At 42.6% G+C, this 144179-nt stretch overlaps 3 protein-coding genes across 3 annotated transcripts in view; all 3 read left to right on the forward strand.

Moving 5' to 3' along the window:
* Window positions 1-9273: 9273 nt before the first annotated feature.
* Window positions 9274-50620, forward strand: LOC309565929 (uncharacterized protein; the record flags this gene model as incomplete). The annotated part of the gene is made up of 13 exons (XM_082270959.1): window positions 9274-9321; window positions 14629-14837; window positions 16462-16587; window positions 22844-22982; window positions 26696-27191; window positions 35591-35732; window positions 40382-40543; window positions 43128-43180; window positions 44080-44255; window positions 45604-45998; window positions 47502-47598; window positions 47992-48175; window positions 50484-50620. 13 exons carry the CDS (start codon window positions 9274-9276, stop codon window positions 50618-50620), a joined length of 2364 nt encoding a protein of 787 aa, XP_082127085.1.
* Window positions 50621-59726: 9106 nt separating this feature from the next.
* Window positions 59727-113549, forward strand: LOC309565930 (uncharacterized protein; the record flags this gene model as incomplete). The annotated part of the gene is made up of 13 exons (XM_082270960.1): window positions 59727-59846; window positions 63680-63873; window positions 67078-67215; window positions 76758-76887; window positions 81275-82061; window positions 88144-88285; window positions 89651-89809; window positions 94577-94629; window positions 97133-97305; window positions 99325-99716; window positions 104213-104309; window positions 107544-107736; window positions 113398-113549. 13 exons carry the CDS (start codon window positions 59727-59729, stop codon window positions 113547-113549), a joined length of 2730 nt encoding a protein of 909 aa, XP_082127086.1.
* A 29639-nt stretch (window positions 113550-143188) lies between these two features.
* The window catches only part of NUP160 (nucleoporin 160), an 89280-nt gene continuing 88289 nt past the window's right edge, over window positions 143189-144179 (forward strand). Inside the window, exon 1 of the mRNA XM_082270243.1 lies at window positions 143189-143363. Within this exon, the coding sequence (XP_082126369.1) occupies window positions 143267-143363 (97 nt within the window). The 5' untranslated portion in view covers window positions 143189-143266. The remainder of the gene's footprint in view (window positions 143364-144179) is intronic.

Consider the following 144179-nt stretch of genomic DNA (forward strand, 5'->3'; position numbering starts at 1 on the left):
TGTTAGGCAGGACGTAGACCCAATAATCTAATCAGCAGCTCCTGCGGGGGTGGTGCTACACGTGGGGGCTCGTCCGGGATTATCTACAGTCCTGCAACACAACCCTCTCAGCCACAGAATCCCCCCCAACGCAGAAATGGATCCTACCGCTGCAGCCGAGTGGTGCAGGGAAGAGAATGTCGTAGTGGAAAATGGCCTGGTGGTTGAAATCAAGGGAGAGGTCTGGACTGAGGAAAAACTCCTCCCAGTTTTAAGGGCACTGTCCACAGACAGGAAATTCTGGGTGACTGACATAAAGACAGACACCACCGTTCCACACACGTATGCATTGTGTGAGTGGAGGAAGGGGGTCCCTGATTACTTTAAGGGAACCAATGTAAAGACTACTGACCAAACAGAACTTTTCTTAATACATCCAGAAGTCCTTACTGAAGGTCCCTCATCCACCACTCCTGGGGGATCCAGCAAAGAAAAAGGTGTCCAAGAAGGGAGTCAAGAGTCACCACCTTTGTCTACCTTTAGCTCAGAACTGTGTGCTGTTCTCGGGGAAATCGTAGCAAAATGTAGTAAGGACTCCCCAAACTATCTGATGACTGGATATAGGAAGCTCAGGACATTCTCTGGGAAGCAGCCTGTGCCTTCGACAGAAGATGGGTTTGAAGAGTGGCTAGATACCGCCACTCAGGCTTTGGAAGAGTGGGAGGTACCAGAACAGCACAAGAAACAGAAAATCACATCAAAAGAAATTCCATAGCCGCTGCAATGTGTCCTTTTGGCCACTAGATGGAGCCGAGTTCCTCTCAAATGTCAAGTAGCAGTCTTTTACAACTTGTATAATGGAAGACCCCGCTACATAAGCTATTTCTATCATCTGCATAGATTGCTAGCTCTTGGGACTACCATCACCTATTATTGCACTAGGTTACTCTCTCTTGCATACTTCATCTGCTGTCCCCTACCACCTGTTACTATACATGATTGCTAAAACCTATCTGCATACTATCATCACCTACCACTCTCCTGAATACTACTACTAAGTGCTCACCATTCTATTGCCTGTCTCTCACCTCTATACTATCATGTACATTCTATCACTCCAGGAACATCATATTGAGTGTATGTATATTTGCATAACAGGCTGTACACAGTGATGAAGTCCTGAGAGTTGGATATGTTGTTCAACACATTCTCTACATGACTACTGAGTGTAATAATTCTGCAGCTGCAAATCCATTCACTAACAAAAAACGCAAGAGCGTTACACTTTTATACAGTTTTCCCCCACAAGGTTACAACCCAGGTGGACCTTGTGGAGAACATGACATTCACAATCCAATAGAAACAGAGTTTTACACTCCCATACAGTGTACACAATCCCCCCTCTGCCTGTTTACAGTAGCATAAGCAGATGAAAGTGTATACAGGAACAGAATTAACCTAAGCTAATTATCTAGTCATCTGGACAGAACAATATGAGGTCATTAAGATTTAACAATGGGACAGGCACAATCCACATTCCATTTCAATACACAAACAATAGGACAGCAAATTTACACTGTTATACAAGCTGTACACTCACTACTTTACATTGTAGCAAAGTGTCATTTCTTCAATGTTGTCACATGAAAATATATAATAAACTATTTACAAAAATGTGAGGGGTGTACTCACTTTTATGACATACTGTAAAAACACCCACAAAATACACAGAAATGTGCATAAAAATGCATGGAAATACACCATAACGCAAAGCGCTGTAGGCACGTTTTTATGTGCGTTGTACTGTGAACAGGCTGTTAGCCTCCTCCCTCCCCTATACCTCGATTTTCTGCACCTGTCTGTGTGAGAAAACAATAGTTTTCTATGTGCCCTGTTCACACCACAGCACTGTATCACATGCCGATTGTTTCTGGACAGAAAAAAACCTGAGTTGTAAATTTGCACATGGTGTGATTAAGCCCAAAATATTCTGTGCAAGCCAAATCTGCTGAATTTTTCATCAGTTTTTATGCAGGTATGATATGAACGGGTATAGGCGTGCGCACAAAATCCATTTTGTAAATGAACCCTTAAGGAGATTACCTATCATTTCCTTTTGGGATGGGAAGGGATGGAAAATCTCTCCAGCACCAATTCAGGCAAAAAATTGAAAATAAACTCAGAATTAGGATGGGGAAGGGTTACAACTTACAATCATTTTATTGTTATCTGTGTGCTTTAGTCCTGGTGACAATCATTCCCACCATTTCATGTACTGGTGTCACAGGGACAGGAAGTAAGGGTTAGAATCTCCTGAATGGGGTCACAAAAATTTCATGGTGAGACTGATAGGAGGGCAGCATTGTAACTCTAAGGTTGTCCTATCAGTATAGCAGTTGTAGTTGTAATTGGACAGGGTATCTGGATTCTGGCTAAGCTTGGTTTGTAGCTAAATTGATTTGAGATTGAAATGCCCAAAATTATTTTTCAAAAGATACAAATTTTATCCACTATAAAGCCTTATTAAAAGACTTTGTCACAGAACCAACATGTTTTGGGGGCAAGAACCTACCCCCTTCTTCAGGGTCGTTGGAGGGTTCTGTGTTTTTCTACACTTGTTTAGTCAAAACACTGCACACTTTGTATTTTCAAATCCAGTCCATTACATACTGTTTCATCCCTAAAACCTTTAAGAAAGGGGTGGTTTCTGGTCGCCAAAATGCTTTGATTCTGTGACAAAGTCTATCATATTTTATAGTACAATAAATTTGTATCTAGACAATTAAAGTGATTATAATTTATTTTTTTTTTAAATAACAAACATGTTATACTTACCTGCTCTGTGCAATGATATTGCACAGAGCAGCCCCACTCCTCTTCTTCTGTGGTCCAACACTGGTACTTTTCTGGAGCTCCAAGCAAGCTGCTTGCTAGGGGGGGGGTACTCGTGAGGGCTTGATCCCAAGTCACACTGTGTGCATTTATTGACACACACAGTGTGGCTCAGCCATGCTCCCCAATCCCTCTTGACTGGATTTGATTGACAGCAGCAGGAGCCAATGGCTCCCCACTAAGTCCAGTGAGGAGGGAGAGAGAGAGCACTGCTGGATCAAGATCATGCTCAGGAAGGTATTTGAAAGAGTGTATCAACGTGCCTTACTAAAATATTATATTTCATAATACATTTCAGCTAGGGCCCATTCTACGATGGAATGTGGGCTCTTGCAAATGACATTAACGAGCCATTTGACACACCTCATTCATACACCCTGGTCCCTTGGCAGTTGTATTTTGCATATATGACGACAAGACATTGATAGGTGTTTACATTTTAAACACCTTTCCATTCATTCGTTTGGACACTTAACAAGCTAGGCTTCGCATAGAAATTACTGACACCACCTAAACACAATTGACAATTGCTTACATTAACACATCAGACAGCTGAACACAGACGGATCGGCTCTCCCAGAAAACACAATTTCAGACACAAGACACCTCATATTGACAGAGATGTATAGGGAACACAAGGGCCTTTTCATGTATTGTTCTGTGTGGAGATATGTTCTATTGTTAAGTTGACCCATGAATTGTAACCGGTTTAAAGCAGTTTTTGCCGCTCAAACTTCCTTTAAATATGAGCGAAACTTGAAATAAAACAGATGTATCTACACTTTGCTTAAGTGCTCTGTGTCGTCGCATCTCCTGGCCAGCGGAGGGAAAATTCACTATACAGGGGGAGTTGGGACTGAAGGGCTGTATATCATCTTGTAATTGCCTCCTGACGAGATTGAGCTAACAGTTTTTTTAGCGAGGCAGAGGGGAAGTTGCCCCTAAAAGGTTTTTTACCTTAATATAGAGAAGGCATTAGTGTGGAAAAAAAAAAAAAACTTTTAGCCTTTAGAACCACTTTAACTCAATCTCAGATCTAAAAATATAAATACGACATAGATTGTTGATCTTCACCACATTATTCTTAACTTACAAAAGGAGACTTTTGTTTCATCCCTTTGCCTTTGCATGTATCAGCAACAAAGATTTATATTAAAACTTCCCGAAAAGCATGTCATCTATGACTTTTTTTTCTAGGCTCTTGCGTGCAGAATGACGCAAACACTAAAACATCTAAACCATAAATATGGGTTTGACCATCTCCTGCTGGAAAAAGTTTATTCTATACAAAGATAGTGTAATGTATGATTTAACACCTTGCTTAGGTGATAAGATATAATCAATATGATTTATTACTTTTCACTGTATGAAGATTAGATAACAACTGGTTTCCTTGTTTTTTTATATGTAACATGGTATATTTGAGGTAAATACAGAATACAGTAAATATATTATGAGTTGCAAATCATACCTTCCCAAATTTGAACTTCCTTCTGTGATGGCTTATAAATTGTTCCCCTCCACTGCTTCATGTCACACATTCAGAGCGATTACAAAGATGGTTCTTCGAACAGTAATTCTGAGCATTTCTGCTTTAACAGTCGTGTCGGGATGGAGCTATATGGGGGGAACCATGTCCTTCCGCTCAAGACAGACAGACTTTAATGGATCATACGAGGTAAGACATGAACTTCTGTATTTTGTATCCAGAACTGTAGCAAGGGAGCCCCATAGCAAAATTACTAAAGCCCAATTAGACTTTTAGTTGAAATCAAATAAATACATTACAGGTGTATCATAACCAACGGTGTTCAATGTCTTACATATTGTTTTTTCTAAAGCAGCCACAAGCATAGTAAAAAAAACTGTCCAATGTCAGCATGTACTGGGGACGGCAAGGAAGGGAAGAGCTTGTAAATTGCAGAATGTATAAAGTCCAGATATATTTTATTCAGATGCTTAAATCATAAACATCTAGGATGTTTCAGGGGTTTCAATAATCCCCCTTAATCAGGGCTTGGGTCTGTTTAAAAAGTGTGTACTGGACTGATAAAGATAGGGTTCCAAGGTGTAGGTGATTTGATCCTCCAGATGCCGGTTAAACCCACTGGAGCAAAGAGTCAACCTTTGGCCACCACTCCTAGATGCCTAGGGAAAATCGTGCACTCTTCCCTTCTCAAGACCTGACTTAGAACACCTACTGCTTTAAGAGGTCCAGCACCCCGCACCTTTCTTCAACTTCCCTGCCAGCATGTAGCAGAGTGGAACCCCTAGGGCTCATTCACATGGGCACCAAAATGCAGCACTCCAATAATCAATGGGGCCATACATATGACTGCATCAACAAGCAAAAATGTGCACTGCATTTAATTGTATATACAACTACTACGACACGACTGCATCCAGAGCTACACAGATCTACAGAGTTTATGTGTGTATGCTAGAGCTGCACAATTAATCAATAAAAATCGCACTCTTGATTCAACCCCCCTCGCGATCTTAATCCGGCATTTCCACAATTCATGTAACAGTGCAGAACCGTTCTCTGCTCAGAGCTGGGAAAGTAAAAAAAAAAAAAAAAAAAGCAGCCGCAAAGTTGATCACAACATTGCTTAGCGCTGAGAGATAAGGAGAAACATTGTATCATTTCATTCTTTTAGATCAAAGGGATGAACTTCAGTCTGTAAATGAGGGCAGTTTAACCAATTAAAGGAGTTGTAAAGTCAGAAGGTTTTAAAACATAAAACATAAAATTGTAGTTAAATTCTGAAAATGCTGCCATCCAATGCCTCAAGGGGGAAGGAGGGCACCTTCAATATGGCAATAAACTGCACCATAAGGGTAATTTCAAATTAGGACCATCTGCAAGTAAGTATAGTAAAAGAAGTAACTGGGTCCAAGGCTCCATTCACACCAGTGCCTTTTTTCTTGTACAAAAGTTTTTATTTTGAAAAGAGGCATTAACAAACATCAAATACACGATACATGTGTACAATTAGATAAGAAAAAACTGGAACGCAGAGAAATAAATATTGGCAGAACATGTTACAGACATAGTACGTGCACCAACCGGGAAACAACACGGACCAGATAATGAACATCAACAAGCAGAAATGCACAGGAGGGGACCTAAAGTCCCTTATTATGTCACAATGTAGGAAGGTTATCAAAAGGTAAAGGTTCATTACGTTCCAATGAGCAAACAAAGGCTGGACCAGAGAGTACCAAGCCGGGAAGGAAAACATCAATACGAGACAAAGACAAGAAAGAAAGGAAGAGTGAGAAAGTAGGACAAACAAAAAGAGAGACGACAATAGAGAAAGGCTAAAGAAAGGGTGGGGAAGAGGAAGGGGGAGAGGAAAAAGGGGGGGAACAGGTCCTGCGGGGTGTGCGCCCAGGGGTATTTAAAGAGAGAGAAGGGTGGTCTGAAATCTAGAAGGGGCAACGGTAGAGATCCAGGGGTCCCACACCTTAAGAAACTTAGCGTGAGAATCAGAAACAATCGCAGTCAACTTTTCATTAACGAGAATATCATTCATACGGTTTTTGGCCGCCTCAAAACTAAGCAACGGGGTCTTCCAAGATTGGGCAATGGTCAATTTCGTAGCCGTAAACAAGTGCTGAGCCAACTGCCGCTGTGCACGAGTCAAATCAGGTATAGGCTTACACAAGAGAGCCTCATACGGGTCCCTCTTCAGGGTGACTTGAAAAATATTACGGAGCAAGGCATAAATCCTAATCCACAGTCTGCGCATCCTGGGACATGTCCACCAAATATGCTCCATAGTCTCCTCTTGAGCGCATCCCCGGAAGCACAGGGGGGAGTAGGCGGGTATAAATTTAGCCAGTCTAGCCGGAGTATAGTACCATCGGTAAAATACCTTGTAAGCATTTTCCAGAATCAAGACATTACGGGAACACTTAGGGAGAGCCGCTGTCATGTGCTGCCAATCTTCCTTGTCCCAGTGCCTTTTTTCATGCTTTTTGCTGAAACGCAGGGCATTTTTTTAACATGGGTTCATATGGAACACGTTCACATCAATGCATTTTTGTGCCTTTGCATTTTTGGAAAGGGTCAGTGACTTTTTCTAATGCAAAACAATGCTTTGTTTGGTTTAATAGACTTCATTGGAAAAAAAAGCATGTAGTGCGTTTTTTACCGCGCTTTTGCTGAGATTTTCATTTTGCGTTTTTAAATCTGCCCAACAACAAATTTTCCAAAAAAACATCAAATGCCCAAATTGCGGCAAAATCACGGTTAAAAAAACACAAAAAGCACAGCAAAAAGCCCTGCAGAAACATTCAAAAGCAACATGCATAGATGTGAATCGAGCCTTATGGTGGGGCCTAGCATAGCAGTATATTGAAATCTAAAGCATAGATCATACCTGAAGAGATTTATATGTGAGGCCCATATTAATGCAGAAAGATTCACCATATAATATTTTTGTGGTAAAAAAAAAAATCACTACAATAAATAAAAAAAATAATGGTCAGGCATAATTGAACTTAGGGCTCTAGAGGACCAAAGAAGGGGGAGAACATTTACAGTTTAGAGGTAAAGACTAAAAGTGTAGCCATCGTAAGTATGACCATTAAAAACCCTAAAAGGTAGCTGTAAGAAATGGGAAAATAAATCTGGAAATTATGTACTGCAAGGCCTATGGGCCTAAAAAGAGAAACAAGTAAGATAGATTTTTATTTTAGGCCTGTAGATATTGTAGTACATATGGTAAAAGAAAAAAACAGCGCTACGGATTATGATGGGAGGGTGAAGGTGAAAATAAGGTGTAAGCTGCCCCAATCAACCCTTAATTGTAAAGGTGAAAGTGAAGAAATAATATGTGACGATTGGTGTTGGCGCTACCTTAGAAAATAAATAAATGGTGTATGCTGCCACAATTGGCGCAAAAATGAGTGTAATATAGTGACCTACAAATTCAGAGTGTCACCAAGAAAGTGTGAGTGAAAATAACTAAAATGAAAATAAAGAAACACAAGTGTTTTATTCATATATATCCAAAAAACAAACCACTACAAACCATGTGATGGTATGTGCAGACAACAAATTATATATAATGATCCACGTGTATAAAGAATGATCCCAAAACCACATGTGTATTCTCAGGTTACAAATACCTGGTTAAAGTGCCACACATATTGTGATTGAGTGGGAATAAATGATGAAAGTAAAGTCCACGGATAGCCACCAGGTGGCGTTTAAGGTATACAACCTGTATATTTGATTGTGTGGGGGGGTCTCTTCTCCGTAGAAAGGGAGCAGCTCTGAGCCAGTGGCGGATGCCCTAGGTGCTCACATAAACAGAGGAAGACCCCATGGTGAATGTTAAATCCATACAATAGTAAAAAACAGCGTAGCAGACTCACTCGTTACGGTGATCAGGATCAGAAGAACGGTGCGCGCCGGGATGCTTCCGCGTTCCACGGCCCTTCCTGTTGCCACCCGTTGTTCCTCCATTCGTTGTGGTATCTTGGTGGGGCCCCTCCTCTTGGGGGTCTTCCCCCGGTTGCCCCTTGGAAAAAAATCCCTCTCTCTAGGTGGTCCTTGGTCCTCGTAACTGACTTCTTGATGGTGATTTAAAGGGGTAAACTTATTAGATGTGCTCACACGAGCGTGGTTGTGTGCCGGAGTTCTTCTGGTTCCCAGTCCGTATCCATGTTGTCCTCTATTTCAGTCCCTGGTGTTCTAGGTGTCCTTGGAGTGCCAATTTCTGACCAAGGGTCATTTTCATCGTCCCCCATCTCAGAGGGTTCCCTAGATGTTAGATCGATGGGGTCCACACTGCTGCCCTGTCCGTTATAGAGTTAATCCAGTTGCCATTTATAGATGCTTTGGTTCCTATAGTCTAGTATGTCTCTCTTGTACTTCTTTTGCTTCTTGGCCTGAATAGTTTTATCATATTTAAGTATGGATTCCTGCAGACTCTTCTCCTTATTCTTATACTCAGTTGTTTCAGCATGGGGAGCTAGTTGCTCCTTCAGTTGGATGATGGTGGCTTCAATTTTCTTTAATTTGTATTGTCTCCTTTTTATAATGATACCCAATAATTCCTTTTCACATTTATTAAAGAAGTGGTACCATTCCTCCAACAGGGTGGTGTCCGTTATATGATCATTAGGGGATATATCCCACCTCAATCTCCTCGGTTTAATGCCTTCCCGGCTATATTTTTCTAGGGTGGCAATGTCCCACCACACCCTTAACTGTTTTTCCATGTTTTGTTTTAATTGTTTAAAGGAGCCTTCCATGTCCTGTCTTTGAATTATGGTTACTTGATCAAAGATCTCCTCTACATTAACATTCCTCCCAGTCATATACTTAAATATATCCATTGCCGCTAGGTCTAGTTGTATACCACCAAAGATGGTAAACAAAGCAAAATGGTAAAAGAAAAAACCAGCGCTACGGATTATGATGGGAGGGTGAAGGTGAAAATAAGGTGTAAGCTGCCCCACTCAACCCTTAATTGTAAAGGTGAAAGTGAAGAAATAATATGTGACGATTGGTGTTGGCGCTACCTTAGAAAATAAATAAATGGTGTATGCTGCCACAATTGGCGCAAAAATGAGTGGATGCGGAAGCATCCCGGCGCGCACCGTTCTTCTGATCCTGATCACCGTAACGAGTGAGTCTGCTACGCTGTTTTTTACTATTGTATGGATTTAACATTCACCATGGGGTCTTCCTCTGTTTATGTGAGCACCTAGGGCATCCGCCACCGGCTCAGAGCTGCTCCCTTTCTACGGAGAAGAGACCCCCCACACAATCAAATATACAGGTTGTATACCTTAAACGCCACCTGGTGGCTATCCGTGGACTTTACTTTCATCATTTATTCCCACTCAATCACAATATGTGTGGCACTTTAACCAGGTATTTGTAACCTGAGAATACACTTGTGGTTTTGGGATCATTCTTTATACACGTGGATCATTATATATAATTTGTTGTCTGCACATACCATCACACGGTTTGTAGTGGTTTGTTTTTTGGATATATATGAATAAAACACTTGTGTTTCTTTATTTTCATTTTAGTTATTTTCACTCACACTTTCTTGGTGACACTCTGAATTTGTAGGTCACTATATTACACTCATTTTTGCGCCAATTGTGGCAGCATACACCATTTATTTATTTTCTAAGGTAGCACCAACACCAATCGTCACATATTATTTCTTCATTGTAGTACATAGTTTACATCTACAACTTACTGTTTCTACACTATGAGCCTTTAAAAGTCTGCTTGTTGTCCCCTGATTTTGTATATATTAAATCAGGATACGGTACCACATATTATTTAGCCCCTTTTACTCTATTCATAAACGATATAGAGGATGGAATAAAAAGGTCAATCCCAGGGTTCACTGATCATACAAAGCTAAGCAGGGCAATAACTTCACAACAGGATATAGCAACTTTACAAGAAGAACTAGTAAAAATAGAGGGGTGGACAGCTAAATGGCAGACGGGGTTTAAAATTGAAAATCTAAAGTAATACACTTAGGAGCTAAAAATATTAATAAAAGTTACATGCTTGGGGAGAACCTCTGGGGGAATCAATGATCGAAAAGGATTTGGTGGTCCTAATAGATCTCAGGCTCAGCAATAGCTGCAGGGAGTAAGGTTAGCAGATTATTAAACACTAAAAAGTACCGTTACAAAAATCTGGTTTGGCCACATCTTGAGTAAATGGTCTATTTTTGGTCACCGATTCCCAGGAAGCATATCTTTGACCTAGAGCAGCCTTTTTCAACCAGTGTGCCCAGGCACCCTGGGGTGCCTTGAGTTTTCTTCAGGGGTGCCTTGGCAATATATCTAAAAATTGCCCAAAAATTGAATATAAGCTGGCATGTGGATGAAGGCTGCCTTTTTAATTACATGAAGTCACAGGTTTTCATTGGGCACCATTACAATCCTCATGCTGTCAGCGTCCTAACGACCAATGGCATCATCAGTTGATAAAGAAGATGTCAGCCGCCTGCACAGCATCCTTGCTTGACCTTCCGCTGTCCCTCTCAATCAGCGTTGGGGTCACATTAGCTGAGTGATAGAGAAAAACATCAGCGTTGGGGTCACATTAGCTGAGTGATGGAGAAAAACATCAGCGTTGGGGTCACATTAGCTGAGTGATGGAGAAAAACATCAGCGTTGGGGTCACATTAGCTGAGTGATAGAGAAAAACATCAGCGTTGGGGTCACATTAGCTGAGTGATAGAGAAAAACATCAGCGTTGGGGTCACATTAGCTGAGTGATAGAGAAAAACATCAGCGTTGGGGTCACATTAGCTGAGTGATAGAGAAAAACATCAGCGTTGGAGTCACATTAGCTGAGTGATGGAGAAAAACTGAGGGAGGAGAGAAACACTGGAGTACTGGTCAAAACCAGTGTGCAAAAATTTATTTGCTTTGGAAGAATAAATCACCTCTAACGTTGGGTGTCCTACTTGGACTTGTGGATGTTGCTGCATTATGTAAAACTATTAGAATAGCTTTTACATTTTAGAATCGAGACGGTCTATAATTTTTAAAGGGTGCCTCGAGATTGTCCATAATTTTTAAAGGGTGCCTTGACTGAAAAAAAGGTTGAGAAACACTGACCTAGAGAGAGTCCAGAGAAGATAAAAAAAGCTTATAAGGGGGTTGGAGGACCTCAGTTATGAGGGGAAAAAAATACAAAAATTAAACTCCTGGAGAAGAGACGCATAGGAGAGGATATGATCTCAATACAGAAATCTTTTGGTTTCAGTATCATTGGGAGGAAAATATAACCTATGGTTTCTACAGAAGACACACAGCCACACAATGAAGTTTGATGAGATTTTTTACTGTTAGAGCGGTAAGGATCTGGATCTCCTTTCCACAGTTGCTGGTGTAATGGGACATGTGGATAAATTCAAAAAACGTTTAGGGGTGTTTCTTAGCAAACTCAATGTACAGGTAGTGACATAAACACACACAGGCTGAACTGAATGGACCGATGTCTCTTCTCAGCCTTACCAACTATGTAGTTATGTTTTTCAGTCTACATAGTTGTTACAGGTCATTGACTCTTAAACCATTAAAACCAGTAGATCATCATAGCAAGCAACTAGAAATAGGACAGCAGTGGAGGCCCCCCAGTATTTCTTCCACGTTAGACTTATTTAAAAACAAATGTAAAATGTGATATTTTTTAGCTTTGGATAGTGAAAATAAGGGTTACATTCCAGAATTTCCATGCTGGAGAGATCCCTGATGGTGACAGCTCTAAGATGTAGGATTTTTCTTCACTTTCTGTCTTGGTGACAATGGTAACTAAAACAAGTAAAGGGAAGAATCTCCCCAGTGGGGATACGGACAGCAATAAAGAATTGGCAGAGGGTCTAACCTTTCCCAACTCAACTACAAAAACGTTTTATACTTATATACTCTTTAATTATTCTCCTTTTATGGGCATTTGTTTTTTTAGAGGTGACACATAATGCTCAAAGGGCTGCATTGCTTCAAAATATTGGCCTATCTGTAGGCACCCTAGTACAATGGCTAACTGTAATAGTATTTTTGAGTTAATTCTGTAGCTGTTTTTTACTTTGCATTTTAGGTGATTATGTTAATTAAATCTAGTTAAAGCATTTGTTACCATAAAATATGGTATTCTGTACTTTTTGATAAATGTAGCCTGTTTGCATTTTTATTCCTTTGTTAGATGTTAAATACCTGGTGATCTTGCCAGTCCCCCTTCTATTCTGTTTTAAACTGACCATGTCAAGGACAGACACAGATCTGTCCTAACATGATCAGTTTTCTCCTATTCCTTTTACTTGGGAGCTGCACTCCCATGCTCAGGCAACTGCTGACTTTCCCCCATCCAGCCCTGTACAGATTAAGTGACTGACTGCAACTAGGATGTGATTTAGGCAAAATCTGCTGATTGTCACAGGGAGGGACCACTGATAATCTTTCCCTTCCACATTGGAGATACAGGGATGTGGTTATGCTGCTGCCAATATGACTCCCCTCCCCCGTTTCCCAGAGCCCCACAAAGTTTGATTGACAGCAGCTAGGGCAGGCAACCTTCGAGAGATGGAAATCTACAACACTGATGAATTCAAAGATCACTGGGCACAGTGTCGTTCCCCCCCCCCCCCCCCAAAAAAAATTCAGGGTTCACAAGTGAGTTGCGCTCAGAATACTGGGTTCGGAAGTGCGTTGCACTCTCCAAACAGGGTTCAGGAGTGCGTTGTGTTAAGAATACAGGGATCACAAGTGTGTTGTGCTCAGAATGCAGGAATCATGAGTGTGCTACGCTCAGAATCCAGGGATTAGGAGTGCGATAAATGCAGGGATCAGGAGTGTGTTATGCTCAGATTGCAGGGATCAGGAGTTCGTTATGCTCAGAATGCAGGGATCAGGAGTATGTTACAATCAGAATGCAGGGATCAGGAGTGCATTGTTCTCAAAATGCAGGGATCAGGAGTGCATTAAACTCAGAATGCAGAGTTAATGAGTGCATTGTGCTTAGAATTCAGGGTTAAGGAGTGCATGACACCTAGAATGCAGGGTTAAGGAGTGCATGACACTCAGAATGCAGGGTTAAGGAGTGTGTTATGCTAAGAATGCAGAGTTAAGGAGTGCATTACACTCAGAATGCAGGGTTAATGAGTTAGTTGCGCACAGGATGCAGGGTTAAAGAGTGCGTAATGCTCAGAATGCAATGTTCAGGAACGCATTAGGCTCAGATAGCAGGGTTCAAGAGTATGTTACGCTCAGAATGCAGGATTCAGGGGTGGTGGGGGTGATATGCAGGGAGGTAGAGGACACTGGGGGGGGGGGGTGACACTGCCCATAACAGGGGAGCAGAGGGGTGTCCTCTGCTCCATTCACATAACCTCCCCCACACACACAGTGGTTTCTTCTGCTCACCCCCTCCCTATAGCAGTAACCTCTGGCCCCTTTCCCTCCCATAACAATGACCTACTTGTTTCTACAGCAGAGACCAGGAAGGCAGCACAGTTCTGGACAGAGAGCAGGAGTTGGTAGAGTGACTTTTCATATCAGCAAGCTGGTGATTGGTTGCTTAGGACCACCCTGTGTCCTAGCAACCAATCACCTGTGGTTTAACTTAAAAATTTAATTTGGCCAGCCTCTCCTCCCACCCTCGGTCCTGGGCTGTGCTGCCTCCCGGTCTCCACTGTTCACTGAGGAGAGAGAAAGACCAGGACATAGAAGGCCCAGAGGAGGCTTGAGGCTGGGAGGTGAGAGAAGGACCAGCACCTTCAGGTTGAACTGGATGGACTTTTTCTTTATTCAACCTCAACTACTATGTAACAATATAACCTAGAAGGCAGGGGTCAGTGGTGCAGGAACCTGTTCACAGTTTACCTGTCCTCGTTCCACCTCATCGATGGGTTGCTGACCCCCGAGCTAGGGTTTATGGCACTGGCAAAAGTTGACTCCACCATTCCTTTGACATCTGGATTCTCTGTTAAATAGCAGTCATGTGACTGCTTGTTAATAATTTTAAAAAATGTATTTACAGTCGTTTAACTTTTTTTGTTTTACTAAAATGTATTGCCTTGTATTACCATTTCACAACGCTTAATGTTTTTTGTTTTGTTTTTTTTTTGTCAAGAAATAGTTTACAACTTCATTGAAGATTTGTACACACATGTCGTACATTCAATTGATGTTTTATTAATCTTTTGACATCATATTTTAAATCCCAAAAAATGTTAATATCTTAATATCTTTCAGGTTGAAGTAAAATACAAAAGAGCTTCTGATTATACATATTTAGACTTTGGCTCTGTCTACTGCCCCTATTGCTATTTTCCATATTATCAGACTGAGTATGGTATTGAGCCATTAGATAACAGCTCTGGGAACATCTATTACCCATCCTGGTACCAAACAGAGAGTTACTCTGTTTTTGTTGTACATACAGACAAAGAGTTTCATTTCATGTAAGTTAAATCACCTTTTTATGTCTTCTTGGAAATGAGGCCATAATAAGTTCCAACTTGTGTTGTTAAAGCCTTTTTCAGAATCTAAATGATATGTAAAAGCATGAGAAAGAGTGACTGTCCAAGTGTAAGTGATAGACAAAGACTAATAGGTAAAGTAGGTCTGAACCGAAGCAGCGGTATGGCTTGTGGTTGCTTAAAAGAAGAAAAAAAAGAACTATGCAAAGATATGAAGAATAACAATGTGCCTTATAAGTGTGCCTTGCACTTTCAGATAAGCAAAAAAAATTAAAGCAGAATTAAACCCATCGACTGAACTGTTTCCAGAAACAGTTATATTCAGGGCATGCCATGAATACGAATCGTCACAGTTGCTTGTTCTCTCAACCAAGCTGTCAAGCCATCAAATGACATCTGCAGATCAAACTGAGGCCAAGATGGTAGATTCCTTTGCGTGGGATCCGAGAAGAGCAGGATCTGGGCTGCTCTGTGAAGTCTAATTATTTTTTTTTAAAATAACAAACAAGTTATACTTACCTGCTCTGTGTAATGCACAGAGCAGCCTAGATCCTTCTCTTCTCGGATCCCACGCTGGCGCTCCTGGCTCCTACTTCCTTCCGGGTGACCCCACAGCAAGCAGCTTGTGTGTCTATTCAGACACAGTCTCGTGTCTTGGCCCTGCCCACTCCACCTCCTGACCTCCTGATTGGCTCACTGGCTGTGATTGACAGCCAATGGCTCCCACTGCTGTCAAAAGCCAATCAGGAATGTGAGTCCCTGGAGAGACAAGGCTCTTGTAGACATCGCTGGATCGAGATGGGCTTAAGTAAGTATTATGGGGAGGGGGGGGTTTACTGGACACAGAAGGTTTTTTACCTTCATGATAAAATGCATGAAGGGAAAAAAAACATTGTGCCTTTACAACCACTTTAAACGACAAGAGGGTTTACAGTAGTTCTGCTATCATATAGAGTTGTAAGGAAGAAAAGAAGGAAAAAGTCACATGACTGGCTTACTTCCTATCATGGAGCTCGCTCTGCTGTGTTACCGCACCTTTCATTTTATAAATTTCCTGTGAAATGAGCCCTGTGGTGTGTTTATACTGACAGTGTGTGTGAGATATGCAGATAGCGACATTCACTCTTGTTATAAATCAACCCCTATTTTTTTCATAGCACTGAGTATCTTAACCAATTGGCATGTTTATGCTATAAAATACTGTTTTTTAAATTTTTCCTTTGTTGCATCTGAGCGCTTCTGATCACCTCCAGCCACTTTCATGTAGTTCCTGTCAATATGCACTTAGTCCATTGTCAGCTGCACACCAATGATCTGGACAGATTTCCTGAAGGTGATCTTCACTGATGATTAGGCTTATGACAGGGTAACAATGCAGGAGCAAGTGCGGGAGACACATATACAGTGTATACTGCTTCGCCCAAGACCATGTTGCTTGTGCCATACAGCGTACATAGGAAAAGAAAACTGCTAGAAGCATGGGGGGAGTGTGTTTCGGCAGAAGACTTTGCAGGTCTCTTAGGTTGATTGTATTTTAATTATTTATTCATTGTTGTTCATTTACTTTATGGGATTATGGTTGATGTCTCTGTTTTTTTTTTTACAGGTCAGAGAGCTGCTGTTGGTATCATGGTTATTGGTGGTATCTTGCAAGTATGGTGGATTTAGGGCAAAGATCTGACAATAACCGTCCAAATAGTTCCCCTGTGACCACTACAATACCAGTTCTAAGGTAAAGTTTACCACTATTTATAATGTAGAAACCTGGGCATTATCCACAGGATAGGTTAAATTCTTGTTAACCAAAGAAATGGCTGCATCCACATTGGGAATATTCAATTTCTTAGAAAAATTATCCCCCATAGGATATAACCATGAAAACCTTTTAGGAGGAACAAACATCCTGTCTGGATGATCCCAGTCTGTCAGGTCACCTGTGGCCAGGTGACAACTGCACCCTGTTGGACGCAGGGGTGCAGCGCAAGGTAGTGAACCTGATAGCTGACTGCTGCGGGTGGACCGGAACGTGAGCCCAAGATTCCCCAGGGCGCGGAGTTTAAGACCCAGCAGGTGTTCACCAGAGCCTCTAGTGGTGAGGATGGACTTGGCTGCAACTGGGCCCAGGTCGCGGCCCCTGGGGTCCCCCAGGTCACGCTCCGTAGGGAGAGAAGGGAAGCAGCCACTCAGGACACATGGAATGGTGATGGGTAAGCCGAGGTCGGGGTAACAGGCAGAAAAGGGTAACCAAGGGACAGGCCAAAGGTCAGGGTAACAGGCAAACAGGAATAGTCAGAGACAAGCCAAAGTCGGTACACAGAAAAGTAGATCAAGCACACGGGAAACAGGAACAAACACTGTTGAACAGCAAAGCAGACCTGCAGTGCACTGGTTAATATAGACTTCCTGTGATGACCTGTGGGGGGCAGGAACAGGAAGTAGAGGTGATAAAAAGGAACCAGAAGTGCAGTCTGACCTCTAATACAGACATGAAGGGACAGGTAAGCTTTCCAAACCCTATTGCAAGTCCATTACACAGTCATTATACACTTCTTGTTCCAAGAGTGGATGCATGGGAAATGACGAGGACCCTGAGGAGGGTGCAGTGAGCCAAGGGAGGAAAAAAAGTTTTCAGTTGACTCCAGGGGTGGGAGTTTAAACTCAGCCCGGACCATCTCAACAAGAGAGTGGATAAACAATCTCTGGGACTGAGAGGCTGATAGAGATTCCTCTGACTCTGACTCCCCAGAAGTGGAAGTTTCAGTTTCATCTTCCATATCCTCCACATCCTCTGCCCAATCCTGAACTGATTCAGGGGGCGGCTCAGGAGAAGAGGATCTAACCCGCTTCTTTCCTCCATGTGGTGCTGCAATCATGTCAGCAATTCTGCTCTAGGCTGGCCATAGGCGTGCGCACGGGGTGTGCCGGGTGTGCCGGGGCACACCCTAATCAACCCCCTGTGCATCGCTCTGCCAGGACCTGCCAATTTAACTCCTCCTCTGGCTCTGCAGCTATTTTAAAAAAAAATCTTCCCAAGTCCCATTTTTCAGCTAAGGACTGGGGGCAGAAAAAGGAACTATTTAACCACTTTCGGGTGCAGGCGTAGTGATCTACCGTACTGCGGCTCCCGACAATTAAAGTCCCGGCGGCGGCCTCTTCTATATCAATCCGCTGAGGCAGGCTAGGGCTTTAATTTGTAGGCAAAAGCTGCGGAACGAAAGATTACTCCGCCTGTCCCAAAAGTGAAAGTCACCTTTTCACCCTGGTCCACGTTGCCCAGCTCGGTTCTCAAGAGGAAGGGCCACCACCAGTCCCTGGCTCTCGGCTCAGAAGAAGCACTGCACCCAGGTAAGAGAAGTCGGCCGGACCAGGTGCGGGAGGAGACAGGTTTGCCACCTGTCTTGATTCACCCCATGATGGCTCCCTGCAGCACTGATGGCATCCCTCTGTCCTCTCCTGCCAGCTGCTGCCGGGGAAAGGGAGGGGGGGGGGGGTGCTATGCTTCTGTTTCTGAATGAATGGTATGCTGCTCAGCACAGAGCACTTCCCATTCATTCACTATCCAGTGCAGCTGAGGCTGCAGAGATAGGGACTGGGGAATCTCTGTCCTCGGTCCCTTTCTTTGTCTCAAAAGTGAGATGTTAGGGGTCTGTTTAGACCTCTGATATTTTACCAAAGCCCCCAAACAAGGCTGTTAAATAATAAAATTGTAAAATTAGATTATAAAAAAAAATCCACTGCTCTACCAACATCGTCCACTGGCTTACTGACACCGTCCACTGGCTTACTGACACCGTCCACTGGCTTACTGACACCGTCCACTGGCTTACTGACACCATCCACTGCCCTACTGACACCGTCCACTACCCTACTGACACCGTCCACTGCTCTACTGACACCCTCCACTGCTCTACTGACACCCTCCACTGCCCTACTGACACACTCCACTGGCTTACTGACACCCTCCACTTGCTCACTGACACTGCCCACTGCTCTACTGACACCGTCCACTGCCCTACTGACACCGTCCACTGCCCTACTGACACCGTCCACTGCTCTACTGACACCATCCACTGCCCTACTGACACCCTCCACTGTCCTACTGACACACTCCACTGGCTTACTGACACCCTCCACTTGCTCACTGACACTGCCCACTGCTCTACTGACACCGTCCACTGCCCTACTGACACCGTCCACTGCTCTACTGACACCATCCACTGCCCCACTGACACCCTCCACTTGCTCACTGACACTGCCCACTGCTCTACTGACACCGTCCACTGCCCTACTGACACCATCCACTGCTCTACTGACACCCTCCACTGCTCTACTGACACACTCCACTGGCTTACTGACACCCTCCACTTGCTCACTGACACTGCCCACTGCTCTACTGACACCGTCCACTGCCCTACTGACACCCTCCACTGCTCTACTGACACCCTCCACTGCTCTACTGACACACTCCACTGGCTTACTGACACCCTCCACTTGCTCACTGGCCCTGCCCACTGCTCTACTGACACCGTCCACTGCCCTACTGACACCGTCCACTGCCCTACTGACACCGTCCACTGCCCTACTGACACCGTCCACTGCTCTACTGACACCGTCCACTGCTCTACTGACACCATCCACTGCCCTACTGACATGTCTGCTGCTCTACTGACACCACCCACTGCCTTACTGACACCATCCACTGCCTTACTGACACTGTTCACTGCTCTACTGACACCATCCAAAGAATAATGTTTTTTTACATTGATACTTGTTTATTTAATTAAAAATGTTTTAATACAGCTTAAAATGTTTGTTTACATTTATTTATAAAAGTGTGTGTGTGTGTGTGTATACACATATACACACGCACATGTGTTTGAGCTTTGGTTTGAGGTGCACACCCTAATGCCATAGGCTGCGCACGCCTATGAGGCTGGCTAATGCCAATGCCAAATCGTCCTTGGTAACATAGGCTGTGGCAGAAGTACACGGAGTAGCTACTATGCCTGACAACCGCAATGGCTCAGATTGGCTTTTTGCCTCTGGCTTATCAGGAGGAGTAGACACAGTGGAAGCACGACTAGGGCCTTCAGGGCCTGACGTTGGCATCACAGTGCCTTTTCCAACTGAGCTCCCTCCAGCCCTTTTTCGGGCAGACATTGCTTTATATAAAAATGGAAAAAAGGCGCTGGTGTCCCTAGGTAATATAATAAGAAAATATTGGCAATTGTGTGCCTAGGTGATATTTTTAAAAGAGTGCAATATCTGTTGTGCAATGGTGGCAAAATAAATATATATAAAAGTGTCTATCAATTAAAACTTGTTGTATCATGTGTGGTAAAAAATATATGTTGGTTAAAACTTGCAACCAATAATCATATATACCATCATACAAGATTTTATATAAAGTGCTAGTGCCACAGGATATATTTGTGCCAAAAAATAGTGATATAAGGTGCTAAAAGTGCAATAAATAGCAAATAAAATGCTAGTGATCACTTATAAAAATACGATGTAAAAAACATGCGTGACATTAATAATTGCAAATAAGTGAATAAATAAATTATTTTTTTGAGCAGAAAAATGATGATATTATTTCACATGAAGTGCTAAATACGGTGCTCAAATGGTTAATTGTGATCCAAAAAAAAGTTCATGCAGGAAAGTGGATGATATTGATTGAATATCAGGTGCTCCAGTGCTCCAGTGCTCCAGTGAACAAAGATGGCAATCTTTGCCTCTTACCAGATGCAGGTGGGTCACACAGACCCCAAACGCTTATGATCCCCTTATCCTTTGGTGGATCAAACCATAGGAGGAACTCCTCTCAAGCTTCAATATTGGTAAATTTATTCCACAGAATATATATCGCTCCTTCTCCTCACTCCTCCATTAATTATCTCACGTGGGTGTATATAAAGCCCATATGCAGGGAGGCAGATAAGAAGCCGAAAATAGTGTAATACTGTACGTTTATTTATAAAGTTTACAACTGGTTAAAAAGTGGCTGCTTACTATTAGATGTGCCCCCCTGGCACAGGGCAATTGGCATTGGTTGCTATAGGTGGCAGGATCAGGACAGGATCTGCAGGCTCCTGTTATTCTCCCTCCTTGTCAGTCCCTGTAGCGTGCAGCGGTGCCGACGTGCGGTCCAGTATGCGTGCCAATGTAGATAGGAGGTGACTTTTCCTCTCGACTTCCTCTCGACTTCCGGGTTTAGCAGAGACCACAATGCATTTTGCTTAATGCTAGCGTCATCAGGCTTTATAGCAAGACAAACTTGAGGCACTACCTTTAAAGTGTACTCAAGGTCCGTGCTAAGCTTATACAGCCTCATGCACACAACACTGATTTACCAAAGATACAGGACCTATTAGTGCCAGTAACATACACCCACAGTGACTCACGCAACCCAGCTGCTGCTGCTCTGTGTCCCCTTTCAGCCTGACAGAGGCTAGTGTGTTGGAAACCGTTCCTTGCAGAACGTGCCCCTTTATGCATGCGTGGTGTTCATGCGCGTGCCAAACCGCGTTAGACCATGCCCACCATGTGGCGAACGCCTATATTTAAATGCAGATTTTTCCCGCGCGTGCGCGAATGGGCAAACGCCAATGACACGCGGCACGGGATGCAACAGAGGCAACCATGTGAACACTTATGTGCCAGGGCTAACTCAAACAAATGGGGAAAGAAAGCAGTTTAGGCTGAATCTTATTTGCCACAGCTGAATCTTTTCATATACTCAGCACAGGGTAAGACCATAGAGTAAAAATATGCTTTAAACATACTTTAAACATACCCTGCATAAACCTGCTACAATCTCCAGTGTCCAGCAGAGGCGACCATGCGAACGCTTATGTGCCAAGGCTAACACAAACAAATAGGGAGAGAGCAGTTTAGGCTGAGTCTTGTTTGTCACAGCTGAAGCTTTTCAGATAATCAGCCCAGGGTAAGAAAAAACATTGTAACAATATGTTTTAAACAAACTTTAAACATACTTTGCATAATCTGCTACAATGTGAATACAAGCAGTAATACACTTGGCACAAGTCTCTGTAATCTTAATAATGGTAACAGTGCATAAAATATTTACATTTTTGCAATTTTTAACCCTTGAAGGTTTTATGTTTGCTGTGTAAATATTTAAAATGGACTCACCAGTCCTGCCGCAGGAAACTGCTATAAGCAAGATTCCAATCTTCACTACTCACGGTGAGCATAGCCTTAAAGACCTTCAAGGACAGGGTCCCCTATATAAGAGGGGCCACGGCCTTGGACCCATAGAGCACCCTGCACGGAGCGCCTTTGGGGTTTGGTATTCCAAAGGTCCGAATCCCGGGGTCCAGTGCCTAAAAAGGACAGCATTACAGGCAAAACCTTGTATCTGCTTCCCGAGGCTCGGGTACCATCTTTTTAGTCCATTGACTATTTTAGATGGATTCAATGATCCCCTTAGATTCAATGATCTTTGACAAAGTGCACAAAAAAGGTCCATAAAGACATGGATGAGCAAGTTTAGGGTGGAGGAACTTGATTGGCCTGCACAGAGTCCTGACCTCAACCTGATAGAACACCTTTGGGATGAATTAGAGCGGAGACTGCGAGCCAGGCCCTCTTGTCCAACATCAGTGCCTGACCTCACAAATGCGCTTCTGGAAGAATGGTCAAATATTCCCATAGACACACTCCTAAACCTTGTGGACAGCCTTCCCAGAAGAGTTGAAGCTGTTATAGCTGCAAAGGGTGGGCAAACTCAATATTGAACCCTATGGACTAAGACAGGGATGCCATTAAAGTTCATGTGCGTGTAAAGGCAGGTGACCCTATACTTTTGGTATTATACTGTAAATGCTTATTTGCTTCTTAGACTAAATAATTATTTTTTAAAGAGGAATAAGAAATGGGAGGTGCAAAGCATTTTCACAAGCAGCACAGCACATTATACATTGGTATTTGTGAATTACAATTGTCTCCTCCTATTTTTAAAGGATTCCTTACAGTTGTCCAGGATTTATTAAATTAATGGCACATGACCGTGATGGAGACATCGTGAGATGCAGATACCCAACTCATTCTTGGTGGGAATGTGGAAATTGTTATCATGACTCAGGCTTCAGTTTGGATCAGGTAAGATTAGTCAGAGGCAATAAGTATGTTAGAATTCCAAGACCTATAAGAGAAAGACCAGGCCAACTCTTATGCTAAGGGCAAAGTACATACGGAGCCCCAATGTACCAGTACTGCTGCCAGCATGTCTGGTCATACACTGTTCCTCTTCCCCACCACTATTTCCAGCAAATCCTGTTGTGTAAAATGAAGCTCTGTAGAGTTTTTGAAAAACTGTTCAGGCTGAATGCACACTATGTGCGGCGACTGGCATTTTATTGCATTGTAAAGCCCCGTACACACGATAAGAAATTCGACAACCGATCTGCTGATTTTAGGCTTGTTAGTATGGTGCTTCCGACAACCGACTCCGACTTTTCGGCGAAAAAATTCTGGTGTGCAGGCTATATAATTTTTGTCGTCCGTGAACACACGTCTGATTTTCGTATAATTAGTACAGATTTCGACGGGGAAAAATCGTATGAGCAAGACTAGGCATGCTCAGAGATGAAAAGCAATCCAACACATGACATCACTTCTAAAATAGAATTCTGTCGTACGGGAAAATTCGTGTGCAGTCTAGGCACATTCCAACCAACAGACACCACTCTGGACAAAAGACGAACGACCGGTCGGCAGAAATTTGTTGCGTGTGTACGAGGCTTAACTCTGGTCACTGCAAGAATACACAGAAAACAATTGTTTTCTGTGTGTCCCATTCACTATGCAATGCAGCCCTGAGTTGCAGTGGTGTAGCGAGCTGCCATAAAATGCAGAAATATTGCATATTATCTCAGTGAGCTGTACAGAACTGCATGTCGTTGTACAGCAGCGTAGCTTATCATGCTGCTGTACAGCGACGTGAATGAAGTGTGCTTTTGTACTATTTTAAACTTCAAATAAAGTTCAGTGAAAAAAAGGGAGCTGAATCCATCACACTGCTTCTCCTGCAGCCAGATCAGACAGCTGCTGAAGAGGAAACTGCCGCAGTTTACTTCTCTGATAGCTGTCTGTCCTGTGTGAATTTGTTTTAATTAATTTTGTTTATAAACATTTTTAGCATAGCATTGAGTGCCGGTTCACACTTGTGCGAGTGCCGGGTTCGCATGTAATATCGGAGCGCACTGCTCCGACATTACATGCGATCGGCTGTGCGGTGCGAGTTTAGCCATACAGTTTGTATGGCTAAATTCGCATCGCACCCGCAGCAAACACGCACAGGAGGCATTTTTGCAGCCGCATCAGGATCGGATCGCACAGCGGTTCACACTTGTGCGATCCGATCCTGTGCGAACTGCACGATCGCACTGCGATATGCGTTCAAACTGGGGGTGTCGTTAAGATTACATTGACACCCCCAGCGTATCGCATATGGCAGTGTGAACTGCCGGGGGTGCGTGTGCGATGCGGGAACAGGCTGCGAATTCGCAGCCTTCCCGCATCGCATAAGTGTGAACCGGCACGTAGTCCCCGTTCACACTAAGGCGACCTGTGAGGCGACCTGGTCGCCTCACAGGTCGCCGTAGGTTGCCTTCCATAGGGAAGCTGCGGACCCGTTCTAATAGGAGCGACACAAGTCACTCCGACTTAGAAAAAGGGTCCGGAGCTTCTTTGGGGCGACCAGGAGGCGACCGCCATAGACTTCAATGTTATGAAGTCCATGGCGGCCGCTCCGAGGTCGCGGCGCGCTGCTCGCACCGCGACCTCGGAGGTCGCCCCTGGAAGTAGCGTCGCTCGTATGTGAACGGGGCCTTAGGCTCCATGCACACAGGGCGTCATAAAAACGTGCTCCAAAGCTGTTTACTTGACGCCGGGAAACAGCAGCTGTAAAAACGTGCTTTCAGTAGCTTTTTCCATTAGCATTATTGCATGTTTGGCCACAGTAGCTGTTAGCAGCGTTTTTTCTGCCTCCATTCAAAATCAATGGTTCCCTATGGGAGCCTATTGATTTGAATGGAAGTCGCACTGCAGGTCGGATCAGGGTGATCCAACTTGCGGCGCGACTTGCGGCGCGACGTGCGCTGTGAGAATCTTGAGGGGGAACTCCACGCCCAAATGGGGAAAAAAACGGCGTGGGGTCCCCCCCAAAATCCATACCAGACCCTTATCCAAGCATGCAGCCCGGCATACCAGGAAAGGGGAGGGGACGAGCGAGCGGCCCCACCCCCCCTGGATCATACCAGGCCACACGCCCTCAACATGGGGGGGGTGTGGGTGCTTTGGGGCAGGGGGGGCTCTGCACCCCCCACCTCAAAGCACCTTGCCCCCATGTTGATGAGGACAAGAGCCTCATCCCCACAACCCTGGCCGGTGGTTGTGGGGGTCTGCGGGGAGGGGGCTCATTGGAATCTGGAAGCCCCCTTTAACAAGGGGGCCCCCCAGATCCCGGACCCCCTCCCTATGTGAATGGGTATGGGGTACACTGTACCCCTACCCATTCACCTCATAAAAGGCAGTGTGTGTAAATAACGACAGGAGACGTTTTGGAAAGTTTATTAAAAATCTTCATCCCGTCTTCTCCCTCTCCGGTCTTCTGCTCTTTTGCTGTCCTCTCTTCTTGTCTTCTCCTCTCCGGTCCTCTGCTCTTTTGCTGTCTGCTCTTGTCTTGTCTTCTTCTCTCCGGTCTTCTGGTCTTCTGCTCTTTTGCTGTCGGCTCTTCTTCCTCCTCCGGTCCTCCTCCGACGACGTCTCCGGAGATTATGCCGGTCTCTGCAGCTTATTATATAGCCATTAGGGGCGTGGCCGCCAGATGACGTCATCTGGAGACCCCCGCCCCCTTATGTCACAGATGACCTCATATGTGACACAAGGGGGGAGCTGTAAAACGCCTGTGCCACTTGGAGCTCCTAAAAGCTCTATGTGTGCATGAGGCCATAGAATAACATGGATGGGCGTTCTGCAGCTGCAAAAAAAAAACGTCTGACGCTGCTAACAGCAGCTCCAAAAACGTCCAGTGTGCATGAGGCCTAAAAAGTGTGCAAAACAGAAAAAATGCCTTTATTTAAGCACTTGCTGACCCACCACATTAAATATACTGCGGAGGGGCGGCACTTGCAAGCACAATCATGTACATGTACGTCGTTGTTCCTTCTCCGGGTTAGAAGCGCCCAGTGACTACTGTATCCACTGGACATGGCGCATTACAGTTACCAGCAGGGCCGGCCTTAGGTGTTCAGGCGCCCTGTGCGAGCTAATCCTTTGGCGCCCCCCCCAATCCTCACCCCCCTAAACATGGATGTATCTATTGAAAAACTATTTAAGAGTATAATTGCTGCTAATTGACTGCAAGTGGGTGCAGCAGCAAAATAAAAACAGGGAAAAAAAATCAGCACAAAAAAAAGTATTTACCCTAAAATGATATATAAATATGTCACCCAAATCTGTTTCTGTTGTAAAAAGTGCACAGCGCAAAATTAATAATTAAATCTGCATGGCTACTACAGTATACATATCATATACCACTACTAAATAAATAACAATTAAATATTCATAACCTCTACAATGTGCAAAAAACGAATCAACATAGCGTGATTCCATAAAATACATCAGCTTTTATTAAAGTCGGGTGAGTCAGTTTGGTAAGGACTTCTTTAAAACAAAGTGAGCAATGGAAAAGTCCATAATCAATTCCAACATGTTTCACTTTAAAAAAAGAGAATGTTTTGTACTGTACATTGAGCAATTCATATTTGGGTTTTAAATCATAATAATGTATTTGTTTACTATTACCATAGGACACATGTACTCTGTCATTTCATGAATGGAGGTTTCATGGAACGTATATCTTTGAAATAGTTTTAGAAGATTTTCCGAAGGAGAACATTCACCTTGCATACAGCGATGGGACAATTCGCTATAAATACAGACCTTATTCCCACAAAAAAAGGGAAGCACCAAAGGAGTCTGACAGATATCGCTGGTCTATTAGCACAGAGTCATCTCCTTCCAGCTTCACAGCCACAGAAACAGAGGCCGTCACGGATGTATCCCACACCAGTGGAAGTCTGGTGACAGATGTACCTTACACCGGAATTCAGGAGACTGCTACTGAAGATTTAGCTGCTACAGCACCTCTTATGTTTACTGGGACTACGGTGGCTGTATCAATGCAAACATCATTGAATGATGGAACGTATGAAACTACAACCCCATATAACTGGCAACCACAAGCAACTGTGCCACCACCACTAGAACCACTTAGTAAAATACCACTGCAATTTATTTTACAGGGTAAGTTTTGCATATTCAAATAACATGCCTCTACTGTGCTAAGATCTATTTCATATTATTTACTGTAAAATTTACCTTATATAAAACAATGGACTAATGTGTCTGAAGGCACCAATGGGCTGTTGGAGAGCTACAACTACCAAAGAATCGTTAGACGCGCTACTGTGTTCTGTAATGACCTAGAGTCTGGTTGGTTGGAACCACAGCTCACATTGGGGATCAAACATCTAACATATTCCAAGTGTGTGAGATGCTGAACAATTTTCCACAGCCATAAAGCTGGGTTCACACTTGGGCGATCAAGGACATTGCAAATTATTCACATTACGTTGCCGTGCAGATCACATGCGATATCTGTGCAATGCAAATTCAGCCATACAAACTGTATGGCTGAAATCACATTTACATCAAAATGGTACAAGACCCTTTTTTTGGTCTGCACTGGAATCAGATCGCATGGGTGTTTCCTGCACTATTCCACAGTTCGCACTGCAATCTGCGGGTGTCATTAACTTTACATTGACATGTGCAGCGGTTCACAATGTCAATGTGAATCGCCAGAAATTCAAGTGCGATGCAGAAATTCTCACAGGAATCACACTGATTCCTGCATCGCACAAGTGTGAACCCAGCCTAATGCCTGGTAATTACGATGAGATTATCGGATGAATGATTGTCCATTTTTTTGCATGCTAATCTCATATCAAAAATGAGGAGTTTACTGAAGTTACAAAAACTCTTGTATGACAGAATAAAAATTCAGAAGTGATGCAATGTGCTGTAGTGTATTTGTATTGCATTTTCAAATAACAACTGTGCTTATTAAATTAAAATCGTCCCATCTAGTATCGTACGAAAAAAGTTTTTGTGCTTGTCTGATCAGATAATATCGGATAAACTGTCGTGACTCTCAAAAGCTGTGCAGCATCTTGGACTAGAGTGAGCTCCCCTAGCCCAAATTTGCCTTATCCACGAGAGTGGTAGGCAACAAATGAGGGTGAGTTGCTAATTTGACGGGTGTGGAGCACATCGGTGGTGGATCTAATTTGGGTGTCACCGTATTATTAGCACTGTAATATCACAAGATCATTTGGTTTATCACGTTTATACAAGTTAATTTTTGGACTCACTTTTATTCACAGTATATTTCGTTTTTTGGATTTTATATCCAACATTCTTATTGTGGACTCAATTTTTGGGCACAATTTATTGAGGATTGCTTTTATTTTATTTTATTGATTGGTGTTGTGCGCAACTAGTGTCATGGTTTTCTTTCACTATTTTTATTATTGTTTTATTTAAATTGCGGCACATATTTATATATATATATATATATATATATATATATATATACGGACTCACATTTATATATATATATATATATATATATATTTCAGCACACATTTTGAATTTTGATTTTTCAACAGGGTGTGTATACATCTGTAGCGTAAGAATTTTTTATTTTTTTTGGCACCAATACTAGGCTTTTTTATTGCATAAATTGGCACCAATACTAGGGGTATTACTGTGTAAACTGGTCCCAATACTAGGCTTTATTACTGCGTAAACTGGCACCAATACTAGGGGTGATTACTGCATAAACTGGCACCAATACTAGGCTTTATTACGGCGTAAACTGGCGTCAATACTAGGCTTTATTACTGCGTAAACTTGCATCAGTACTAGGCTTTATTACTGCATAAACTGGCATCATCAATACTAGGCTTTATTACTGTGTGAACTGGCATCAAAACTAGGCTTTATTACTGCGTAAACTGGCATCAATACTAGGCTTTATAACTGCATAAACTAGCATCAAAACTAGGCTTTATTACTGCGTAAACTAGCATCAATACTAGGCTTTTGTACTGTGTAAACTGGCACCAATACTAGGGGTCTTACTGCGTAAACTGGCGTCAATACTAGGCTTTATTACTGCGTAAACTTGCATCAATACTAGGCTTTATTACTGTGTGAACTGGCATCAATACTAGGCTTTATTACTGTGTAAACTGGCATCATTACTAGGCTTTATAACTGTGTAAGCTGGCATCAATACTAGGCTTTTGTACTGCGTAAACTGGCACCAATACTAGGCTTTGTTACTGCGTTAACTGGCACCAATACTAGGGGCTATTACTGAATAAATTGTTTGCTGAAATTGCTTTAAAACTATAAAGAAAAGCTTTTAAGAGTTTTCCTCTTTCTCTGGTATGAAGCAACACCTAGGGAAGAAATGAAAACTCTTGAAAGCTTGTCTTTTAAGTGTTAGGTTAGTACAATAAAAAGGTATCATTGCATACTGCATTACTCTTGTATTTTGTAACCTTATTTATATATACACTTATTTAGTTTTTTTCAGTGGTATAATATAGTGGTGAAAATGATGAGTGTGCCCCCAGTTTTCACTGGTATCTTATATACCCCCTATATATTGTTCCTAGAGTCAACACTGCATACCTGTCTGATCACGAGATCTGGCTCCCCTGTGGCTCTAATGACAGATGGGTTATTGAGCCTAAGCCTAAGGGTGATGTCATGTCTGTAGGCTTTACCAGCCATTGTCGGAGAGCTCCCTATCCTCTCCCCTGCAGCTGCCTCTGGCTGACATAGGGGAGATCATGTGACCGGAGCTGGCCTGAAAATAGGTAAGTATACAGATCTCTCTTACAAAGGTTACAAAGTTTAGCTAGCATAGGTGTGAGGAATGAGCTGTTTTAAGATTAGTTAGGTGGTGGCTGGTATTCCACTTTAAGAGAAGTTTAACTTCCTGACATCCGCGCTACAGCCTATATACGGCTGCAGCGCGGACTTGAATTTTCGGGAGGCCGTTTTTAAACGGCCTCCCAGAAAGACTCTCCCCGCGCGCTCCCGCAAGCGTGCATCGGGGAGAATCTGTGTCGGCCGTGTCCCTTGGACACGGCCGATCACAGATCGTGGTGAATGGCCAATCACAGCGGCCATTCACCATGTGATCAAGCCGTCCAATGAGAGATGATCTCATATGTAAACATATGAGATCATCTCTCATCGCCGGCGCTCCTTCCTCACACAGAGCCTGCAGTGGAGGAAGGAGGGGGAGCCGTCAGCCGCCGGGGACACACAGCAGTGTAATCAGGGCACTGATCACCAGTGCCCTGATTACTAAAGGTAAAAAAACACACACATTGCCCCCCCATCAGTGCCCACAGTGCCCGCCTCAGTGCCCCCCATCAATGCCCACAATCAGTGCCCATAGTGCTGCCAGTCAGTGCCCATCAGTGCCTGCTCATCTAGGCACTGATGAGCACTGACTGGCAGCACTATGGGCACTGAGTGTGGGCACTGATGGTGCTGCCCATCAGTGCTCATCAGTGCCGCCCATCAGTGCTCATCAGTGCCACCTGTCAGTGTCCATCAGTGCCATCCGCCAGTGCCCATCAGTGCCGCCTATCAGTGCCCATCAGTGCCGCCCGTCAGTGCCGCCTCTCAGTGCCCAGCAGTGCCACCTCTCAGTGCCACCTCTCAGTGCCCAGCAGTGCCACCTATCAGTGCTCATCAGTGCCACCTATCAGTGCCGCCTATCAATGCCGCCTATCAGTGCTCATCAGTGCGGCATATTAGTACCTCCTCATCAGTGCCCATAAGTGCCACCTCATCAGTGCCCATAAGTGCCACCTCATCAGTGCCCATCAGTGCAGCCTATCAGTGCCCATCAGTGCCGCCTCATCAGCGCACATCAGTGAAGGAGAAAAGTTTATTTTCAAAATTTACTCGCAGAAAATAAGAAAATTTTTTTTTTTTTTCAAAATTTTCTGTCTTTTTTCTTTTTTTTGTAAAAAATAAAAAACCCAGAGATGATTAAATACCACCAAAAGAAAGCTCTATTTGTGTGAAAAAAAACTGATAAAAATTTCATATGGGTATAGTGTAGCATGACCGCGCAATTGTCAGTCAAAGTGTGAGAGCACTGAAAGCTGAAAATTGGCCTGGATGGGAAGGGTGTTTAAGTGCACAGAAGGCAAGTGGTTAAACAGTAAATACAAGTTTTTCACAATTCACTTGGTACAATTGCAGCCTAGAACTTCAAGGTGACACTAAATTTTGGTTTAAAATAAAAAATCTAACCAAATATGTATTCACGACTATTTACTGCGGCGCTTACCCCTGTACAGGCAAAGTGACGTAGTAGTACGTCGCTCGCCTGAGAGCCTCTAGGGGGCGAGAGCGGGCTGCCGGAGGCGCGCTCCCGCCCCCGCTCGTTCCCTGACATGTCCGCGTGTGTGACCGGCGGACCCGATGTCTGCCGGTCACTCGCGATCTTCCGGTGCAGAGGGAGAAAGGCAACCTTCCCACATAATAGCTCCATCTGGTGCTTAGACCTTGAGGCTGCCAAAATCTTCACCTCCACTTCCATAGCCATAACTAAGGACTAATTTCCGAAACAGGAAGGCTGTTTTTACATCCTTGTTCATGTCTTTTCAATAAAGGAATAGTATTTTTTAGATGTCATCCTGAGTGCCGACCATCTTTTTCCTTATTCTTAAAAGTACCTTCTGTGGCTCTCAGCCTCGTCCAAATTGTTTTTTTTTTCTGCTGTGATCTGACTTCCTGTTAGAGGGTGGCTACATTTGTTCTCCATATTCCTACCTATAGGTGTGCACAGCCTATTGCATTAGGTTGTGCACCCCAAAGCTCAAACACACATGCCTTTCACTGCAGCATAGTAAACACAGTTTACTATGTTTCGGTTAGTATTGGACACAGTGAGTGTGCTCACTGTGTTCATTTAGATAAAAGGATAAATGGCATATTTACTAGCCCCTTCCCCACCCCACTCTCAATCCTAAAACATCCCCTGCAGCAGTTGGGGGGGAGAGGAGAGGAGGGAAGACAATAGCACTGTGGGGGGGGGGGCAATACAGGAGAAGCCAAGGCAATAGGGGAATCTGCACTGCATGTAGTGAATAGGGTGTGACCTAGGCACACCTGGCACAACCCTTGCACACACTTATGGTCCCACTGTATGTAGGAACATAGCCGTGTTCTATTTGCCACTCCTGAGAAGGACTAAGGAATTTGTAGTGTGCATGACCAGTGCACATGACCACAAGGAGCTTGCACTACTTGTCCCAAACAAAGGAAAGTGAGAGAGAAAAGGAGAGGTTTGGCAGCTCATGGAGGACAGTACAAGGAGGCAGAAAAACACAGTAAGAAAGAATTTCATGCAAAACAGATTTCAGGGCCATTATGCTGCCCGGTTTTTTGTTTTTATCATGATTCGTGTCCTCTCTAGTTGTCCTGTTTCCAGTAACATCGAATATGATAGTCAAGCCAAAATTTTGGGTTGTCCCCAGAAATAGGTAGTAAATCTTCTGGTGACAATCATGGATTCCCTCACTTTAGAGCTAATTTCTCTCACTTCCTGTTTTGGCTATGGGACAGGAAGTGAATGGAAATCTCCCCTATGGATACAGAAGGCAAAAATAAACCCCTACAGATGTTATGACTCCTTTATTCTATCCAAAATAAAAAAGAAAGTTTTGCCTTTACTATATTGGAAACCTACGAGATAACCTTCAGGCAACCCTACTACCCACATCCATAGTAAGCATATAGAAAAATAGAAAACAGGCCCCACTGTGTGTGTGAAAATGAAGACCAATTATTACAGTGGACCTGATATTATAGGACTTTTAAGGGCACAGGATTACCTCTAATGAGCACACATGGATAAAATTCAAAGATTTTATTAATTTCTCAAATGCCCGTCTCTGAGGGGCATCCAATGTTTGGTTTTGACCCCTGAAACATTGGTTCTGGTCCTGAGGAAGTCTGGTCCAGTCTGCAACACCCCCACGGACTGGGTGGTGACACACACCAGCCCTTGGGGATATGGTTGGACTTAAATGCCTGTCTGGCGGGCTGATTGGGCTAATCTAGCAGACAAATGCCAAGAGTAGATTTTCTGTCATGTTGGTGAGCACTGTTATTCTGTAAGAAACTTTTACATTTGTGACTGTCAAATATATATGAAAAGAGTAGAGTGTTGACAGACGCACTGATGATGCTATGTTTCTGTTTTCTCCTTATTGTCTTTTCTCAAGATATAAGGATATAACATCACTATGATGGCTCCTGAAGAAGCTATCTTTCATTCAATTGCGAAATGCGTTGAACTATGTATAGGATGTCCTTATACTATGACGTCTATAGTTTGTAATAGAATTTGATAGTCAGCTTGTAATTTTATTTTAGACTTGATAAAATCTTTGAATTTTATCCATGTGTGCTCATTAGAGGTAACCCTGTGCCCTTAAAAGTCTTATATAATATCAGGTCCCACTGTAATATTCGGTCCTCATTTTCACACACACAGTGGGGCCTGTTTTCTATTTTTCTAAAGCTTTGCCTTTAGTTCTACTTTAACCTCCCTGATGGTATGATTCTTTTGGATTTTAGGTGCTGAAAGCGGTATCATTATTTTGCATGTAATTCTTAAGAATGAGCAGCCCAAACCAACTATTTATATATGATTTTTTTTTTCTGTGCGTTCTTCTTTATAACATCTCGGGTATGATAAAGTTTGAAACACAAAATCATAAATTATAACATTATAAAAAACTATAAATAAGTTAAAGTATGTAGATAGATAGATAGATAGATAGATAGATAGATAGATAGATAGATAGATAGATAGATAGATAGATAGATAGATAGATAGATAGATAGATAGATAGATAGATAGATAGATAGATAGATAGATAGATAGATAGATAGATAGATAGATAGATAGAACTTTATTGTCATTGCATAGTACAGGCAACGAGATGCAGTTTGGCATCTACCAGAAGTGCAAAATGTAGCAATCGTGCAAAAGTGCAGATAAATATCTAGCATATTTACAGTGCAGATAACCATCTAGCATAATTAAAAAATATATATACACTATATATATATATATATATATATATATAAATACATACACATGCATTATATACACAAATAAAATGTGAAATATTGGGCAAAATGTACAGTAATGATAAAGATACATACAGATATAAATAGTGCAGATGTCTTGAGGAGTGAAAAGATATACCATGTAGTATGTAAATGTATAGTACAGAAGTTACATACAGTCTTTTGTTTGTTTTGTAGTGATTAGCGGTGTAATGTTGAGTTCAGTAATATGATGGTGGATGGAAAAAAACTGTCCCTGAACCTGCTGGTTCTAGTGCGCATGTTTCTGTATCTCCTTCGTGATGGAAGGAGGTTAAACAGTTTATGACTGGGATGCGAAGGGTCCTTGATGATGTTGTGAGCTCTACGCAAACATCTGCTGTGGTGAAGGTGCTCAATAGGAGGTAATTGGGTGCCAGTGATGCGTTGAGCGGTTTTTACCACCGTTTGCAGTGCTTTACGTTCACTCACAGTGGAGCATCCGTACCATACAGTGATGGAGTTGGTCAGGATGCTCTCAATGATGCAGCGGTAGAAGCTCGTTAAAATCCCCGGGGACAAATGAGATTTCTTTAGACTTCTCAAGAAATACAGACGTTGTGCTTTTTTTTTACCAGAGCTGACGTGTTCTGCTGCCAGGACAGATCCTCAGAGATGTGAACTCCCAGGAACTTAAAACTGGAGACTCGCTCTACCTCGGTTCCATTGATGTTGACTGGTAGATGTCTCCCGCTGTTGGATTTCCGGAAGTCCACAATGAGCTCTTTGGTCTTTGTGGCGTTGAGAGTCAGGTTATTGGTGGCACACCATACTGCCAGATTACAGATCTCTTCCCTGTAGGCCGATTCGTCATTGTTTTCAATTTGGCCGACCACGGTGGTGTCATCCGCATACAGTACTTGATAAAGATGTTGGATTATATATATATATATATATATATAATATATATCAAACATACATAAAAAGTACAGTAAAACTGCAGGAAAGGGCACTGGGGGGCAAACTAATGTGAATTTATTTTATTTTGCATTGTATCAGTGTGTTTGGTGTGTTTTACATTTGAATTTGCCACCGGTCCCACCCCCCCCCCCCCTGCGAATGTCACGTCGCAGGAGACGGAAGTCTGGGCACACAGAGAATCGGGATGAAGATCCACCGGCACACACCGCCGGGATACATCGCTGGATCCCGGTGACAAGGTAAGTAACCCCTCTACCAGGATCCAGCGATCTTCCTAGCGGTACCCCGAGTGTGGCTCGGGGTTACCGCTTTTGGCACTGAAATTTAACCCACACTCGGGAATACCGCTAGGAAGGTTAAACAAACTATTTTTGCAGGATGAACGTGTCTGGTTAGCCTACCTATGTGTTGTAAATGTAGCAGGCAGATGGGGGAAAGAATTGTGAAACTTGTTCAGTTGCAAAAACTAATATTACCATATTTCTCTGTCTCTTGAACAGTTACTGATGCAGTGCCTTCATGTACTGCTGGACACTGGATACCAAAATTTCTTCCACCAACACCAAGACAAGGGGAAAAGCTGTATGCTAAAGCTGGATCTATGTTTCAGATACGACTCTCAGCACATGCATTCTATGACAGGTTAAAATCTTAATAACATAAATGATAACATGTTTTAGATTTATACTCTAGAGTAGCCTCTCTCGACCTTTTTACCCCAGAGGAACCCTTGAAATAACTTTCTGTTCTCAAGAAACCCCTGCTAACAATTACTATATTAATATTTTATTGATTATTATAAATATTTTATTGATTTTCAAAGTACTGTTTACAGCAAAAAAAAATAAAAAGGAACACACTAGATGTAAGTATACATCTCAAACATTTACCAGTACATATTTATCCCATATTCCCTACACCCAACTCCTCCCTATCCCACCCCTCTCCCCCACCTACTATATCAATTTCTGTTTTCGATGTTGTCTCAAACCTGGACAAAATTCTAGTTTTATCCTGTATCTTCCAGCAAGATTTCCATATATTTATCAGATTTTTTTAAATCTTCCCATTTTCCCCATTTGTCCGACATATGTTTGGGAAGTTCTTCTTCACTATTTCCCAAATATTTCATATTATAAATGTGGTCTACTCTATTACACCATTCCTTTATGGTTGGGCTCTTTACCTCTAACCAATTACTGGGGATAGCTCCTTAAAGCGGAGTTCCACCCAAAAGTGGAACTTCCGCTTTAGGTGGTCCTAACCCCCTGACGTGCCACATTTGGCATGTCATTTTTTGGGGGGGTGGGGGAGCGGGTACCTAGTTTTGACTAGGAAGTTCTCCTCTCCCCCTCCCTTCCTGCAATCTTCTGGGACATGTCAGAGGTCCCAGAAGATTGCCGGCCAATCACGGCGCGCAGCGCGACTCGCGCATGCGCAGTGGGTACCCGGCTGTGAAGCCGCAAACTGTCACAGCCGGGTGCCCACAGCAGTGATGCCGGCGCCGAGGGAGAGGATCGAGGCTTCGGGCGGCTGCATCGCTGGACCGTTGGACAGGTGAGTGAAATGGCTGGAACTCCGTTTTAAGCTGCATTTAATACATTTGGAACCAATGTACTTTTGTATTTTTTTTAAAGGGCATTTTTGTTCTATGAAATAAACACCACCAGGGGTCATCTGAGACATTAACTCCTGTAATTTCGTTTATCTTACATCTGATTTTTTGACCAGTAATCTCTGATTTTGGGACAGTCCCACCATATGTGGTACAGTGTCCCCTTACCCCCGCATCCTCTCCAACGATCTGTTTTTTCTGGTTGATATTTATGTGCGATTGTTGGGGTTATATACCATCTAGAGAAACATTTAATGCTATAGTACTACTATCTATAGCTAAGCAATATGCGGCTTTCTATACCATATTTATTTTGTGATTTGACAGTGATTCACATATTTCCCTTTCCTATTTTATAATGAAGGGAGGGATCTCCTAGCCGAGACGTTCTGTCAACATTTTATATATTTGAGATATACCATGTCTAAACATTTTAGTTGAGTTACACAGTGTTTCTACTGTGGTCATCTCTTTCTCCAACCTAATTGGTTGTGATAATGAATTAGCAAAATGTCTCAGCTGGAGATACCTCCATTCGTTAAGTTTAATGGTATTTTCACCTAAACATAAATTGTAAATTTTACCTTTATAAACAATATATTTAATAATGTGTTCCATGTCCAATTATTGGGGTGTTCCTCATTTCCCGGTGAAAAATAATTTGTGCCATTTAGTGAGATCAAAGGGGAATTAAATTTTGAACTGTATTTTGAACTGTTTTGTGACGTGGTCCCAAATTTTTTAAACTACCTTTGTGAATTCAGGAATATCCTGCTGTGTGTCTCTATATTTTGGTGGGATCCATATAGTTTTATCTAATTAAGTGTTATTCTGTGTATTTTCAATTTCTAACCATCCCTTTTTTCCCTAAATTCCCTTTTGTCCATTCTATCATTCGTGAGATTATTACCGCTCTATAATATCTTTCCATATTTGGTAAAGACAACCCTCCTTGTGATTTGTTTCTAGTAAGAACCGCATATTGCGCCTGTGGTTTCTTCCCTTGCCATAAATATTTCATTAACATTGTTTTAATATTCCTGAAGAATGGAGCTGGAATATCAATTGGTAATATTTGAAATTTATACAAAATTTTTGATAACAAGAACATCTTAACCACATTGGCTCTTCCAATCCAAGATAAGCAATAATTTACATTCTTTCTAATATTATTTTTAATAATTTTTGTTCAATAAGAGTAAATAATTAGCTTGGTAAAGATCTTTTATTAATGGAGTTATAAATATCCCTAAATACTTTCATTTTGATTTTACCCATGTAAAGGCAAAATAGTTTTTCAAGCCTTGCTCCTCTTCCTTGTTTAACCCTATGTTCATAATTTCAGATTTTATTGGGTTAATCTTAAAATTCGATAGCTCCCCATACTCTTTAATTACTTTTAGAATATTTGTGAGGGAAATTCTAGGATTCGTAATATAGAACAGAATATCATCTGCATATGCAGCGATCCTATGTTAATTTTCTCCCACTTTTACTCCATTTATATCTTTACCTTGTCTTATTTTAGCCAGTAATGGTTCTAATGTTAATATAAACAATAGGGGCGAGAGAGGACACCCTTGTATCGTCCCATTGTTAATTTCAAATTTTTCTGATAGTTCCCATTTACCTTAACCCTAGCTGTAGGTTTTTTATATAAAGCACTTATCCATTTTACCATCTTAGGTCCTATACCAAGTTCTTTTAACCGCCTTAGCGGTAAACCCGAGCGTGACTCGGGGTAGGAATTTTCTGCTATTAGCGGTATCCCCGAGTCACGCTCGGGGTCAATGGGCAGAGCGTGCAGACAGCGCAGCGGAGCTTCTCTTACCTGATCCTGGCGATCCAGCGATGAGCTCTCATTGCTGTGACTGCCAGCGAGATCTCCGCCGCTCGTCTGTCGGTAGGAGGACTTCCTAGTTCCGTTCCCTGCAGCAGCAATGCTGCATGGGAGCGGAACTGGGGAGGGAAATTCAAAAAAAAAAAAAACGTTGCACAAAACACATAACACATTTTATATTATATATATGCATATATATATATATATATGCATATATATATATATATATATATATATATATATATATATATATATATATATATATACATATATATATATGTATATATATATATATATATATACCTATATACACACACACACATATATATATATATATATATATATATATAAAATTATATTATTGATTCGATTATAATTCATGCGTTTTATATATATATATATATATATATATATATATATATATATATACACACACACGTATATATATATATATATATATATATATATACACACATATATATATAATATATAGCGCATGAATTATAATCTAATCAATAATATAATTTTATTATATATATTATATATTAAATAATAAAATAATATTATTGATTCAATTATAATTCACTTGTTTGTGTTTCAAATTTATCACATCTGGGATGTCTACTAGAGTCTTGTTTTGGTCAGGTTTAAGTCAGTAATTACTAAGAATTGTAGGCCTATAATACATAACGCCAAATTTCCATGAAAAGAATTGTACCGCTTTTGGAACAGAATTCCTGACAGAATCATACCGCCAGGGAGGTTAATGTTTCTATCATGAAGTCCCAGTCCACCCTATCAAATGCTTTTTTCGCATCTATTGAGAGCAGCATGGCCGGGACCTCTGAGTATTTGGTTTTTTTCAACAGCATAAGAGTTCTTTTTGCGTTATCCCTTCCTTCTCTCCCCGGGACAAACCCTGTTTGGTCTGCATGGATCTATTCTTCTATTATATCTCTTAACCTAGTAGCCAGTATTTTTGAGTATAGTTTTGTGTCGAGGTTTAATATGGCTATTGGTCTATGACTAGAGCATAGGGTCAAATCTTGCGATTTGGTAAGAGGCTGTGTGATTGGGTGTTGGTGGTGGTCCTCACAGCACTAATAGAGGATTATATCAGCGGAAGATAACTTTTAAGTTCTCACCTTGGATGTGGACACTATCTCTATGAACTGATTAGCACTACACTTCTAAGTACCTGTAAAAAAATAAAAATAAAGGCTTGGACATTTGCAGTTTTCTCAGGTCATTAAAGCTCAGCTTAAGTCACAAAAGTATATATACAGTCAGATAGACATTCTACTAATCTTCTAGTTTTACCTTCACTTTCCTATTAAAGCAGTTTTGCAGGGTGTCTATTAAATGACTGTCTAATAGGCACCATAATTATGTCCAGGGCTCTCTGTAATTAGCTCTTAGTAATTCACACAGGCATGGTCAGCTATATCCCCCTTCCTTTTCTCTTCAATACAAGCCTGTGTAAGGACAATTGTTATGAGGGTTGTGGCTGTTTTTCGGCTCTGTTAGCACAAGGAACTGCACTGTAAGAGCAGGAAGCATTTTTACTGAAAAAAAGGGTATTTCGAAGCAAATTTAAGTCAGAAATCATGACATACAAGGCTATAGGACTATAACGAAATAAAAAGAAATGAGACTTATAGTGGAATTCCAGCCTACCTCAAACTATGTTTAAAAATGTTCAGGTTTAATAAAAGCGTGAGAGGGGTTTTAACCAGTCTTGTATATACAGTACATTACTTAGTTATAACAAATGTATGTATGTGTATTATATCCTTGAAAACATGATACTGGTCATCAATATTTATTTCCTTTTAGTGTACAAGACTTTAAGATTAGTGGTCCCCCTGGAATGTCGAAAGGAGAGATTTATGAAACCTTTCCTTTGAACACAACACATATGGTACTGGAATGGACACCACCGGAGAAGGATGTTGGAGATCACATTCCTATATGCTTTGTTGGAGAAACATACTCTGGGTTTGTATTTTATTAAGCCTTGTAAATTATTTTATTCTGACTTTATCTACCTTTTTCTCAGATGAGTTTGACAGAGGTTTAAATAAAAGTTTATTTCCAAAAGATATGAAGGTTGCACAAGTGATGCAATCATTTTGATTACTGCTTGTTATAATGTCTTGGAGCATTGGACACATCAGACTGTGGGGGACCCTGAAGTGGCTTTCCTGTATGCTGCCTGCAAAGATGTTTAGTACTTCATTTTGCCATGGCCAAAATGAAACAGTTATTTCACTTTGTGCTAAATGTATATATTGATCCATGATTAAAGGAAGTTGAAGTGGAACTTAATACCCATCATCTGTTTCAAAGTCAGACAAAGCTCATATTAAATGGTGGTTTTACATTGGTTAACTGGACTGTTATTGATCATCATTAAACCCTTTCTTTACTTATAAGATCCCTGGCATGGACAGAGAATAAGGAAAAGGAAGGATGTGCATTGATTGAGCGAAAAAGATAATCGATCTGCACGCAGTGTAATGTTAGAGTGGCAGATATGTACACATTCATCATATTCCGTTTGCCATTATTATTAAGTGGTAACAAAGTGAATTGCCAACCTCAGAAAGCAATGGAGTGGATTCCAAAAGTGCCAACCTGCAGTTCTTGTTGTTAAAAAGTGGTAAATAGTGGTGAAAATAATCCTAATATAAATAGCCATTGAACCAGTTTTCTGACATAGCAATTCCCAGTATTAAAGTGATTGTAAACGATCATCTTGTAAAACAACCCATTCAGTTTAAAATAGAAATGAAGGCAAAACATTTTTGTATAGATATAAAAAAAAAAATTTAAATACCTTTTTTTATTATGTGATTACATTCCCTGTTCTCAGCTTTATAAGAGCTGGCGGAGGAGAAACAGCAGTACACTGAGCTTCCCAGTTAATGATCATTGGAGGAGAGCAGGCTGAGTTCCCAGCATAGCACGAGAACTAACTACGCTGTGCTATCCTGCTAAGTGTGGTCAGTTTTTAATAGGAAAGCAAGGGGACTGGCAAGATTTCACAAAAAGGAAGCAATACAAAAAGAACAAGATACTTTCTCATACAAGTACATGGTACAGCAGGCACATATCAGGAATATGAAGTGTTGGGGTAACAAACACTTTAAGTATTTCTTGCTGCATTTCGCCCAGCTCAGTCCCAGAAGTTGATATATATTGTTTCTATTGAGTTTTTGCAGCAGTGCTCTCCTTGCTACTTCTCCCCACCACTTCCTACTTACATCAAAACAGTGGATTGGTAGGCAGACAAGCAGAGTAGGGGAAATTTTAACTGCTTTATATATTATATTAACCGGTTGCCGACCGCCGCACGACTATATACTGCGGCGGTCAGCCCCGGCCAGGCAGAGTGACGTACCGGTACATCACTTGCCTGTCACTTCCTTGTGAGCCAATAGCGGGCGAGCGCGAGCCCGCGGAGGCGCGCGCCTGCCGCGGCTCGTTCACAGGGAAGTTAGTGCGTGTGACCGGTGGACCCGATGTCCGCCGGTCACTCGCCGATCGTCGGTACAGAGGGAGAGAGTCAGGCGGCTGATGTAAACCAGCCGCCTGTCATTCTCCCCTGTGTAGAAACAGTGATCAGACGGTTCTACTATGTAGGACCGTTGATCACTGTTCCTACACTAGTAGCCACAGCCAATCACAGTAGAAAGAATGCCCCTAGGGACACACACAGCCCCTCCCTCTCAAATAAAGTTAACCCCTTCACTGCCAGTGTAATTTTACAGTAACAGTGCATATGTATAGCACTGATTACTGTAGAAATGTCACTGGTAACCCCAAAAGTGTCAAAAATGTCAGTCAAGGGTCCGATCTGTCCGCCCCAATGTCGCAGTACCGCAAAAAAAAAAATCGCAGATGACAAAAATCTTTCCCTTTGTTAGTAAACGCGATAACTTTTGCGCAAACCAATCAAAATACGCTTTTTGTGATTTTTTTTACCAAACATATGTAGCATAAAACAAATTGGCCCGAAAATGTTAAAAAATTTTGATTTTTACATTTTTTTTTGTTGGGGAATTTCATATAAAAAAATGTGAAAAATATTGTTATTTTTTCAAAATTGACGCTCTTTTTTTGTTTATAGCGCATGATCAAAAAATCGCACAGGTGATCAAATACCACCAAAAGAAAGTTCTGTTTGTGGGACGTCAAATTCGTTTAGGTACAGCGTCGCACGACCGCGCAATGGTCCGTTAAAGTCACGCAGTGCCGAATCGCAAAATACCCCCTGGTCTTTTAGCAGCCAAATCCTCCGGGGCTTAAGTGGTTAATTAGGACATAATATTAACTGTTGTTTATTTTGGTTATTGTGGCATCCCTATGGTGATATGTTTTAGGCCTATTGGTTCTTTAATTAGTAATCTAGGGGCTTATAATATTGGCAATATTTTTTTTAAAACCTAATGGGTCACTCCACCCAAAATTGAGTTTTTAGGTCTGTGCACGTCTTAAAGGTCAACATTTTGCAAAATAACATTTTGCTTATTACATGTTTTTTTATTGCAAATGTAACTGTGCATCTTATTTTTTTTAGGTACCAGTCAGAAATGCGATGCATCATTGTAGTTGTTGGACCCAGCAATTTGGGTATGAATTTAATTTAATGGCAATCAATAATGTACATTATTTATTGGATACATAGTTTACAAAAAGTGCGGAAACTGTTTAAAGAACCCTGGTAGTAGCTCAGTATTTTGGCAAAATGTATTCCCCAGTAATGAGAAAACTTGAATGATACATTTTTACCTGAATTTGTGCTTCTTTAAAAACCAAGACACGGGATTCTAAAGACTTTTTTACTGGTCCTTTGGTCAAGCCCTTAAACTAAAGTCTCATTGTGATAAGATGTATATTTCCAGAGAAACCGCTATGGTGAAAGAATGGCTGTAATGCACACATAAAAACAATATGACATCATAGGTTCCCAGTGAAGGAGAGATTATACTATTAAAAGTGAAACAAAATTGTGATCCAGACAAAAGCTTCCCAATGCCAGCAAGTGAACATAGGTCTGGGTCCCAGTGAAACAATAACAAAAATCCATGTAACTCCTTTATGGGGACTATGCCCACGTGAATGTACACTGCCACAGACTTGTTTCAGAGCCCCACCCCTTTATCATGTTGCTGGCAAAGAGCCATGGCCCCATATTGCACCACCTAATCAGGAACATAACACACTTGTTACCTACTCTTTATTTTTTCTTTACTTTGTAACCCATGGACACAACAGAAAGTGAAGAGATAATCTACAGACAAGTAAAAATGTGGATTTTCCCTCTCATTTAGTCCCAGTGACCATTTTTCTCCCTAGCAGGGACACAACCAGCTTTAAAACCCCAATAGGGGTGCTAAACCTTCACCACACTATTAAAAAAAAAAAAAAAAGAAACTTTTCGTTTTTTATACAGTTATCCCCACCTACTACCCAGACATTTACTACCACAGATACTAAATAATGTATTGCTATTTTCCTCTTTTCATAAGGAAATACAACTTTGATATGTAACGAGAACACTATGACTCTGATCATTGAAAAGACACGGGACACTGAGCTGTATGAGGGACACCTGCACCTGATTGATCCCAATTGTCTTGTTACCACCAACTACACCCATTTAATTGCAAGTGTCGAATACAACTCTTGTGGCACAGAAATTGAGGTAATATGCTGAAAAAACTGTTACTAACACAAAAGCCTTCTGACAATTAGCCTGGCTTTTAGAAGCTTAAGGTCCACTTTTTTCTAGATAATTCCAGGTACTAGGTTTAGTTGACCCATGCAGTAGATTCACATAGACTTCTATGGGGCAGGAAGACACATATACTCAAGCTGTACAGACCTTGGAGGGTGGGCTAGTTCCTGTTCTGTCCTTTCAAAAATCTGCAATCACAGAACTCTAAACTTATTAGAAAGGATCAGGAGGAAGGCAAGAGCCTGACTGGTGAAAAGCATAGGCATAAACAATTATCTAATCAATTAGATAAAATACCATAACCCCATAACTCTTCTTAGTTTGAAGGGCAAGACCACAGCTTCATTGATTCACACTAGATTGCTTTAAAAAAGGTCTGGATTCTTTCCTAGGTGTACATAATATAAATGGGTATTAAACATTTTTTTAGGTAAAGTTGATCCAGGGAATATCTGATTGCCTCTTGGGGGATCGGGAAGGAATTTTTTCCCCTGCTGTAGCAAATTGGATCATGCTTTGCTGGGGTTTATTTTTGTCTTCCTCTGGATCAACAACGGGTATAGGATTGTGTATATGGGATTGTATGGTTGGGTTTTAAATACTGTTTTTTGTTTTTTTCGGTTGAACCCGATGGAATTGTGTCTTTTTTCAACCTGACTAACTATGTAACTATGTAACATTGTTCTCTTACTCCAATGATAACAGCAAACATGCTGATAGATTGTGGCCAACAAAAATACCTGTGTCAGCCATGGATGAACTGTGAACACCCAACAAAACATGGTTTCAAGGCCTGCCCTAACCATAGGTCCACAACAGACATCCAACTAACATTGAGGGAATTAATCAGATACCATTTTTGCTGGCAGGGTAAACCCCAGCCAATAAAGCTGTAACAACAGGAATATAAGACGGATGAGTGGAATGGATGCAAAATAAGGTGGGTGATAGGTGCACTGCTGGTTGTAGCTTCACATCAGTGTGACCTCACCCTGCACCCACACTGCTCTACTCTTAGTTGGAATTACCCTCTACTTAGAAGCTAGCCATTACATTTTTACTTTCCTAAATAAATAAGGGAACATGTGCCATCGACTCTTTGTTTTGGTCATGCTCTCAACAGTCAAAGGGTCCTTTCAATGGTTCAAAGTTTCATGCATTGTAAAGGGAGGTCCAATTTGTTGCAAAAGGGGAAAACAATCCTTCCTGATCCTCTAAGACAATTGCATCAACAATCTACTGTTATTTTTTACAAATATTAATAGCCAGTTATGTTCTGTGCAATTACTTTTTAAAGCATTTTTTCTGTCTCCAGGAAACTGAGGTGGATATTATATTTTCCAACCGAATTACCTCATTTGATGGCATGGATTCAGTCATTACAAGGAAGAACCATATGGTCATCCCCATGAACTGCTCCTTCCCCAAAGAGAGCCGGATTTCTACATCCTTTCGGGCACACAGAGCAGATTATGAATTTATGGAGGCTGGGTTTGGTCATTTTAACTACACGTTCCAGTTCTACACAGATGACCAGTTTGTGGAAGAACTCAACCAGTATCCTTTAGAGGTTTCTCTGAGGGATTTGCTCTACCTAGGGATTGAGGTATCTTCAGCTATACCCAACGTTGAACTATTTGTGGAGTCCTGTAGAGCCACCCCACATGACAATCCCAACGATCCTGCGTTTTATGATATCATACAAAATGGGTACGGTTATAAACATGTTCATTTCTCTTGTAACAACATTGAAAACTGAACACATATTAAAAAAAAAAAAAAATTAATTGTAAAATATATTTGTAAATGTAGTTAGTGTAACTTTTTTGAATTTGACTTGATTTTAGGGTCTTGTAATCCCTTGTACAGCACAACTTTAAAATCTGAGTAGAGGAGGGGGTGGAAGCTGTACTATGAGCCAGTTAGGTGTGATACATATGTGCTGACAAGGAACCAGCTGACAAGAGAAGAGAGCAGAGTGCTGACCCCATCGGTGTGGTGCTGTTCCTTTACTCTCCATAGGCTTAGGGTAGGGAACTGACTATACTATTTGTTTAAGTGTAGCAGAGAAAAGTCAGGTCACCTGGCTGGCTGTGCTGTCTGGGAGGGTTGTCTAAATCTCAGGGCTAGATTGGTAGAAATACAAATTCTTTTGGAGGTGAAACAATTACTATATGTGTAATTCAATGGTATATTTAGCTTTTTGCATGGAGTACATCTTTAAATGTAACAACTAGTAAAGTGACACGCTAAGGCGTTGATTCACTTAAAGCGGAGTTCCGGACAAATTTTTTTTTTTTTAGCAAAAATAACCCTTGAATAGTTAGGGCTAGTGCATTTAAATAACAATATTGTGTAAACTGTCCCCTGTTTAGTGTAAATGCAGTATGAATTACTTACCTTGTGAAATTCTTGTACAGCGCGGCCATCTGTAGTGTGGGCATCTGAAGCTGCAGTGTCCCTCTTCCTGGATTTCGCGGTTGTAAGCGAGTCCCAGAATGCTATACACTCGTCACTTCCCGGGGCAGGCGCGTCATCCCACAGCTGGTTCCGCGTCATTGCGCATGCCCAGAAGCTGCTCTCCATCCATCGGCAGAGAATGACGTGCCTACACCGGAAGTGACGAGGGAAACCAGTGCATTGACTCCTGGGATTGATGACACTCATCTCTCAGGACTCAGAGTCAATGCAAAGCAGGAAATGACATTGGCGGCCGCGGCCACATAAGGAGGAAGTGCAGTTATTTATCACTAAAAATAAGGTAAACGAACCCAAAAAAAATATATATCCAATTAGTTTTTAGCATGTGATAAGGTTATGTATGATGGGAAGTTTAAAATTAGGGTGGAACTCCGCTTTAAGGTGCACCAGTGCATTGCTTATAGTAGGCAAAGTAACTGGTTGACTTTAACGGAGGCACTAATCTGCAGGTAATCTGTGCCTACAGTGCTGTATTTACCTTCCCTTGGGAAGGATTGTGGCTCATTAAGTTGATATGTACATTTCAGTTTGTGATATTGAACTCCCTAAACAATATGCTTGTTTTTCTACGAAACAGAAAGTGATAGACAGGTTCTGACTTTCTAAACTATTCTAAAATTATAACTGATAAAAGCTGATTGGATTGGTGCTTCTTTGTGCATAATTTTTACTCTCTGACTGCCTTGTTAAATAATCCCAAAGGTTATAATTGCCTGTAATTTTTTTAAATAGGTGTATAAGAGACGATACTGTGGTCCCTTACTCTAGACTCCAAACGCAGTTCCGGATCTCAATGGAGGCCTTCGCATTTATTGGGTACCATGAAGAAGTAAGTAAAATAAATGCACTGAAACTAACAGATACATTATTTTATTGCAGGCTTTTAAGCACCCATAACATGTGGAGTTAAAAGACAATCAGTTGGGATGCAGTTCTCATATGCTAACAGAAAACAAATAGATAGAGGAGAGTGACAGAGAGTCTGTTGCTTCTCTTTTCACACCAATCACAGCCTGGAGGAGAGACAAGACCTGCAAGTGTTACATAACAGTATCAGAGAAACATCAGGTCTCCTGAAAAGTAAAAACGATCCCATTTTAGGCCAAACAGCTTCTATATACAAATTTCTTTTGCGTATTAGCTTTTTGTCTAGAGTTCATGTAGAACATTAAATCAGTTATTAGTAGTACTTGCATCTTGCAAATATTTATTTATTTTGCAGGTTTACATCAGCTGCATGGTCATGTTGTGTAAGGTGGGAGGATATACTCGCTGTAGTCAAGGCTGCATCAACCGTTCAATGGGAGAGAATAACAGACATAAGAGATCAGTAGGCTCTGAATCCCAGCAACATTCTATTTCGCAGGGTCCTCTGCGGCTGAGCAAACCATCGGAACATACCACAGGTAAGGTCAGGATAACAGAAAGGAGATTTCTAGCTACAACATTTCTTATTCCACCTACACCTTAACATTATGCAGCACTGCCACCTTACCCAATCAGGGCTAAGTGACAATGTCTCTGCAATGAGCACCAGCCAACCCACCTATACTCACTTTGCTTGCGCTGCCTTGACGCTCCTTTCTCCTTTGCAGGCAGAGATTCTACCCAATGCAGAGGACCTGTCTTGCGTTTGACATGATGCTCCCCTATGACATTGTCCAGGCCTGGCATCTAATCACTAGGCCTGAGCTCTGTCATTTGACAAAAGGAGTGACGTCACCCCAACCCTTGTTCACCAACACAGCCAATTTGTTTTTCCTTATCAGTATACACAGCCAATTTTAGCGGCAGTTATGATGGAGGGAGGAGTGGCTGGAGTGCTGGTAAAGTGAGTATAAGAGGGTAGGGGAATGCCTTTTGCAGAAACACTGTCTCTTTGCTTGCATGGGAAAGGTGACAGTGTCTCTTTAGATTCCCATTTCCTCTGGTCTTACTGTTGCAGCTTACAGTCTCGTTTTCCTATTGCATTTGTTTAATGTATATATTGGAGAAGGTAGCAGACTGAGAGCCGGTTCACACTAATCCGACTCAGTCGCCCCGACTTTGGGCGACTTTGAAGTCTCCCGTGCAGCGCGACTTCATCGCGGCTTGCAAACGACTTCTCATAATAGAAGCGACTTTTTAGAACGGTTCCATTGCACAGCATTGAGAGCTACTTGTCAGGCGACCAAGTCACCTGACAAGTCGGAGTAGTGTGAACCGGCTCTAAATCAAGATTATAGGAATTGTTCTAGTTTGCACAGCACTTATTTGTAAGGCTACTCAGGTGTATAAATGCTTTCACAGTCCCTTTCATTTTCATAATAGCTTTCAGGTCTTTGAAATGAAACCTCTACTGACACAAATACAGGGAATGCCATTATAAACCTCATTCCAAAAATGCTAAATTCCTGGCTATCTCTGGCTTCAGTACTCTCAGTTACAGGCTTGTAGTAATGCCTGGTACACACGATAAGTTTTTTTTTTCTTTCGTTTTACCCAGCAGGCTGAACGGAAAAAAACTGAGGAGCTTGCCTTACTAATTATGCGCTATTAGTACAGCAATCTCCCCACTGTGCTATTGTGTTCTGACACCCCCCACCAGTACACACCAGCCAGTGCTCGCACCTATTGCTTGCAATCTCTTATTGGATGCCAATCAGCTGCTGTTTTTTTCAACATACCTGTTCAGCAGAAACCAGGCATTTGGCTGCCTTCTGTCGGACAGGCTGCTGTACACACTGGCTGAATGTCGACCGGTTTCTGTCTTCCCCCCAAAAAATACTGCAGCTGTTAACTTTAATAATAAAGGACACTTACCTGTCCAAGGATCCAAGGATGTCGCCACCCAAGCCAATTCTTCGATCTGCTTCAGGTGAAGGCGCTGGCATCTTCAGTAAGGGAAACAGGCAGCAAAGCCTTTTCGGGGACACAGCCAGTTTCCTACTGTGCATGAGCGAGTGTGAGCTGTGCTGTGCTTCAGGAATGGTCCTGCAGTCTTCTGGTACCTGTAATGTGTTCCAGAAGGCTGCGGGAGGAAGGCAGGGGGCTGAACTTCCACTCAGAATGCCATGGTGATCTGATCTAGAAGTGGGAGCGGGTATCGGTCAGAGCCAGGTACCCACTCCCCCTCCCCCCCAAAAAGTGCCAAATGTGGCAGTGGAGAGAGGGAAGATGAAAACAAGCGGAAGTTCCCCTTTTGGGTGAAGTTCTGCTTTAAGCATGCAGCGAGCCATCAAGGTCAGCGTAGAGTCAGAAGTCATATGCATATTTGTTCCCATTCAGTGACTCAAAGTAATTGAACCAGAGGGTCACCATAACATGTTTGTATTTTCATAGGAAGAGGTGAACAGTGGCAACCTACATATTTTCCCACATGGCTTTATAATAATTTGGCCATTAACCTTGTATTAGCTTCCGTTCAGAGAATAGGATATGTTTAGTTTGCTGGCTGTTAGATAGATTCCCTAGTTGCATTATAACTTATGGCCATTAAGAGATTGCTTATCTCTTGATTTTTAAGTACTTGGACAGCTTCAAGAAAGTAGACAGTTTGTTGTTTTTATACTTGCCATGTGACCTCTCAGAGTAGAATACTTTATCTAAAAATACTGTATTTTTAGTCCTAATAAAGGGGGAATGTATGTACAAAACCACTATACATCCCCTTTTAGTTACTAGATCAATGCACCCACAAGTATTGGTGTCAATTTTTTCTATTCTATCTTTCAGATGTTGAAGACCCTCCAGCACTGAATGTGAACACATTGGTGATCGCTGTCTCCGGCGTGGTGATTGTGGCCCTGGTTGCATTGATTGTTCATGTGATGGTGAAGAAATCGGCAAGATCCAGCTATGAGACCTTATAACCAAAGAAGCCCAAACCTAATTATTTTCAGCACATGGGTGCCTATAAACACAATCAATCCACAATAGAGTTGGAGTCCTCTTTGTATTGCGCTAAATCTGTAAACCCTTCAGTCCTCTGGACACTTTGTAGATAACAAAATGTAAAATCAAGCAGTTCTTGCTGCATGCTTTGTTTTACAATTTATAAGAAGCTTATTGATGTAAACCTGTCATGAACTGACTTCTAGGCTTAAAACTGTATTAAACTCAAAACTAAACTTTAATATATTAAAACTTGCCAATAATTAAATGTGATGACTGCATTTGTTTTTTGTTTTTATTTCATTTCACTTTTCATTGGGGTGTAATCTACGTATATGCTAAAGATGGTTTGCACCTAAATGGAAGGGGGTCTTTGGTGCTAGGGGAGAGGTTTATGAGAAGGCTGGAGGAGTTTTTAAACTAGGATTGAGGGGGGAGGGTGAATTAGATTATGATGGGGCAGACAGGTCAGACAGGGGTCAGCCCCTACTGGTGGTTGGAATGGGAAAAGATGGAGGGAGAGTTATGGCAGAGGATAAGAAGGTTCCCATGTTACAAATAACCATTGGAAATGGTACTATTTGTACCAAAATTAAAAATATGCAAAATAAGTGTGCAAAATGTGACAATTAATTAAGGTCTTTGTTCACCAATGCCAGAAGTCTGCCAAGCAAAATAGGCAAGTTGGAAGCTCTGGTGCACGAGGAGAACTATGATTTAATTGGTATTGCTGAATCTTGGCTTCATTCTTCACATGACTGGACTATTAATATTCCTGGCTATGCTCTCTTTCGGAAGGACAGGGTAAAACGGAGGGGTGGTGGTGTCTGTCTCTATGTAAAAAGTGATCTCAAGGTGAGTGTGAAAGAGTTGATGGAGAGTGTGCTGAGTCTGAAGCAGTATGGGTTGAAATGTACATGAGTGTGCGTAATACAAAGATTATCTTTGGAGTTTGTTATAGACCTCCCAGTATTATTGAGGAGGTGGAGACTCAGCTCCTGGCACAGATAGAAAGGGCTGCAAGGGCTGGAACAGTGTTAATAATGGGGGATTTTAACTACCCAGACATTGACTGAAGTAATGGCACTGCTGGAACAGCTAAAGGGCAAAAATGTATAAACCTATTACAAGACAATTTCATGGTGCAGTTTATTGAGGCCCCCCTAGAATGATACTCTGTCGGACCTGGTAATCTCAAACCATGCAGAGCTTATTAATAATGTTCATATAAAAGAACATCTGGGTAGCTGTGACCATAACATGATTTCATTTAATGTTAGCTGTAAGCAAAAAACGCATACAGGAAATACAAAAACACTTAACTTTAAGAGAGCAAATTTTCCAAGGATGAGGGCTGCTCTCCAGGATTTAGACTGGGAGGGAATATTGGCATCAATGAACACAGAACAGAAATGGGAAATTTTCAAAAAGACTTTATGTAAACTCACTGCAAAGTATATTCCCATGGGCAATACGTTTAAAAGGCTAAAAATAAAACCTATGTGCCTCACGGCCAAAGTTAAAAAAAGCTATAGATAAAAAGAGCTTTTAAAAAATACAAAATGAAGGAACACTATTATTGTTAATTGTTACAAAGAATATAAAAGAATATGTAAAAAGGAAATCAAGGACGCAAAAATTCAAAATGAACAACAGATTGCACAAGTAGGACAAACCCCGAAAAATTCTTCAAATATATTAATAGAAAAAGGTTAGGTCTGAGCATGTAGGCTCTTTACAAAATAATCAGGAGTGGGTGACTGGGGACAAAGAGAAGGCAAATTTATTAAATACTTTCTTCAGCTCTGTGTATACAAAGGACCATGGGGGAGCTCATGACCATAAAGAGGATGGTATTGCCACAGCCCCAAATAATCCACAATGGCTCAAAAGTGATATGGTCCAGAAATATTTAGACAAAATAAGGGTGGATAAAGCGCCTGTACCAGATGGCATCCACCCATGCATCCTAAAAGAATTGAGCGCTGTAATTTCAAAGCCTTTGTTTCTAATTTTTAGGGACTCGTTAAAAAAGGGATCAAAGTCTTTATCAAGTAACTATAGACCTGTTAGTTTAACTTCTATAGTAGGGAAGATACTGGAGAGTGTAATAAAAGACCACACAGATGAGTTCTTGCTGGAAAAAAATATTTTAAGCAACAGACAGCATGGATTCATGAAAGAAACAAATTGTCAAACAAACCTGATTTCTTTTTATGAGGAGGTAAGTAAAACCTTGGACAGAGGGGTGGCTGTGGATGTAGTATACTTGGATTTTACAAAAGAGTTTGACACAGTTCCCCACACACGGCTAATGTGTAAGATAAAGTCTATAGGCTTGGAAAGATCAGTTTGCAAATGGATAGAAAATTGGCTAAAAGATAGAATTCAGAGAGTAGTGGTTAATGATTCTTACTCTGAATGGTCTAAGGTTATCAGTGGTGTACCCCAAGGTTCAGTGTTGGGACCCTTACTTTTTAATATCTTTATAAATGATATAGGGTCTGGGATTAAAAGTACCATTTCAGTCTTTGCAGATGGCACCAAGTTTTGCAGTGAAATAACTTCCTTACAGGATGTCTCCAATTTACAAGCTGACCTCAATGCACTGTTTCATTGGGCAACTATGTGGCAAATGAGGTTTAATGTTGATAAATGTAAAGTTATGCACTTGGGGGCTAAGAATATGCATGCATCATACATACTAGGGGGAGTAGAACTGGGGGAATCCATAGCAGAGGAGGATCTGGGTGTTCTGGTAGATCATAAGCTTAATAATAGCATGCAATGCCAAGCTGAGGTTTTCAAAGCAAGCAAAGTTCTTTCTTGTATTAGGAGGGGTATGGACTCCAGAGAGAGAGATATCATTTTTCCTCTGTACAAATCATTAGTAAGACCTCGTCTGGAATATGCAGTTCAGTTTTGGGCACCGGTTCTTAAAAAGGATATCGGGGAACCAGAGAAAGTGTAGAGAAGGGCAACCAAAAACTGATAAGAGGCATGGAGGAGCTCAGCTATGAGAAAAGATTAGAGGAACTGAACTTTTTCTCTCTTGAGAAGAGGAGTTTAAGGGGGGATATGATCAACATATATAAATACATAAGGGGTCCATATAGTGCACTTGGTGTTGAGTTGTTCACTTTAAGGTCAACAGAGAGGACAAGGGGGCACTGTTTACGTCTAGAGGAAAACAGATTTGTCTCCAAATACAGAAAGGTTTCTTCACCATAAGAGCTGTGAAAATGTGAAAGACTCCCTCCAGAGGTGGTTCTGGCTAGCTCAGTAGATTGCTTTAAAAAAGGTCTGGATTCTTTCCTGGGTGTACTTAATATAACTGGGTAGTAATATTTATAGGTAAAGTTGATCCAGGGAATATCAGATTGCCTCTCGTGGGATCAGGAGGGATTTATTTTCCCCTGCTGTAGCAAATTGGATAATGCTTTTTCGCCTTCCTCTGTTTTTACTGTTTTTTTTTTTGTTTTTTTTATTGGTTGAGCCAGATGGACTTGTGTCTTTTTTCAACCTGACTAACTATGTAACTTTTTTTTTTTTTTTTTCACCTGGTGATACGGCCAGTAACATATTTCCTGTCCTAGGGTGTCTCCACTGGGGGAGCAATTGGGATTCCTTTGGACAGCAGCACTGTGGAAGAGGGTAGTGTTAGAAGTACTAGCAGATTTAAAAGGACTTGACTAACAAACTAAAGCCGAGCTCCAGCTAACACTATTTAAGCAGTTACAGCAATGGTTTTTTTTCTTCTTCTGGGATTAAAGTGGTTGTAAACTTCCCTCTTATGTTTGTACCTATAGGTAAGCCTATAATAAGGCCTACCTATAGGTACTGTAAATATCTCCTTGTTTAGGAGATTTACTGTATACTGCGCCGATTTTGTCATCGGTGCATGCGGTCTGAAGGAACGGCCGCCCGTGCTGTTTCTTTAGAGCCCTGTGCTGTGACTGGCGGGTCCCATGTGCATGCGCGGGATTGCCGTCATGCGGCTCCAGCCAGTAGCACAGCCAGAGTCTGCGCACCCGGAAGGAAGACGGGGAAGATGAAAGTGGCCTCCAGCGGGGACAACGAAGGCTTTGTTTGTAGGCGAGTGTCACATAATGTGCTAGCACATTATGTCTTTTCTTTGCAGGTAGAAGAAAAGAAAAGAAAAAAAAACAGACTTTACTTCCTCTTGAAAGTTTTACATAAATGAATTAAAGCTCAATATTGTAAAAACCCCAGTCGGTGGTACATGATTTGTCCCAATCTTCTTACTTACTTTTGCTGCACAGTTTGGTCTATAAAGGAAGTTGAAAAACAACAGACTTACTGGCCAAATGACCAGGTGAAAATAAAAGGGAAAAAAAGCCTAAAAAAGGAAATGAATGCAGCCACCACATCTAAGAATTGGGGAGCTAACGTAGACAGGTCCAGAAATTTAAAGAGAGAATCTCATAGAAACATAGAAAAGTGACGGCAGAAAAAAGACTGAGTAGTGCATCAAGACTGCCCATTTTTTTTTGTAGTATAGATCTATGTTTGTCCAAAGCATGTTTGCAGCCATTTACTGTTAGCCGTCTCACTACGTCTGCTGGAAGTCTCAAGTCCTTGCCACAATGCTTGTCCCATGTCAGCAATAGAATATGAGTATTCCAGAAGGAGTCCTTCAATGGCAGCCACCATATTTACTTCATGACAGCTTTCTCTTAAGAAACTCTTAAACTACCAAAAACATAATTTTATATTTAGAAATTACATTAATTTTGCTGTATGAATAAAACTCTGTATTAAAACTTTGAGCCAACTGATATTGTTATGTATCTTAGAATTAGCTGTAGATAAACTGGAAATATGCTTAAAGTGCACCCGTCACTAGAGGGCTGCTTGTATCCAAAGCATACCTGCTAAAGAATATATTTATCTTTCTAAAGGACTGTGTTTGAAATGCCGCTGTTTTAATGCTTCTCGACCACTGCAAGTATTTGAACCTTCAGGTGGTTCAAGTTTGTATATCTGTTTTCCCGAACGCATGTTGAAATCCCTCCCACTGGCTTTTACGTCCTGTAAGACAGTGTTTCTCGACCTTTTATGGACAGTCTCGAGGCACCCTTTAAAATTATGGACAGTCTTGAGGCATCTCATCCTAAAATGTAAAAACTATTCTAACAGCCACACACGTAGAACGCCCAATGTTAGAGGTACAAGTTAGTACCCCCCGAAGACGTCAGTGTATGACGAAACCGGTAGGGGAACCAGTTGACTCAGAGGTTTTTCTGACATCTACTTTGGCTGAGGTCAGGCTGTCTGCTGTTCCCACTCACAATAACCACGGAAGGGAACACCTGCATTGGCTTCACATTGCTTTGTGCTGTGCTGTTCTTATATTCTTTGCATAGGCTCCTCTTTGTTTTCTGGTGACATCGCTGCCTGGAGATGAATGTACTGTATCTAGTGTGGAACTATGGAAAAGTTGAATTTTTGGAGCCTAGATCCATACACCAGGAAAGTGAATGCACCTGAGGGGAGTGGACACCATCTGTGTCGTGGAGGATCACGCCCAGGGTTTCCAGCTACCTTTGGAGCTAGTGTAGATCTCTGTTATGGGGATCTGCGCTTTCTGGAAAGCGGCCACACTTTTGGGCGTCTGGTGAAGGCTTCTTTTTGCTTTAAGAAAAACGAAGAGATTTCCAGTCACAACTTACCAACCAGCCAGAGACCAACCGAATTGCACTGTCTAACAGTATGCATTAAAAACAGGGGTTTTGTTGCACACATTTGCAAATACATGTGTAAGCTGCAGGCCGCGGCAAGGCACCCTGTAATCTGCAGCCCCTAACTCTACAATTTAAAGAGTCTCTACAATGAGCCCACCCCTCCTTAAAGGCACAGGGTCACACTGAACACCCAGCACATCGCACAATGGCGGCAAAGGTGTCAGTGCGTTGCCTGGCTCAATATAGATATCAACGATAATGCAAAAAGTGGTCACCACCTCCACCTATAACTGGTCTTAATGGTAAGGAGCACTGGAAGGGTGGACGCATCACTATTCAGAAGCCACTATCCATATAAGACTGGTTCTCTGAAAAGGATCCGCCATCGGTGATTGTTTCCAAACTGTATTTAGGGGGATTCTCACTTTGGATTGTGATTGCTTGCATATGCACCATAAAAGTGACTGTTTGAACTTTATATATTTTAGCCTGTGTATAGGTTTTATTTAGCGCTGCACACATTTTGTATTACAAGTTGGTACTGACTAGTATTCCAATGTTTCTCTTTTTCCTCAGTTTTTCTCACTCAGCTAATGTGACCCCAAAACTTATAGAGAGAAGAAGGAGAGGGTCAAACAATCATGCTATGCAGGCAACTGACATCCTCCTTATCAACTGATGATGTAATTCGTAGTTAGCAGGTCGGCAGCAAGAGGGTCATAATGGTGCACAATGAAAACCTGTGACGTTGTGTAACTAAAAGGCAAGCTTCCTCGACCCGCCTTGTATACAATTTTTGGGAAATTTTTGGGCATTTTGCTGAGTCACCCGTGAGGAAACCTCAAGACACACCAGGGTGCCTGGGCACCCTGGTTCAAAAAGGCTGCTGTAAGACTTCTGGAAAGATAAATATGTTAACTCTTCTTTTACAGGTATGGTTTTGAATACAAGTGACTTTGTGGTGACAGGGTCACTTTAAATTTTAATTCTGAACTCTGTACTCCCCCACAGAGGACCCCCTGTGTGTATTTTATATATTTTTTATACTTATCTTTTTCTGGCGTCTTATAGCCAGCCACCTGATGTGCTAAGTCATGTACCTAAGTTATGTTCCTGCAGTGGGTAGTCCTGGATGATGCATCAACACACTGGGAGTCAAGGCACTGTGCTTAGGGGGCGGGGCCATGACACCCTGCACTCTGTTTCACCTCTCTTTGGTGACACAGGGCATCATTCAACCCAGGGGACTGAGGGCATCTTGTGGAGAAGATGTGGTACTGTGGGGTACAGCTAAGGTTGAGTATTGCAGCCTGAAACATTTAAAAAAAATGAGCCTGGAGCTTGACTTCAAAGTGAAAGTACAGTAAACCCCCCTCCATTGCGGGGGTTACCCTCCGGACCCAGCCGCGAAAAGTGAAATTCCGCGAAATAGAAAAACCCTATTAAAATGCATTGTAGGCATGTTTATTTTACTGTCACTGTACGTGTAAAAGCATTTTAAGGTCTTTAAACACACTTTTAAAACAATAGAAACTCATTTAAACACATAAAAGATACTGAGAGACAGAGCAAGAGCTATGGAAAACACAAAAATATTTAATTTTTAATGATTTATATAGTAAAATAACATTACAAAAAAAAAACGCGAATTACCGGGACCGCAAAAACTGAACCGCGATGGAGCGGGGGATTACTGTATAATGTATTTTATGAGCACATATTTTGCAATATTATTGCGGTGTTTACCTTAAAGTTATTGTTAATGTGACACAAAGTTATTCAACTGACCCTGGTATGCGTATGAGACAAATAAGTCTAGCTTCAAACCTATGCAGTTGGTCTGACCCCCGTTTGCAGAGGCACAGCGGACTATTCACGAGAATGGGCTACTGTACCTGCAGGAAAAAGTTACCTGTGCCTTTTTAAAATGGCAGCCGGATGGAAATCGCAATTTCCTGCACCCGCAAACACACTGCGTGTTTAGATGCGTGGGGGTCCTATTATATATATATTTAAATAATACATGGGAAAAATCGGCTACATTAAAGAGGTTGTAAACCCACTAAAAATGTTTTATTTTTTTTCAACTTGAAAGAGAAACACATAATGAGCTAGAATGCATCGCATACTAGCTCATTATGCAATACTTACCTTAGAACGAGCCCCCGCTGTGCCGCCCGCTTACCTCTATGACGGGCGACATGTTCAGTCACCCGTCTTCCGGGATCGCAGCATCCGGCCATCTCATTGGCCGGGGCCGCGGTAACATCACTCCCCCGCACGCACGCGGGAGCCAACAGTCACGGCACGGGTCTCTGAAGAAACGGCACCAGCGGCCGTTCCTTCAGAGCGCATGCGCTAGTGGCGTCACTGGCTGCATGTAAGGTAAATATCTCCTAAACGGTGCATGTTTAGGAGATATTTACAGTACCTATAGGTAAGGCTTATCATAGGCTTACCTATAGGTAAAAGTTGCAGAGGAGGGTTTACTTCCTCTTTAATAAATATGTTATGTACAAATAGGGACCTATTTATCCATAATTTCACTTTTGTTGTGACCATGTTATATATGCTTGCTTTTTAAAAAAAAATTTTTTAAGAGCAATACAAAGGTGTCATAGTGTACATATAACACCTTAACCACTTCAGCTTCGGATGGTTTATTCCCCTTCATGACCAGGCCATTTTTTCCGATATGACACTGCGTTACTTTAACTGGAGATTGCAAGGCCATGCGACGCTGTACCCAAATAAAATGTTTGTCCTTTTTTTTTTTCCCCACAAATAGAGCTTTCTTTTGGTGGTATTTGATCACCTCTGCGGTTTTTATTTTTTGCGCTATAAACAAAAAAGACCAAAAATTTGGGGAGAAGAAAATCTATATTTTTTACTTTCTGCTATGAATCATATCCAATAAAAAAATGTATTATACCGTCTACAAACTATGGGATATTTTTATTTATTTTACTAGTAATGGTGTGTGTTGAGTTATTTTCAGGGGACAGCAAATTGACACTGCTATACAAGCTGTACACTCACTACTTTACATTGTAGCAAAGTGTCATTTCTTCAGTGTCGTCACATGAAAAGATATAATAACATATTTACAATAATGTGAGGTTTTGTGAGATACTGTAAATCATGTGAAATGGTTTATCTCATTTAACAAATTGTACGTTTATTGGCTTCCTCATTTGATATGAAATACATTCTAAACAAATTTATCAGAGGGAATGTCATTATACATTATGATATTATTGTTGTGGGAATTTCTCTCCCAGCACAAAGATAATAAGCTATTAATCTGTCATTTTTGTATTATGCAGTTTATGTATATAAGTTCAGAGCTGTATCAACAAGTAGACTCAGATGAACAGAGATGGGGGGACGGGAAGTGTTGATTCTCTGCGTGTCGGTCATCAATGCTGTATTGGGGTCCCACATGCAGGGTGGGTCTATGTCATTCAGAGCACGGGAGAAGTATTCAAATGGATGGGTGGTAAGATTTCCTGATTCTAATAAATGTATGTATAAGATTTTTAAATTTTAGATTGAGGTTTACAAAAAATAAAACAGTCATCTGCATCATCAGACCAACTGTTGTCTGGGGAACTATTACATTGCTGGCGTCCCACTGGCTTCAATTCCCTCGGGAAATAAGTAGGTCAACATGACAGCCAGTCAACTAGCATTTTTACAAATAGGGGTCAGTAACAGTAAATTTCATGTTTTTCATGTGACAGGTTTTCTTTGTGTAGTTGATTTTGGAGTTATTATTGTAATATGTACCAGTAAATACATTTTAATGCACTTTTCTTACTTCTACAAAAGCTGTTTCATTTTTTTTTATATATATATAAGATTTTATTGAGGCAGGAAGATGCAGACAATGCAAGCCATACATAAATGTCGTAAATACGTGAACACATACTGGTACAAACAGAACAATCTTGTATTCAGCAAAGGTAAAAAAAAAAAAGAGATCGCAAGTTTGAACCTTCTCCCATTTTTATAAGGGGATATAAAGAAAACAGAAAATGTTTAATGTTGAAAAATGTAAAGTAATGCACCTGGGGGCCAGAAACCAGAAAGCAAGCTACTCACTAGGGGGGGAACCTCTGGGTGAGTCTAGGATGGAAAAGGACCTGGGGGTACTGGTAGACAATAGGCTTGGCAGTGGCATGCAATGCCAAGCCGCTGCAAGTAAAGCCAACAGAATACTGGGATGTATAAAAAAGGGGATTCACTCCAGAAATAAAGAGATTATTCTCCCACTCTACAAGCCTCTGGTCCGGCCACATCTGGAGTATGCTGTCCAGTTCTGGGCACCGGTCCTCAGGAAGGATGTGCTGGAACTGGAAAGAGTCCAGGGAAGGGCAACAAAAATAATTAGGGGAATGGAGGACATCAGCTATGAGGAAAGACTACAAGCACTGAACCTATTCTCTCTGGAGAAGAGACGATTGAGGGGGGATATGATATCAATGTACAAATACTGTACTGGTGACCCTAGCATAAGGGACAAACTATGCAGAGAAAGGGAATACAATAAGACACGTGGCCACTCACTAAATCTAGAGGAAAGGCGGTTTAACCTTAAAGTACGTAAGGGGTTCTTCACTGTAAGAGCAGTAAGGATGTGGAATTCTCTTCCGCAAACAGTCGTATCAGCAGGGAGCATCGATAGTTTCAAAAAACTATTAGATGGGCACCTTAAAGACCACAACATACAGGGGTATACAATGTACGGTTAGCAGCAAACACACACACACATCATAGGTTGAGCTGGATGGACTGATGTCTTTTTTCAACCTCACTAACTATGTAACTATGTAAAAAAAAAGGACAGGAAAAAAAAAAAAAAAAGGAAAAAGGGGGAGGGCAAGAGAGGAAGGGGGGAGAGGTGAAAGGGGAAAAAGGCAGGTGAATGGAGGGAGCAAGGAGAAGTAGGGCCAAGGGGGCCACCATGGAAGGATTTAATGAGGGAGACCCCAATCATGTTTCATTTTTTTTTATAAACTTGTACAAATTTTCAGCTTGACGACCGCCTAACTGGGACTATACGTCATGTTTTTTATGTTACTTACCCGGGTTATGGCAGCTGCTAGCTGCCATAACCTCGGTATCATTTTTTTCCTTTAGGCGGCTTTCAGATAAAAGTGAATGTATAACTTTTGGGGGTTCGAAGTCATTTTCTAGCAAAAAATACCGATTTTTACTTGTAGACAAAAAATGTCAGAAAAAGGCCTGGTCTTTAAGTGATTAAAGGGTTAGTTCACTTTTACAGAAAAAATGTAAAGGTGAACTAGCACTGGAAACTCTCCTTTAAAGGAGAAGTACAACCAAAGCTCATTTGGCTGTTCTTCTCCTATGGATCACAGGAGTGCAGTTCGTTTTGCAATCCTGTGACCCGGGCTAAAATCTGCTCTCTGCTGACGTCACAGAGTCAGTCCAGGCACCGCGTCATCACGACCACGGAGTTGGGCTCTGCCTAGATCCCTGGAATGACACCCAACTCTGCCTCTCAGCGAGCCGCTGAGAGCCTGAGCCGGCCGCTCCCACCCCCTCCACAGCCCAGCGCTCCTATGAGCGAGGAGGGGGTAGAGCAGAGAGCAGTGACTGACATTCAGCAGCTCTCTGCTCACAGAGTTGTGAGAACTGAGCGATCACTAAGTGTTTGATCGCTCAGTTCTCAGTGTTCTCAGTGTAGAGGCAGATGCAGCATCCACCTAGGTAAGTATGAATCAAAAAAAAACAAAAACCCATGCATCTCTCTTAATTGAAGTATACATAGGTGGCATAACACCAGCAATGTTTGCTATTTGGTAAACACAAAATTAAAGCAGCGCTGCTTTCATTTTGTGTTTACCATTTTCCCTAAGCTTTTCTTAGTGTTGCAGCAGCTGCACCTTATATACACGTTTTTTAATTTACACCTTTTCACTTGAAACTTTAAGTTTAAGAGATTATCCATTAGCGCGGGTTTTAAATTAGTTTTTCACAAATGTTTGCTATTTATTTTGATCTTGTGAACACATTTAATTCATGTTCACAAACACTGCATAGTTATGAAGTCTTCATGTCTTCACATAAAAAAGTTTATTACGTTATTTTAAAAAGTACTTAAAGCCCCGTTTTTTTCAATTTGGTAGAGTGTGGAAGACTTAGACCCTCTGTCAGGTTTTTATTGCTGTCCATTGTTACCAGGAAGTGATCAGAAAATCAAAATTTTACAGTTATCACCAAAGGGAAAATCTTCCAAAGGGAATGATGAATCTCATACTCATCCATACCTAAAATGACCAGGTATTTGCTTTGCTCCTGGCAGCAAGGCTCTCAGCAAGGGGCAGGCATACCATTTGTGCAGCTGCATAGGGTCTCTCTGGGTTTAGCACCCTATTTATACTAGATGTAGATCAGACAGATGCTGGAATATGTAGGCCAGAGTATATAAAACATTATTAGCTATAACTGGTACATAGAAAATTTGTGTTTTTACTTTGCCAGTAGGCAGTGGTGTACTTTGGGTGGTGGGTATGTGTTCAGCAGTTGGTATTAGAATTCTGAGGGTGCCAGCCAACATTATTTTTTGGGTTGTACCATGCAACTGCCTTTTACAGACACCTCTGCCTGTCTGACAGCAGTGATTCAGAGCCAAGGGGATGCTCCTCCTCGGCTCCAGTCACAAGACACAGCCAAGGGGTGGCCTTCCCTCACTCTGAACTGCCACTGCATTTGGTAAGTAGAGTGAGAAGATATGCACTAAAGGGAAGTTTGTACTGAGGGAAAAGGCTAGGAGGGATGTCTCTAATAGGTGGTGTCTGTACTGAGGGAGCCTATGCTGAGGGGTCTGTACTGGGGGGTACTGATGGGTTAGGCTGGGGGCATTTGTACTGGGTGGTGTCTGTACTGGGGGGGTCTATATTGACGGGTCAGTCTGGGCGGGGGGGGGGGGGGGGTGTGTACTGGGGGTGTTTTGAAAAGTGATCACGCCAAGGGTGCCAGATATGCTAGGTATGCCACTGTCAGTAAGTAAAAGAGAACCCCAAACATTGTTTTTTAAACAGGGTCCCTTTGTGACTCTGTCGGTCACTGCTTTGAACTGCAAACTGCAGAAAGGCTCCTCTGTCCTCCTGACATTCTTTTGTCTCTGCTTATATCTGCATAGGTTCACTGTGCAGCAGTATTCAGACTGGAAAAGGAAGGACCAACACTAGCAGCTCATTAGGTTATACTGTAGTCCACATCTGCTAACAAGATACATGATGACAGCAGGATAGAGCAGGGTGAACAGAGTGAATCTGAATATTTATTTTATGTTGGTTTTTTTAGGTTGACTTCAAATACAAAACAGCATTTACCGACTCATATGGATTTTCCTGGAGCTGTTATTCTGGGAATTGTGGTAGCGAGTTTCAGAACACCATTATACCTATGGAAAACAGGACCTCCAGCCCCAGTCCTTGGTACCAGAATGAAGGGTATATGAAAAGACGTGTATCCTTCGACAAACCTTTCCAACTTTGGTAAGATCTGTGCTGTTGAAATACAGTATATATATATATATATATATATATTTTTTTTTTTTTTTTTTTCAAACTTTGTTTTGAAAGACAAGGCAATATAATATTAGATTTTGTTATGCATTACCTCTTTAGTTCCATTTTGCTGTCCAAGGGTAAGTAGCTACTGATCCAACTCAGATCATTTCCCAATGCATGCTGGGTTACACCCAGCAGATCCCGCTCCTAATCTGGTGCTGCAGGAGGACATCTTTAGGAACATTTGATGACATCACAGCAATTTTATGCAAGTAAATCTATGGCTTTCATTGTAAATAATCAATAGGTGTGGAGAGAAAATGAGGGAATTGGCGCTGCCTAATAAAAGTGATGTGAATCGTGATAAATTTATGTGGTCTGAATAATGATGAATAGTAAAATAATGCGTGATAAATTAGAGTATAAAATAATATAACAATATACAATGTAAAAAATTATATATAAAGTATATAAATAAATGAATATAAAGTATATAAAGTATATAAATAAATGAATATTGTATCAAATAATCAAATAATCAATACCAATAAAGTGACATGTGCATAGGTGCCTGTCAGTGACGTGCACATAAATATTAAATATATAAAGATGATAATAAATAAACAGGTAACTTATGTTCTGTAAACCAATATGGAAATAATTCAAGTAAAAGGATAATGGGTGACAATATAATGATCAAAAAAAGTGGCTAAGTGAATAAAAAATTCAGCGAGTGAATAAAGTGACGGGATCAATCAATAGGTGTGTTCATTAGGAGATCCCTTCTCCTCTCCTGTTGCAGTGGCAACCATAAATGTTGAATTTCCCACCACTTTCTGTTCTGATAACTATGGTCACCAATTGAAATAGTGAGGGTGAAAATACCCAGTGGAGACAGCAATAAAAACCAGTTAGGATTTCTAATCCTTTCACACTAAATTCTAAATTAAAAAAGGTGAATCCTAGTATCCGTTTATATCATAGGGCAGTGATGGCGAACCTTGGCACGCCAGATGGTTTGGAACTACATTTCCCATGATGCTCATGCACTCTGCAGTGTAGTTATGCATCATGGGAAATATAGTTCCAAAACAGCTGGGGACGGGTGCCAAGGTTCGCTATCACTGTCATAGGGGTATATTATCCCATTGTAAATGACCAGTGGTGCACTTTGCACACAACTTCCACAATGCCAGTTTCATTTTAATCAGAGAGGATTAGCTGAAGAGCCTGTGCCCTTCCTTTACACTGAATCCTAAAAATCAGGAGGTTCTATGCATTTGTAGTGCTTTTTGCATTTTGCAGAAATGCACTACAGTCCATTTATCCTGGTTTCCTATGGAACACGTTCTGTAGTGCAAATCTGTAAAATGCAAAAAGCATTAAAAATGCATAGGTGTGAATTAAGGCCCATACACACGATTGGAAAATCTGAAGGGAAATTTCGTCTGACGACCGATCTGCCGATTTTCGGATTGTTAGTATGGTGCTTTTGACAGTCGACTCAGACTTTTCGGCCGACAAAATCCTGATGTGCAGGCTATATAATTTTTGTTGTCCGTCAAAACAACGTACGATTTTCGTCTCATTAGTACAGATTTTGAGGGCAAAAAATCTTAAGAGCAAGACTAGGCATGCTCAGAGATGAAAGAACACATACAAAACAATCCAACACGTGACATCACTTCTGAAGTAGAATTCTGTCATACGGGAAAATTCGTATGAAAATAACCTCTTCACTTTCCACATCAGACTAGCATGCCACAAAAAACGGATGACAGATCGTTCGATAATCTCATCGTGTGTATGGGACTTTAGGCCTGTGTTCAGTGTAGTGTCTGTGCAAGCTGAAATCCCTCCTCCTTTGCTATTGATACAGGAATAACAGCAAACAAATGTTATTTCACAAAATACCAACTTATTAAGGTTTTGCACCCCTCAGTTAAACAGGTTACGTTTTTTTTGGTGCTTGGTGACCCGTGTGACAATATTAATGAAGTAATAAACTCAAAGCACCTCATGGACACTGGACATATTTGCAGCTGCTTCTAGGAGCGTCTGGCATTTTTCTTTCCTGACTCTTAACTCCTCTGTATGTTAGCCTAGACTTTTAGCAATGAATAGTGGCAGGCGCTTTTTAAAGGCAGAAGCAGCAGAGTTTTTGCTGGAAAAAAAATGATAGATGCTTCTATACGCATCTAAACGCATTTTAACGCAAGGTGCGTTTAGTGTTTGAGCGTTAATTCATTTCAACAGCCAGAATAAATTATAATTCTGCCCAATGAATGAATTAAGGCCAAAGAGATTGATGCCTTTAAACCAGACATGGGAGTGCAAGTCACAAGCAAGTCTCAAGTCTTAACCTTCAAGTCTCAAGCAAGTCCCAAGTTACTGTGGCGAAAAGCAAGCAAGTCAAGTCGAGTCCCTGCTAGAAGTCAAGCAAGTCAAGTCAAGTCATTTATTTTGGTCAAGTCACAAATCAAGTCAAAATACTGATCTACCCCAATTTTCACCTTTAAATCAGTTAAAAGTCAGTGGTCAGGAAAGGTTTTGTTTTATTTTCAACATTAACAAAACTGCTTAGTGCTTTTTTCTTGGCATATTAAAGAAACACTTTGAATGCCCAAACAGCTCAAAATCCTTCGTCCGGTCATGTTTCAACACCACAGTCACTAAAAACATGTTAAGTATTTCCATTGTTAAACAGCCAGTGTCCTAAAAATCAGAACACACTGAGGGGTTTTAAGTGACTGTGGTGTCAGAAACATAACAGGCACATTCATTTTGCTTTAACACATCTTGCAAATAACTTAAAAAAATAAAGTCATTTTGAGTCATATGTCTCAAGTCAAAGTTAAGTCTCAAGTCATGAATACCAAGTCAAAGTCAAGTCGAGTCTTTTATTATTTTTAGCAAGTCCCAAGTCCTCAAACTGGTGACTTAAGTCTGACTTAAGTCAAGTCATGTGACTCAAGTCCCCCACCTCTGCTGAAAACCTGCCTAAAGCGTTAGACGCTTTTACATGCATTAGGCATTTTTTTCTGCAAAAACTCTGCTGCCAGTAGGAAAGGCTTCTAGGAGAGTTTGCAAAATGTCCTGTGTGAATAAGGCCTTAGTGCCAAGGACTGCTACACCCATATATAATAATTTGTCATCTTCACTAGTGTTACTTTTTGTCTTTCTATACAGGGAGAGCAGCTGCTGCTGGGTATATAATGTTTATTATGAAGGAGGATGGTCATTATTAACAGAAGTGGATTTAGGGACAAGATCAGATACCAAGAAACCCAACACCTCTCCTGTGACTACTATCATTCCAGTTTTAAGGTATAGTACCATCATTACAGAGAACTATACACAAGAAATCCCCATGTTGGGTAATATGTCAATATAGTATCAATATTTGTTAAAAAATTACTAGTTATGGATTAGAAAATGTTAAAATGTCAAAAACTGTTAATTTATGTGTGACTATTTCATTACTAGTTCAACTTTCTAAAGGCTTGCAGCACTGAGATCTCCAGTCCACAGCTGCCAACTGTACAATCCCTTTCATAATTACAAAGGAAGGCAGCTTTCATGTTAGATACGTAGTAGTAGTTGGTCACATTTAAGTTGACTTGTTCTATATTGTTGAAGAAATTTAACAGTCACATGGGTAACCAGGCCCGGATTGGCTAATCGGGAGCACCAGGACTTCTCCCGGTGGGCTGGTCGGTGCGAGGGCCGTTCTAATTCCTATTAGTAATTCACAGCATAGTATTTTATGGCTGGAGGGGCGGAATTCATATGTCCTGGGGAGGCGGAGCTGGATCGCAGAAGGCTGGAGGAAGCTGGAGGGGCGGAATTCATATTTGCTGGGGAGGCGGGAGGTGCAGTTGCCTTAGGTTTAAAAATGGCACCGCCCGGCGCCAACATGTCACCGCGCATGCGCCGCCACCGCTTGGGAAAGGACGTACACGTTCGGCTATTCCCAGGAATAGCCGAACGCATACGAGCTTTACCGAGCGGCGGCGGCGCATGCGCAATAACGTGTTGGCGCCGGGCGGCGCCATTTTTAAATCTATGGCACCTCTGGAACAGATAAGTGAGACTCTCCCCCAGCCACACTACCTGCCATTATGCAGGGCTGCAGGCATACTACAAGAAATGCAGTGCTGCGGGCATGGTACACCTGCACCATGCCCACAGCACTGCATCTCCTGTAGTATGCCCGCAGCCCTGCATTCTCCTGTACCATGTCAGTAGCCCTGAATTCTCCTGTACCATGTCAGTAGCCCTGCATTCTCCTGTACCATGCCCGCAGCCCTGCATTCTCCTGTACCATGCCCGCAGCCCTGCATTCTCCTGCACCATGCTCGCAGCCCTACATTCTCCTGCACCATGCCTGCAGCCCTACATTCTCCTGCACCATGCCTGCAGCCCTACATTCTCCTGCACCATGCCCGCAGCCCTGCATTCTCCTGCACCATGCCCGCAGCCCTGCATCATGCCCCCAGCCCTACATTCTCCTGTACCATGCCCGCAGCCCTGCATTCTCCTGTACAATGCCCACAGCCCTGCATTCTCCTGTACCAGGCCCACAGCCCTGCATTCTCCTGTACAATGCCCGCAGCCCTGCATTCTCCTGTACCATGCCCGCAGCCCCGCATTCTCCTGTACAATGCCCACAGCCCCACATTCTCCTGTACCATGCCCGCAGCCCCGCATTCTCCTGTACCATGCCCGCAGCCCTGCATTCTCCTGTACAATGCCCGCAGCCCTGCATTCTCCTGTAAAATGCCCACAGCCCTGCATTCTCCTGTACCATGTCCGCAGCCATTGCAAACTTATATTCTGAGGTTTTAATTACATTATTTTAATACAGTCAGTTGTGAACTAAAGTGGGCCGGTCTAAGGCATGAAACTCCAGGGCTGAAAATGAGTCCGCACTCCGGCCCTGTGGGTAACACACTTTATTCCAGTCACCCTGGAATGTATTAAGGCAGATGTTTGTCAAAGAGCAGGATGGGAGGTGTGAAAATCTGTGGAACCAATTTGTTCTAATTATATAATCCAATCCCTTGGTACCAAAAAGACAAAACGTCTTCAATAATACAGAATACTGAATGCAAATATGTTGTGAATTAAAACAAAGAGCTGCGCTTAGATCGATCAAATCACACAGGCATAATAAAATGAAAAGTAATCAGTTTAAAAAGTAACAGCTGCTGCACATATGTCAGGATAAAACATAAGCATAATAGTAAAAGGAAAGTGCAGCGCTAAGATCAGGAGTATATCAGTCCAAAACAGTCCATCTATGAGGTCCAGCTGATTGGGCCAGTAAGTGCCACCACCACCAAATAAAACCAAACCACACTGCCTCTTACTGTCAGACTGACAAAAATCGAGCAATCATATATCCCATTTATAGGCTCATCCGGGTCTCCTTTAATCCCCACCAACACTCAATTGGACCAAATGGTAAGTCCGAACATGGCGAACTTATTCATGGCTAAGTGGGAGGAGGACGTCATCTATGGTAATCTCAAACCGGAATTACGTCTGTGGAGGAGGAACATAGACTACGACCTCCTCCTATGGGAGGGTAGTGTGGAATTCCTGCAGGAGTTCTTCTTAGGGCTTAACAGGGGCGTAACTATAGGGGTTGCAGGGGTTGCAATCGCTACCGGGCCCCATGCTCCAGGGGGCCCGGTAGCAAACCAGTGGGTGAACTTCCAGGATCTCAAAGGTCACACTTGCGACTGGGCACTGGCATTGCACCACTGTGGGGAGGCCCCAAGATTGCAGGAAGGGGGCCCACTGCAGAACTTGTGAAAGGATCCTGCTGCGGGGCCATGCAACGAGAGTAAAGAGCCCCAGGATCAGTGGGAAGAGCCCCGGGCTTGAAGGGAAGGGCCCCGGCCAGGGGTCTGGGGGGCCCTTCATGGTTTCTTGCATCGGGGCCCTGAAGATTCTAGTTACGCCTCTGGGGCTTAATAATAATGATAGGAGTATTTACTTACAATATGAGGCTAGTGATAAGGAGGTACATTATTTCAATTTGAGAATCAAGATTGAGGGGGGTTCTATCCTGACTTCTACTTTTTTTAAGGAGACAGATAGAAACGGCTTCATAGATACCTCCAACATATTTACAAATATGTTGTGCTTTCCCTTTAAATGCAATAAGTGACAAAATATAATAACACTAAACAATGTGATATAGCGATGATGATCTGGTGGAACTTCTTGACCGACAGAGTGACAAATTCACATGAGGCAAAAGTCCATATCCAATCAGTGTGCTATCCTGGGGCAGTGCTTGGCAAACCGACATCACCAGCCACAGAGGTGGTTGGCATTGCTTTTACTACATGCTCTTAATCCTGTGGTTTTTAATAATAGGTTGAATAGATTTTTATTATTAGTAACAAATGTCAAAAACAATGCAAAAATAGTTCTCCTAGGTGAATAAAGTATAACAGGCATAAAAACAGTCATCAAAGTAGCAAGGAAATTTCACTGAAAAAAACATTTCTCAGAAGGAACCACTCACCATAGGAAGATGATATTGTCAAAATAGGCACAATTAAAGGGTTAGGGAAAAGAAGATCAAATAGCGAAAGAAAATTAAACTGAAAAAAAAAAAAACTGGTGTATAATATGCATGGGGAAAAGAGACAAAAGATATGGAAACATAGAAAAACATAGAAACAGAAGAGAAGAGACAGTAGAAAGAGAGAGTTTAAGAAATAGTAGTGGACATTAGTTACCTTGACATCCTATTGTTTAAGTCTGTTATTCAGCTTCTCCGAAGAGGCATAGTTTTTTAATAAAAGATTTGTTTTTATGACAGGTTATGCTATGAGCTTTGCCTTTGTCAGGGTCAGGCTCGGAGACCAGTAGCTATAGTAGTAGAGAGGCTCCCACCGGCCAGCTGGATAAGTACAGAAGCAGGTCACCCTGGCAGATGACACAGGCTCACCTGAGGGGCAGAGTCTAAGTACTAACTGATGTTCACCAGAGCTCTTGATGGTGGGGATGGGTTTCAATGACTGTTAGTACCAGGTCGCAGTCCTCACGATATCCCCACCAGGAGGTAAGCAAGCCAGGGTCCAGTAGCAGATAACGCATGTAGGGATAAGCTGAAGCGTAGTCAGTAAACAAGCTAAAGGTCAGTAATGAGTGGTTGCAGGTTGGGATTAAGCAGAAGGATAGTCAAGGAACAAGCCAAAGGTCGATAACGAGAGCAAGATAAAAGCTGGAGAGCGCCAATAATCTTGTAAACTGGAAGTGCAGAGACATGACTTAAATCAGGAAGTTTATGGGAGGAACAAAGAGTTCAAGGTTCAAGAAAAAAACGGGTTCAAGGCAAGACCAAGAAATTGTCCAGGGACCTGTCCAGCATCACCAGACACAGCAGAGTTTACAGGTTCACACCCGGGTCCCAGGCGGCTCAGCAAGAAGAGACATCACTAGACACAGCAGAGTTTACAGGTTCAGACCCGGGTCCCAGGTGGCTCAGCAAGAGGAGACATCAACAGACACAGCAGAGTTTACAGGTTACCAACCGGGTCCCTGGTGGCTCAGCAAAACGGGACATCACCAGACACAGCAGAGTTTATAGGTTCACACCCGGGTCCCAGGTGGCTCAGCAAGAAGAGACATCACCAGACACAGCAGAGTTTACAGGTTCACACCCGGGTCACAGGTGGCTAAGCAAGAGGAGACATCACCAGACACAGCGGAGTTTACAGGTTCACACCCGGGTCCCAGGTGGCTCAGCAAAACGGGACATCACCAGACACAGCGGAGTTTACAGGTTCACACCCGGGTCCCAGGTGGCTCAGCAAGAGGAGACATCACCAGACACAGCAGAGTTTACAGGTTCACACCCGGGTCCCAGGTGGCTCAGCAAGAGGAGACATCACCAGACACAGCAGAGTTTACAGGTTCACACCCGGGTCCCAGGCGGCTCAGCAAGAAGAGACATCACCAGACACAGCAGAGTTTACAGGTTCACACCTGGGTCCCAGGTGGCTCAGCAAGAGGAGACATCACCAGACACAGCAGAGTTTACAGGTTCACACCCGGGTCCCAGGCGGCTCAGCAAGAAGAGACATCACCAGACACAGCAGAGTTTACAGGTTCACACCCGGGTCCCAGGTGGCTCAGCAAGAGGAGACATCACCAGACACAGTAGAGTTTACAGGTTCACACCCGGGTCCCAGGTGGCTCAGCAAGAGGAGACATCACCAGACACAGTAGAGTTTACAGGTTCACACCCGGGTCCCAGGTGGCTCAGCAAGAGGAGACATCACCAGACACAGCAGAGTTTACAGGTTCACACCCGGGTCCCAGGTGGCTCAGCAAAACGGGACATCACCAGACACAGCAGAGTTTACAGGTTCACACCCGGGTCCCAGGCGGCTCAGCAAGAAGAGACATCACCAGACACAGCAGAGTTTACAGGTTCACACCCGGGTCCCAGGTGGCTCAGCAAAACGGGACATCACCAAACACAGCAGAGTTAATAGGTTCACACCCGGGTCCCAGGTGGCTCAGCAAGAGGAGACATCACCAGACACAGCAGAGTTTACAGGTTCACACCCGGGTCCCAGGCGGCTCAGCAAGAAGAGACATCACCAGACACAGCAGAGTTTACAGGTTCACACCCGGGTCCCAGGTGGCTCAGCAAAACGGGACATCACCAAACACAGCAGAGTTAATAGGTTCACACCCGGGTCCCAGGTGGCTCAGCAAGAGGAGACATCGCCAGACACAGCAGAGTTTACAGGTTCACACCCGGGTCCTGGCAGCCACCTTCCTTTCTATGGCCCATATATAATACTGCTGAGAAAGGTTTCTGTGATGGTCTGTTTTGACTGGATTTCAAGGATGGTCCAAAAGCACATATGACCTCACTGTTTGGGGTGCTAGGCTTCTGGTAAGAGGCTCATTATTGCATTGGTGGTGGAGCATTGAAGTTGTCATGGGCACACTGATTGAATATGGACTTTTGCGTCAGGTGAACTTGTCACATTGTTTAAAAAGTTTATATTTTTCCCCTCGATCATCATCACTCTATCGCATTGTTTAATGTTGTTATTATATTGTATATGTGCATATTTGTTTTAATGCGTCTTCTTTTGTTGGCATTTATACTGCATATTTTTATACTATTATACACAAGTGGTACATAGCGGAAATTATTTTAAGGAGGTTGTAAACCTCGGTCCTAAAAAAAAATTAATAAATAAAAACATGTAAGACAAAGACATAAAGAGCTAGTATGCATCCCATACTAGCTCATTATGAAATACTTACCTTAAAACGAAGCCCTTCCAGCGGTGCGCGCTCACTGCTGAGACGGCCGACGTGTTCACCCATCTTCCTTTTGGGTTGGCTTCCTCGGGCCTTCTGATTGGCCGGACCCACGATGATGTCCCTCCCAGGCATGCACATGGGAGCCACCGTTTTCGGCACAGAGCTCTGAAGGAACGGCATGGGCGGCCGTTCCTTCAGAGCGTATGCGCCAGTGATGACACTGGCTGCATGTAAAGTAAATATCCCCTAAAAAGTGCAGGTTTAGGAGATATTTACAGTACCTGCAGGTAAGCCTTATCATAGGCTTACCTATAGGGAAATTTACTTCCTCTTTAACCACTTCTGGCACTGCATTAATTTAACTGACAATTGCGCAGCCGTGCGATGTTGTACCCAAATAAAATTTATGTCCTTTTTTCCCACAGATAGAGCTTTCTTTTGGTGGTATTTGATCACCTCTGCGGTTTTTATTTTTTGCGCTATAAACAAAAAAATAGCAACAATTCTGAAAAAAACAACAATATTACTTTCTGCTATATAACATTCCCAATAATAAAAACAAATATATCAAATTTTTTCATCCTTTTAGGCCGATTTGTATTCTGCTACATATTTTTGGTAAAAAAAAAAATCTCAATAAATTTATATTGATAGGTTTGAGCAAAAGTTATTGCGTCTAAAAACTAGGGTAAAGATTTATGTAATTTTTATTTATTTATTTATTTTTTTACTAGTAATGGCGGCGATCAGCAATTTTTAGTGGAACTGCGACATTGCGGCGGACGGATCGGACACCTAGCTGACATTTTTTACACTTTTTGGGGGACCAGTCACATTACTACAGTAATCAGTGCTAAAAAATTTGCACTGTTACTGTATTAATGACACTGGCAGGGAAGGGGATAACACCAGGAGCAATCAAAGGGTTAAATGTGTCCCTATGGGGTGCTTTCTAACTGTGTGGGGGATGGACTTGCTGCATGAACACAGAGACCTGTGTTCCTAAATAAGAGGAACACAGGATCCCTGTATTCATAACTAACAGAACAGCGGTCTGCCGTGTTTACAACGGCAGACCGCCATTCTGTCTCCATGGGGAGCGATCGCAGCTGCCCCTGTAGCCAATCGACTCGCGCGCCCTCCATTTCCACTAAACAACGTACAGTTAGTTTGTTTCATGGAACAGAGCCGACTTGCCACAGTATATGTACTGCTGGCGGTTGGCAAGTGGTTAAATAATACAGTACATGTCCAACTGAACGTGACTAACTACTACTAGCTATATAATGACCACAAGAAATGAGAACCTTCATGAGACCATGTAAAATAATTTAAAGACCTTCTGCTCAGCCAAGATACCTGAGTTTTTGAAGTGACTCTAGAGGTGTAGAAGCTTCCAATCCCCACCTCTGCAATGGTTCTACTGTATACCATTTGGGAGTGTTAAAGCATGTACACCCTATTCCACTTTACACACATTGCTATTGACCAGTGAGGTTGCCCATCACAGTGGTTGCCAATGAAAATGTATGGTGGGGGGGGGGGGGGCAGTGCTGTATCTTGGCCTAGGCCAACAAGGCTCAGGCCTAGGGTGGCACTTTGCAGGGGGGCAGCAAAAAAGCTGCACCCCGCAGGAAAACAAAAAAAAGCTCACGCACGAAAAGGGTCCCCGCCGGCTTGCGCTACACTTTTTATGGGACGATATGGGCCGAAGGGCAGGGTCCAGGAGGCAAATAAAGCAGTCACACTGCTACCTGCGGGTCTGATAATACCGGCCGGCGAGGACATTCAGACAGACCACAGGCCGTCGACCACACTTAATACAACTGGCCCGACGTCTGCCAATGCTAATAAGTGTGGCACTGCAGCCTAATGCTCCGCCTACCCTCCTCTGACACCAGGTATGGCAGGCATCATGTCAGTGATATCATTTTATTTCTTTAAACATCCTTGTCCTTGAGCGAGCATACCGAATTGCATCATATACAATTAAGACTTTTAATTGTATATGATGGCAATAATATTTTGGACCTGCTCACCTTATATGTGCTATCGCAATATGTCACTGGGTTAGTAAGATTACTCCTTTCTTTTAGGATATTTGGACTTATGTTTGCTGCCACTGATTGTAATCATAGGATTATTTCATTTATTTGTATAATGACTATGGACTTCCTAGTCATACAAATAAGTGAAATAATCCTATGATTACAATCAGTGGCAGCAAACACAAGTCCAAATATCCTAAAAGAAAGGAGTAATCTTACTAATCCAGTAACATAAGGCTGTACTAATGGACACTAAAAAGGCTGCACTGATGGCCACTGATGAGGTGGCACTAATAAGCTGCACTGATAAGGCAGCACTGATATGCTGCACTGATAGACATTGATATGCTGCACTGATGGGCACTGATATGCTGCTGGTGATGGGCGCTAATAGGTTACACTGATGGGCACTGATGATGCAGCACTTATGTGCACTGATGAGGTTGCACTGATAAGCTTCACTGATGTGGCTGCACTGATATGGTGCCCTGATAGGCACTGATATGTTGCACTGATGGGCACTAATAGGCTGCACTGAAAAGCTGCACTGATGGGCACTGATATGCTGCTGGTGATGGGCGCTAATAGGTTACACTGATGGGCACTGATATGCTGCACTTATGTGCACTGATGAGGTTGCACTGATAAGCTTCACTGATGTGGCTGCACTGATATGGTGCCCTGATAGGCACTGATATGTTGCACTGATGGGCACTAATAGGCTGCACTGAAAAGCTGCACTGATGGGGCTGCACTGATAAGGCAGCACTGATGGGCACTGATATGATGCACTGATAGGCTGCACTAATGGGCACCAATAGGCTGCACTGATGGCCACTGATGGGGCTGTACTGATGGCCACTGATGGGGCCGCACTGATATGCTGCATTGATGAGGCTGCACTGATGGGCAGTAATTAGGCTGCACCGATGGGACTGATGAAGCTGAACTTAGGGGAACTGATGAGGCTGCACTGTTGGGCACTGATAGACTGTGGTTGTGGTCTGTGGTTTACAGATGACAGGGCGGGTCATAAACAGAAAGGGGTGTGGCCTTTACAGGAAGGGGTGGGTCATATTTAAATTAAGGGGTGCACAAGTTTAGTCAGGCCTAGGGCAGCACAAAACCTAAATACACCACGGGGGGTGCAGGTCCATAATCTATGGCTAGGGACATGTGGAATGTTGCTTTATGCTAGTCTGTGATATCTCATTGTCCAGGCACAGCCAGCACTGCAAATTATTTTTTCAAAAGAGCAAACCTCTAAGCAGATGGCAGTTGTGCTACTGAGTTAATCAAACAGCTGAGGTTTTAGTTTAAATTAGTGCAAAAGGGCTATGGTGGGTGGATTGGCATTCATTTTGTTAAAGATACACATGTCGTTTAAAAGAGAGACCCTACCTCCAGTCCAAACCAAAACCTTTGTCTAGCCAGCTTCATGCAAGAATATACTGCACTTGTCTTTTACAAACTATGTTGAAAATAACAATTTATACTGCTTTTTTTAAGGATTCCACAGAACTGTGCAACCACTATTAGGTTATTGGACCATGACCCCGATGGAGACCTTGTGACCTGCCGATATGGATATTACTCTGGGGAGTGCGGATTATGTAACCAGCCTTTTTATGTAGATCAGGCAAGTTTCTAATCAGCACAATGAAATAGCTGCTGGGGAACCCATGAGCCCCCGTTCACACTGGGGCGACCTGTCAGGCGACCTGGTCGCCTGACAGGTCGCCGTAGGTCGCCTTCCATAGGGAAGCTGCGGACCCGTTCTAATAGGAGCGACACAAGTCGCTCCAACTTAGAAAAAGGGTCCGGAGCTTCTTTGGGGCGACCCGGAGCGACCTGCATAGACTTCAATGTTATGAAGTCCGTGCCGGCCGCTCCGAGGTTGCGGTGCGAGCAGCACGCCGCGACCTATGAGGTCGCCCGGCAAAGTAGCGTCGCCCCAGTGTGAACGGGGCCTAATAGTTTCTAATTGATAATATATGTTTTGGTATTTAATAATAAACTGTTTCTTTATATATTTTGTATTGCTTAGTAAGCGCTCTGTTTTACAAGTACACATATTCTGTTAGATATTTTATCAATTCCATGGTATTGAGGTTGAACAGAACGTACTGCGATATATACAGTATTAAAGAAACTAGTACTGTCTTTTAACTTTTGAGTTATCTCTATCTAAAAAGAAATTCATATGGGTTCATATTTATACCTTAAAGGCCCGTACACAGGTACCGATTGTCGGCCGAAAAGATTCGGCCGACGACCGATCGGCCGATTTTCGGCTTGTTAGTATGATGCTTCCGACAGCCGACAGCGCACTTTTGGCCGAACAAAATCTGTCGTGCAAGCATTAAAATTTTTGTATGCCGACACCAGAACGGCCGATTGTTCGCCAGTCAGTACAGAATTCGGCCGACAGACAGCAGATTAGCAAGACTGGGCATGCTAAGAAAAGAAAAGACACAGGGAAAGTTAACCATCACATGACATCACTTCTGCAGTCGGCTGTAGTCGGCGGACAAAATTCTTGTGCAGTCTTTTGCACTTTTCAGCGGACACGACAGCCCTGGGACAAAAGACGGCCGATCGTCTTCAAGCAAGTTTTGTCTTTGGTGGGGGGGGGGGGAGCGCTTTTGATCCCACTTTGCTGTTTGTGTCATTTATCTCATTAGGACTGAGTGTGGGCTCGCAGCACCCCTGTCAGAATCAACGTTTATTATTTTTTGGTCTCTATACATGTCAGTTCTCAGTGCCAGGTCTCTTTGTATGTTATACCCTAATTTATAGATGCTATATCTTTCACGCAAACCAATCAATGTACACCTAATGGGTTTTTTTTTTTGGCAAAAACATGTAGCAGAATACATTTTGGCCTAAATTTATGTAGAAATTAGATTTTTTTTATTGGATATGTTTTATAGTAAAGAATATAGTTTTTTTTTTTTTTTTTCAAATTTTCAGACTTTTTCGTTTATATTGGAAAGATTAAAAAACCCAGTGGTGATTAAATACCACCAAACAAAAGCTCTGTTTACTAGAAAAAAAATTATATAAATTTCATTTGGGTACAGCATTGCATGACCGTGCAATTACCAGATAAAGTGTTACTGCACCCAGAACCTGCATTCACTATATCTGATCTCCCACGATACACAGAACATAGAAATGCAATTATTTTAGTAAATATAAACTGCTAAATACCTTTTCTCATCAGCAGTATAAAGTAGTCTTGTAACTTGTATGAGTTTCTAGTAAAGCTTGTAAGATGGGTTTTCATTCTCCCCTGACACTCTGTCTGGACAGTGCTGATTGGCCCTGTGCTGATCACATGCACTCTTCCAAGAAAAAAGAAAAACTCTCTAGCAATACACACCAAACTGAGCATGTGCAGCTTGTCCCCGAGCTTTGTATTATCAGGAAATAGATAGGGGACAGTGGAAGAAGAGGAGGATCAGAGAGACAGGATCACACAGCCTTTATACACAATGCAAAGGATTAACCCCACCCATATACACACTGATTTTACTGTTGTGAGTTTAGTAACACTTTAACCACTTAAGCCCCGGAAGATTTTACCCCCTTCCTGACCAGGCCCTATTTTGCGATTCGGCACTGCGTGACTTTAACGGACAATTGCGCGGCCGTGCGACGCTGTACCCAAATGAAATTGACGTCCTTTTTTTCGCACAAACAGAGCTTTCTTTTGGTGGTATTTGATCACCTGTGCGATTTTTACTTTTTGCGCTATAAACAAAAAAAGAGCGACAAATTTGAAAAAATAACAATATTTTTCACATTTTTTTGTATGAAATTCCCAAAAAAAAACGTAAAAATCAAAAATTTTTAACATTTTAGGCCAATTTGTTTCCTGCTATATATGTTTGGTAAAAAAAAAATCGCAATAAGTGTATTTTGATTGGTTTGCGCAAAAGTTATTGCGTTAACTCACTAAGGGAAAGATTTCTGTCATTTTTGGTGTTTTTTTTTTAACGAGTAATGGCGGCGATCTGCGTTTTTTTTTTTTGCGGGACTGCGACATTGCAGCGGACAGATCGGACCCTTGACTGACATTTTTGACACTTTTGGGGGTACCAGTGACATTACTGCAGTAATTAGTGCTATACATATGCACTGTTACTGTAAAAATGACACTGGCAGGGAAGGGGTTAACTTTATTGGTGATGCCGGGGTTAAGTGTGTCCCTAGGGGCGTGCTTCTAACTGTAAAGGGGTGTGGCTAGTGATGTAACCACAGAGACATACGATCCTACATAGCAGGACCATATGATCTCTGCAGTTAGATCAGGGAGAATGACAGGCGGCTTTGTTTACATTAGCCGCCTGCCTTTCTCCCTCTCCACCGGGAGATCGCGAGTGACCGGCGGACATCGGGTCCGCCGGTCACACGCGCGGACATGTTAGGGAACGAGCGGGGGACGGGAGCGCGCCTCCGGCGGCGCGCGCTCGCCCCCTAGAGGCTCTCAGGCTAGCGACGTAGCCAGAGGTGTATTTTGGTTTTGTGCTGCCCTAGGCAAGAATAAAATTGTGCGCCCCCCCATATACATTTTTCCCACTCATTTTTTAACGGGTGTAACCCCCTTCAAAATTGAAGAACTACAAGTCCCAGTATGAACCCCTGAGAACTCACGAGAGGGGGGGTAAGAGGGGGTGGGAGAGAGAGGGGGGTGGGAGAGAGAGGGGGGTGGGTGAGAGAGGGAGAGAGAGGGGGGTGAGGGATGGAGAGAGATAGGGGGTGGGTGAGGGAGGGAGAGAGAGAGAGGGGGTGGGTGAGGGAGGGAGAGAGAGAGTGGGGGTGGGTGAGGGAGGGAGAGAGAGAGAGTGGGGTGAGAGAGAGAGGGGGGATGAGAGAGAGAGGGGGGATGAGAGGGGGGAAATCGAAGAGAGAGAGAATGGGGGATGAGAGAGAGAGGGGGGTGAGAGAGAGAGAGGGGGAGAGAGAGAGAGAGAGAGAGAGAAGGGGTGAGAGAGAGAGAAAGAGGGGATGAGAGAGAGAGAGGGGATGAGAGATAGAGAGGGTGAGAGAGGGGTATGAGAGAGAGTAGGGGGTAGAGAGAGTAGGGGGATGAGAGAGAGAGAGGGGGTGAGAGAGGATGAGAGCAAGAGAGAGAGAGGGGGAATGAGAGAGAGTGGGATGATAGAGAAAGAGAGAGGGGGTGAGAGAGAGAGAGGGAGGGAGAGAGAGAGGAGGGGTGAGAGAGTGAAAGAGGGGGGGTGAGAGAGAGGGGGTGAGAGAGAGGGTTCTAGCAACCAGTGGCCAATAATGTCTCAGGTGGAGGGGGGTGGCTTTTCGGCTGCCCCCATGCAAAGTGCCGCCCTAGGCCCGGGCCTTGTTGGCCTAGGCCAAAATACAGCACTGGACGTAGCCCTACGTCACTTTGCCTGTACGGGGCTGACTGCCGCAGTAAATAGTCGTGCGGCGGTTGGCAAGTGGTTAAAGAAGCGCAGTGCTGAATAGCAAAAAATGGCCTGGTCATGAAGGGAGCTGAAGTGGATAAATAAAGAATATTTCTGAGTAAGATTAGACAAGCCAAAGGTTAAATCACCTTCACATTAAATCGAATAACTTATCTAAAAAAAATGAACTTGTATGTAATTCAAAAAGAATGTTGTTTTATGCACACAGAACATTGAAAATACAGATTCAGAAAAACAAAACAGACATATCAGTGCCGGTTCACACTAGGGCAACCTGGTCGCCTCACAGGTCGCCGCAGGTCGCCTCCCATAGGGAAGCTGCGGACCCGTTCTAATAGGAGCGACACAAGTCGCTCCGACCTAGAAAAAGGGTCTGGAGCTTCTTTGGGGCGACCAGGAGGCGACCGCCATAGACTTCAATGTTATGAAGTCCGTGGCGGCCGCTCCAAGGTCGCGGCGCGCTGCTCGCACCGCGATCTCGGAGGTCGCCCCTGCAAGTAGCGTCGCGGTTATGTGAACCGGCGCTCAAAAAAGAATTGCTTTCTTAACTGGTAACAATCTGTTTAACTTTTATTCTAGAGCCGTTGCATTATATCCTTTCCATCAGGGGTGCACACGGGCTCCTATGTATTGGAAATGGTTTTGGAAGATTATCCCAACAAAGACATTCACCTTACCTATTATGACGGGTCAGTGGTCTACAAATATAGGCCTTACCATCGTAAGACCCGAGAGGCACTCAAGGACTCAGAAAAGTATTGGTACTGGGATTTTACCACTGAAGAACCATGGACAGATTTATATGATGATTTCACAGATTTCGCAGAGACTGCCGCGATCCCGTATCCTGATTCTGAAACGCCAACCCCATTTTCAGATGTCACAGAAAAAACTACTGACACTACCGAATCTTATTACCCATATGAAGATACTACCGGACCCGATACTGATCTCCCAGAAACTACTGTAGAAACTTCTCCACATTTTTATACTACGGACCTACAAACTATAGCAGATTATGAGGAAACCACTGTTGTTCAAGAGACAACTTCTCAAATTTTCATTGAGGCTGTGACCATCCCATATGAGACTACCGAATCTTATTACCCACATGAAGATACTACCGGGCCCGGTACTTATCTCCCAGAAACTACTGTATTTACTACTCCACATTTTTATACTACGGACCTACAAACTATAGAAGGTTATGAAGAAACCACTGTTGTTCAAGAGACAACTTCTCAAATTTCCACTGAGGCTGTGACCATCCCATATGAAACTACCCAATGGGATTTCTACACATCTGTACAACCACCACTCTATACAAACTCCTTGAGTAGAATCCCTCTGCAGTTTTTAGTTGAAGGTGAGTTAAGAGACAACTGTCAATGTGGAACTAAATATATTTTGTGATATACTCTGAAAAGCGCAGTTTTCTGTAAGGCAGCCATGAAAGTGGTAGACCCTTGGTCCAGGGGTGTTTCTGGTTCAGGGGGACACTTTGTTATTTTACAAGCACAGTATACTTTCCCTTTTTTGTTTTTTGTTTTTTTTTGTTTGTTTTTTTATTATTTTTTTGTTTTTTGTTTTTTTTGTTTTTTGTATACTTTCCCTTTTACATCACCTGTGTAATGGAGTTAGGGCCAGTTCACACCATAGAAACGCAGTCCGGATGCGCTCCAGATGCTTTTCTGCATGAGCTTTTTGATGCGTTCAAATGCATTTTTGACACGTTATTGGTGCGTTTTTCATGCGGTCCAGTGAATTTTTTTCCCTCTTTTTTTTTTTCTTAATCTTAAATAGGGACATGTGTGCAGTGCTGTATTTTGGCCTAGGCCAACAAGGCCCGGGCCTAGGGCGGCACTTTGCATGGGGGCAGCAAAAAAGCCACCCCCCTCCACCTGAGACATTATTGGCCATTGGTTGCTAGAACCCTCTCTTTCACCCCCTCTCTCTTACCCCCCCCCCCTCTCTCTCTCCCTCCCTCTCTCTCACCTCCCTCTCTCTCTCTCACCCCCTCTCTCTTTCTCTATCACCCCACTCTCTCTCATCCCCCCTCTCTCTCTCTCTTGCTCTCATCCTCTCTCACCCCCCTCTCTCTCTCATCCCCCTACTCTCTCTCTCTCATGCCCCTCTCTCACCCTCTCTCTCTCTCTCTCATCCCCTCTTTCTCTCTCTCTCATGCCCCTCTCTCACCCTCTCTCTCTCTCTCTCATCCCCTCTTTCTCTCTCTCTCACCCCTCCTCTCTCTCTCTCTCTCTCACCCCTCTCACTCTCTCTCACCCCCTCTCTCTCTCATCCCCATTCTCTCTCTCTTCGATTTCCCCCCTCTCAACCCCCCTCTCTCTCTCACCCCCACTCTCTCTCTCACCCCCACTCTCTCTCTCCCTCCCTCACCCACCCCCACTCTCTCTCTCCCTCCCTCACCCTCTCCCTCCCTCACCCACCCCCTATCTCTCTCCATCCCTCACCCCCTCTCTCTCTCCCTTACTCCCTTACCCACCCACCCCCTCTCTCTCCCACCCCCTCTTACCCCCCCTCTCCTGAGTTCTCAGGGGTTCATACTGGGACTTGTAGTCCTTCAATTTTGAAGGGGGTTACACCCGTTAAAAAATGAGTGGGAAGAATGTATATGGGGGGGGGCGCACAATTTTATTCTTGCCTAGGGCAGCACAAAACCAAAATACACCTCTGCATGTGTGTTCCAGTGCGTTTTTGGTGCATTTAGGTGCGTTCCAGTGTGTTTTTCAGCATTCCAGTACAGTTCAGTGCAGGAAAAATGAAGCATGTTCTACTTTTTTTTCTGGAACTGGAACGCACTGGAATTGCAAGCACTGGTGTAAACTAAAAATCCATATAACCTAATTTCCATGCGTTTTTGATGCCGAAAAAAGCGAACTGGAGTGCATGTGGTGTGAATTGTGTGAATTGGCCCTTAAAGTGTAGGTATAGCTAAAACTTTTTCTCTTGGGGCCAGTTTAACCACTTAAGCCCCGGAAGATTTTACCCCCTTCCTGACCAGGGCCTATTTTGCGATTCGGCACTGCGTTGCTTTAATGGACAATTGCACGGGCGTGCGACGCTGTACCTAAACGGATTTGATGTCCTTTTTTTTCCCACAAATAGAGCTTTCTTTTGGTGGTATTTGATCACCTGTGCGATTTTTTGATCATGCGCTATAAACAAAAAAAGAGCGTAAATTTTGCAAAAATAACAATATTTTTCACATTGTTTTATATGAAATTCCCCCAAAAAAATGTAAAAATCTAATTTTTTTAACATTTTAGGCCAATTTGTTTTCTGCTACATATGTTTGGTAAAAAAAAAATCGCAAAAAGCGTATTTTGATTGGTTTGCGCAAAAGTTATTGCGTTTACTAACTAAGGTAAAGATTTTTGTCATTTCTGTTGTTTTTTTTTTTAACGAGTAATGGCGGCGATCTGCGATTTTTTTTTTGCGGGACTGCGACATTGCGGCGGACAGGTCGGACCCTTGACTGACATTTTTGACACTTTTGGGGTTACCAGTGACATTACTACAGTAATCAGTGCTATACATATGCACTGTTACTGTAAAAATGACACTGGGAGGGAAGGGGTTAACTTTATTGGAGAGGGAGGGGTTAAGTGTGTCCCTAGGGGCGTGTTTCTAACTGTGATTGGCTGTGGCTACTGGTGTAAGAACAGAGATCAACGGTCCTACATAGTAGAACCGTATGATTACCATTCCTACACAGGGGAGAATGACAGGTGGCTGTGTTTACATTAGCCGTCTGCCTTTCTCCCGCTCTAACGGACGATCGCGAGTGCCCGGCGGACGCGCGGGGGGGTCCGTGAGCGAGTGGGAGCGCGCTTCCGGCGGCACGCACTCGCTCCCTAGAGCCTCACAGGCAAGCGAAGTAGACCTACGTCGCTTTGCCTGTGAGGGGCTGACTGCCAACGTAAATCGTCGTGCGGCGGTCGGCAAGAGGTTAACCTACTTTCAATGCATTTTGATGCAGAAAAAAAATGCACCCGACTGCATGTGGTGTGAATTGGCCCTTAAAGTGTAGGTATAGCTAAAACTTTTTCTCTTAGGGCCAGTTTACACCACGTGCAGTCCAGTGTGTGTTTTTTTTCTGCATCAAAAATGCATGTAAAGTAGGTTATATGGATTTTAATGGATTTTTAGTTCACACCAGTGCTTGCAGTTCCAGTGCGTTCCAGTTCCAGAAAAAAAAAAAAAAAAGTAAAACATGCTGCATTTTTCCTGCACTGGACTGTACTGGAACACTGTAAAATGCATCAAAAACATACTGGAACGCACTGGAATACACCTAAACGCACCAAAAATGCTCTGGAACGCATCGGAATGCACCTAAATGCACCAAAAAACACACTGGAATACACCTAAACGCACCAAAAATGCACTGGAAAGCATCGAAATGCACCTAAACGCACCAAAAAACACACTGGAACACACATGTCCTTATTAAAAGTTAAAGCATAACTCCACTTTTGTTGAGAAAAAACATTCCCATCTGGGTGATCTTTGTACATTGCAGGAATTATAACAAACTTTGTTGCAGATTCCTTCCTTTTGTTATTCTGAAGAAATCATTGTTTGTTCCTCTCTGCCTCTGTGCTGAGAGGGTCAAATTGGAGTGGTTTCATAAATACTGTATCTATCAGCTGTGGCAGCTGCAGGGCTCTAATGAGGAAATCTGCTGGGCCTGCATCCCTTTAGACGTGTTCCTATTGGGATTATCTCACCCAAAAATGACATTTTTGTTGCAGGGGATCTTGTATCTTAGGGGACCTGTATCTTAGTGCAGACTTCTGGGAAAATTGGTGAGCCAATCACACAAGCAGGAAATGATGTTTCTGGGGTGTGGTCAGTGTACATTCTGTGTACAGAAAACCTCCAGGTAGCCATATTGCATTTCCAGAAAATTACAACAGCTGCAGATTGAAAAGGAAAGGTCATTTTTAATAACATTCAATTACAATATGAATTGTGTTGCAATTGTATACGCTATATTGTTTGTTTGTTTCTTTCTTTGCTTTTTTTGTTCACCACAAAAGTGGAGTTACCCTTTAACCACTTGCCGACTGCCGTCAGTATATTTACTGCGGCAGTCAGCCCCTCACAGGCAAAGCGACGTAGGTCTACATCGCTAGCCTGTGAGGCTCTGGGGAGCGAGCGAGTGAGCGCGCGCCGCCTAATGCGCACTCCCGCTCGGTCACGGACCCCCCCACGCGTGTGCCCGGCGGACCCGATGTCCACCGGGCACTCGCGATCGTCCGTTACACCGGGAGAAAGGCAGGCGGCTAATGTAAACAAAGCCACCTGTCATTCTCCCCTGTGTAAGAATGGTGATCATACGATTCTACTATGTAGGACCGTTGATCACTGTTCTTACAGCTCAAGCCACAGCCAATCACAGTTAGAAACACGCCCCTAGGGACACACTTAACCCCTCCCTCTCAAAAAAAAAGTTAACCCCTTCACTTCCAGTGTTTTTTTACAGTAACAGTGCATATGTATAGCTCTGATTACTGTAGTAATGTCACTGGTAACCCCAAAAGTGTCAAAAATGTCAGTCAAGGGTCCGATCTGTCTGCCGCAATGTCGCAGTCCCGCAAAAAAAATTGCAGATCGCCGTCATTACGCGTTAAAAAAAAAAAATGACAAAAATCTTTCCCTTAGTTAGTAAACGCAATAACTTTTGTGCAAACCAATCAAAATATGCTTTTTGCAATTTTTTTTACCAAAAATATGTAGCATAAAACAAATTGGTCTAAATGTTAAAAAATATTGATTTTTAAATTTTCTTTTGGGGAATTTCATATAAAAAAATGTGAAAAATATTGTTATTTTTGCAAAATTGACGCTCTTTTTTTGTTTATAGCGCATGATCAAAAAATCGCACAGGTGATCAAATACCACCAAAAGAAAGCTCTGTTTGTGGGAAAAAAAGGACGTCAAATTCGTTTAGGTACAGCGTCGCACGACCGCGCAATTGTCCGTTAAAGTCACGCAGTGCCGAATCGCAAAATAGGCCCTGGTCAGGAAGGGGGTAAAATCTTCCGGGGCTTAAGTGGGTAAGAAGAAAGAGGGGGGAAATCTGCACTGGAATGCATCAAAAACACGCATACAGAAAAGCATCTGGAACGTATCTGGACTGTATTTCTATGGCATGAACCGGCCCTTAGCTAAATAGTTTACTTTTTGCTGTCTGTGACTGTCAGAGAGATTTCTCTGCACTTGCAAACACTTACCAGGAAGTGAGAGAAAATCTCACAAAGTGAAGGCAATACTTGTCAGAGGCTACTTTAAACGTGCGGTTTGGGGCTGTAAAAATGCGTGGCTGAGCTGCTTTTTCTAGCACTCCCTAAACCCCCCTATCCATTAGGTTCCAATGGCAGTGGACAGAGGTGTTTATATTCTCCAGTCACAATTCTTCACTCAGGACAAAAAACATCCAACATGTTGCAATCAGTGGGTGGCAAGCCTGCTGAACGTGAGCCATTCAAGTTAATGAAGAAGTGCTGTAAGTGCCCCACAAACGTGTTGTCAAAAATGGTGTAAAACAAGAGGTGAGGGGATATTACATTGCCACCTCGCTGCCTGTCAATTCCACCCTGTGGTATGATGCAAAATGGCCTCTTACCGGATGGTATATATATCAAAGCACAGGAGATTCTCCTATGTGGATGTCCCTTCTGTTGATCGGATACCAATACTCTCCTCCGCTACCAATGTACGTCCGTATTCTTATTGACTCCCCGAGGTATCTCCGATGGCAAAGGAACTGGATCCTCCTCGCTTGCAATAAGAATACGGACGTACATTGGTAGCAACAGAAGGGACATCCACATAGGAGAATCTCCTGTGCTTTGATATATATACCATCCGGTAAGAGGCCATTTTGCATCATACCACAGGGTGGAATTGCAGTGGAAGTTTCCTCCTTTCCAACCGATTGATTAGAGTTTTACTCTGCGCCTAACCTTATCTTATCTGGTAAGGAGGAAAGCCTGTCGGTGGTGGGAATCTTTTTTTCACAGCACTGGAATATCACTTTAAGTTCCTTTACAATTTCATTATACATCACTTGGTGAAGATTTTGGACTTTGTGGACTCTTATCAGTTGTTGCACTCATTTGAGTTTTGCAGTTTCACTGAATCACCATCACCTTGATATATTGTCATTTGTATATGTTTATTTATTGTTTATATTGTGCACATGTGTCACTTTGGCAAATTATTTATATTGTTTAGCACACCTCCAATGGGATAGTTACAGCATGCTTAGTTTAGTTGCTTAGTTAATTCCAGGTGGCAACTTTTTTTCTTTTTTTTGGCCAGGCAGTGTAGCAATAATAAATAATCTATGGGAATCATTCGTTTGGAATACCAACTCTTTTATTCATAAATAATTGTTACATATTTTTTTAATTGCACAGCCACTAGTCCAGCTCCAACCTGTTCATTTGGTGAATACAGACCAAGATTTCTTTCTCCAACTCCCAGTCATGGAACAAAGATGCTGGCCAACGTTGGAAAAAAATTCCAACTTCACCTTACTGCCCAAGCAGCATATGAAAGGTAAATCACACATCGTATGTATCCAGGACTTGTCATAAATGAGTAATCTGACATTTAAAGTAGAAATCAACCGATTATCAGCAACACCGATATATTGGGGGCCGATTTGCACTTTCCCCGATATATCTGAGGTTACCGATATTGCCGATATTTCGGAAAGTGCTTGTACCAGAGTGATGCCTGCAGCTAGAGGCATCACCCCGGTATCGGCATCCATAGCCGATGCGGCTGAGAAGCCACTTGGCTGTCATTACAAGGAGCGGGAGGGGACGTGTCCCCCCCCTCCCACCGCCTTCCGCGGCTCGCCCAGGTCTCCCGTCCCACCGGGAGACCCGGGCATCCTATCTGCATGGCTGCCAAAGAGAAGACCCGATCAAAGCCACATTTGACTCTGATCGGGTCTTCATGTAAAAAACCCTGAAGTGATGTCATGACATCACTTCCGGGTACTCGGCGCCAAATTCCAAAAAATTACAGCATTCAAAACAGCCAAACTTGGCGTTTTGAATGCTTTTAAGTGCAGAGGAGGGGTTTGGGGTCTTTTAGACCCCCAGATCCCTCCACAACAGTACCTGTGAAAAAAAAATGTTAAATGTCCGAAAATATCGGCCAAAAATCGGCCGATACCGATATCTGATGACCAAAATATTGGTATCGGTTTCGGTATTAAAAAAAACGATATCGGTCGATCACTAATTTAAAGTGGACCTTGCATGAAACTCCCCCCACCCCCACATGCAAAAGCTCTGTGAAAGACGACTTCCGAACTCATTTCTATCTGAAAATCAGCTTGATATCTTCTAATCCAATGAGCCGTGGGCCTGGGCCATTCCCCACATTGCACCACACATAAACAAAAAAGTTGATACTGGTGATGTCAGTGCCCTTACATGTCTACATGCCATATTTAGTCAATGACATCACTAGCATTCCGCATGTATTGCCTACATCTTGCAAGGAGATGCTGCAGCACTTTGCGTGAAGGCCTAGTGCCATCCCCATTACCTAAGCAGGATGAAAGTCAGAATAAACGGTACATTTTATTTTATATTTTGATTCAAGCATTTTGTTACTTTCACTGTCGGTTTTTACATGGAAAGTACCAACAGCATAAGCAGACCTTCCATTTTCATGAATGGTTAGCTTGAAAGAACGCATAGACATTTCAGTGACCTCGCTTCTCTCTACTGGAGTAAAGCAATACAGCTTGGTCACCTCTCAGACCCCAGTTGTTTGAAGGCATAGTGAAAAGTTAGTTATTAAATGTATTAAGCTAAACTAATATAAGAACTTTTTATTTTTTATTTTAGACACACTTTATAATTCTTTGTTGAGTGGTAAATGTTGCATTTTTCTGCTTTATAGAATTGCAGACTTTAAAGTCAGTGGGCTCCCTGGCATGACCAAGTCATTTACATCCTCATCACTATCTAATACAAGGAGTATGGTCGTGGAGTGGACACCAAGGGAAGATAATGTAGGAGAACATGTGCCTGTTTGCTTTGTGGCAGAAACTACAAATGGGTTAGTATGGTGCTGCCGAGTCTAAATTCAAATTGTTTTATGATGATTTTTTTTCTGTTGAACTCACTCAACAACTAAATGTAAAAAGAGTACGTAAACCCAACATTTCATATTCCTGATATTGCCTACTGTACCATGTACTTGTATGAACAAGTAACCCGTGGCTTTGTGTGAAATCCCTGGTGTTCCTGATAGTCTCACTGCTTTCCTATTAAAAACTGACCACACTAAGCAGGAGAGCACAGCATGGGAACTCACCCTGCTCTCCTCCAATGATCACATTTGTCCTGACACCCCCCCTTATCCTTTACAGCCATTCACCAGAAAGTTCATTGTACTGCTGTTTCTCCTCCCCCAGCTTTCTGTTCTCAGCTGCATAAGAAACTTAGAGGGTGTGTGATCACTTATAAAACAGGGTAAAAGGGTGTTTATAATGTTTTTAGTTCTATACACAAATGTTTTGCCTTTCTTTTCTGTTTCATTAAAGTGATTGTAAAGTCTCGTTTTTTTTTTTTAAAACAACAAACATGTTACACTTACCTCCTCTGTGCAGTAGTTCTGCACAGAGCAGCCTGGATCCTCCTCTTCCCAGATTCCTCTTCGGCTCTCATGACTCCTCCCTCCTGTTGACTGCCCCCAGAGCAAGCAGCTTGTTATGGGGGTACCTAAGCTGAGTCACAGCTCCTTTTGTCCATCCAGACACGGAGCTGCACACCAGCTCCCCCACCTGTCTCTCCTGATTGGCTGAATAATTTTGATTGACAGCAGCAGGGGCCAGTCGTGCTGTTCTTCTGTCTCAGCCAATGAAGGGGGAAGTCCCAGGTTAGTTTAGACACTCCTGCAACATCTCTATATAAAGATTGACTCATGTAAGTATTAGGGAGGCTGAAGGGGGCTGCTTCACACAGAAGGTTTTTTTATCTTAATGCATAGAAAAAAACCTTCTGCCTTTACAATCTCTTTAAGCTAACCATATAGAGATAGATTTTTCTCATTCAGCTTTAGGGAATCAAGGGTGACGAGCAAGGCTTGGCAAGACTAAGGTTGAAATAATAGGCTTCAGGGAGGAATGGCCAGAGAGGAATGGCCAGAGAGGACGGTAACCTAGTAAGCAGGGCTACCGCCTGGGATGTGGCTGGTCACAGGTTCAAATCCCGACACTACATCTAATTGGATGCAGTAGCTTTTGGGCCAGCAGTTTTTTGTCCGGCACCTTCGATTTTGTAATCAGTGTTGTAAGGGTAACCCCAAAACTCATGGGTTTCAGTAACATTTTGACTATTGAAGCCAGATTGAAAATTATATTTCTTAGACACACATGTAGGTAAACATGTTTGGAGAGCAATTCAGTTACATACATTCTGTTGGCTTAATAAACATTGCTCTAACTTCCTAAGGACTTGTATTACAATTTATACATTCTGAAGAGGGTGGCACCTATCTATCTAAAGTTTCTTTGAATTCACATCTTGATTGAAATGCGGAATAGTTGTTCACAAAGACGTGTAACTTCCAAGTTCGTTAATTTAACAAATCTTCAAAGGTTGAGATAGCAATCTTAACAGCTGGAGCTGTAAATAGCTTTTGAATACAACAGCTGTTATACAATATGACTTCTCACAATATATACATCCAATATATCTGCTTAATCATAAATCCATGTTTGATAATCATAAATAAATATTTGATAAATAAAATGTCTGCTTCCCTTTCCCTCATCAATATTCCTCCTGTTGGCAATATATATATTGCCACAAACAAAACTGTCCCTTCCTACATTGGAGTTCTGGAAACATATCACTGCTATCTCAAGCAATCCACCCTCTAGTTGAAGTTAATAGTTGGGCCGGGGACCATTCACAGTGTAGCGGTTTCCGCTCTGCTGTCCCTGTGTGGTGATCTCACATCACAGTTACTATTGGTAACTGTTAAAGCCACGTATGGCTTACCCAGATGTGGATCCTGGAGGTGCTGATATGAGGAATAAGAAACAAACTAGGTCTCATAACACATACAAAACCTAACATAAAATGTATTTTTTAAGAAAGGCAGATAAAATTACAATTCCTCTCAATCCTTTCTAAATTCCCTGACAGTGTGTTGAGCCTGGTGATGCCAGGGCGGCCCACGGTTTGAAAATCAAGCATTGTATAGCTACCGTTAAGGTCTGGATATAACTTGAGTAAGTTATATTTTTTAACAGGTATTTATAGGGGTTATTTAGGTTGGTCCTCAGACTCAAAAACAGGAGAATAGAAAGCTACAAAATTGCTTAAATCAAAGGAATGTCCAATGAAAACGAACCCACTCACTTAAATATTTGCAATACTAGCAGGTACGTGGTACTCGTATGTCTAAGAAGGCTTATGAAAAAAAAAAGAAAAAAAACAGGGACAACAAGCAATGAAAGTTACCCCAAAAGCGCCATATTTGAATAACCGGGGTATAAATCAGCTAAATTTCCAAAAATTACCAACAAATTATGAATAAAAATCTAATGTTTATTTATCAATCAAGAAACAGTAAATAATCAAAAAATGAACCTTCCACCTTAACACCAATTAATAGACTATGTAGTCATTAAAAACAATACATGCAAGCCTCCTCACACTCAGTCAGACTCCTCACATTTCATAGTTCTTAGTAATTTCTGTCATTCTGACAAATAAAGATCTATCAAGAAGGTAAATTAGTGGCCTGGGATTTTTTATTTAGTACCAAGAGAGCAAACAACTGAATTAAAATTCACAATATTTATTAATACAATTTCTTAAAAGAGACAATAGTCTGCAACATATTTAAAGACAAGAAAAGAAAAGGTATATAGATTCAAAACGATCATATATATATATATAATAAAGCACATCTTCAACGCTTAAAGTTTACAAAAAATCCCAACGTGTTTCAACTCAACAGTTGTCTTCTTCAGGGGGGTTGGTATAGTGGTAATGGCATGATACAAAGAATTACTCAGCATGACATATGTAGGATAGATGCCTTTACCAGGGGCAGTCACATTAAAGCATCCAATATAGAGCAAAGGATGCATTAAACTCCCCACAGAATGACCCAGCGAATCACCTTAAAACATCTCGATCAAAAAGTAACAGGACAGATGGCAAAAAAAAAGTCCTCCTCAAATGGCAAGATGTAGTATAAAAGGCTTTAATGGAGTTACCCGAATGGTCTCAACAAAAGTGGATCATAATTCCAAAAAAAGGGGAAAGGGGGGAAGGAAAAGATCCTGCAATTACAGTCACGGCCCCATCACCACATCTATAATCATCCATAATCCACCAGCCATTTGCTATTGCACCTGTGATCCACTGATTTCAGGTACAATACTTTGTAGGTTCCGGTGTATAAAAGTACTGTAATAAATGCACATATGTTTTTCCTGCCTGCAAGATAAAAAGTACATTTAGCCTTTAGCTTTTGCTGTGCAGGTGCTGATGGAACTGACTTGAGTTCAATTTAAGAGTGTATCTATATAATACAGGTTTTTTGGTTCCTCGGACCAAACAAAAAGTGGGGCTTTTTAGGCAATTGTGTAAAATTTTTTCATAAATGCGATTATAGCGATTTATGTGATTTTATATAAAATATAGATTATTTTGATATATTTCAGGTGGTTTGTACATGGGGTAGTGCTACAATTGGGCTATAGGCCCAAAAGTGAGTTGTGAGAGAAAGAGTAAGAAAATGTGACATGTGTCATCTCTGTCATCCATGCAATTTTCTGGATGTACAGAGGGCATCTAAGTCCTACGCGTTTCGGATGTGTGCCTTTATCAAGGATTCACCATATCTATAAATACAGTAATAATGGTTAAATTAATGTGTATCTTTTCATGTTCCATGGAAACCTGTATTATATAAATAAGGGATGTTGGCATACCATACTTGTTATGTAAAACTAAAGGCTATACAGAGTATCCAAAACCCCATTGTCAACTTTAGAGTGTATCTATAGCCCAAACCTTTTCTTAGTTAATAGGGCTAGGACCGGGACTAGAACGGGACATGGAATTAAACCTTCCAATGAACTCTGCATACGTATGGCTCTATGGCTTCCAATTATTGGATACAAAACTGTCTATGTTGTTCTCTAATAATGCGTCATGTTGTTGAATCTTATCTGTTTCGAATTTTCGATCCTATATACTTGAATTGTCTGTAATATTTGACTCACTCATTATTTTTTCTTTACGTTAATAAAAATATTTTCACCTCTAAATCTTCCAATGAGGAGACCCGCTGTGTATATACTGCATAACTAAGAGTGGATTTTCCCTCACTTTGGAAATATTTATTGAGGAGATTTACTAAAACTGGAGCACACAAAATCTAGTACAGTTGTGCATAGTAACCAATTAGCCTCTAACTTGTTCAAATAAGCTTTGACAATAAAACGTAGAAGCTGATTGATTATCATGCACAGCTTCACTAGATTCTGTGTCCACCAGTTTTAGCAAAGCTAAGTTTTGTTACTGGGAAAGAAAGTGAAGAGAACTCTCCGCAATGGGACACAGATAGAAAAAACAAAAAACTGTCTCCAACTCTTCAAAACTCACCCCAATGTAAAGGAAACAAAACAAGTTTTGTCTGGAGATACACTTTAAGATTGTAATGTACATGGCATGAGTTTCTAGTCATAGAGAATGTGGCAAAAGGCAGGGAAGAGAAGTGTATTGTATGTCCTTGCTCAGGTGACAGGTGGTACCGCTAGCAAATTACCAACTTTTTGTATCATCTTTTTTCTTACAGGTACCAGTCAGAACTACGATGTGTCGTGATAGTGATAGGACCCTCAAAATTAGGTATTATCTCTTATTGTTTAAAATATTTTTGCAGCTAAAACATTAACTTGCACATTTCAGTTCTTATAATATATGTTGTACCTTGACCACTATTTATTGATTCACCTGCCTCTTAAAAAGTCTCCTGCTTTTGGTGGAATGTGAAGAAGATGACATTGTGGCTGTCTCTCTACCATAGTGGAATCTTTCAGTTGTAGTCTCTCTGTCATGACATTATCTTTGAGATGTTAGTATCTCTCACATACAGAGTTGTATAAAGTACTCGAAACCCATACTTGAGTAAAAGTACAAGTTTTCGATCAAAAAGTGACTTGAGTAGAAGTGCTCGATCAAAAAGTGACTTGAGTAGAAGTACTAAAGTATTCAACATTTTTTGTACTTAAGTATTGCAAGTAGTTTTTTTTTTTAATTTTGCTACTCAAGTACTGAAAGTAAAAGTACCAGTAGTTTTGAAAAAAAAAAGTTACTACTCAAGTACTGAAAGTAAAAGTACAAGTACTGTGTTATGTAGTTATTAAAGAAAGAAGTCAAAAGTTTGAACATCATATTGTTTTTTTATCATTTCAAATGCAGCTTTTATTTATACATACAGTAGCATTTATTTTCGTATGCGCTGATAATACACATGTTTTGACCTTCATGAAACCTGCCATCTACTGTTCTGGCAGTGGTAATTTTTATAAAAGTAACGAGTAACTATGCAGCACAAAAAAAAAATATCGGAGTAGAAGTATTGAAATCATCAAAAAAATGTAGTGAAGTAAAAGTGGAAGTAGGAGAAAAAAATTCTACTCTAGGAAAGTACAGATACCGCCTTTCCGTACTTAAGTACAGTAGTGAAGTAGTTCTACTTAGTTACTATACATCTCTACTCACATAGCTGGCTCTTGGCTCATGGCAGCGAGTTTAAAACTTTGTGGTCTGTAGATACGATATCTCTTCTTTTACCGGCCACATGGCGCTAATTATGGGAAATAAATATATTATTGACTAGGTTGTATAGAACTCCCTCATTCCTTCTCCGACCAATGCTGGAGGTGCGGAGAGCCAGGTGGTACGTATCTCCATCTGTGGTGGTCCTGCCCTCTAATTTAATCGTTCTGAAAGACCATTTTTAGGTTAATCCACGTAATCACAGGTAAGAAATGGCCTAAAATGACAGAGGTGGCCTTATTATTCATGACCCTGGGGTTTATGAGAAAATCAAGAAAGGCCTTTTGCAATCTCTTCTCTTAGTTAGCTGGTTGGACTTTAATTGCCATATATTGGAAGTCAGCCACTGTCCCCTCAGTTAGGGAATGGGTCATGGAATTAAAGCACTTGATGAGGATTAAAGATGTAATCGCTGTTGCCATGGAAAACTACATTTATGGCTGTTGCCATGGAAAACTACAAGAAATTCTGGGACCTATGGTTTGCGGTGATGATATTCTCCTCATTACCTGAACAATTACCCTTTCCCAGATAATAGACGCCCTCACATTTCTTTGCTAACTTGTGTCGGTCACCTCCTCCTTTTTCCTTTTCTCTTCCCCTCTCCTCCACTTTGCTAAAATGGTGGCACCGTATTGTACTTTTCCTAGACTCTAGTAGACCCTTTCTCATAGGGAACCATATTCCTAACTCCCCTAACCTGGAGCCCAGTCTGAACCCTACCTGTCCCCCCCCTGGCTACGCTGGTTTGACTACCACCTACGCCACTGTTGAATTGGACATTTGCACCTGCAATTGCACACTGTCGGACTCCAATTCCTATTTTACTTCCTTCTGTGACATTTGGCAATGTTTATTGCCTAAAGTTACGCAAGTATGCAACTTATTCATATATTGATTTGGTTCTGTAAAATGTGCCTGTACCTTTTGTGCCCCTGACTCAAAAAAAACTTTAATCTTTAAAAAAAAAAAAGTTTTGAGCAGAGAATATTTAAGGCGCTACTCACACCTGAGCATCATGTTGCCTGAGACTTAAAGCTGTAGCTCAAAAAAGTACAAGCTTTTCTTTTCTTCGAGTTCAAAGAGTTTTTGGCTCCAATAGACTTCAATAGGAAAAAAACAAAAAAAAAAAGCGTTGCACATTTTTCCCCCTATTAACTAGCTTCCATTAACTAAAAATAATTAAAAAAAAGATCAAGCCTCAGACACCCTCAAACGTGCCTGTGCAAATGCTAAAAAAAAAAACCTTTAAAATGACCAGTTCAGTTCAATTCAGCTCAAGCGTGAATGCAGCATAATAGTTTAATTTTAACACCCGCACACCTTGCAAGACTATAATGTGATACAATATATTATTTAATTATTAATTATATATGAGAAAAAATTTCCTGAACAAAAAGAAGAGAAACAAAGGGAAACCCAACAAACTAACATAGTACTACATATCTATATGTTAGATGACCCAATATTGTGTTGCTCTCCTTGAGAACTGTTTGGAAAATAATGCAGAAACCTTTATCTGAATGAACCTGTAGCATTGTGTAACATTTTACTGTTTTCTACCCTGCAGTCACCAACCTTATATGCCATGATAACACAATGACTCTGATCATTGCTACGTCAGCAAATGATGAACTTAATAACCTGCAGTTACGCCTGAATGATCCCAAGTGTCTGGTTAGCTCCAACAGCACCCACCTTATAGCAAGTGTTGGATACAACTCCTGTGGGACAGTGACGGAGGTAATGTAAATGAGCCATTCTGCTTAGTAGGACAGTATTTTCTTGGAATCCTCTGTACTTGGCAATTTTTTAAATTTTAGCTCCTCACCCCTGTAGATGCATGAGCCTGGTGGACGGTTTATTGTTTCCTGTAGAATAAGCAGGTCTTCAGATTGGCATTCTTTAAAATGGTACCCATACCAGATAAAATTATTCAGTTAAGATAAATGCCCTAAAGTATATGGAAACCCATTCACTAAAATGTAATATAAACTTTTACAATTTCAAAAGTAAATTTTAATCTTATTAAATTGCAGATTTCATTAAAAAAACAGAGGATCCTGCCATGAAGGTCCTTGTTCAGGCCCTTTCTGTTATAAGGGGATAATAGGGATACCAGTTGTGCTCCTGCATTGTCACCCTGTCACACACTGGCATCTACACCAGAATGGTTGTTTCAGTGCACATGGTCAAACCATTAGGAAACCCATCCTGAGAAATACCACTCAGCCATTGCTAGAGGGTATGTGGACATGTTAGCATGGGGGTAAATGCATGTGTCCCCTCATGGTAGGGGGCCAAATTGCTTCACTTGGCCCCACATACAAAAGAATAACATCCTGACCTGTCTCGGCACTGACTTGTCCAGGCCTGGATCCTGGACTCTGCTCCCACATGGCCAGGCTCTAGAATACCTAAGGGCTATCTCTCTACCTTCTGGGCTGTCCTCACCCAGAGATTGGAAGAAATCCCATAAATATTCAGGTCTTAGCTCTGCCCCTCCACCCTATAAGTTCCAGAACTTTCCTAAGCTCTAGAAGCATTTACCTTCTGTTCATTCATTACTAGAATTTTCATACAGGTAGTGTCACGTACCTGGTCAGAGTGCTGAGAAGGCTTCCCTTGCGGCTCAGGGCAAAGCACCTGTGAAGACAGGGAATTCTATGTCCAAAAAAGCAGAGGTTGCCAGCTGCGATAGGCGGAAGTGCACAGAGGATGCTCACTGGATAACAGCCAGACAAGCAGGATGCACTGCAGGGTAGGAGTTCCTTTAGATGTACCAGGTGATACTTAGCAGTAGGGAAAGCCAGAAACAAGGTCAGGAGCCAAACCAGTAGTCATACACGGTATATCAGTCAGGAGCAGAGGCAGGGAGCAGAATCAGGAACAAGCCGGGGTCATACACTGAAAATCAGGCAGCAGCGCAGTCTGGAGAGTAAGCCGAGGTCATACGCAGGTGAATAGGCAGAAACAGCATCAGTAGAACAAGCCATGGGTCAGAAGCCAGGGTTGGAGACACGACAGGTCAAAGGCAAGCCGGGTCGGCAACAGGGAATCCAGTAACAGTAGAAGCAAAACAAGGGAACACACACGAGAGCTGAAAATCATCGAGCAACTTGTGGATTAGACTGCTGACTTGGGGCCAGGCCACTGGGTGCCATGATCTGTCACGCATTGCGTGCACTCTGTGGCGCATGCATGTGCATAATTGCGCATCAATATTCACAGCAGTTCGTGGCTGCACGCGCATTTGCACGGGTAAACGCCTGAGTGCCCGCAATCTGCGATCCTGCTGAGCATTGGCAGATGTGCCAGTTCTTCTGTGAACCATTCTCTGACAGGCAGAAAGTGCAGGCGAACCATCCAGCCCTGCTGCTGGCAACCTGTAAAACTCTGGGAGGTGGAAAGTTGCTGCAGCTGGACAGTCCATCAAGTAGTACTAACATTTAGGGCAGTATACGCCAAGGGATGAATCCCTGAAATGAATCCTCTTGGGTAAAAAAAAAGGCTGAGAAAGTCTGTGCTACATAAAATGATGACCTGATAATATGTTGGCAGAAACAAGAAAATGTCTCCTTTAGTATGGCCGAACTTTCCATACAAAAACCCTAGAAAATTATTACATTACATAATATTTATTAAAAATGGAAAGAAGGTGCCAGTCACTTGCAGGGCTGTATATATATCTATTTCTTTCAGTGTTTGTGGCATTCCCTTGGCACCTTGTCATTGCCTCTTTGTTGATTTTATATTTTATAGGAAACGGAAGAAAATATAGTTTTCAAAAACACAGCCACCAACCACGACACATCCTCTATGATCACAAGACAAAATGGTATTTCTATCCCCTTTAACTGTTCCTTCCCTAAAAAGAACAGAGTATCGGCTTCATTCCGTGCCCATAGGTCAGATTTCATATTCACTGAGGCTGGCTTTGGTAATTTTACCTACAAGATCCAGTTCTTTACAGACGGTCAGTTTGTGGAGGTGAACACGCAGTCTCCTTTGGAGGTCATACTGAAGGAACTACTGTATATGGAGATTCAAGTTTCTTCATCAGTGCCCAATATCGAGTTATTTGTGGAGTCCTGTAGGGCCACGCCACATGACAATCCGTCTGATCCCATCTTCTATAACATCATCGAAAATGGGTATGTTCTATTACTTTTTTACTTATTGACTGAAATTACAGATTTTATTATCTGTCACCACACTGAAATAATTAGCATTGTAAATAGTGTCTGTTATGTATCTTGTTCTGCTGTCTGTACAGGCTTTGGAGGAATTCATTGAGCCAAAAAAAAAAAAAAAAGAATAAAAGTCCCATTGTTGCTTGTTGTCAGAGGGAAGCTAGACATATCTGTCACAATCTATCAAAGGAATACTCTCACAGACACAGCATTTCATTGATACATATCCACCCTGGCAACAAACAACACTTGAACGTTTGCCATTGGCTACAGTGCTTGCTTCAAATTTGTTGTCCAGACACTTGGAATCCTGTCGTAGATGATAACTTGCAGGGAACAGAATTGCTATAGAGAGCATAAAAGTACTTGCCTATTTGTACAATGTTGCTCTCTTGCTGCCAAGATTAGCAGGGCGCCAATCACTAGCTGGTAAAGGAGATTCTGCAGTGACAGAGCAATGCCAGCGAAAGTGTAGCATGGGCTTTTGGGTTCAAATTTATTCTTTCTGGATAATATCTGTTTTCCTTGCGCTGTCTAAAGAAATCTCAAACTGAGTTTCCAATAAAGGGAGCGTAACTCCACTGTCTCATAAACCAGTTTATATACATTTCAACTTGAGCTACTGACCTATGTAAGCAACAGGTTTTATTTACCAAAGGTGCTAAGAAGAAAGAGAAATATGACTGAAGGCAATAAAATATTCATTCACATTTTTTTTCATATTTTCTTTTTGAATTTCTTAAGAAAAAAAGCACCAGTATCAACCTGAAACCATCCATGCAGTCCAAGGACACAACTGAGGTTTAAAAATGTTATACAAAATAATATGTGCACATATAAACCCAACATAAATAAATCAGAGCAAATCATAAATTCATCCAATACAAAAGTGTCAATAAATAAATAATATTCACATTAAAAATCAAACTCGTGTGCATACAATGCAATAAATCACCCAAAAGTTCAAATAGGAAATGAATAATAAATGTACTGTATTTTCTGGCGTATAAGACTACTTTTGAACCTCAAAAAAATGCCCCAAAAATGGGAGGTCGTCTTATACGCCGAGTATAATATCTCCAAGGTAACCTAAGTATAAGTATTACCGGTAGATCATGTAATAGGGGGGTCGTCTTAAACGCCCAGTCGTCTTATACACCGGAAAATACGGGTATATAAAATATCCACAAAATCAATCTAAAGTCCATCAAGTGAATTAAGGTGTTTTTAGTGACATTGAAATGCAAATAAAAGTGCTTCCAGTGTTCAGGTGCTGCTCCTCCATGAACAGCTTTTTACCAGAAATTTGGATCTCAACACAAAGAGTTTAATTTGCACTTTTGCATAACACTGGGGGTCCAGGTAGTCAGCTCCAAGTTAATGACACCAATGGATACCACCCAAGGGCACTTTATATCACACTTTAACCATCACAGTGTTCCACGGACAGTACCCAGATAACACAATAGAGAAGCCTCATGGTGAAGAATGCATAAAACTTAATTTATTTAAAAGGAAGGTACATTCACATGACAGTAGAAACAACCAATAAGTGGATAAGTACAGCACCGCATTGGGACTGACCGGCATGCGTAATGACGTCACAGAACAGCCCCGACCCTAAACAGGTCTCTTTTGTATAACCTTTTTAGTGTCCTGCTTTCAAATTATTTGAAGTGCTGTAGTCTCATGCCTACATGACTGTAGCCATGAAATTAAGAGACGCTTGCTTCTTGGGAGGAAAGCAATGGCAAACCTAGACAAAAAGACATCACACTACCGACAAAGTGCTGTATTGTCAAAGCTATGGTATTCCCAGTAGTATCCTATGGCTGTGAAAGTTGGACCATAAGGAAGGCTGAAAGCCGAAGAATTTATGCTTTTGGACTATGGTGTTGGAGAAGACTCTTGAAAGTCCTTTGGACGCAAGAAGATCAAACCAGTCAATCCTGAAGGAAATCAACCCTTAATATTCACTGGAAGGACAGATCCTGAAGCTGAAACTTGAGTACTTTGGCCAGCTAATGCAAAGAGAGGACTCATTGGAAAAGACCCTGATGCTTAGAAACATGGAAGGAAAAAGGAGAAGAGGACATTAGAAAACAAGATGGATAGATGACATCATTGAAACAATTAAAATAAACATGAATCAGGCGCATCAGCTGCACAATCTATCAAATTCCATAATGTTCTATAAAATGATATAGAAAGTCCAACATGTAGGGCTGCCATCAATTACACATAAGCTAAAGGTTCCAACGAAGCTAGGGATAAACAGAGAAGAGGCGCCTCTAAGTGTAGACTTTGTAGCTATTTAATAAAATATAATAAAATCTCACATCAGTTCAAGATTACAAGTGTAGTAGGTAGAAAACGATCCTGGGTGCTCCAAGAAAGGTGTGTTCGTCATCTTTATGTGGACGTCGCCATCGAATTCGCTCTCCCCTCTTCACCATAATGCCGGCAGTAACGGTGGATGGAACTGGAACGGGAGCGAGGCTAGGAGAGCAACCAAACGAAATCGAGGCTTGGGAAGCGTGAAGCTCTGGCGTCGTGACTGGATGACGTCACAAAGCTGCGATGCATTTCTGAGTGTGTCTGCTGCCGATGGATAGGCAGCCGCGCTCCTTCTTCATGGCATCTGTGCCATGACGCCTCATTCCCATTCTAGTACCATCCACCATTACTGCCGGCATAACGATGAAGAGAGGAGACCAAATTCGATGGCGGCATCCACATAAAGATGATGAACACACCTTTTTTGGAGCACCTGGGATCATTTTCTACCTACTACACTTGTAATCTTGAACTGATTTGAGTTTTTATTATATCTTATTAAATAGCTACAAAGTCTACAATTAGAGGCGCCTCTTCACTGTTTATCCCTATCAACGAAACAATGAACATGAAGTTAAGCAAGCTTCGGGAGGCAGCAGAGGACAGAAAAGCCTGGCAAGCTATGGTCCATGGGGTCACGAAGAGTCGAACATGACTAAACGACTGAACAACAACAACAAGTCTCATGCCACACTAAATGCGAGTTTATGACATATTAATAATAACAGCAAAGAAATTTTGAGCTATTAAGAATAGACAAAATATCCATGCATTTTCCCCTTGTCTGGACCCCAGAAATAGCTCTATGTTGTTACTTATCACAAGAGAATATATAAGGTGCAGCTTCTCACAACTGTGCTATTCAAATTGGTTTTCAATAGGAAAGGAAAAAGAGGTAATCGGAAGTCTTCAGTGTAAAATATCTGATCCATTTTTAGGGTTCCCTATTGGGAAATACTTTTTCATACTTTTAACATTTTAAAAACAATGTAAGCAATGGTTTTTGATCTGACCACGGAAAAACAAAATTGAAAAATCAACTTTGCACACCATAAATAAAAAGTATACATTTGATTCTACAATTTGACCAATTTAAAATTAAACTAAATTAGGATCTTGGTACAAAGCAATGCAATTATTGTTTTTTACTTTTGCATTTTATTTTTAATGTGACAGTAGACAAAAAAATAACAAAGAAAATGAATAACAATGAAAAAAATGTTAAAGGACAGAAAAATGGAAAAACAAAAAAATCTGCAGGAAAATAATAACTAAGAGGGGAATGGAAAGTAGTTAAAGCGAAGTTCCACCTAAAAGTGGAACTTCCGCTCATTTGCTTCCTCCCCCCTCCGGTGCCACATATGGCACCTTTCAATGGGGGGGGGGGGGTACATTTTTTTGACAGGTACCCTTCCCCACTTCCAGGAGACGGCGCTGCAGCGCTGTCCCTCGGAAGTTTGGCCCCCTCCTCCTTCCCCCGCCACCGAGCCATGCGCATTAGGGACTCGCCCGTGAACCTGCAAGGCTTCACTGCCGGGTTCCCCCACCGGCAATGGCGGCGGCAGCACCCGACAGCCGATGGAAACATCGCTGGACTCTAGTACAGGTAAGTGTCCTAATAATAAAAGTCAGCAGCTGCAGTATGTGTACAGTATCTGTAGCTGCTGACTTTTCATTTTTGGAGGGGGAGAGGGGAGGCTGGAACACCACTTTAAGTAGAGCTGATTTGCGTAAAACTGGTTAAAAGGAACACATCACATGCAGATCAAAGCTCATTCCTTTGATCTGGAGATGATTGAAACAGATACTTTACATAAAGTAACCATGGTGGTTTGTATCCCTCTGTCCTGCCCTCTGTACTGTACATTGTGTCAGAAGATTTTGTTTTTAACAGCAGGTGTTGCATTTTCACAGCAACTCCTAGTTGTCATTTTGACAGTTGGGAAATACCAGTAAATACGAGGAGGGAGTAGAAGCAAGGCAGAAGGACAGGGTGTACCACACATGCCCTGAATACTTCAATGACGTTTTTTTTTTTTGGTTGTGTGTAGCACACCCAGTGTCCACAACTGGTTAATATTAACATCAACAATTAATTCCCATTATTATTGCTGTTGCAGGTGTATAAAGGATAACACAGTGGTGGTTTATCCCGGAACAAATACAAAGTACAGGTTTGCAATGGAGGCATTTGCATTCATTGGAGATTATCCAGAGGTAAGCACATTGGAGACTGATATAAATATATACTGTATATATATATATACTAACACCACAGTTACATAACACCCGGGATGGGTCCTGGAAGGCAGATAGGTTTCCACATTATTTGAGTTGTGGTCCTTCCCTTTAAGTGGGATGATTTTAATACCGTTTTGAAGCACTCATGGGTTGTCACCCATGCGTCGTGAGGGGTACTGGGGTGGAGAGGAGCAAACCAATTTACAGCTCTCTCAGGATTGGTAGATCAAAGGGTTAAATGTGTGCCTAGGGGGTGCTTTATAACTGTGTGGGGGATGGACTTACTGTATGAACACAGAGAGCTGTGTTCCTAAATAGGAGGAAGACAGGATTCCTGTGTTCATCACCGACAGAACAGTGGTCTGCCGTGTTTACTTCAGCAGACCGCCGTTCTGTCTCCATGGGGAGCGATCACGGTGCCCGGCAGACATTGTGTTCGCCGGACCCGCTGATTAGCTCCCCATCTAGCCAATCAGCCCAAGCTGGTCCAACAAACTATTTTTGTTAAAGAACCATGCAGCATTAGCTACATATAGTATACAGTATGGCAATGTGTACAGGCAACTTCCCGTCTGCTACTGGAACTAGAGTCGGGCTGAATGCTTCTCCACCATTCGGGAGGACCCCTGTATTTTTATCAATGAATATAAGGCTTCCTCTGATTAACAGAGGTGGAAATCATGATGTCATGTGCCCGCCTCTTCTACCAATCAGAGGAAGCCTTGAATTCACTGATAAAAATACAATGCTTGTCCTGAATAAAGGAGAAGCATTCAGCCCAACTCTTTTTAGCTCCAGCAGCCAGAGATGTATAGTAACTAAGTAGAACTACTTCACTACTGTACTTAAGTACCGAAAGGCGGTATCTGTACTTTCCTGGAGTAGAATTTTTTTCTCCTACTTCCACTTTTACTTCACTACATTTTTTCAATGATTTCAATACTTCTACTCCAATATTTTCTTTTTGCGCTGCATAGTTACTCGTTACTATTATAAAAATTACCACTGCCAGAACAGTAGATGGCAGGTTTCATGAAGCTCAAAACATGTGTATTTTCAGTGCATACGAAAATAAATGCTACTGTATGTATAAATAAAAGCTGCATTTGAAATAATAAAAAACAATATGATGTTCAAACTTTTGACTTCTTTCTTTAATAACTACATAACACAGTACTTGTACTTTTACTTTCAGTACTTGAGTAGCGATTTTTTTTTTTCAAAACTACTGGTACTTTTACTTTCAGTACTTGAGTAGCAAAATTTAAAAAAAAACTACTTGCAATACTTAAGTACAAAAAATGTTGAATACTTTAGTACTTCTACTCAAGTCACTTTTTGATCGAGCACTTGTACTTTTACTCAAGTATGGGTTTCGAGTACTTTATACAACTCTGCCAGCAGCAGATGGGAAGTTGTCCATGGCTAATGCTACTACAGTATTTTACAGCGTACACAGCGGTCATATACACTCACCGGCCACTTTATTAGGTACACCTGTTCAATTGATTGCTAACACAAATTCCTAATCAGCAAATCACATGGCAGCAACTCAATGCATTTAGGAATCCAGACGTGGTGAAGTGGACTTGCTGAAGTTCAAACCGAGTCTCAGAATGGGGAAGAAAGGGGATTTAGGTGACTTTGAACGTGGCATGGTTGTTGGTGCCCAACAGCTGGTCTGAGGATTTCAGAAACTGCTGATCTACTGGGATTTTCGTGCACAACCATCTCTAGGGTTTACAGAGAAGGGTCCGAAAAAGATAAAGTATCCAGTGAGCGGCAGTTGTGTGGACAAAAATGCCTTAATGATGTCAGAGGTCAGAGGAAGATGGGCAGACTGGTTTGAGATGATCGAAAGGCATCAGTAACTCAAATAACCATTACAACCAAGGTATGCAGAATACCATCTCTGAACGTAGAACACATCGAACCCTGAAGCAAATGGGCTTCAGCAGCAGAAGACCACACTGGGTGCCACTCCTGTCAGCTAAGAACAGGAAACTGCGGCTACAAGTTGCACAGGCTCACCAAAATTGGACAATAGACAAGTGGAAAAACGTTGCCTCGTCTGATGAGTCTCGATTTCAGCTGCGACATTCAAATGGTAGGGTCAGAATTTGGTGTAAACAACATTAAAGCATGGGTCCAACCTGCCTTTTATCAACGGTTCAGGCTGGTGGTGTAATGGGGATATTTTCTTGGCACACTTTGGGCCCCTTAGTACCAACTGAGCATTGTATACACACCACGGCCTACCTGAGTATTGTTGCTGACCATTTCCATCCCTTTATGACTGCAGTGTACCCATCTTCTAATGGCTCCTTCCAGCAGGATAATGCACCATGTCACAAAGCTCAAATAATCTCACTACTGGTTTCTTGAACATGACAATGAGGTCACTGTACTCCAATGGCCTCCACACTCACCAGATCTCCATCCAATAGAGCACCTTTGGGATGTGGTGGATGTGCAGCCGACAAATCTGCAGCAATGTCACTATGGACCAAAATCTCTGAGGAATGTTTCCAACACCTTGTTGAATTTATGCCACCAAGAATTAAGGCAGTTCTGAAGGCAAAAGGGGTTCAACCCGGTACTACCAAGGTATATCTAATAAAGTGGCTGGTAAGTGTAGTTATGTAATAGAAATAGTTATTTTGGGACTTCTTGGCCAAACAAACTTCTTAAAGTCATGATAAACCTGAAATTCTACTTTAATGTTTATCTAAAAATATTTTTTTCTCAGTTTCCAATGACGTGGAGAAGGGTTAGAACCTATGTCAGGTTTTTGTAGCTTTTTCTGTCCCTTCTCATGAGGTTTACTCTCTCGCTTTGTCCTGGTGACCTCTATTACTGGGACTGTAAGTAATACAAGTACCTAAATTAGACCTACTGTCAGCTTCTCGGTGTCCCTGTACAACAGTGAGGAGTTGTGATAGGAAGAAGCAGCACATGGTGCCAATCAGTTCACATGCTGACAAGAAGCATGCTGGTAGAAGGAGAAAGCAGAGTGGCAGAGCTGAGCTCATCGCTGTGCTGCTTTACTGTCCAATCATAGGCTGATGGAAAAATTAGCACAGAGGAAATCTCTAGGCTGAAGGTGAATATTGCAGGAAAAGTTGATTTCGGTAATTTACCTTTGTAATAGGCTATTCATTTTTATCTTGATATTTTTGGCTGAAGTTCTACTTGCTGTGTATCTTTCAGGTTTACATAAACTGCATTGTTATCTTATGTAAGACTGGAGCTACAAATACACGTTGCACCAAAGGCTGTATCACAAAATCAATGGAAGCTTCCAGCAAACACAGGCACAGACGATCTTTGGTATCGGAGTCTCAGCAGCACTTTATCTCTCAGGGCCCTGTGAGCATGAAGAGAGAGACTTCCACTGACAGAGGTAAAAACAAGCTTAAAAACTAAGTTTATCCAAAATAAAATTTAAAAAAAGCTCAAGAGATGGCACTTGCAGGAAAATTGTCCTTTGCTCTGGTGGCTGATTGTCTCCTTGAAACCTACAGTCCTCTGCTCCTCATACCCTCACAGCGGTAATCTTCCAGTGCTGTGGGGGTTAACACAAGTTCTGGACCAGTCATAAGCACTTATCAAGAGTACCGATTATGCCCTCTTCACCCTTTCTGTTCCCCTCCTCAATTCATAGAAGTTCTGCTTTATTTTCCACAATTGAAAGGGACTCTGTGAATGGAGGATGCAGATCTTTTATTCATCGCCCATTCATAGAGTGCTTTTCATTAATGAATGGAGGAGGCAGATCTTTCATTCATCGTCCATTCATAGAGTGCTATTCATTAATAAATGGAGGAGGGGGCAGGCAAAGTCAGCACTCTTGACGAGTGTCTATGACAGGTCCAGCAGCTATATTAACCCCAGCAGCACTGGAAGATTATGGCTGCGGAGGTGTGGGGGAAGGAGCTTAGGACTGAAGATTTCATCAAAGATATCTGGCACCAGCAAAAGGGACACTTCTCATTTAATGTAATGCAGGCCATATACGATTTGCTTGAATCCACCATCAACACAGATAGTGTTGCCAGTAAGATCCAGCAGGCTGGTTGTACCCAAGTCGATCAACTTAGTATATTTAGCCCATACATGGTTTAAATCTCGAGCAGTTCAGCAGGAACTGTCTATGGTTGGCCTAAGTACTGTCCCATGTGCTGATATTTAAAAAAACAAAACTAACTAAACTTCACGTTAAACTAAACTAGACTTTAACCTCCCCCGCCCACGCTATAGCCGAATGACGGCTACAGCGCGGACCTTAATTGCCGGGAGGGCGTACATTGACGTCCTCCCATTCATGAGCAGCATGCGCGCTCCCTGCGGAGTGGCCCAGCTCGCTCTGTGATCAGCGAGTTCATGAGAGTCGCCTGACCCCGCCCCCTTACCACGTGATCAGCTGTCAGCCAATGACCGCTGATCATGTAAAGTAAACAGCAGCCGACGATCAGCTGTTTTTTTTTCAGTCAGCTGCTGTCAGAGGGACATCTGTCCCGAAGAGGAGAGGGCAAATTGTGCCCACAAGTGTCACCTACCAGTGCCCACCAGTGTCCACAAGTGCCACCTGTCAGTGCTCACCAGTGCCACCTATCAGTGCTCCATCATAAGTGTCACCTACCAGTGCCTATCATTACCCATCAGTGCCACCCATCAGTGCCACCTATTAGTGCCCATCAATGCCCGTGAGTGCTGCCAATTAGTGCTCTACAGCGCCACCTACCAGTGCCCTTCAGTGCCGCCCATCAGTGCCACATTATCAGTGCCCACCAGTGCTGCCTATCAGTGCCCAACAGTGCTGCCTATTAGTGCCCAACAGTGCAGCCTCTCAGTGCCTATCAGTGGCCATCAGTGCTGCCTCATCAGTGCACATCAATGAAGGAGAAAAATTACCTGTTTGCAAAATTTTATAACAAACTATAAAAACTGTTTTTTTTCAACATTTTCAGTTTTTTTGTTTGTTCAGCAAAAAATAAAGACCTCAGTAGTGATTAAATACCACCAAAAAAAAGCTGTATTTGTTTGAAAAAAAAATTATAAAAATGTAATTTGGGTACAGTGTTGCATGACCACGCAATTGTCATTCAAAGTGCGACAGCGCTGAAAGCTGAAAATTGGCCTGGGCCGGAAGGGGGTTTAAGTGCCCAGTAGGCAAGTGGTTAAAGCCTAACAGGAAGATAAAAAATAATCAAAAGGAGGCCCCCACCTCTCCTCCCCTTGGAGGGGATGGTGGAAAAAGAGGGGATTTTAAAGTGCCCAACAGGTTGTGTAAAAATAATTATATAATAATCCACAAATTAATAAAAACATTATAATAATTTAATAATACTTTAAATGTTAAAAATCCTCTAGATAAGATAATAAAGCAATAACATTGTCACAATCATGTATGTAGTCAACCCGACTTAATGGGATAGGTAAGTTTAAATACAGGTGCAGATCTGGATCGACGTGTTTCACCTGATTTTTGGGCTTCTTCAGGATGCACATATTTGATGTTATATACACTCATACAGCATCAAAAATACAATCTAGTATCTGCTTCAACAGAGCATAGTACAAGCCGGGATATATATATATTGCATCTGATCTGTAAGATGTTGAAAACCAAATAAAGATGGGCCAGTAGATAGCCACCATCCATCAGGAAAAAAATAAAAATAATAGTCGAGAGATTATTCCCATACATAGATGTAAGTGTAAAAAATCCAAAATGGCAACCATTTAAATAGAGACTCCAAACGACGGATCTCTCAGTACAGAGTGTCCAAATTAATTCCCAGACTATCCAATACCAAATAGGAGGGAAGGGAAAAGACAAATCCCCAATACGAACAGGTGCTATATTAACCCTTGCAGTGCAGGCACAGTGCAGGATCATTTGTTTATTTGCTGGGAGTTGAAATATATACTGTAAAAATAAATGTGCCCTGATGCTGAATCATAGTTACATACAGGTGGTGTCTGGTGTAAAGAGTCTACCGAAGGATTCTCATAGATATGTGTGTACAGTATATATATATATATATTTCATCATCAGCGAGTTCTCATAACTGGTGCCACATAGCTTGTCCCACCTTAATTTACAATGTTGCTGCCCATCTTTGGGTGGTCTCATTTCTATTGCAATCACTGTAATATAATGTGGATGGAAATTCCATCAGGGAGAATGGGTTCTCCTTGTAAAGGCTGCAATAGCCCAAGAATTCATATAGAGGAATCTTGTCAGTGCAAATCTAGTGAATTAAGGAAACCATTGGGTGGTTTTACTCGTTTTACCTTTCAGCAGCTACAAAGGCAAACTTTTGGGTGTACTGATATTTTTTTCATTTTTTTGGTTACTAGGAACTACAAAATGGATCTTCTTTAGTCTATAATTTAGAAATTGGCCACAATGGCCTTTATTTAAAGCGTCAGGAAAAAAAAACATATGCACAGTACATCTCCCCACATTTCCCTATGTTTTATCCCTTTAAAGGGGACCCCCCTTACTCTATAAACCTGGCAATAATAAATGAAATGTTATAAATAAGTCAACTTACCCATGTTCTTGTGTTTTTTTCTATATATTTTCCATCTCTTTCTCCTACTTCTGTGCTTCCTGGGTCCCTGCTCTTACGCTTCTATTTTGAAAAGTGTACTTCATACTGCGCACTGTCACTGGGAGTGAGGTGGCAGAGATATGCTGGACTGGTGGAGAAGGCATGGGCTCAGCTGTGTCCCTTCTAATTGCAACATTAAGTAGACGAAAGTGTGTAGCAACATGGGATGGAACTCATCACAGAGGAACTCTGTATGTTACACAGCTGCACACAGTGTACGGCTCATCTGTAAGCTGGGGTTCTGCCTTAATGTTGACATTCACATGAACCTTGCTTGGTTCTGGTCATTAGGCTACGTTTACATGTGACTTGTGCGATGCCCGTGATTTGCAATGGCACCCCAAACGCAGTGCGATGTTCCACGATTTCCTCCTGCCGAATCGCGGTAGCATCGCGGAAAAAAAATTGCAGGACGCATGACGCCACAAAGAAGCTCTTGTACCTTTTTTGGGCGTCATGCGTCCCGCGATTTTGTTTGAGCGATGTTACCACGATTCGGCAGGCGGAAATCGCGGCAACATCGCACAGCGTTTGGGGTGCCATTGCAAATCACGGGCAACGCACAGGCGTCCCGCGATTTGCAATGATTTCCGGATCCGCATGTGAACGTAGCCTTAATGAGCGCATGCTTGAGAAGAGGGGAACCCCTCAGTGCATGTGCGGGCAAGGAGTCCCCGTTCATACACTTAACAATAAACTTCTCTTATTTGATCCTTTTTGGTCTGGTAAATTTTTTTTATTAAGGAGTATTAGTTTTTTGCATTTGTTTTAGAAGAGCAAAAATAAATAAAATACAGTTTGATCTTATCAGAAATTCAGAGCTGTCCTGTGCATGCTTCCTGTGATATTTCAAAGAGGCTATGCAGCACTCCTAGTTCTTATCATTGACTACAATAACTAGCCTTTGGGTCCTTTCACACGAGCGGTGCGCCCGGCGGACTCCATTTTGCTCAGTGGTGATCAATCCACTGATCCCCACTGAGCAGGCAGATGACAGGTCCGTCTCCGCTTACTTTACAGAGACAGACCTGTCAGATCCCTGCTCTCCTCTATGGGAGATCGGATGAAAACAGACCCCCAAAATAGGGTTTCCATCCGTCTGGATTTCAAGGATCGGATCAGATAGCAGCGGGTGTCAGCGGAGATGTCACCGCTGACATCCGCTGCTCCATAAGGGTGCATGGAGCATCCGATCAGGTCCACCTGAAAAACTGACCCGATCGGAAAGCCAGTGTGAAAGGGGCCTTTATGTTCTAGAGATCTGATAGTGGGTAGTTTAGCAAAAGACAATGGGCAGGGATGACACCACAAAGTCCATAATTTGTTGCATGTGGTCAGCCGCAACATGGCTGGGGAGCTACATTGAAAAGGAAGATCAGCAGATATTTCATGTACTTGCAGGGTTTTTATAGAGATAAAATCTGGGGAAATGTGCATGTATTATAGGCTTACCTGTATGTAAAAATAACAAAGCGGGGTATACAACTGCTTTAAGCAGTTATATATACACTCACTCATTTACCCTTATGCTGCATTGAGCCATGAGCTTTATGGTGCCCTGTGCTTATTTACTGCAGAAATTAAAAGCACATGTGTGATTGGTTGAAATGTTTATTGTATTGCTCTTAAACCAATAATTTTGCTGTTTTGGTCTCTTAATGACCATATTCAGTTCAAAAAACAAAAAGTAAAAAACTGCCGCAGCCCTTGATCGCGACTTCCCAACACAGGGGGGATAAGCATGCGGAAAAGTGGAGGATCTAGGATCTCTTTGTTGTGTCTGGAGAGTGGGTTCATCTGTTTGCAGGGTGATGCGGTTGGCGTGTTTCGGGCTTGCCATCCAACTTGCAGTTTTCTGCTCCACGTCCTGTAGCTTCCCCTTCCTTTCCCCTTATTTCCCTCTTCCTTCTTCTCCTCTCTACTCCCCTCTCTGCTCCCTTCTTCATTCTTCTTATGCCTCTCTTCTGTTATTTCCGATGCTTTCTGTTTTCTTTACGGTTTCCGGCTGGGACCGCCTGTTTCTTCTCAGAAAATTACTAACTGGGCTAGGCTTTTCATATACTGCCTACAGGGAGGGATGCTTTAGCTTGTTCTTCTACTTGGGGACAGCAGGATTGAACCGTCTTGAATGCCTTGACTTTACAGTCTTACAGAGCTGCTCCTCTGTACCCCTTGATGCTGTACCGTGACTTGATTATGTTGCACTCCCTTCATTTCTGTGTAATGTATTTTGGTATGCTTGTACCCGATTTATTCTCAATAAATTTTATATTTGCAGAAAAAAAAACTGTAGCAGCCAATTGAATTTCTGTAGTCTGAACAATGAAGAGGGAATTTTAATAGTCTTTTGTTGGATACTGCATATGGCTCATTTCATGGTAAAAAATGACTGTATCTTCTGCACTACAATTTCAAAATTTCCGTTTTTTGCCTTTCTGCAGGTGAAAAGAAAACCTTGGCGGTGGATGGAAACACGCTGGTGATTGCGCTATCAGTAATGGCCACTGTGGGGATGATCTCAGTAACGCTAAATATCTACATGAAGAGAACCAGGGCTGCCAGATATCAGAGACTTAATGCACAAGATTTCTGATCCCTGTAGAAGCTTAATAATAAATAAATAATAAATGATAATGAATAAAACACCACTAAATAATACATAGCTATTAAGATCAATAAGAAACCAACATTTATTTGAGCATTGCTGGAGCTTAGATTGCTATTCCCATGTTTAAAGTACTCTTAAACTGGTTCATGTTTTATTTGTATGAGAACTGACATATTTAGTCAAATGCCAATCACAAAGACACATTGGGGCTGATTTACTAAAACTGGAAAGTGCAAAATCTGCTGCAGCTGTGCATAGTAGCCAACCAGCTTCTAACTTCAGCTTGTTCAGTTAAGCTTTGACAATAAAACCTGGAAGCCGATTGGTTTATACGGTATGCAGAGCTGCACCAGAATTTGCACTCTCAAGTTTTAGTAAATCAACATAACTGATAACTTTCTTTTCTACTAGAAATATTCCAGCATGTGGATACATCTCTTAATCTAGCATTAATAGTATCAGTAGTCCCATAAACACGCAGAGATATCCACTAGCATACTTAAAAATGGTTACAATATTATAAAAATAAGCCAATTTTTGTCCTTTAACATAAAATAATACTGACCACTGTCAAACACAATAGATATGCACAAATTGGTACCATTTATAATTAAAGGCAATATAAATGGCACCCAAGTGCAAGTAGTTTGTATACTTTACATATTTGATTGACTTTTTGTTTTAGGCCCCTTTCACACTATCCGTCCGTCGGAACGGATTCCGTTTTTCTCAGCGGGGGATCGAGCCGCCGATCCCCCGCTGAGCAGGAGGATGACAGCTGTGTCTACGCGCTGTGTGCGGTTACACAGCTGTCAGTTCCCCATGCATCTCTATAGGGGAAATCGGATGGGAACGGACCGTCAGTCCGTTCTCATCCGATCCCATCCGATCCGCTGGACGGATGGAAAATAGGGTTTCCATCCGTCCAGATTTGACGGTTGTCAGCGGACATGTCTCCACTGACATCCGATCCCTCATAGAGATGCATGGGGGGACCATTCAGATCCGCCAAAAAAACGGACAGGCGGATCTGAAAGGTCCGCCTGTGTGAAAGGGGCCTAAGGAATACTTTCTGTTCAATCAAAAGCTACATGTTTAATGTTTGTGTGTATGGAACAAACATGTGGCCCTAAGGGGCACAGTGGCTCAGTGGTTGGCACTTCTGCCTTGCAGCCACGGGTCCCCAGTTCAAATATCAACCAAGAAACTATCTGCATGGAGTTTGCATGATCTTCCTGTGTTTGGGTGGGTTTCCTCCCACACTCCAAATACTTGCTGGCAGATTATTGGTTACTGTCCAGACTGGCACTAGCTTGTGTACATATGTAAGATAGGCATCTTAGATTTTAAGCTCCTTGAGGGTGGTGAATGAATAGGATGTAAAGAGTTAAATAAATTAATGGCACTATATAAATGCCTATAATAATATTTTATCAATTTTTTTCACCCAATATTTCAACTTTTTTTTTTTTTGCATAAGATTTAATTAGAAATGCGTGGATCATTGATAATAATAGCTGTATGGCTCTTGCATGAAAGCATTGATAAATAGCCCCTACACCTCCTGGTAAGCCAATCCTTTTTTCAATAAGTGATTGTCGTATATATTGAGGGTTTTGAGGGATTTTTCAACATTAAAAAGGACATATTACATGTTTGTGGATATATTATTTGTGGGGACTATTTATCAATGTTTTCACTGAAGATTCACACATATTTCTAATTAAATCTTGGGTGTTATGTAAATCCAGGTGAAAATTGATACGCAGACCCCAGTGTCTTGTGACTGCATTAATAAATAAATAAAGAACAAAAATCCAGGTTGGCAACCATCCACAAATTAAGAGTAAAAACGAGGTAAAATGGCGCTGCCTGTTTAAAAGTAAGAAATACACTAATATGGAAGGGATTTTAAAATATTATAAATATGGGAGGGATTAAGATATATGGAAGGGATTGCAAAAATTTTTGTATATACTAATAATGTGTAATTGAATGTAAAAACAGTAAATAAATGTAAAATTTTGATAAAAAATTAATCTGCACGTTGACATATAAATAAATGCAAACACATAAATGGTGAATATAAAGTGATATGTGCAATCAATAAAGTGACAATGACAAAGTGCTGCTGTGATAATGTCCAGTGAAGTCACCGAAATTATTAAATAAATTTAAATAGTAAATAAGTCCAAACACAGTCCATAAGGTGCTTAAAAAGGAAAAAATCTGTGCTTCATTGAAACCAATGGTGATTCAATAATTTTCAAGCGGTGATCCGGTGATAAGTGTGGGGTGGGAAAAACACCATGCACCCCTCCAATGTATCCCGCACTCACCAGAGATATGCACCCCTGCAGGGGTAGTAAGCCTTAAAGTATTAGCCTCTCTCCTAGGAATCACGGTATTAGGCTTTAAGATGGAAGTATCCCTGGATATCACTTCTCAATGCGGTCAGATATCTTCAATAGGCAAGGTCACCAGGGGAGGGCTGGCAGCCTTAAGCCTGGGGGGCAAGTCCAGTCAAGTGGTCCGTTGAACCATCGAATCAGCTCACCATCCATGCCCACCTGGTTTTATAATGGATATTGATGTTATGAAGCAAGACAAACATGATGCAATGTGGTAACATAATTAAATGTTAATTGCAATCAAGGAGGTTTAACAGAAATACATGACATCAAGCCAGGTGGGGCCTAGGAAGCTCCTGTCGGGTGGAGATCACTCTGCCTGACAGGGAAGTGACTATGTTAGTATTGTGCCAGCCGGGTGCAGGAGCGACTCTGCACACTCATACAGCTCCGCTGCAGCTTTGCAAATATATACATTGTGTAGCGACAACCGGCAGCTGTATACAGTGTCTGGCCCCTACATTAATTCAGCCCCGAGGGTGGCCTTTTCACCCGGCATCAGAGCAGCCTGGGGGGCGATTGCCACCCTGCCCCCCTTCCCAGTCCTCCCCTGAAGGTCACCATAATGCTCCATACGGGGATTTTATATGTCAACGTGCAGATTAATTTTTTATCACGATTTTATATAGATTTATTTACTGTTTTTACATTCAATTACACATTATTAGTATATACAAAATTTTTTGCAATCCCTTCCATATATCTTAATCCCTCCCATATTTATAATATTTTAAAATCCCTTCCATATTAGTGTATTTCTTACTTTTTAACAGGCAGCGCCATTTTACCTCGTTTTTACTCTTACATTGTTTGCTATAGCCCTCTGGACTATATTTTGGGGTAGGCTGCAGCCTTAACAATATCCATTAGCGCGGAAACTTACCTCTTTTAACCATCCACAAATTGTCACTGCAATGATCTAAACAAAAATGTCTCAATAGTAATTAAAGTAGAACACGTTTCTTTTTATTTTGGATAGAGTAAGGGTGGGTTATAACCCCTCTCAGGATTTTTTTTTTTTACCATGACATATAGGGAGAGTGAATCTCCTTAATGGAGACCAGACAGCAATAAAAACCTGACAGATGTTCTAATCCCTCTTGTCCTAAAAAAAAAACTTCCTTTAGTATACTTTAACTGCTATACTTTAACTAACCCTCACTACACATTTCTTTTGATACAATAGTAATGGATGCTTAGACTTGTACTAACCTTTACTAGCTATACAATGATCTGGATAAATAAGAACCTGCAAAGACACACGGGATGCTATTTACAAAGTTGACTATTTTTCTGCCCTTTTCTTGGGAAATCAAATTTACCAAAAATTGTACATTTTTTCAATATTTATAAAGCATAGACATATTAAGTAATACTTTTAAAGGCATGCAAGACCATTTAAATTGGTCACTTTCACTAAAAGTATATTTCCACTCAAAACCCAACTAAGTGCCTGATTACCGAATAGGCAGAGTAGGCACTGGCTTATGGGCCCCATGCTGATTAAAGTGGTATTAAACTTTGGAAATGCAAAATCTGTTGACATGCAGGGCTTTTATAACAGAAGAGACTCTAGGGTTCTCTTCTGTCATAAATCTCCCCCCTGCCTGTCAGCAGTAAATGTGATCTAAACCGCACATTCGTAGTTCAGACCACATTTACGGCCATCTCTGTGTGCCACGGCGATGTGACTCCCGTGCATATGCGCGAGAGTGATGTCACCACTGCCCGACCACTCAAGCGGCTGAAGATTCCAAACCCAGAAGGAAGACCGATTGAAGATGGAAGCGGTGGGGAGCCTTGACAGCGCAGTGCTGGAGGACTCCATTGGCAGGTAAGTCTGTCATAATGTGCTAGTATGCAGCGCATACGAGTACATTATGACTCAAACCTGTAGGGGGGCCCATTATTTTGCATTGAAGATGACACTTTACTACCACTTAAAGGGCCCAGCGACAACGGATCAAAAAAATATTGATTTGATCTTGACATAAAATTACAATAAAGTTTTCCTAAATTGTTTACAAAAGATAGAAGAAGATAAATCAACTCAAAGGATCGAAAACTTTACATTAAAGACTCTATGAAGAAAATATTGTATTCATTTATTGTACTCAATAAAAACTTAAAGTGCATAAACTAGGGATAGACCGATGTGGTTTTTCCAGGGCAGATACCGATATTTTGGTCACAACATATCTGTATCGGCTGATATGGGCCGATGTTTTGTACATTTAAAGTTTTGAAAAATAAAGACAATTTTTGACAAAAATCTGGTACTGAACATGTTAATTTTTGTTTAATGCTTAATGGCTGGCTTTCTGGCACCCTGTGGTGGGTGGCTGGCTTGCTGGCACCCTGTGGTGGGTTTGTGGCTGGCACAGGGGCTGTGGGTGGCTGGCTGTCTGGTACAGTGCCTGTGGCTGGCAGGTACAGGGCCTGTGGGTGGCTGGGTGGCTGGTACAGGGCCTGTGGCTGGCAGGTACAGGGCCTGTGGGTGGCTGGCTGGCTGGTACAGGGCCTGTGGGTGGCTGGCTCGCTGGTACAGTGCCTGTGGCTGGTTGGTACAGGGCCTGTGGCTGGTTGGTACAGGGCCTGTGGATGTGGGTGGCTGGCTGGCACTGGGCTGCTGTGGATGGGTGTATGGCTGTGATACACTCCCGCGAGACTAGTCCCGACTCCAGACGAGGCTGTCCAGGGGCGAGGGAGGAGGCCTAAGAAGGCAGAAAGATATCAGAAAATTATCGGTGATATCAGCCAGTTCCGGGGCCGATACCAATATATCGGGGAAAGTGCATATCGGCCGCCGATGTATCGGCCTTGTCGATAATCGGTCTATCCCTAGCATAAACCATAGATCTCAGAATCAGCGTCATTACGTCACTTCCGCTGTGCACACTTCCAGTCGGTGGAACGCAGCGCGTTCCGGATACAATGTTTTGTTTTATTACTTCTACCCTCTGTTCGTTTGTGAGTAAATTATAATCTTTTAATAAACCAAATGTAGCACTGCCCCCTTGTGGGCTGCTGGTTTTACACACTTTTGGATTCCCCTGGGTTACCCGTAGCAACTGCAAGCAGAAATCTTAGCACTTTACGTTCATGGCTCAGTCAGTGATCAGTCTAGGGGTTGATGTTTTTGTTGTTTTTTTATTTTATGTTGGGGTGGGAGAAGGGATGAGTGGGATACTCAACACTTGAATTATTCACAATTCTGAGGACTTCTAACTTGAGAATGTAGCAAGGCCGCTACTTCATCCTGCCACTGGATGAATCTGAGGTTAATGTTCCTTCTGGTATTTCTCTTCAGGGCACTCGCCTAGTACCCCCTTTCCTCTAGCTGACACCCGTCCACTGACTACACTACTCCGGAGTGGTCCCCTTCCTGGGCAGACCCTTAGGCAATATCCTCTGTACTCACAATACTGCTTTCCAGATTCTCGCAGTGCCTCAACTCCTCCAGTCAGCTCTCCTGGGCCTTTGGACTCAGCTCCACTCCTCTGGCTCCCCAGGCCGACTACTCGTGGCCATGCTCCAACTGCTTCAAAAGAGGAGGCAGCCACCACCCTCCTTCTGGGACTCTGCTTCCTGCCAAAGACCTCATGCACCTGTGCCCCTGGCTTTTTATACCCCAACCCACAATATACCGAGAAAGCCGTCTGTGCCAATCCCTGAGGCTGTATTAAAGCCTGTGTCCTCATTGGTCAGGATTCCTCCACTGTCCAATGTGCCTCCCCATTGGGCACAGTGGGGACACTCCCTCAGACCATATGAATCACACACACATTGGGCACATTGAGCAGACCTAACTCACAGATCCTGCTCCCTATTAAGCAGAGTGCAATATAGAATTTACCTGCTGCTCCTCTAATAGATAGACAGACAGAGCCAAAAACTATACTCACTCTCTAGCACCTACCTAGGAGGGTGCTACACAAATTAAATAACGGATTTACATTATGAGATGTTTTCATCTTTATATACCTGTGGATTTCCAACTGAACCAGCACCAGCAGGTGACAAGGTTTCCATTATTGGACACACTTAGATCAGCCAGTTTCTGACCTGTGATTGACGCTCATTACCCCTGCAGGGGTTCCTCTTTCTGGTGAGTGCGGTCCTGGGAGAGACAGGAAGGGGGTCACAAATTCACTCACAGTCACAGTCACGATTCACCTTTCAAGATTGATTTGCTATTGACAATTTAATATACATATTTTTTATACAGACTTTTTTATTTTTATTGTGGACTTTAATTCAGGTCATTCCTCCTATTGATTTATGATTTTAAAAAACGTGCTAAAGTGCAAGTAAATGGTGGCACTGCCCTTGTAGTAAAAAATATTTGTGATAATAATATTCTTAGTACTTGTATGGTATTTGCATGCGGCTGCTGCCTGGTGGTGGTGTTCCATAAAATACAAAAAGTGCCAATGTGCAAGTGAGTGGTGGCGCTGCCTGTTTGACGTAGATGACTTGTTAGTGATAAATATTATGGTAGAAAAAATGTATTCTATTTATTATATTTTGTGGACCTATAAGGCACAAGAAATATAGCTGCTGCCCCCACTCCAACTAGCCACTAAAGGTGGCGTCTGATTATAGGGTATTAGGTATAGGTGGGTGTTGGCGTTGTTAGTATTAATATGTATGAAACAACTTAATACCAGTGCAATGACAAAATTAAAATGACAAAAAGTAGAAGTGCTAGTGCAATATAGATTTTTTTTCAAATATATCTTTTATTTTATTTTCCAACACAAAAAAAACAATATTACAATACAAACCAATTATACAGAGTTGCGACATAAGAGGTCATTCCAGTCCTATCACATCAACTGTATGTCTCTTCAAAGAGATCTCTTAATTTATTAAATCTATATATCTTTCCCATCATCTGTGATCACTTCAAACATTAGGCTGATCTAATCTCCGTCTCTAGACACAAACCAAATAACAAGCGCCAAAACACCCAAACAAAAAAAAAAAAAAAAAAAAAAAAAAAAAAAAAAGGGAGGGGAGGGAGGAAAGGGGTAAAGACAAACAGGGGGAGAGCTCCCCCTCTCCAAATCCCTCCCTAAGGTCTCCCCCTCCTCCCCTACACCTCCCCAAGCCCCCAGATCACCTCTCTCTCTCCATCTATGTCTGCAGCAGCCTAGTCCCCTCTTCTGACAAAATAAAAGTATTCCAAAGCTCCCAGGTCTCCATATATAACCCACGTTTACACTGTGATGTCAATACTAGGTCTTCCATTCTGTTAATCGCCTCTACCCTGTGTAGCCAATCTCTTATTGTCGGGGGATGCGGGTTTTTCCATAACGCGGGGATACAGGCCTTTGCCCCGTTTACCAAATGTCTCACCACTGACTTCACATATCTCTGTGTGGGAATATCTGACAGATGAAACAAGAAAAAAGCAGGATCTTCATAAATAGTGTATTCCGTAAATTTTTGGACAAGGGTTTTCACCTCAGTCCAAAATCTCACAAGCTTCGGGCAGGACCAAAAAATATGAAACATGCCTGCATCTTCTCCTCCACATCTCCAGCAATTCGCTGATGTACCTGGAAATATCTTATGGAGTTTATAGGGTGTATAGTACCATCTGGTCAATATCTTAAAATTAGTCTCCTGAGTTTTAGTACAAATAGATGTTTCAAAAACCAGCGAGAGCATCTTCTGTTTTTGTGATGCTGTGAAGATGCAGTTTAGATCATTTGCCCATTTAGTCAACCAAGACAGGTCAGGGTTGTCCAGTGGTGATATTAATAGGTTGTATAGTAGGGAGAGCGTGTGTATTAACACTCCTTCTCCTCGACAGTATCCCTCAAATTTAGACAGACTCCTTGAGTATTCTATCGGATTTGACAGGGCACTCAGAAAGTGGTGCAATTGTATAGCCGACCAGAAGGTTAACTTAAAGTCGCCCTCCTGGTTCATTAAAGTCGTTAATGTCGGCCAATTACCTGCTATCAAAAATTGCTCAACTCGAGCTCCCCCGGTTTTGCCTAGCGCGCGTAAGTCTGGAGATGAGAATCCAGGTTTAAATCGAGGGTTGCCAATCACCGGGAGCAGTGGAGAACTGGGGGGAATGATAGAGTATCTCCTATTAACCAGGTGGCCTATACGCAGCGTGGTGCCTATGAGAGGATGTAGTCTCAGTTGTGAAGGTAAGTCTGCATAACACCAAAGTGCTCCTCTGAGGGGGATATTTGTTTGTGCTTGCTCTACATTAGTCCATAATTTAAGTGTTTGATGTCTACACCAATCTACCACTCTACTCAAGTGGGCTGCCTGAAAATATTTTTGCAAGTCCGGGAGGGCTAAGCCTCCGTACTTTTTTGGCCAAGTTAATTGCTTCCGCGCCAGGCGAGGTTTTTTCTTTGCCCAAACAAATTTGATAAAAAGAGCATGGATCAAGTGAAAATATCGGGCAGGTAGTTTAATCGGTAGAGCTCTAATCAGATAGACATGTTTAGGCAAGATGTTCATCTTTATTAGGTTACACCTACCGAACCACGAGTGGAGGCCCGAGTACCATTTTTCCAACAGCACACGTGTCTCCGCTATCAAAGGAGGAAAGTTCAACTCATACGTCCTAGCTACACAGGGTGGAATGTAAGTACCAAGGTAACGTAGAGCTCTATTGGTCCATCGAAAGCCAAAGTTTGCTTGTAACGTTCGAAAAGATGACGCAGTCGAGCCCACCCCCATCGCCTCTGATTTACTATAATTAATTTTAAAATTCGTCAAAGATCCGTATCTGGTTAATTCCTGTAGTAAATTCGGCACTGATATGGTTGGATTTATCAGGGAAAACATAAGGTCATCCGCATAAGCAGAGATCTTATACTGACCCTCACCCACTTGTAATCCCTGTATATCTGGATTTTGTCGAATTGTACAGAGAAGGGGTTCCAACGTGAGTGCAAATAAAAGAGGAGATAGGGGGCACCCTTGTCTTGTACCGTTATTAATAGCGAAGGAGTCCGATAAGAATCCATTCACCTTGACCTGTGCAGTGGGGTTTGAATAAATGCTGGCGATCCATCTTTGCATATTACTACCCAGGCCTATATGCTTGAGGACCGAAAACATAAATCGCCAGTTTACCCTATCAAAGGCTTTTTCTGCGTCTGTGTTGATAAAGACGCTTGATGTTCGAGAGGTGTCCGCTACATGGATCAGATTTAGTATTTTGGTGGTATTGTCTCTAGCCTCTCGTCCTAGAACAAATCCCACTTGGTCAAGGTGAATAAGATCGAGTAAGTGTGGAGCCAATCGGGTAGCTAAAATTTTTGAGAAGATTTTTAGATCCGTATTAAGTAGGGAAATAGGTCTATAGCTTCCACAGCTTGTAGGGTCTTTTCCTTCTTTCAGGATCACAGTTATGTGTGCCGCTAGGGTATCTCTAAGCATATTCGGATTTTCTCTTGGCGCGTTAAAGAATCTAACCAGATACGGACCCAAGATAGGGAGGAAAGTCCGAAAGTATTGGAGTGTATAACCATCTGGACCAGGGGCCTTCCTTAGTTTCATGGTGTTAATAGTCTGTTGAACCTCTATCAAGGAAATTGGTTCTTCCAACTGTTCTCTTATTTCGGCAGAAAGTGTAGGTATATGAGATTTTCCGATATAATCTTCCATCTCTGAGTCAGGGGCCGAGACCTCCACCAAGGAATACAACGTTTCGTAAAATAGGCCGAATTCTCTCACTATTTTCTTTGGGGGGATCACTTTCTGCCCTTGTGATGTAATAATGCTAGGGACATACGTTGACATGTTAGGGTCTTTAACCGAACGTGCAAGTAACTCCCCACATTTGTCCCCAAGCTCATATCCTCGGCTTCTACTTCTCTGTAGAGCAGCCTTTGCTCTAAACAAAAGGAGGTCCGCTAATTGCTGCCTTACATGTATAAGTTCAGACTCCAAACTCGGGGATGTAGAGTGCTTATATTGGGCTTCTAGTTGTCTAAGCCTATCCAGGAGCTGTATTGACTGTTTCTCTCGTTCCTTTTTGAGTCTGGACCCATGTTTAATAAACAGCCCTCTCAGGACCGATTTATGGGCCTCCCACAGATTCCTGATCTCACAGTCCTCCACATCATTCATATGAAAATACTCATGAAGACCCACTGAGATGTCCGTTAGGACTTCAGGAATCTGTAAAAGGCCTTCATTCAGTCTCCAAAAACTCTGACGAGAGGCAGCATATTCTGACACAGAATAAGTGAGCAGTACCGGCGCGTGGTCTGACCATATTCTGTCCCCAATTATCGCCGATTTAACCGCATGTAGCTGGTTATGCGGGACTAAGAAGTAATCTATCCTTGAATAGGACTTATGGGGTGCAGAGAAAAATGTATAGTCTCGATCTACAGGATGTAATACTCGCCACACGTCTATCCATTGGGCATTGAAAAGCGTTTGTGCTATACTTTTGTTTGCAGCTGGCAGTATGGCCGAACTTCCCGTGGATGTATCAAGTCTCGGGAGTAATGGTACATTGAAATCTCCCCCTAGTATAAGCTGCCCTTCCTTAAATTCCATAAGTAGTTTGGACACTCTCTTAAAAAACCTGGCCTGACTGTCATTTGGTGCGTACACTGTTGCAAATGTTATTAATGTATCTGCTATTTTCCCCTTGATAAAAAGATATCGTCCTTCCGTATCCGTCATAATCTCTTTCAGGGACCAGGGTATTCTGGATGAGAGTAAGATAGCTACTCCTTTTGATTTAGTTTCAGTATTCATAGAATGGTAAACTACATTGTAGAGTCTATTCGTAAATTTAGGAGCTTTATCTTTTTTAAAATGTGTTTCTTGAAGGAAAGCAACATCTACTCTATGTCTCTTAAGGTCATTAAACAACATCCTCCTTTTTTCCGGTATATTAAGACCTCTGGTATTTAAAGAAAAAATTATGAGGTCCCCCATCTTGATGGAGGGGAGAGGGGAGAAAGGAGAGAGGGAAGGAGAGAAAGAGAGGGGGAGAGGAAAGAAAAAAAAAAAAAAAAAAAAAAGGGAAGGGGGACAAACTAACCCTCCTAAAACAGGAAGGGTGGCGCTACCCTTCTCCCCCTTCAGAGCCTATCGCTCTACCACTAATTGGGAGACTTCCCATGTACACTATGTGACTCTAAGTCACCCCTCAATGTACTGACCTAATTGGGAGGGCGGTATAGATCAGGCGTAGTACCAAATAAGTAAGAATAAGAAGCAAGGTACAATCCCGCTCTCCCGAGCCCCCCCCCCCCCGACCACACCGACAGAGATCATGATCATGATCCTATTGTCCCAAGAAAGAAGAGTAGGGACAACAAGAAAAAAAAAAAAAAGAAGGGGGGGGGGTGGAGAAGGGGGGGGTGGGAGAGGTGCGACCTATTATTGTAAAAAAAAAAAAAAGGGTATAAAGGACAATCCCCGAAGAACAGGGGGTAGGCCCTTACCATCCCACCGTATGTCTTTATTTGTATAAGTCCTACTTAGGTAAGACCTCCTGCCACCCCCCCCCCTCCAATATATCTGACCATCAAGCGCCAATCCCCGGCGTTTACAAACATAAGCAACACAGAGAAAAAAAAAAAAAAAAAAGGAGGGGTTGGGAAAGGGAGAAGGGAGGAGAAGGGGAGGGAATAAAACCACTCTTAAATTTATATCTTTAAACCCCTCCCCTTCATCTCCGTTCCCAGCCATATCCGGCAAACACATTGTCCATAATTAATAATCAAATAGCATATCATACCAACATTTTGAAGAAAAGGTGGGCGGCGTCCATACTCAGGCTCCTCTTATTACACTATGATATAATAGTGGTATAATAAATAAGGAGCGCCAGAACCCCTCACTGTATCTAGACATATCTCTGTACGCGCATCCATCGTTTAGTGTATATAAATAAAAAAGAAAAACATAAAAAAAAGGAAGGAAAGGGGGGCGGAGAAAAAAAAAAAAAAAAAAAACCCAGTAAGAAAAGAGCCCCCCTTTCCCGTGTTTAACACCCAAGTGCAACATCATTCAAAAAGAGCAAAAAAGAGAAAACATTATATAAGGAGGGAGGTCACTTCCTCTCTCTTCTCAAGTACGAGAGCTATCTTAAAGCTCAAAAAAAAGAAAAAAAGAACCCACCTCAGTGAAAAAAAAAAAAAAAAAAAAGGGGGGCAACCCCCAACAACAGAGGGGTATTAACCCCCTTATTATTACGATGGGCGGGCTTTGCAGATCCACACCTCCTCCCCTATTATCGTTACCATTCCCTCTGTTTGCAACCTCTCATGTCTTCCCCACCCCCTCACCCCCTTAGCCACTGTTCCACCACCTCAAGTAGGTAATGTAGCCACAAAAAAAAAAAAAAAAAAAAAAAAAAAAGGGGGGGGGGAACAGAGAAGGGGGGGTGGGAGAGGAGCGGCCTATTATTGTAAAGAAAGGTTTAAAGGATAATCCCCATAGAACAGGGGATAGGCCCTTACCATCCCCATGTATACCTTTATTTATATAAATCCTACTTAGGTAAGTCCTCATACCACCCCCCCCTCCAATATATCTGACCGTCAAGCGCCAGTCCCCGGCATTTACAAACATAAGCAAACACTAAACGATAGAGAGAAAAAAAAAAAAAAAAAAAAAAAAACATGTTGTCCATAATTAATAAACAAATAACGTATCGTACCAACATTTTGGGGAAAAGGTGGGTGAGATCCATACTCAGGCTCCTCTTATTATACTAGGATATAATAGTGGTATAGTAATTAAGGAGCGCCAAACCCCCTCACTGTATCTAGGTGTATCTCTGCACGCGCGTCCATCGTTTAGTGTATATAAAAAGTTAAAAAAAAAAAAAAAAAAAAAAGGGGGAAGGGGGGTGGAAAAAAAACAAAAAAAGAGAGCCCCCCTTTTCCGTGTCTAACACCCAAGTGCAACATCCTTCAAAAAGAGCAAAAAAAATAAAAAACATTATATAAGGAGGGAGGCCACTTCCTCCCTCTTCTCAAGTACGAGAGCTATCTTAAAGCTCATAGAAAACAAAAAAAAAATACAGGAAAACTACCTCAGTGAGAAAAAAAAGAAAAAAAAAAGGCAACCCCCAGAAACATAGGGGGATAGACCCCCTTATTATTACGATGGGCGAGCTTTGCAGATCCACACCTCCTCCCATATTATCTTTATCGTTCCCTCTGTTTGCCACCTCTCACCCCCTTAGCCACTGTTTCACCACCTCAAATAGGTACTGTAGCCACAAAAAAACAAAAAAAAAAAAAAAAAAAGAGGGGGGGGGGGGAAGGGGCCGGAGACCTGGCATCAAATCACTCACCCTCTCTCCAATCATAAAAAAAAAGAAAGAGAAAAAAAAAAAAGCAAAAAAAAAAAAAAAAATATATATAAAATGTATATATTTGTCTTCATACAGTTATCTCCCCTTTGCAATAAGGGTCCAAAAAAAAAAAAACGGGGAGGAAGACTTTCAGTTCTCTTCTTTCTTTATCTTCTCCTCTGATCTATTAGTCCCCATCCATAAGCATCTCCAGCAACTATCGATATTCCTATTGCTTCTTCTCTGGAGGCACTACTTCTCTGTTCCTTCTATCACTGGGAGAAAAAGTTAACCAATTCGGTACTTGAATAGGATCTGTTCCCATAAATATATATAAATTTGGAAGATCATTTAATGTTCTTAAAGTAAAGGAGCTTTGGGCATTGCGAAACGTAACGGACAATGGGAAACCCCATCTGTATTTCAGGCCCAATTGCCTAGCCTTGTCCAATAAGGGTCTGAGTATCGCTCGTCTTTGCAATGTAGCCCTGGATAGATCTGGGAGTATTTTGATACATACCCCCTCTAAGTCCACTGTACCCTTTTCCCAGGCCATCCGGACTATTAATTCTTTATCCACATAATGATGAATCCTACAGACAACGTCTCTAGGTCTATCAGGATCAGTAGCTCGGGGACCCAGGGCACGGTGGACTCTATCCACCTGTAGTCTAGTGGGGTACTGGTCTCCGAGGGTCTTTTGGAAGATATTTTTTACAATCGTTTCTAAGTTCTCTGTATCTGTAGCCTCTGGAATACCTCTTAATCTTAGGTTATTTCGTCGACTTCTGTCCTCTAGTTCTTCTATACGGAGTTGTAGGGCTATTTCTGCTTCTACATGTAATTTATTATGAGTCTCCAAAGATCTTACCCGACTTTCCAGGATAGAGAGGGCACTCTCATTTACCGTCACTCTCTGCACCACCTCTTGAATCTCTCCTCTCACCTCCTTTACGGCTGCTTGCTGTTTTTCCTCTAGCCGGGCTATCATATCTGCTATGTCCGCTTTGGTAGGTAATGCCTGTAGCAGTGCTCTTAGTTCTGCATCCATCCGCAGGGCCAGCACACCCTCCTCCTTACCATATCCATCCGGGATGTCAGCGTTCACTCCTGATGTTCCCATTGAAGTGGGATGGGTCGGGCCCGCACTCTCACCTCTCTGAGTGCTCCCGCTGGCTGCATCTGCTGCGGTAGCTTGCCGTCCACGAGGCGCGGCCATCTTGGATCCTAGAGGGGTTGTCACCGGAAAGAACTGTAGGATCTCAGCTTCGGGTTTGGGTAGGTTAATTTTTTTAACTGAGCCTCTGGTTCTCCTCTTCTTGGTTAAGGTCATCTCCCGCTAGATAGCACTTATTGGCTCCGTATATGGCTTCGAGTATGTCGGCGGGTCGGAGGGGTTCTCGGGAGCTCAGCACGCGTGCAGCTCTACTCCGCCATGTCTAAACCACGCCCCCGCAATATAGATTTTAACTTATGCAATGAAATTCAATAAATACTCCCCCGTGCTAAAATCCAAAAAATGTAAAAGCAACTAAGTGCACTGTTCATAAAAAATAAATAATGTGCAAATTCACATATCGCATAAAAAAAAACAAAAAAAGCATACAAAACATATATGCATATGCAGACCCGTGTGTTTTAACCCCACTCAAGCGGTTCCAATCCCCTCCCTTCCTTACGGTAGTATTAGTCCCTCATGGATTAAAAGAGGAATCCTCCATAGTGCAGTATTAAAAAACAATTTTTTTATTAAATAAATCATGCACTTACAGTTTTGATAAAAGCTATTTCTCGTTGGTGCAAGCAGGAAGTCCGGGTTCGCCAATGTGTTGAATCAACAAAAACCGGAAGTGACGCAATGACACTAGACTCCGCCCTACGGGTTTTGTCACTCTGTCATCTGGAGTGATGAAACGCGTAGGGCGGAGTCTAGCATCATTGCGTCACTTCCGGTTTTGGGTTCCGTGGAACACATCGGCGAACCTGGACTTCCTGTTTGCACCAATGAGGAATTGCTTTTATCAAAACTGTAATTGCATGATTTATTTAATGAAAAATTGCTTTATAATACTGCACTATGGAGGATTCTTCTATTTATCCATGAGGGGCTAATACCACCGTAAGGAAGCAGGGGTTGTGGAACCGCTTGAGTGGGGTTAAAACACACGGGTCTGCATAACCTGCAAAGAGGCTCACCATCTTCTATTGGAGACAGAGAACTCATTCCTGAGAGGCACATACAAAAGGCTGTTTACCCCTGCAAAGGGGCCTACAATCTGGTGAGTGTATCCCAAAGAGGGTCATGAATGAGGTTCACGGGGAGCTGTCACAGCACAGGAGATTTCTTCTGGGATCTTATTTTTAATCACGCCTGTTTTGAAGCACTTTGATGAACGTTATGTCACTAAGCACTACTATATGGACTATATATTGTTTGAGAATCATGCACACTTTAAAGGAAGAGAATACCCCATACATGGGGGGTTTCTATGTTTTGTATGCTTTTTTTTTTTTTTTTTTATGTGATATGTGAATTTGCACATTATTTATTTTTTAAGCACAGTGCACTTAGTTGCTATTACATTTTTTGGATTTTAGCATGGGGGGAGTATTTATTGAATTTCATTGCATAAGTTAAAACCTATATTTCACTAGCACTTCTACTTTTTGTCATTTATTTTTTGTCATTGCACTGGTATTAAGGTTTTTTCATACATATTAATACTAGCAGCGCTAACACCCACCTATACCTAATACTATAATCGGACGCCACCTTTAGTGGCTAGTTGGAGTGGGGGCAGCAGCTATATTTCTTGTGCCTTATAGGTCTACGAAATATAATAAATAGAATTCATTTTTTTCTACCATAATATCTATCACTAACAAGTCATTTACCTCAAACAGGCAGCGCCACCACTCACTTGCACATTAGCACTTTTTGTATCATATGTTTACGATTACTCACTTTTGGTACAATGCCACTTGGATTGATAATAAGCATTATAGCTTTTGAATATAATTTTGTTGATCAATCTATTTTATAAGTAAAATTATTCACTTTTTTGCACAATCACTGTTCAGACTTTGTCCCTTTATTGATGTGCTTTTAAATTTTTAGCTATATTATTTGTTTAATTTTCAGGGTTATTGGTGAATACACTCCTAATTATATTTTCTTGCACTTTTAACATCTTTTTCTTATCACGGAATACTAGATTCAGCTCTAGTTCTGATAGGTTTATACCCTACTTGCCCCCCAGGTAGTGCCACCTATCCCTCCCTTTGTTCATCAGAATCACATTACAGTTTGTCTCCTCTCATCTTTTTTCAGTTGTTAGTTTGTAAAAAGATTTTGCGAAACCTACGTAATGGTAATGTACAGTAGCAATGGTCATCTCCATCCAGTAGCTGACATGCACACTACTTATTTCAAAGTTGTCCCACACCCAGTGGTGTATTTAGGTTTTGTGCTGCCATAGGCCTGACTAAACTCGTGCACCCTTAATTTAAATTTGACCCACCCCTTCCTGCCATGACCACACCCCTTCCTGTTTAAGATCCCCCTGTCTTCTGAAAACCACACCCCTTCCTCTTTAGACTTCACCAACGCAGCGGCTGGTATGAATGGAACCTAAGCTATGTTGAGAGGCTTTTGCTTGCTTCAAGTAGGTTTTCCATACCTATGCAAGTCTATTGGAATGCAAAATCTGCATTAAGCACAGGTAAATGCAGGTCAGAAGGTGGTCAAGTACACCTGTCAATGAATTCTGAATGATCACCGAAACATCTCAAACTGTCAAAACAAATGCCAGTGCTAAGTGATAACTAAAGCACTTCCAGTGGTGGAAGTGCTCATATTCACCTACTAAAATACCTCTAAATGACATCACATTGGCCCAGCAGATAGGGTTGGGCTAAATCCATATTTGTGGATTATTAGACATACAATGCTGATCTGACAACACAGGTACCGCTCTTGGCTGTCAGTACCACTTCTCTCGGAAGGAACACTGGGGATGGGGACCTGCCCAACTACAGTTCCATTTGACGGTGGTCATGTGGCATTCACAAACCAGTTTAATAGTCAAAGCAGTAGGACTCATTCAGGCCCAAAATATGTCAACACACAGACTGAAAGATCTTTTACCTGTGTATGTTTAATTACTATACATTTTGCTAAATAAAACAGGATTAACTGGCATTAAGATGTTCCTATAGAGAAAAACCTAAGACAAATCAGCAGGTTGCAAAAACCATGAGCAATAAAAAGTATACGTTCCAGCTTTACTTCTCATTCAGAAGACTACCAAAGCCCAGTATGCCACAGAGGAGGGTAGGCGGAGCATTAGGCTGCTAAGACCCGCTGCCAGTGCCACATTTACTAGTATTGGCAATTTGTATTAAGTGCAGCCGTCGGTCTGTCCAAACCTCAGTCCAGTCATCGGCCGCCAGCCAGTATTATCATACTGGCAACAGTGCGGCCACTTTATGGGGGCACCAGACCTATTTGCCTCCTAGGCCCTGCCACCCGGCCCCGTCTGGCCCATAAGACTGACGCTACACTAAACGTGTAGCGCAAGCAGTGGGGACTATTTTCGTGCAGGAGCCAGGAGGACGCTGTTTTTTTTTTCATGTGGCGTGGCTTTTTTGTCGCCCCCCCATCATAGTGCTGCCCTTGGCCTGGGCCTTGTTGGCCTAGGCCAAGATACAGCACTGCCCACACCATGGAAAACCTCCAGAAACTTGTGAGGGGGGCCCTGTGGTTGCGATTGCCTATCCCTATGTCCTTTCCTGCAAAAAGAATAAACAGATTCCCTGTTTACTAGACATGCGCTTTAACCAACTAAGCAACAGCGTGACCTCTCCCACGTCTAAAGGACGTTAGTACTCCAAAAGGTTGGTAGAACAATTTCTTGGTTTCCACGAAAGACTGCTGCCATGGACAATGCAATATAAAAGTATACATCACTGCACACGGCATCCCCCACGACCATGCCTGGATCCAGAAGATGCTGCTGCACGGGCCCAGGGCGTTTCAGGCCACTTGCCAAAAGCTTAGGCCGTACTGCCGCTTTGCCTGCCACTGGCCAAGCTTAAGCTCTTCATGGAAACGCATCCATCACCCTTCTCCACCCCACTAATAGCTGGAGACTTCTGGAGACTCCACATGGCACCAAATCCCTCACCCTTCTCCACTCTGCTAATAGCTGGGGACTGCTGGAAACTCCACATGGCACCGAATCCATCGCCTTTCTCCACCCTGCTGATAGCTGGGGACTGCTGAAGACTCCACGCGTCTTCCGGGTACAGCTTGCCAAACAACCATGCCTCGATCATGTACACTTTATCCAAGGTAAGACTTCAACCATTCTGGTCCTTAGGAGGAGGGAAAAAAAAGGAACACGGCCTCTGGCTCAGAGCAAAGATTTTATTGGAGTGGGGTCCTATAGGGGAGGAGTGGAGGTGGGATGAACCCATATGTATGCTGCCATGGAGTCTGTTAGGAAAGAAAATTTACCCCCCCAGGTAGCTGTATTTTGATCCCCTTCTCTTCAGCATTGATGAGCTGATTAGTGGGTTATGAATCTCCACTCCTCCTCAGCATCGGTAGTCAGTGATGTATACAGTTCCCTAGCGAACTGAATTTGAATCCATTCTTCTCCCCAGCATTGGCACTTAATGAGCTATAAAACCCCCTCCTCCCCAGCATTTGGGGTCAGTGTGGTATAAAGTCCCCCTCCTTTCCAGAATTGGTGGTTGGTAGAAATGGCCGAGCTTGCTTGGGTTGGATTTGCAGGTTTGTATGGAGAACACAGAAAGAAAAATACGATTTGTGTAAGATCTTACCGTAAAATCTTTTTCTCTGAAGTCCATTGACAGACACAGCCTCATCTTCATTAGCTGAATGGGTTATGCTCCTCCCTGCAGGAGTAGTCTAGGCAGGAAAAATTCAAATATACACGCCCACGGGGCTGTCCCCACAGGCATAACCCACACACACTCAGCTCAACAAACCAGTTTAGTTGCAAGCAGTGAAGAAAAAAAACATCCCCATAGCAGAGGGGCAGGTGCTGCGTCTGTCAATGGACTTCAGAGAAAAAGATTTTACGGTAAGATCTTACAAAAATCCTATTTTTTCTATCATCTATTGACAGACGCAGCCTCATCTTCATTAGCTAAATGGGACGTCACAAAGCAGTGGTGGCATGAGAGGTGGAAAGGACGCAACCAGAAAGTAACATAAACATCAAAGGCTAAACGTAGCCAACTGGGTAAAAACAAGCTCAACCAAACAACAGGAGCTCACCCAGGCCCCTAAGAGAAACAAAAAACATTCTCTTACAAAACAGCAGCCTGCAAAACCTTGCAGCCAAAAGATGCATCTGAAGATGCCAACAAGTCCACCTTGTAGAATTTTGTAAAAGTATGCAAAGATGACCAAGTCGCTGCCTTACAAACTTGTACAACAGAGGCCTGATGGCGAAAAGCCCAAAAGGCACTCAGCGCTCTAGTAGAATGTGCCTTCACAGGGAAAGGAGGAACCTCACCCTTGAGTGAATAAGCCTGAACAACCGTCTGCCTGATCCATCAGGAAATGGTCGCAGCAGATGCAGCCAAACCTTTGCGAGGACCGTCCGTAAGAACAAAGAGAAAGTCTAAATTTCTAAAAGACTCAGTAACCGTCAGATAAACCCTTATCGCCCGAACCACATCCAAAGAATGCAAGGCAATTTTCTTGGGATGCTTAGACTTAGGACATAAGGAAGGCAACATGATGCCTTCATTAAGATGAAAATCTGACACCACCTTAGGGAGAAAAGACGGATTAGGTCAGAGGACCACTTAATCAATGTGGACCACCAAATAGGGCGAATGACAGGACAGAGCCGCCAACTCAGATACTCTGGAGCAGAAGTAATTGCCACTAGGAAGGCAACCTTCTGGGACAAGGAAAGCAGAGAAATCTCCCTAATATTCTCAAAAGAAGGCTTTTGAAGAACAGACAAAACCAGATTGAGATCCCACGGAGGTAATGGAGATCTCCTCGGAGGAGCCGGATGACGCACCCCTTGAATAAAAGTGCGAATCAAGCTATTAGTAGCCAATGGACGTTGGAAGTAAATATAGTGATAGTGATAGTGCCCAACTCCAAGTGCTGCTCAACCCCTTCTGCGGAAAGGCCAAAACCCGAGCTATAGAAAACAAGCGAGGGTGCAGCTGCAGCGATTCACACAATGAAATGTACGATTTCCACGTACGATGATAGATCTTCCTAGATGTCGACTTCCTGGCCTTCAAAAGGGTAGGAATCACCGAGTCAGAGAGGTCCCTATCCCTCAACACCTTGCTTTCCACAGCCAAGCCGTTAAAGCCAGTGACCGTAAGCAGGGTGGAAGATCAGTCTTTGAGACAGTAGATCTTCCCGTAGAGGAAGTCGCCATGGAGGATCCACAACCATTTTTACCAGGTCTGCATACCAAGACCGCTGAGGCCAGTCTGGTGCCACCAGAACGACCATAATGCCTTCCACCGCCACCCGGCGAAGAAACCTCGGCAGGAGGACGAGTGGAGGGAAGGCATAAATCAGGCGATACTGGCTCCCAGGAGCCACCAGAGCGTCTGTGGCATTGCCCTTAGGATCCCGAGACCTGGCCACAAACTGCTGAACGTTTCTGTTGAGGCAAGACGCAAACAGATCTATCTCCGGAGTCCCCCACCGGGCACACAGGAGGTGAAACACCTCCGGATGAAGGGACCATTCCCCTTGATCCAACACCTGACGACTCAGGTAATCCACTAGCCAATTCTTCACACCCGGAATGTGGACTGCGGAAAGAGCCAGAACATTGGCTTCCGCTCAAGCAAGAATTTCGGCCACCTCCTTGGCCCCCAGGACACTCTTGGTGTCCCCTTGATGATTGATGTAAGCCACAGCCGTGGCATTGTCCGACTGTATCCGTACCGGAGGGCCGCGTAGCCGACACATCCAGTGGAGCAGGCAAAGCTTGATCGCCCTCAGCTCCAGGATATTGATCGGCAAGGAGGACTCTTCTGTCGCCCAAGTCCCCTGGGCACAGAGCTTCCCCAGCACTCCACCCCAGCCTGACAGGCTGGTGTCCATGGTGACCACTGTCCAGAACAGCGGCAGGAAGGACTTGTCCTGACACAGAACAGGTGACTGGATCCACCAGGATAGAGCCAAGTTTGTGAAATAGATCAAACTAATCTTCTGGTCCAATGACCGAGGATCCCTGTTCCATTTTGCCAGAATCTCTTTCTGCGGAGGTCTCTAGTGAGCTTGAACAAACGGGACTGCTTTGAAGGTTGATACCATCAGGTCCAGGGTCACTTATGCGAGCCCCCCAAGGAGAACTGATCAGTTTCCATCAGCAACCCGATTGCCCTTTGCAACTTCTGAAGCTTTTCCAAGGGGAGAAAGAACCTCGCCAGAGTCGAGAGTCAGCCCCAGTAAGTGGCCCATACGTATTCCGTCAGAGCAGATTTCTTGAAATTGATCATCCACCTGAATCGTTGAAGGGTCTGAACTGTAATAGAGATGTTGGTCAATAGATCCGAATGAGAGTCTGCTCACAACAGGAGATCGTCAAGATATCCCAAAATTGAGATTCCTCGCTGACGTAACAAGGCCAGCACAAGGGCCAGGACCTTGGTAAAAACACTTGAAGCAGGGGCGAGACCAAAGGGTAATGCCACAAATTGAAAATGCTCCTCTTCCACCGCAAAGTGGAGGAATCGCTGATGTACCTCAAATATGGGGACGCGGAGATATGCATCTTTGATATCGATGGAGGCCACAAAATCCCCCTGATTCAAGGATCCAACCACTGACCAAATGGACTCCATTCAAAACTTCTGCACCCGCACAAAGCAGTTCAGAACCTTGAGGTCCTGGATTCGAAGGCACCTTGCCCTCTTTTCTGGGCACTGTGAACAGGTTTCAATAGAAACCTTGACAACGTTCCTACGGAGGAACCGGCATGATCACGCCTTGAGCCAGGAGATCCTGCACAGCTTCCCGAAGATCTTTCAAACGCTCTGGAGACAGGTGAAGATTCGACTGAAAAAAACTGTCCCCCGGCCAGGACCAAGATTCGATTTTGTACCCGGAACAAATCAGTTTGCGAACCCATTTGTCTTGAACGAAGGAAGTCCAGGGTTTCTGAAAGAAGCGCAGCCGTCCCCCCACCCCAGAAATGGGTAAGGTGCTGAAGAGGACTTGTCTGCAGCACCCGACTGACTGGCCTTGGACTCCAGTGCTTCTAAGCCCCTCCAGAAGCTCTGAACGGCTTGCCTTATTCTTGCCCCCCGGGGGCACGAAAAAAACATCTATGAGCAGTAAAGGAAGGACTATGGATGATGGAGGAAGAAGAGTACTCTTCCCGCCAGTCAGACCCTTGATCCACTCATCCAGTGAGTTGCCAAATAAAAGCTCTTCCAGAAAAGGGAGATCTGTCAGGGCTTTATTGGATGTTTGGACCAGCTCTTCAGCCAAACCATGCACCGCAGGACAATCCCCACAGCCGAAACTCTGGCCACCAGGGGAGCCGCATCCAGGAACGCATCACACAGGAGCACCAGGGCCTGGGCCATCTGGTCCAAAAGTTCCATCAGTTCTGGGAGAACCACGTCAGGGTCCAAGTTCCCTTTCAGAACCCTAATCCATTTCGTAACTGTCTGTCATACTAAAACAGACACAAGACCCGTTTCAAAATGGAACCCGCCAACACGTGAAGATGGCGGGAAAGGGATTCCACCCGCCTGTCCACCGGATCCGTGAAAACCGGGGAATCTTTCACGGGCACAATAGTAAATTTGTTCAACCTGGAAACAGGGTGATCCACCTTTGGTGGCACTGTCCAATGGTTGGAGACCGTATCAGCAAAAGGATACTGCCGCTAAAGTGTTTTGGCACCACTAGCACGTGCTTAACGCGCCACCATTGGTCATTCACAATATCATGAAAAGTCTCGGGACAGGGGAAAACCTTGCCAGACTTTTTGGCCTTGCGGGAGCCAAAGGCCACCCGTGTCCCTACCGGGGTGGGCTCATCAGTCATTTTTAAAGTTTCCCCCACTGAAACAATCATGGCTTCCACTAAAGCACGTTCCCGCGCTGCAGCTGAAGAAGACAGGTCCTCTTCACCATCTGAGGACAGCGACCCCTCAGGTAGGGGGGTGTCCGTGGCGACCACATCAGCCTCTGCATCAGAGGACTCCACCATTGATGGAGAAGGCAGCGGCCATTTCCAGCTAGTAACCTTTTTCATTACAAAATCAACTTTTGTTGCCAGGCTTTCCAGAGCTGCTGAAATCGTGGCCAGCGACTGCAATCTGGACTGTCTGGGAGTCGCACAGCCTGGGACTCCATAATTAAAGTACAAAAAAAAACGAGTACGGTCACTTTAAGAAGTGCCAATCGAGGTTCCCACCGCCAATCGCCGCATTTTGCAGAGTCCCCTTTAATATACACTAACAGCAGAGTGTGTAGGGATATGCCCGCAAAGACCCCAGTACTGTACCACCTCCAGAGAGAACCCTCTTGAACAGCCGCTGCAGCATGGAGAAGAGACACAGGAAGTAATCTCAGCCTGCAGCAGGAAGAAGCATCACAGGAAGTGACCTCGGCCTGGATGTAAAAGGTCACGCTGCCAGTGCAGTATATACTACACAAAAATGGTTGCCAATACATTTTAATAGGAAGCTCAGGGAAAATGGCTGCCTCATACAAGTCAATGGGGAAAATCTGCACATTGCCCATACTTAAGATGGCGACGCCCACGGCATGCCATGCGGCCAGAGAACCCCATAATGAAGGCCTCAAGGATCTACAAGACCCAGCAAGAGACAAGGTACTATTGCTACCCCGTCAGGATGCCAGGCTCCCCGTGGGGATTGGAGAGGGAGACAGGGCACAAGGGACAGGTACCTGACAGGCCAGGCCTTTTAGGAGGTACAGGTCCTAATATCCCCAGGAGAGGGCCCACATCCCACCAAGGCCACCAGGGGCAAGGGGGGTCACATTTACTGACCATACCAAGGCCTGGGTGGGCTCCGCTCCAGGCAGACCTCCTCCCTCCCCAAGTGAGGGTGCTGCCACCCGAGGGGTACGCTGCGACTGAGGGCGTTCCAGGTTGTCGCGCCCCGATGAGGCATCCGCTCACAGGCTCGTCCCCATCCGGAAAGGGGCACCGTCGTGGCGAGGCCTAGTGCGGGACTATAACCTGCTCACACTCGTAGGCCAGGCTGGAGGGACCATAAGGATCTAGATTATCCAGTGCGAATCCCCAGCCGGCATTTCTTGTAGATCACCAGGAGAATCCCCCTGAACACTAACTAGCAAGTGAGTAAAGAAAAATAAAATAAAATATTGTGAAAAGAATAAAAAACTGAGACCGAAGTCCCAGCAGCAAACCTAGGTCCTACTCCTTCTCTAGGCAGAAACAAAATGGTTTGCTGAGCTGAGTGTGTGTGGGTTATGCCTTTGGGGACAGCCCCATGGGCGCGTACATATACATTTTTCCTGTCTAGACTACTGCAGGGAGGAGCACAACCCATTCAGCTAATAAAGATGAGGCTGCATCTGTCAATGGACGATAGAGAAATTGTAATTGGTGAACTGAGGTTAATGGGAGGAAAACATTCCAAATTACTTTTCTCTGTTTTCAAGAAAAAACAGGCAATGGATTGTCAAACAAATTGGTGCAGTTGACACTGTGGTGATTTCGGGGTTCTCTTTCTATATATCAACCTCATACGGTCATGGCTGACTGGGACATCATAACGGGAGTCTAATTCCATCAGAAGAATTCCCCTATTTCCAGTGTGTTCTAGTGTCTAATACAGGGGGTCTTCAAACTATGGCCCTCCAGTTGTTCAGGAACTACAGTTCCCATCATGCCTAGTCATGTAAGTGAATGTCAGAGTTTTACAATGCCTCATGGGATGTGTAGTCCCGCAACGGCTGGAGGGCCGTAGTTTGAGGATCCCTGGTCTAATAGAAGACCCTATCACTTCACCCAGCAGAGGTCTGTTTGCAAGCATGTTTGACCACTCTAGAAATAGATGGTCCACTATATCTGGTAAGCGTCCCCATTACTTAGTAGTGGGAATCACAGGAGGATTCTTTTGTCTTTGGTGAAGGAACTTCTTTGAAGCATCTCCTTTCTGGATCTGTATAGAATCACATGGACTCACTTCAGCACATCTTTCCAGAACTGATTACAATTTATATGGGATGTCATAAGGAAATCATTACCCTTATGTGGTTCATTACTGTATAAGATCACTGAATTGACTGTTTTCAATATAATTTGTTTTTTTGTTATTTCACACTTGATGGTTTTTGATCAGACTAGTGCGACTTTTTTTGTTTATTAATGGTATTTAGTAAATCAACCACTTTCTGTGGTAAACTGGACAGCAATAATGTGTGGAGATGTACAGCTATCAAAGGGCATGTTTACCAGTGCCCCTAATAAATTCACACTGCTGTCCCCCGACCCCCCTTAAAAAAAAAAAGTAAAATGAAAAAACCCAATCAAATAATATCAAAATAAAATATATCTTTCTACCAAAAAAATATAAAACTGTAATCCTAGACCCCAAACACCTACTGGCACGTTTTTAAAAAAACAATTATTGGCCATACTTTTTTGCCTGACAAGAGATCACAAGTCAGGAAAAGCATTATGGGGTTTGTTTTTAGCCAACACTTCCACAAGTTTGCTGTTAGGGCAAACATGTGAACAAATGCAACCAGGCACCAACATTGGCAGCCAGTGAGGTATAAATCCCTTCTCCTTTCCAGCATTTTTTTTCAACAAGATATAAATAACTAATCTTCTCAAGAATCAGTGGTCATCTGGGCATAAATCTCCCCTCCTCCCCAACATTGGAAGTCTTCTGGGTTTAAATCATTTGCATTTATTAGCCAGCACACCATGGATCATCGAATAGCGTCCAAACTCTTTATTGAAGAACGATCACATCACAGAAGACAAATGCAAGTTTTAGGAGCCGTGCAGGACCCCTTCGTTAGGCATGTGATCATCATCACATGCCTGACGAAGGGGTCCTGTGCAGCTCCAAAACCTTGCACTATGTCTTCTGTGATGTGATCATTCTTCAATAAAGAATTTTGGACGCTATTTGATGATCTATAGTGTGATGGCGAATATATGCATATGATGTGAGATGTCTCCAGTTCCCGTGGGTTGTTGCTTCAGCACCTGCTGCTCCCAAGCCTTATTCAGGTAAGTGTATTATGGGAATATTGACACTGCTGGGTATAAATCTTCCCCCCTCCCCAACATTGGTATTCACCAGGATATAAGTCCCCCTCCTCCCCAAAATTAGGGGGTTAGCAAGATATAAATCCTCCTTACTCCCCAACATTGGAGTCAGCGGGATATAAATCTCCACTCCTTCCCAGCTTTGGTGGTTAGCGAGGTTACGGTATAAATTCTCCCCTTCTCCTCAGCATTGGTGGTCAGTGGGGTATAAATCTCCCCCCTCCCTAGTTTTGGGGGTCAGCAGGGGATACATCTCCCTTACTCCAAAGCTTTGGTGGTTAGTGAAGTATAAATAACCCCTCCTACACAGCTTTGGTGGTAAGTGGGGTATAAATCTCCCCTCCTTCCCAAATGTTGTGGTTATTGGGGTATAAATCTCCCCTCCTTCCCAGTTTTGGTGGTTAGCTGGTTATAAATCTTCCCTTCTTCCCAGTTTTGGTGGTCAGAGGGGTATCAATCTCCCCCTCCCTCCCAGTCTTGGGGGTCAGTGGGGTAAAAATCTCCCCTCCCTCCCAGTTTTGGTGGTCAGTGGGGTATAAATCACCCCTCCTCCGCAGCTTTGATGGTTAGTGGGGTATAAATCTCCTCCCCCTTCAAGTTTTGGTGGTTAGCAGGGTATAAATCTCCCCGCCTCCCCAATTTTGGTGGTTAGAGGGGTAACATTCTAACTTCCCAGTTTTGGTAGATAGCTGGATATAAATATCCCCTCCCAGTTATGGGGGTTAGTGTGGTATAAATCTCCCCTCTTCCACATCTTTGGTGGTTAGTGGAGTATAAATCTTCCCTCCTTCCCAGTTTTGGTGGATAGTGGGGTATAAATCTTCCCTCCTTCCCAGTTTTGGTGGTTAGCTGGGTATAAATCGCCCCTCCTCCCCGATTTTGGTGGTTAGCGGGGGTATAAATCTCCCCTTCTTCTCAGTTTTGGTGGTTAGCAAGGCATACATCTTCCCTCCTTCCCCGTTTTGGTGGTTAGCAGGGTATAAATCTCCCCTCCTTCCCAGTTTGGTTGGTTAGCGGGGTATAAATCTCCCCTCCTTGCCAGTTTTGGTGGATAGCGGGATATAAATATCCCCTAACAAAAAGGAAAAAACACTGCGCTTAGAGAGTAAGTAACAGCTGCCAGCACTAGGAGTAATCAACCAACCTCCAATAATAAATATACAATAAAAAAGTTCCGGTTCAATACAAAAACATTAGGTATTCAACAATATCATTAGCATTTAAAAGTTCCTTTATATAAAAAATTTCAGTCCACTAGTTATGTTACAAAACAGAAGACCGGATCACCATTGAAGATAGATAGGTGTAAATGAAGATAAGAGGGTGACTCAAAACTAATCTGCTTCACACCCAAGGTGATGGTAGGTCAAAATACACTTACCAGGCAGCCTGGACCACCAGATTATAAGTGGTCAAATGAGCCTTGATAGCAGAGTTCACTGGAAATTGGATGTCACTTACAGAAAGCGTAAACCAATAATCAATGGGATGAAACAAAGAAAACTTCCATAGTGCATTAAAAGATTAAAAATTATTTAAAAAAGTGAGTAATGCACTTAGAAGATGGTGTTCCTGCAGACTTCGTTTCAAGCTTACAGCAAAGGCAGTCAGCCAATCAGAGCAAACAGAGTATGATGACGTAACCGCCGCGGATCCTCTACGCATTTCGTCACAGACAACGTCCACTGGGGTTGGTACCCCAGTAGGGGGTTTGTGGCAGTTACGTCATCACGCTCTGTTTGCTCCGATTGGCAGATTACCAATTACTTATTTTTTTTATATCAATAAATTTGAAATCTTTTAATGCACTATGGAAGTTTTCTTTGTTTCATCCCATTGATTATTGGTTTACGCTTGCTGTAATTGACATCCAATTTCCAGTGAACTCTGCTCATTTGACCACTTATCTTCAATAAATATTCCTTCCCTCCCAGTTTTGGTGGTCAGTGGGGTATAAATCTCCCCTCCTTCACAGCTTTGGTGGTTAGCAGGGTATAAATCTCCCCTCCTTCCCAGTTTTGGTGTTTTGGGGGTTATAAATCTCCCCTTCTTCTCAGTTTTGGTGGTTAGTGGGGTATAAATCTCCCCTCCTCCCCAATTTTGGTGGTTAGCGAGGTATAAATCTCCCCTCTTTCCCAGTTTGGGAGATTAATGCGGTATAAATCTCCCCTCCTTCCCAGTTTTGCTGGTTAGTGGGGTATAAATCTCCCCACCTTCCCAGTTTTTGTGATTAGTGGGGCATAAATCTCCCCTCCTTTCCAGTTTTGGTGGTTAGCGGGTATAAATCCCCCCCCCCCCCCCCCATTTTGGTGGTTAGTGGGGTATAAATCTCCACTCCTGTCCAATTCTGGTGGTTAGCGGGATAAAAATCTTGTCTCCTTCCCAGTTTTGGTGGTTAGTGGGGTATAAATCTTTCCTCCTTCCCAGCTTAGGTGATTAGTGAACAGTTTGTTCAACCACTTGGATTGTCTATGAATCCCCAAATTGCTGGGAGCTCACGCTTGCTCAGTGGTATATCCAGTAGTAAAGATGGCGGATTTGGAATCTCGGAATCCTCCAGCACGTTGTCCTATCCATACGTCAGTGTCATTTTGAAGCCACGGTTCGGGCGGCAATGTGAGCGGAGCTCCGCCTCTTCTGGAGCTGTGCAGCTCCCGCATTGGGAAACATGGCGGCCTCTGTGATTCTGGAACGGAGCTACACCGAACTGAGCGGAACCGAGCGGGAATCCAAGAAGAACTTCCGGGAACTGAGCCTGAGGCCCGGTACGGAGCTGGGGGAGGGGTTGTGTGCACCGGGACCCCATATACCGCGCTGTGCACATGCTGGGCCACACCGGACTCTTGTCACTGACACTGCGGGCTGTGTATTCACACCATTGTCACTGGGCTGAAGACCCCCCCCCCCCCCATATATCAGCCTGTATACCCCTATAATGTATAGACACCCTGCACTACTGACCCCCCCCCCTATAATGTATAGACACCCTGCACTACTGACCCCCCCCCTATAATGTATAGACACCCTGCACTACTGACCCCCCCCCCCTATAATGTATAGACACCCTGCACTACTGACCCCCCCCCTATAATGTATAGACACCCTGCACTACTGACCCCCCCCCCCTATAATGTATAGACACCCTGCACTACTGACCCCCCCTATAATGTATAGACACCCTGCACTACTGACCCCCCCCCTATAATGTATAGACACCCTGCACTACTGACCCCCTCCCCTATAATGTATAGACACCCTGCACTACTGACCCCCCCCCCTATAATGTATAGACACCCTGCACTACTGACCCCCCCCTATAATGTATAGACACCCTGCACTACTGACCCCCCCTATAATGTATAGACACCCTGCACTACTGACCCCCCCTATAATGTATAGACACCCTGCACTACTGACCCCCCCCCCTATAATGTATAGACACCCTGCACTACTGACCCCCCCCCTCCTATAATGTATAGACACCCTGCACTACTGACCCCCCCCCCCCTCCTATAATGTATAGACACCCTGCACTACTGACCCCCCCCTCCTATAATGTATAGACACCCTGCACTACTGAC

Source organism: Pelophylax lessonae (assembly GCF_965119305.1).
Source record: "Pelophylax lessonae genome assembly, chromosome: 10".
NCBI lineage: Eukaryota > Metazoa > Chordata > Amphibia > Anura > Ranidae > Pelophylax > Pelophylax lessonae.